Genomic DNA, 136,692 nt, shown 5'->3' with positions numbered 1-136,692 from the left:
CGCTCCTATCCTTGTTACACCTGACGTCTCTAGACAGTTCGTTGTCGAGGTTGACGCGTCAGAGGTGGGCGTGGGAGCCATTCTTTCTCAGCGCTCCCTCTCTGACGACAAGGTCCACCCATGCGCGTATTTTTCTCATCGCCTGTCGCCGTCGGAACGTAACTATGATGTGGGAAACCGCGAACTGCTCGCCATCCGGTTAGCCCTAGGCGAATGGCGACAGTGGTTGGAGGGGGCGACCGTTCCTTTTGTCGTTTGGACTGACCATAGGAACCTTGAGTACATCCGTTCTGCCAAACGACTTAATGCGCGTCAGGCGCGTTGGGCGCTGTTTTTCGCTCGTTTCGAGTTCGTGATTTCTTATCGTCCGGGCTCTAAGAACACCAAGCCTGATGCTTTATCTCGTCTCTTCAGTTCTTCAGTAGCCTCCACTGACCCCGAGGGGATTCTCCCTGAGGGGCGTGTTGTCGGGTTGACTGTCTGGGGAATTGAGAGGCAGGTAAAGCAAGCGCTCACTCACACTCCGTCGCCGCGCGCTTGTCCTAGGAACCTTCTTTTCGTTCCCGTTCCTACTCGTCTGGCCGTTCTTCAGTGGGCTCACTCTGCCAAGTTAGCCGGCCACCCTGGCGTTCGGGGTACGCTTGCTTCCATTCGCCAGCGTTTTTGGTGGCCCACCCGGGAGCATGACACGCGTCGTTTCGTGGCTGCTTGTTCAGTCTGCGCGCAGACTAAGTCCGGTAACTCCCCTCCTGCCGGCCGTCTCAGGCCGCTTCCCATTCCCTCTCGACCGTGGTCTCACATCGCCTTAGATTTTGTCACCGGACTGCCTTCGTCAGCGGGGAAGACTGTTATTCTTACGGTTGTCGATAGGTTCTCTAAGGCGGCTCATTTCATTCCCCTTGCTAAGCTTCCTTCTGCTAAAGAGACGGCACAAATCATCATCGAGAATGTTTTCAGAATTCATGGCCTTCCGTCAGACGTCGTTTCGGACAGAGGTCCGCAATTCACGTCTCAATTTTGGAGGGAGTTTTGCCGTTTGATTGGGGCTTCCGTCAGTCTCTCTTCCGGCTTTCACCCCCAGTCTAACGGTCAAGCAGAACGGGCCAATCAGACTATTGGTCGCATCTTACGCAGTCTTTCTTTTCGCAACCCTGCGTCTTGGTCAGAACAGCTCCCCTGGGCAGAATACGCCCACAACTCGCTTCCTTCGTCTGCGACCGGGCTATCTCCTTTTCAGAGTAGCCTCGGGTACCAGCCTCCGCTGTTCTCATCTCAGTTCGCCGAGTCCAGCGTCCCCTCCGCTCAGGCTTTTGTCCAACGTTGCGAGCGCACCTGGAAGAGGGTCAGGTCTGCACTTTGCCGTTATAGGACGCAGACTGTGAGGGCTGCTAATAAGCGTAGAACTAAGAGTCCTAGATATTGTCGCGGTCAGAGAGTTTGGCTCTCCACTCAGAACCTTCCCCTTAAGACGGCTTCTCGCAAGTTGACCCCGCGGTTCATTGGTCCGTTCCGTATTTCTCGGGTCATTAATCCTGTCGCAGTTCGACTTCTTCTTCCGCGATACCTTCGTCGCGTCCACCCGGTCTTCCATGTCTCCTGTATTAAGCCCGTTCTTCGCGCCCCCGCTCGTCTTCCCCCCCCCCCCCCCCCATCCTTGTCGAGGGCGCACCCATCTACAGGGTCCGCAGGATCTTGGACATGCGTCCTCGGGGCCGTGGTCACCAGTACCTCGTTGATTGGGAGGGGTACGGTCCTGAGGAGAGGAGTTGGGTTCCCTCTCGGGACGTGCTGGACCGTGCGCTGATCGAGGATTTCCTCCGTTGCCGCCAGGTTTCCTCCTCGAGTGCGCCAGGAGGCGCTCGGTGAGTGGGGGGGTACTGTCATGTACTGTCATGTTGTGTCTTGTCTCTGTCCTTTCCCTTCACCCTGTCTCCCTCTGCTGGTCGTATTAGGTTACCTTTTCTCCCCCGCTTTCCCCCAGCTGTTCCTTGTCTCCTCCTAACTACCCATTCACCCCGTTTCCCACCTGTTCCCTTTTTCCCTCTGATTAGGTCCCTATATCTCTCTCTGTTTCTGCTCCTGTCTTTGTCGGATTCTTGTTTGTTGTGTTTCATGCCTGAGCCAGACTATCGTCATGTTTGCTGTAACCTTGTCCTGTCCTGTCGGAATCTGCCGGTCTATCTGAGCCTACCTATGTTTGGTTATTAAAGAAGCTCTGTTTAAGTTAGTTCGCTTTTGGGTCCTCATTCACTCACCGTAACATGCATTCCATCTCTGAAATGAATGGGGATACAACAAGCGTTATGGTGTATAAAATATGAATGGTAGCAAAAATCTGTGTAGAAGCAATCTAAGTTGAGTCAGTCTGCACATTTCAGCATGGTTATAGTTGAAAGAGAATAAATGGTATCAAAAAGATGTATGCAAGCAAACTATTCCAGAGATGTCTGTCACCAGTCTGTAGCCCTGATTATCTATCACCTTCTCCGAAGGGCCCGTGGGTTCGATGATAAAGAGTCAGGTTACAGTCAAGTTCCTTTCTGTAGTTTAATCCTTCCAAGTAGCAGCTTTCAGAATCTCTTGTATTTACTGTTATTGTGAGTTGGCCAAGTAGTGCAGGGGAACATCCTGACTGAACTTGTATTTGGGCAAAATTCAAAATGATTAAATCATCCTGTTAAAATGTTGTAAGATATCATAATTAAAGAATGTGCGATCTAGGACTATGGTTAACAAAGAAGTGGATACTAGCTTTGTGTGTGCATGTATGTGTGCGTGTGTGGTTGCACTCCAGGTCAATAGGTGGCAGTAACATTCACTAACTCAACTACAGTAACTGAAGATTCCGCATTAAACGACACAGTCCAGAAAGTCACACAATAAGAGCTGTTAATCTTGCAACGTTTATGGTCATGTCGTAGCAGTGTGTAGGAAGGAGATTCCAAGATGTGGGACGTGTGCAGGATGGCATAGGATAGAGGATTGTGTAGTTTCGGTGGATAAAGTTGTGTGTTAACTGTAGGGGGGCAGTGTTAACTGCTGGGGATCGGAGGTGTCCGGTGCGAGAGTGGCAGGTTGAGGTGGCTAGAGTCAGAGTAGTGCAGAAGGTATTGTATGCTGAGGCAGTGAAGAAAGTAGAAGAGGATGGATCAAGAGTGAGGGATCCTGAGAGGATTCCAGTGAGTAGTAGATTTGTGCCAGCACAGAGGGATAGGCCAACAAATTATTTATGCTTCAGTAAGGTTGTCTTAGTGTTCATATCAATGGTTATCAACTGTACCACAGAATTGAAACGTAAATCACAGAAAATAGATGTTGTGCTGGCAGCTGCAGAGATGTATTTGGCTATACGAAATGTGACTTCAGAAGAGTTCCAGGGTGTGTTGAGGGGTGGTGTCCCGTCCTCCCAGGCCGTTTGCATAGTGCACTAGCAGATAGGGTCAAAGTAGTGCAATGGGGCAGTGTGTTTTTAATGAGTGTAGGTGGTGGTATCTAGGGCTATATTTCACTTTCTTCGAGGAAGAGGACTATTGAAGATAATATAATGTATACTGAACAAAAATATAAATGCATGCAGGCAACAATTTCAGAGATCTTACTGAGTAACAGTTCATACTAGGAAATCAGTCATTTGAAATAAATTCATAAAGCCCTAATCTATGGATTTCACATGACTGGGGATACAGATATGCATCTGTTGATCACATATACAGTGCCTTGCGAAAGTATTCGGCCCTCTTGAACTTTGCGAACTTTTGCCACATTTCAGGCTTCAAACATAAAGATATAAAACTGTATTTTTTTTGTCAATCTCTTATCTTTACATAGTTCCTTTTAATCAACACCTATTGATTTGATTCCCTCTTCCCAGTGAGCGCTAGACGCACCCTCCTTCTCAAATTATACTCAATTAACTATCACAGAGAGGCTTGCGCAATCCTTCCCCTTGACCAGTAACACACACACACTAGTTATCCCTTATAGAACTGCAGTCTTAGCCTACTCTGATACACTTCGCTCATACACACACTACGTTTTACCTAAAACAACCTATAGTTTTATCCTAACTTGATACACTTCTGCAAACACAGGAAGACGTTATTCTACAGGATTTTGTGGTATGATGGGAGTTCAGCCTAATGAGGTTTGATTATAAACGTTGTTTGACTTGTTTGGAGAAGTTTATTGGTAACGTTTGGGATTCATTTTGTATGTATTTAGAATGAGGGGAAACCGATGGATTATTGAATGAAGCGCGCCAACTAAACAGAGTTTTTGGGATTATAAAGAAGGACTTTATCAAACAATAGGATCATTTGTGATGCAGCTGGGACCTTTTGGAGTGCCAACAGAAGTAGATCTTCAAAGGTAAGGCTTTTATTATATCGCTATTTCTGACTTTCATGGCACACCTGCCTGGTTGAAAAACGTTGCCAGGATTAACAAGAAGTTAAGTTTTATTTTGATATAAGACACTTATATATATATATTTTCATGAATGTTAAATATTTCTATTTCTGTCATTTTAATTTTGCGCTTTGCAATTTCACCGGATGTTGTTGAGGTGGGTCGCTAGCGGGACGCCTGCTTCAGAAAGGTTAAGGTTAGGGGTTATGTTTAGGGTTTAGGGTAGGGACATCCCAAGAATTCCGGATATCACTGACCATACCAAATATCATCTTCAACTCTACACTGTTTTTATCTGTCAAGTCCTGAAAGAAAGGGTTTGCTGAAACTGTTGACTTCTTATGGATCAAATCCTGTTAACGGGATTGATTTGACAACATCCGGTGACATGGCAGAGCGCCAAATTCAAAATAAATTATTAGAAATATTTAACTTTCATACAATTACAACTTCAATACACCAAATTAAAGCTTTAGTTCTTGTTAATCCAGCCACCATGTCAGATTTCAAAAAGGCTTTTCCGGCGAAAGCAAACCATGCTATTTTCTGAGGACAGCACCCCATCAAACTAACACAGACAATCATATTTCATCCCACCAGGTGCGACACAAAACTCAGAAATAACGGTATAATTCATGCCTTACCTTTGAAGATCTTCTTCTGTTGGCACTCCAATATGTCCCTTAATCATCACAAACGATCCTTTTGATTCTGTCGTTATATGCCCAAAATGTCCATTTATTTGGCATGTTTGATCCAGAAAAACACAGGTTCCAACTTGCGCAACATGACTACAAAATATCGAATAAATTACCTGTAATCTTTGTCCAAATATTTTAAACTACTTTCCTAATACAACTTTAGGTATTTTTTTAACGTAAATAATCAATACAATTTAAGACGGGATAAACTGTGTTCAATACCGGACGAAAACAAAGTGGAGCGAGCTTTCAGGACGCATGCCTCAACCACAACAGTACATTAGACTCGACCCTCGTTCTGAACAACCCTACTTCTTCATTACACAAAGGAAAAACATCAACCAATTTCTAAAGACTGTTGACATCCAGTGGAAGCGATAGGAACTGCAGGCAAGTGCCTTAGAAATCTAGATCCACATAGAAACCCCATTTGAAAACACTGTCAACTCAACAACAAAACATTTCCTGGATGGTTTGTCCTCGGGGCTTCGCCTGCCAAATAAGTTATGTTATACTCACAGACATCATTCAAACAGTTTTAGAAATGTCAGAGTGTTTTCTATCTAAATCCTAGCTAATGGGCCTGAGTAGCAGGCAGTTTACTTTGGGCACGCTTTTCATCCGGACGCCAAATACTGCCCCCTAGCCTAGAGAGGTTTTTAACTTCCTGACTGATGTCTTGAGATGTTGCGTCAATATATCCACATAATTTCCCTTCCCCATGATGCCATCTATTTTGTGAAGTGCACCAGTCCCTCCTGCAGCAAAGCACCCCCACCACATGATGCTATCACCCCCGTGCTTCAAGGTTGGGATGGTGTTCTTCAGCTTGCAAGCCTCCCCCTTATCCCTCCAAACATAACAATGGTCATTATGGCCAAACAGTTCTATTTTTGTTTAATCAGACCAGAGGACGTTTCTCCAAAAAGTACGATCTTTGTCACCATGTGCAGTTGCAAACCAGAGTCTGGCTTTTTATGGCGGTTTTGAAGCAGTGGCTTCTTCCTTGCTGAGCGGCCATTCAGGTTATGTTGAAATAGGACTCGTTTTACTGTGGATATAGATACTTTTGTACCTGTTTCCTCCAGCATCTTCAATCTTCACAAGGTCCTTTGCTGTTGTTCTGGGATTGGTTTGCACTTTTCACACCAAACTATGTTTATCTCTAGGAGACAGAACGTGTCTCCTTCCTGAGCAGTATTATGGCTGCGTGGTCCCATGGTGTTTATACTTGCGTAGTATTGTTTGTACAGATGGATGTGGTACCTTCAGGCATTTGGAAATTTCTCCTAATGATAAACCAGACTTGTGGAGGTCTACAATTTATTTTCTGAGGTCCTGGCTGATTTCTTTTGATTTTCCCATAATGTCAAGCAAAGTGGCACTGAGTTTGAAGGTAGGCCTTGAGACACATCCACAGGTACACCTCCAATTGACTCAAATTATGTCAATTAGCCTATCAGAAGCTTCTAAAGCCATGATATCATTTTCTGGAATTTTCCGAGCTGTTTAAAGACACAGTCAACTTAGTGTACGTGATCTTCTGACCCACTGGAATTGTGATACAGTGAATTTATAAGTGACATAATGTGTGTGTAAACAATTGTTGGAAAAATTAGTAGGTGTCCTAACAGACTTGCCAAAACTATAGTTTGTTAACAAGAAATGTGTGGAGTGGTTGAAAAACAAGTTATAATGACTCCAACCTAAGTGTATGTGAACTTCCGACTTGAACTGTATGGCCCTGCATTCAAGCAATAATCTTGCTAGTATGTAATTTACCTTGACGTTAACATAGTCCAATGTGTTTCCGTGGCTGTTTTAAATTACATGTTTTTTTAGCAGGGCTTTTAATAAAACACAAGATGGCGCCCTTCACTGCGGCTAGCAGTATGGCTGGGCAGAGTTTGATGCTAACTATATGATATGGTCGGGATTCAAGGCCACCGACATTAGCTCGATTAGCTAGCCAGCATCTGACTATGTTTATGCTGATCCTGGTGCTAGATTAATGTTAGCTGAATTTTATAGCCAGTGATGAGAAACATATCCTTCCACTGTAAACTAGCTGATAAACTTTATGATTAAGAAACAACCATTTTCAAAGACAAAACCATTATCTTGTGAAGGTTCATACTCTGCTTGGAGTGGAAAAGGAAGTTCCTTCAAACTGTGAAATCTGGTTGAAAGGAGGAGCTAGTGAAGTTGGCTAGTAAAATGTGCATATTAAAGAATGCGGTAAGTTAGCGTGTGTAGGTGTATATTTAGCATCTGTAGGCGTTAATTTGACGTGTGCAGGACCGCTTGCAGCCGTTTATTTAGCACGTTGGACCGCCTGCAAACACACTTAATTGACGCGTATAGGTGTTAACATTAGCTCGTGAAGACATTAACTTAACACATGAACGCATTAATTTAGTGCCTGCAACTGCTTACTTTACACGTGTAGCATTAAAACGATTGTGTTTTGACCACGTGCTTTAAGATCATTTTCACTTTGTTACCCATCTTCTCCATTGTCACCTGATAGGCACGTCACCTGATAGGCAAGTCACCTGATAGGCAAGTGCGTATGCTACATCCTCGAGGTAACTCAGCACTGTGCATTAAGACATTAATGCCTCCACAATGTTGTTTCGCATTACATTACCCCAACATCTATCCTTTTATATAATGCATTAACCAATTAAGCAGCTAACCCAATCCAACTATGGTTAATTAAGAAGGGATGATAGTTACTCCAAATGGATTGTGATATGTGTATTTCTGATTTATTTTTGTCTTTGTTTTGATACAAATTTCATCAGATTGGGTCTACTGGAGTGTGAGATTTCCCGATGGGTTAGGGTGCTAACTTCCTGAACTGGTAACTCTTCTGAGGTCGCCAGTAAAATACAGGAGTACGAACTGAATTAGGAAGTGGTTTCAACTGTAACAGTTATCATGGAAGGTGATGTCAGATGGTGTCTTAATGCACGGGGTGAATAATTTGACCACAAACAGTGTGTGTGAACCTCAAAACCCTCCCTAACCAGCTGAAGAAAGAGCAACAAAGGTGTTCAATGCGACAGTGACTTTTAACACTCCTATCTGAGTCAGAGACATTAACCTGGTCAGGGGCGGCAAGAGTGCGAAAGCAGTCCTGAGAAAGCGCGTGTGGAGTGAGCGTGAAGAGAGATAACGGCTCAGTGTGTATATTCCCAGGTGGAAGCGGTACATGAGGAGTGGGAGATAACTGAAGGCACAGGCTGAATTCTGGAGATTGAGTGTACATCAAGATACACCAGGCGGGGTGTGGAACAGCGTTGATCTGGTCCACATACAGTACTCCTTACAGCACCTGAAGCGGTAAAGATCGTCATGTCTCTCCTTGGGTTCACAGTTCTCACGTGAAGTGAGGTCTGTCCAGCTGGGTAATGGGTGAGCTTAAAGACACCATGACAGAGGAAGCAGAGCTAAAGATAGAGGGACTAGATTCCACTGTGGACATGCAGATGGGTTGGGTTGAGCTAACTTCTCCAGGGTAGGGGGCATTATTTTCACCTCCGGATGAAAAGCGTGTCCAAAGTAAACTGCCTGCTACTCAGGCCCAGAAGCTAGGATATGCATATAATTGGTAGATTTGGATAGAAAACACTCCAAAGTTTCCAAAAACTGTTGCAATAATGTCTGTGAGTATAACAGAAATGATTTGGCAGGTGAAAACCTGAGGAAAATCCATACAGGATGTAGGATTCTCTTTATTATTGTAGTTTTCTATTCAATGTCATTACAGTATCCATTGACTTAGGACTCAAATTGCAGTTCCTATGCCTTCCACTAGATGTCAGTCTTTAGAAATGGTTTCATGCTTGTATTCTGAAAAATGAGGGAGTAAGACCAGTCTGAACTAGTGGACCCTAAAGTGTCACAGAGCTTTTTCATGCGCAATGCCGAGAGCGCGGGTATAATCAGGTATAATTATGCTTTCGCCGTAAAGCTTTTTTGACATCTGACACCGTGGTTGGATTAACAAGAAGGTAATCTTTAAACCTATGTATAACACTTATGTTTTCTGGTTCATTGGATCAGTCTAAAACTTTGCACATACACTGCTCGAAATTGCAGCTGGGCTGGAATAACACATGACCTTTCTCTTGCATTTCAAAGATGATGGTAAAAAAAGAAAACTTGTTTTTTTCTTCGTATTATCTTTTACCAGATCTATTGTGTTATATTCTCCTACATTCCTTTCACATTTATACAAACTTCAAAGTATTTCCTTTCAAATGGTACCAAGAATATGCATATCCTGAGTTACAGGCAGTTAGATCTGGGTATGTCATTTTAGGCAGATCCTTAAAAGGATTTTAAATATATATTTTTCCTTCTATATGCAGACTGAACAAAATACATTTGTATATTTACCCAATGACCAGGACCCCAGGGAACTTGTAATTTTTATTTTCGAACACATGATTCGTATCGTGATTCAAAAAACATGTTAAATAAAAAATAAACTAATTTTAATAACCAATCAAGAGTTGCAACTTTTGATAACTCCATAAGTAAATAATAAAGTATTGTCAAAATTTGAATAGAGACTGGTGTTTCTCATTCATTTTATAATTAAATCCCACCTGTTTCGATCTTTTCTAGTGAGATTGATCAGGCCTCACCAGAAAGTCAGTATAGATGGCAATCGACAAAAACATGGTTTCAGCTGTGGTGGTATACATACCCCATTTTGGGTGGAGTCTCCTCTTTATCGCTAAACATTACATCATTATTGCTAGTGAAATGGGCCTTAAACGGTTCCTCCACTTATCAGTACTGCCATGTGACTGTTTCCCCTGCACTCAGCCCTTCCGAAGCTTCATTATGGCATCCCTCATGTCTCTTATAACTAACGATTCATAGTTAAAGCTCAAAAACCAATCACCTAACATTAACCAAACCCTTAACCCTAACCTATTTTATTTTTTTATGGGAAAAAAAACACAAAATTGTGTTCAATGAATAGATATTGGTCGAGTAACAAATGCATTGTCAGCACACGTCCAAAATCATATAATCAATAATACACATAATAATCAATGATAAAGTTTATTCATATTCTACATGTTAGTCATTTAGCAGATGCTCTTACCAGAGCGACATAGTAGTGAGTGCATATATTTTCCTACTTTTTGTTACTAGTCCTCTACATACAGACCTGCCAAGCAACAATAGACGCTATGTTAATTGATTTCACCATTATATGAAAAAACGAATTAGAAAATGAACCCTAAATGAAGCTATTATTTGAACCAATTTAGAAATTAAATCTTGTCAGCCACGTCCCTTTTTCCCTGTTTCAGTAGCACAGGGAGGTTGGTGGTGCCTACAGTGACAGGGAGAGCAGCTCTTCTTATTCATTACTATTCATTAATAGATACAGGCACAAAGCTTGGTTCTCGTGAGACAGTACAGTCTGCTTTTTCTAAGAATGTAGAAGCAGAGACACTTTCTGTTTGGATTCCCTGGGGTTCAGCAGACCTCTGGTATGATGGCACCTGCTGCAGGAACAAGTCCCAGTCCGGCCCAGTGACTGGCAACTCTGTCTGGAAGTGGTTCCAGAACCTGGACAAATAACCAAGACAGGTACAATATTAGGGTCCCGACACACCAGTTAAGAATCGTTGCTCTAGTATACAGCAATGCAATAGACTGGTAGTGGTAGATGCCTGGGTCTGGTAAGGGAGGAAGGAAGCAAAGGAGGGAAGGTGAGGAGACGAGGGCTTACCGGTGGTGGTAGACGTCTGGCTCTCTGCTCAGACGGTTCTGGAAGCCGATATACAGGTCGTCCCAAAGAAGGCCATTCTTCACCACGTGCCTCATGACTCCGATCCTGTTCTTGATCTTTACAGAAGAGAAAGTAGTACACCGTCTATCTCTCAGTCCAATCAAGTTACATGAAATGGAAAACAAACGATCGACTTGGAGATAAATGGCGGTTTGTTTAAAAGCATGTTGGCATTTAAGCAGGGCAAGGCTGCCACATTTACCACCAACTAACTTCCTGAAATTCTACACTTTTCTCCATGGAGCAAAGAGAAAAATGTGCTGTTTTATAGTTTGTTTTGCCATGTTAAATCTAATTTCCTGCTATTCTACACATTTTGCCATGGGGCAAAGATAAATGTGCCGTTTTATAGCTCATCTCATGCTATTCTACACATTTTGCCCTGCGTGCCTGTTCGGTAATCCTGCCTTACACTTGAGTGAGAACTGAGCCAGCAACAATGATCTTCAACTGAAAACAGCTTTGCATCTGCCACCTACAACACATTTGAAATTATGCATAGTAGCCTGCCATCTCTGTGTGTCTGTGTCTCGTACAGCATTCACCTCTTATGAGAAAGACATGAGTCCAGGGAAATGTTATTCTTCCTCTCCGGAAGACAGATTTGTAACATGGTATGTTTCTGCCCCGTAATGTTTGACCCCTAGAAGCAGTTTTTTGTTGTATTGATCCTTCTCATAAATGGAGTGCAGTGTAAAGTGCCTTCAGAAAGTATTCACACCCCTGGACTTTTCCACATTTTGTTGTTACAGCCTGAATTACAAATGGATTACATTTAGCTTTTGTGTCACTGATATACACACAATACCCCATAATGTCAACGTGGAATTATGTTTTTAGAAATGTTTACAAATTATAATAAAAAAAAATGGACATCTGAAATGTCTTGAGTCAAGTATTCAACCCCTTTGTTATGGAAAGCCTAAATAAGTTCAGGAGTAAAAATGTGCTTAACAAGTCACATAATAAGTTGCAATGAAACCTCATTGAGAAGATTGACCTCAAAAAATAAGAAAATCTGAATGGTTTGTCCTTGGGGTTTCGCCTGCTACATAAGTTCTGTTATACTCACAGACATGATTCAAACAGTTTTAGAAACTTCAGAGTTTTCTATCCACATCTAATGATATGCATATCTTATCTTCTGGGGATGAGTAGCAGGCAGTTGAATTTGGGCATGCTTTTCATCCAAAATTCCAAATGCTGCCCCCCTATCCTAGAGAAGTTAACTCAGAAACGTGGGTTTTCAAGCATGAACTGCTCGTTTCAAGTCCTGCTGCAACATTTCAATTGGGATTAGGTCTGGACTTTGACTAGGCCATTCCAAAACTTCAAATTTGTTGCTTTTTAGCCATTTTCATGTAGACTTGATTGTGTGTTTTGTATCATTGTCTTGCTGTATGACCCAGCTGCACTTCAACTACAGCTCACAGACGGATGTCCTGACTTTCTACTGTAGAATTCTCTGATAAAGAGCAGAATTCATGGTTCCTTCTATTAAGGCAAGTTGTCCAGGTCCTGAGCCAGCAAAGCATCCCCAAACCAATACTGAAGGCACTGTACTTATCAAGCACTGCATTTAATCCAGCAAACAATTATCTTAAACTGAAAACAGCTTTGCATCAGATTTGCATCTGCCAACAACACATTCAAACCCCTGAAGTTAGGCATAGCAGCCTGCCATCTCTTTGTGTCTGAACAGCGTTCACCTCATGAGAATGACATGAATAAAGGGAAAAGTTTATTCTTATTTAAAAATTGGAAAGTATTCAAACCCATTGACATTTTCCACATTTTGTTACGTTACAGCTTTATTCTAATATTGATTTTTTTTTAAACTCATCTACACACAATACCCCATAATGACAAAGCAAAAACAGCTTTAGAAATTTTTGTAAATGTATTGCATTTGAAAATTATATATATATATCACATTTACATAAGTATTCAGACCCTTTACTTTATTGAAACACCTTTGGCAGCGATTACAGCCTTGAGTCTTCTTGGACATGATACTACAAGCTTGGCACACCTGTATTTGGGGGGGGGGGTTTCTCCCATTCTTCTCTGCAGATCCTCTCAAGCTATGTCAGGTTGGAAGGGGAGCGAAGCTGCACAGCTGTTTTCAGGTCTCTCCAGAGATCGTGTTCAAATCCGGGCTCTGGCTGGGCCACTCAAGGACATTCAGACTTGTCCCAAAGCCAGGTTCTCTCCAGATGTGACGCTTGGCATTCAGGCCAAAGAGTTCAATCTTGGTTTCATCAGACCAGAGAATCCTGTTTGTCCTTTAGGTGCCTTTTGGCATGTGCGTTTTACTGAGGAGTGGCTTCTGTCTGGCCACTTTACAATAAAGGCCTGATTTGTGGAGTGCTGCCGAGATGGGAGAACCTTCCAGAAGGACAACCATCTCCACAGAGGAACTCTGGAGTTCTGTCAGAGTGACCATCGGGTTCTTGGTCACCTCCCTGACCAAGGCCCTTCTCCCCCAAATCCTCAGTTTAGCCCACCGGCCAGCTCTAGGAAGAGTCTAGGTGGTTCCAAATGTCTTCCATTTAAGAATGAGGGAGGCCACTGTGTTCTAGGAGAACTTCAATGGTGCAGATCATTTTTGGTACCCTTCTCCAGATCTGTACCTTGACAAAATCCTGTCTCGGAGCTCTATGGGCAATTCCTTCGACCTCATGGCTTGGTTTTGGTTTGACATGTACTGTCAACTGTGGGACCTTATATAGACAGGTCTGTGACTTTCCAAATCATGTCCAATCAATTGAATTTACAACCGGTGGACTCCAGTCAAGTTGGAGAAACATCTCAAGGATGATGAATGGAAACAGGATGATGCACCTGAGCTCAATTTCGAGTCTCATAGCAAATGGTCTGAATATTTATGTAAAAAAGGTATTTTATAATTTCTTGACATTTGCTAAAATAATTCTAAAACCTTTTTTCGCTTTGTCAAAATGGGGTATTGTGTAGACTGATGAGGATTTATTTTATTTAATCCATTTTAGAATAAGGCTGTAATATAACAAAATGTGGAAAAGTAAAGGGGTCTGAATACTTTCCGAATGCACTGTAAGTGCCTTGCTCAAGGGAACATCAAAATATTTTTCACATAGTAAGCTCAGGGATTTGAACCAGCAACCTTTCGGTAACTGGCCCAGTGCTCTTAACTGTTAGGCTACCTGCCACCCTTATGACAGATTTGTAACATGCTATGTTCCTGCTCCACAATGATTGTTTTGATTCTTCTCAAGTTGAGTGCAGTGTACTTAATTGTATATAGGTGAGCAGGTGTTGTAGCCATGCTCACCTCCTCATAAGGGTGCTCTCTAGTGGGCCTCTGAGTAGGGAAGGACAGATCCATGAAGTCCACCAGATAGTTGTAGCCATTGGCTATCGGAATGAAGTCCTCATCTGTCTCTATGACCTTAAATACATATTACAAACAGTTAGGCTATGTTTAGTTGGAATTCAAACAATTTGCGTTATTCACTGACCTGCAGTTATGATAAATATCAGATAAGAATATGAATAACCAGAATAATCGGAATCAATACACAGATCTAAAGAATTACCAGAATCTTAAAAGTAGCAAAAGAATGAGAAGAATTGGAAAATCTTTGTTCTAAGTTCGACCCTCAAACCCACTAGATTTGGGTTAAAAATGTATTTTTATTTTTCAAATTGATTGAACATGCCTGGCACAATGGAACCAAGGGTCATAGTCCCTAAAGTGTCAAGCCTGCCCATCTGGCAATCCAAGCAGACAAAATCAGCTGTTCCAAGGGCAGTTTCCTGGACATAAATTAAGCCTAGTCCTGGAACCCCCCAAAAATTCGATAGAGATTCTCCATTGAGCTTTTCATTTTTTTAAATTCAGGAATAGGCTTAGTCTGTGTCCGTGAGAGCGTCCGTACATGTTTTAAACATTCCAGAAATCTACAGAGAGAGGAAGTGAATGGAAGGGGTCGCGTTCAGTTGGTACAAAACCTAGAAACGTTTTAAAATTGAGATTGTCCAATAATATTTACAATTTTCCTTGCATGTTTTACTGCCTACTGAATGCGAGTCAGGAGTAACCAGGAGTGTAATTCCTAAATTGCAGACTGTTGCAAAAAAAGTTTAATCCAAACGAAAAACATTTTGCAATGAAAACAAGTTTCTATTGGACAAATTCAGGCTTCCGTTTGGTTCCAAGAGTAAACAGTAATCGGTTTCTGTTGAAAAAACGTTTTGCAACAGTCTGCGACTAATGAATCCACCCCAGGAGTCAGCTTGTAGATGTGCAGTAGAGCACTAAGAGCTGTGAGGACTTTTATATGGACTGCAATATTTACCCGGACAACTAGATTGTAGTTTTTAAACCCTGCCCAGATGTAATAAAATTGGATCCAGCTTTTATGTTTAAATATCTCAGCGGTGATGGCCCTGTTCAGTTCATCCACGTACAAATCAAAGTCCCAACTGTCCTTATAGATGTTTGTCCCGGATGGAGGGTCGGTGATGGCTTTCCTGTGGTTATAGTCAAATCATACATGATTTACAGTGCATTTTACCTGGGTTACAACATTAAAAAGGAATTCAATGATGTAGGAAAAAACATAATGTAGAAAGAGAACATAATGGTAGACAATGTAGGGAAGTGAGATAATAATGGCAGACAATGTAGGGAAGTGAGGTAAAAATGGTTGACAATGTAAGGAAGTGATGCAATAATGGTAGATAATGTAGGAAAGTGATGTAATAATGGTAGACAATGTAGGGAAGTGATGTAATAGAGGTTAACAATGTAGGGAAGTGAGGTAATAATGGTATTGACAACAGAGGGAAACATCAAACACTAAAATGTGATTTGTGATTATTGATGATTGTTGGCATTTCTATGGAGTATGGACTGATATGACAGACATGGACACACACACGATTTGCTGATTGATGAGCAATCCTACCGGCTGGGGCTCATCAGAGCCAGTGCCAGATCGAGCACAGCGCCTGGCTTGGGTGTCCATGTTGTTATGCCTGGAGCGCTCTTCTTGATCAGGGCATTGAGCTCCTCCGCTTTGTTTTTCGTGTTAGTTTCCTTAATGTACCTGTCAGTTAACTTATGTCAGTTGTCAATGTCAAATTGGGATGCAAGTTATATTGAGTGACTGCAATTGAAGCAATAAGAGGGGTCAAAACCTAACCTCAACCTAGAACGGAATTTGTACACAAAAGAGTAAACGTTTTGTAATACCTGTCTGAGGGATGTGCTTCGACAAAGTAACCGGCAAACGGGCAGTAGATCTTGGGCTGCAAGGATTTTACCAGCTGGGTCTTGTAGTTCATGAGCTTCTTCCTTTCATTCTTGATGAAATCAGCTTTCCAGCTCTCTGCAGGGTGAAATCGACACTAGTCAATGAGTGAATCTCAGTTGTGTTTCCTTGATTCCTCGCTTCCTCTCCCCTTGCCTCCTCCTCAAAATGCATTGGAGGAGAACATCCGAGGGAAGTAACCTCATATCTGTTCCGATGTGCTTTGAGGAGGAGATAAGGAGAGAGGAAATACAATTGACATTCACTCCATCTGCAGTCAATAGCCAGGAAAACCCAAGGGAGCAATTCATTTCTCTGTTGTTATTTGTCCGGCTATACATTTGGATGCTGTATACCTGTCCACCTCACCTGTGTATTTTCCTCCACTGAAGGTCATGGGGAAGCCAGACGCCCCTCCAGCAAAGTCGCTCATCATCAGGTCTACATTGTGGGGCAGTCGGCCGTAGTTTGGCCTGGTGCAGTCCACCGTGTTGAGGATCATATGACCTGGGTGGGAGAACCAGAATCAGATGCACCCGTCAAATGAGATAAGGTTGAGATAAGGCTTTAAGGTGCATCGTATTTCTACCAGGTGGCGCTGACATATACTTTTACTACTGAACTGACAAGGACCTGAATCAGACAGGATGTGCATGTTCAATACAATAATTAGTCTTAATTATCCTGGTGGAGCCCATCTTTATATGGATGTATAATCTGTTGGTAGATAAAGTGGGATGAAAGTCAGAATGTGTGATCTGCACTTGTACACTGACTGGACAAAACATTAGGAACACATGCTCTTTCTGTGAAATAGACTAACCAGGTGAATCCAGGTGAAGGGTATGATCACTTATTTAAATCCACTCCAATCAGTGTAGATGAAGGGGAGGAGACAGGTTAAAGAAGGATGTTTAACCCTTGAGACATGGGTTGTGTATGCGTGTCATTCAGAGGGTAAATGGGCAAGACAAAATATTTCAGTTCCTTTGAAGGGGGTATGGTAGTAGGTACCAGGCACACCGGTTTGAGTGTGTCAAGAACTGCAGCCCTGCTGGGTTTTTCATGTTCAACAGTTTCCCGTGTGTATCAAGAATGGTTCACCACCCAAAAGAAATCCATATAACTTGACACAACTGTGGGAAGCTTTGGAGTCAACATGGGCCAGCATCCCTGTGGAACACTTTCAATACCTTGTAGAGTCCATGCCAATAGAGTCCAATTGAGGTTGTTCTGATGGCAAAGGGGGGTGCAATTCAATATTAGGAAGGTGTTCCTAATGTTTCGTACACTCGGTGTATATACCACTTAGCAGACCCTTTTATGAAAAGTGACTTCCTGTGACTGCAGGAATTGAACCCAGGGCTCTGGAGAAGCTAGCACCACGTGCTCTTACAAAGGACATGATGACTACCTTTATATTCAACAATGATACAGGTGTCCAATTCAGGGTGCACTTCATCCTTCAGAATCATGAATCTGAGGTGCTCATCAATCTGACGGAGACAACAGGAGAAGGGCATTAAAGAAGAGCCTTTTGACAGAGGTTCCTTTATCGTATAAACTGTTCATGCAAAGTGAGCTGTTTATGCTTACGTTTTGCCAAATGCCAAAGGGAACGACGTTGATATTTGTCAGCTGCACCTGCCTTTTCTCCAGCATCCTGTAACATGATTCAAATGAGGACAGCATAAACCCATAAAGGTGACACTCATTTGTTTTATGGTTGTAAAACCATGTTAATGATTGACATATACAGTTGAAGTTGGAAGTTTACATACACCTTAGCCAAATACATTTAAACTCAGTTTTTCCACAATTCCTGACATTTAATCCCAGTAAAAATTCCCTGTCTTAGGTCAGTTAGGATCACCACTTTATTTTAATAATGTGAAATGTCAGAATAATAGTAGAGAGAATGATTTATTTCAGCTTTTATTTATTTCGTCACATTCCCAGTGGGTCAGAAGTTTACATACTAATTGAGTGTATTTGGTAGCACTGCCTTCAAATTGTTTAATAACTTGGGTCTGTCACGATCGTTGTCTAAATAAGTGGACCAAGGCGCAGCGTGAGTAGAGTTCCACATTTTATTAATAGTGAAACTTCCAAAAAAAAACAAAGATATAACGAACGTGAAATGTGTAGCTCACAATGGCACTCAAACACAAAACAATATCCCCCAACGCAGGTGGGAAAAGGGACACACTAAGTATGATCCCCAATTAGAGGCAATGATATTCAGCTGCCTCCAATTGGGAACCATACTCACACACCAACATAGAACTATAATAACTAGAAAACCCCCCTAGTCATGCTGTGACCTATTACACCATAGAGAACCCCGATGGCTCTCTATGGTCAGGGTGTGACAGGGTCAAACATTTCAGGTAGCCTTCCACAAGCTTCCCACAATAAGTTGGGTGAATTTTGGTCCAATCCTCCTGACAGAGATGGTGTAACTGAGTCAGGTTTGTAGGCCTCCTTGCTCGCACACGCTTTTTCAGTTCTGCCCTCACATTTCCTATAGGATTGAGGTCAGGGCTTTGTGATGGCCACTCCAATACCTTGACTTTGTTGTCCTTAAGCCATTTTGCCACAACATTGGAAGTATGCTTGGGGTCATTGTCCATTTGGAAGACCGATTTGCGACCAAGCTTTAACATCCTGACTGATGTCTTGAGATGCCGCTTCAAAATAAGTTCCCCTCTCATGATGCCATCTATTTTGTAAAGTGCACCAGTCCCTCCTGCAGCAAAGTACCCTCTTCCCCCCCACAACATGCTGCTGCCACCCCCATTCATCACGGTTGGGATGGTGCTCTTCAGCTTGCAAGCCTCCACCTTTTTCCTCCAAAAATAACAATGGTCATTATGGCCAAACAGTTCTATTTTTGTTCCATCAGATCAGAGGACATTTCACCAAAAAGTACTATCTTTGTCCCAATGTGCAGTTAGTGATTTATACGTGAAATAATCTGTCTGTAAACAATTGTTGGAAAAATTACTTCTGTCATGCACGAAGTAGATGTCCTACCCGATGTGCCAAAACTATAGTTTGTTAACAAGATATTTGTGGGGTGGTTGAAAAACAAGTTTTAATGACTCCAACCTAAGTGCATGTAAACTTCAGAGTTCAACTGTATATAGATAACCCTTACCAGAACACTGGCCTTGATGTGTCGCCAACATAAATAGGAACATCGGGTCTCGTCGCAGAGAGGGATTTTAAGGTTGGGTAGCTGAAAATACATTTTTCAGGAATCATCTTAAAACGTCCTGCCTTCTGTGTGCTCATCCTCATAAGGAAAATTGGAATCAACATTTCTGCTTACTTCCGTAATTGAAATTAGGGTCCCACTTTAAACTAAGTACAACTTATAAAGGCTCAATATAGCTTACATAGATGATATGTGAAGCATTTATCTCATACTCAAACATACATAGTTTATACACCATTTATACACCACCCTTTATACACCATTTATAGAATATGACACACGCTTATAGATTATCTGTGAAGCTTTTGCGTAGTGCTTCAGAAACTTCATGCATGCTATAAAATGCCTTTATACTTCGTTAAAGTAGGACCGAAATGATAAATGCATTGAAATCAGTCGTGGCTGGTGGGTGGAGATTGCGAAGGACGGGCTCATTATAATGTTTGGAATAGTATGTGTTTGATACGTTCAGTCCATTCCCTTCCAGTTTCACTGAGCCCATTCTCCCATATCAATAGATTTCATTCTGCCATACAGGTACCATCTCTACATGCCTGTACCATACTCCATACAGGTACCATCTCTACATGCCTGTACCATACTCCATATAGGTAACATCTCTACATACCTGTACCATACTCCATACAGGTACCATCTCTACATGCCTGTACCATACTCCATACAGATACCATCTCTACATGCCTGTACCATACTCCATACAGGTACCATCTCTACATGCCTGTACCATACAGGTACCATCTCTACATGCCTGTACCATACAGGTACCATCTCTACATGCCTGTACCATACAGGTACCATCTCTACATGCCTGTACCATACAGGTACCATCTCTACATGCCTGTACCATACTGGTACCATCTCTACATGCCTGTACCATACTACGTACAGGTACCATCTCTACATACCTGTACCACATTCCATACAGGTACCATCTCTGAATACCTGAGGTGGTCGGAGTGCATGTGGCTGATGTAGATGAGGTCGGCCATGCACAGCCTTTCCATGGAGTCAGCAGGGGGCTCATGGAGCAGCCACCAGCCCCTGGCGAAGGCCGGACCCGTCAGCCAGGGGTCGAATATCATCTTCTTCCCCCCTAGCTGGAGCTCCATGCATGCATGGGTGAGGTAGGTCACCTGGAGGAACATGAAGGTTGAGTTTGGAGCGGAGAATCTTGTCGCCCGACGTGCTATCTTTTTAGATTTGCGTGCGGCGCTGTTGACCATCAATCACATTGATATAAATAGCCTGTCGGCCATATGGGGAAAATCTCAGAGGTGTCGGTGTTGGGACTGTCGTTTCTGTGTCTCTGGAATTTAAATGAACACAGGGGAGATGGTCAAAAAGTCATCTGTGACCAACTGTCACTCAGAGTCCCAGCAATGTGTCCTGCACTGTTGTTGGGCACGGCTGTGATCGGAGATCTATCCCGATACGTAATCTAGAATCTTGGATGGCGGTTGGTGATATCTTTCAACCTTTGCCCATCTCCCTTATGTGTCCCAGGCTTAAGTTTGGCACTGCAGCCTTTCAGGTGAGAACACACCCTCAGATTTCACATTATAAAAGTGGTGATGAGATCAAAGATGAGTAGAAGATTGTGTAGACACACAACTCTCGGTTATCATTTTAAGGCTCATATTTGATTCACTCCGGGTAATTACTAACTAGCCTTGGATCATAGCTAGTGTTTGTGTTCTTGTCACAAATTTGTGACTAAACAACATGGTAATGTGTTCCACATTAGTTTCAACCAGCCTGGTGAAGACATCTTTTTCATGACGAGACCAAGATCACAACCAGATCAAGACATGTTTTTCTGACCTTAACAAAACGTCTTTATACAACCAGTATACATCCTGACCATGACGTCATGTAAGATGTCATAATGTAATTGCAACCAGTTTTGCCCACTGGGAAAGGCCTCAGATCTGTCCAGCCGTGGGTGTGTGTGACGAGCTGTACTCACAGTCACCTCTCCCTCCTGCAGTTCCTGTGGATCCTGGGGGTCTGCCAACCAGGGGTCCCAGACGATCACCTCCACGAGCTGAAGACCACCCTCGTCTGTCATCACGACGTCTGCGTTAGCAAAATCAAGCCAAAGTCAAAACTCTTCCGATTAATAATCTAATGAATTACTTTTATTTGATTATCTTAAGTTGAAGTCGGAAGTTTACATACACTTTAGCCAAATACATTTAAACTCAGTTTTTCACAATTCCATTTAATCCTAGTAAATATTCTGTTTTAGGTCAGTTAGGATCACCACTTTATTTTAAGAATGTGAAATGTCAGAATAATAGTAGAGAGAATGATTTATTTTGGCTTTTATTTCTTTCGTCACATTCCCAGTGGGTCAGAAGTTTACATACACTGTCACACCCTGACCATAGAGAGCCTTTTTATTCTCTATGTTGGTTAGGTCGGGGTGTGGGTAATCTAGGTAGTTTTTCTCTATGTTGGCCTGGTATGGTTCCCAATCAGAGGCAGCTGTTTATCGTTGTCTCTGATTGGGGATCATGTTTAGGCAGCCATTTCCCCACTGTGTTTTGTGGGATCTTGTTTCTGTGTAGTTGCCTGTGAGCACTGCTTGAGCTTCACGTGTCTTTTATTCTTTGTTTTTTTGTTCGGTTCTCTGATAATTAAAAGATGTCGAACCGATTTCACGCTGCGCTTTGGTCTGAGTATGATTACAACGACGATCGTGACATACACTCAATTAGTATTTTGTAGCATTGCCTTTAAATGGTTTAACTTGGGTCAAACGTGACGGGATAGCCTTCCACAAGCTTCCCACAATACGTTGTGTGAATTTTGGCCCATTTCTCCTGACACAGTTGGTGTAACTGAGGCAGGTTTGTAGGCCTCCTTGCTCGCACACGCTTTTTCAGTTCTGTCCACACATTTTCTATAGGATTGAGGTCAGGGCTTTGTGATGGCCACTCAAATACCTTGACTTTGTTGTCCTTAAGCCAGTTTGCCACAACTTTGGAAGTATGCTTGGGGTCATTGTCCATTTGCAAGACCCATTTGCGACCAAGCTTTAACTTCCTGACTGATGTCTTGAGATGTAGCTTCAATATGTCCACATAATTGTCCTCCCTCATGATGCCATCTATTTGTGAAGTGCACCAGTCCCTCCTGCAGCAACACACCCACACAACTTGATGCTGCCACCCGTGCTTCACGGTTGGGATGGTGTTCTTCGGCTTGCAAGCCTCCCCCTTTTTCCTCCAAACATAACGATGGTCATTATGGCCAAACAGTTCTATTTTTGTTTCATCAGACAAGAGGACATGTCTCCAAAAAGTACAATATTTTGTCCCCATGTGCAGTTGCAAACCGTAGTCTGGCTTTTTTATGGCAGTTTTGGAGCAGTGGCTTCTTCCTTGGCGAGCAGCCTTTCAGGTTATGTTGATATAGGACTCGTTTTACTGTCGATATAGATAATTTTCCTGAGCAGTATGACGGCTGCATGGTCCCATGGTGTTTATACTTGCGTACTATTATTTGTACAGATGAACGTGGTACCTTCAGGCGTTAGGAAATTGCTCCCAAGGATGAACCAGACTTGTGGAGGTCTATAAAAAATGTTGAGTTCTTGGCTGATTTCTTTTGATTTTCCCATGATGTCAAGCAACAAGGCACTGAGTTTGAAGGTAGGCCTTGAAATACATCCACAGGTGCAACTCCAATTGACTCAAATGATGTCAATTAGCCTATCAGTAAAGCCATGACATCATTTTCTGGAATTTTCCAAGCTGTTTAAAGGCACAGTCAACTTAGTGTATGTAAACTTCTGACCCACTGGAATTGTGATACAGTGAATTATAAGTGAAATAATCTGTCTGTAAACAATTGTTGGAAAGATTACATATGTCATGCACAAGGTAGATGTCCTAATTGACTTGCCAAAACTATAGTTTGTTAACAAGAAATTTGTGGATGGTTGAAAAACAAGTTCTAATGACTCCAACCTAAGTATATGTAAACCTCACACTTCAACTGTACATATAGACATATTAAACATCTGACTTATTATTTACATTGTGTTCCTCGTGTCATTTTTAGATGGCCAAATGAATGGACAGCTGGAGCTGGGCACTCAACCCACGGGACGCTGAACAGCGTCTACCTCCTAGTCATAAGACTGCTAAACAGTTAGTCCAGGTAGCTATTGGCTAACTATCTGCATTGACCCTTTTTGGACTAAGTATTTTGACTCATCACATACGCTGCTGTTACTGTTTATTATCTATCCTGTTACCTAGTCACTTTATCTCACCTATGTGAACATATCTACCTCAATTACATGATACCCCTGCACATCTACTCGATACTGGTACCTCGTGTAACGTTCTATAGCCAAGTTATTGTTACTCTGGATTTATTCCTTGTGTTATTTTTCTATTTCTCTTTTTTTCTCTCTGCATTGTTGGGAAGGTCCGTAAGTAAGCATTTCACTGTTAGTCTACATCTGTTGTTTACGTAGCATGTGACATAACATTTGATTTAATGATCAGTATCACACAATGTGTACAAATATACACAAGTTGTCAGAGAACACAAAAGATTAGACATACCGTTTCATATGACCCAAAATGGCAAATAGACTTAAAATGCCATTCGATAACCTTTCAGGTTGAGAAAATGGCAGCTCAACTTACCCAGCTCATCCTGTGTGAAGCTGTCAGGAGGGTTCACATACTGCATAGTTGAGACGTTCAGCTTCCAGTAGTGTTTTGTACATTGGACCGTCCTGCATCAGAAAAACCTTTCAGTCCCATGGAATAGATATGTTTTATCTAAGCCTCGGTATTAAAGAAGAAGTTCAGGATTTTACCACTTGATGTTAAATGGTTCCTCAGCCTGAAAGTAGTCTATGGGCCAGGAGAAACTGTAATCCAAGGTTCGGTATTCTCTAAACAGCCGCTACTAACTCCAACTATCTTTAGTTGTAGAGTCCTGAACTTCCCTTTTAAGTCTACTTACCTTCCATCTAAGTCCTCTATGTCTTTGATGAACAGGCCTCCTTGGTGTTTGCATTGGTTCTTGCAGGCCTTCAGCTCTCCATTTTCTTTGTATATGATGTAGCACTTGCCATCATCTGGGCTCTTCTTAAAGTTGATGCCATCTTTGAGTGAGAACACCGCCTCAGAGTCCAGGGTCAGCACTGTCTTTGAAGACTGGGCTGTCATTTGAGTGGTGGAATTGAAGTGCTGATGAGAAAAGTAGAGGAGTATAAGTGGATGGTACTCGTAAGAAGAATTTACAGGTGAACTGAACAGAAGTCATCAATAAAGGCAATAAAACAATCTATTCAGTTTATTACAAGTTGCAACAGGGAGATACTTCCAGCACAGAACCAGATAAAATGTCTAACTGGCCATATATCCTAATCAGCAGACAACTGTTCTGTAAACATCAGTCCCAGAGGCAAGTGGGAAGTCCAAACAAGTAAGTGACATTGCTACAGAATCACAGTGTTCAGACAATACAATAATAATCAGCGTGTCCTCGGTCCTTGTATCTCCAGTCTGGCATCAAACACTATCAACAGATGTGAGTTTAATCCATAACATACCGCGTCGAGGCTAGTGACCATCAACTCAAATATCACAAACAAAACACTGGAAATCGTGTATTACAGATAGGGGAAATATTTGAATATGCGGTAACACTTTACTTCACACCTAGTGTCATAACACATTATGACACTGTCATAACCATGTCATAACATCTGACAACGTGTCATAACCTGTCATAATACTGTTTCATATGTTTAGACCTGTTGTGACATACATTATGATATTTTATGGGTGGTTATGACACGAGTTTCAAAACCCACAAAACCTACCACACAAGGCAAAACATTCCATTCCAGCATAGCCTACGTGTCAACAGTATTTTTTTTAAATTGACTATATTCAATTACCAATGCTCTGTTTCTGATGACTGGGATGAATGCAAGAGCAGAAGCAGGACAAGACACCCTCTTTTTGACAGATGACTGGTATAAGGGCATGTATGTGATTGGCCTATCTGACTTATGTGATTATGATGGTCATAATGCTTCTTGAGTGTCAAAGTGTATTTTCTTAGTCCAAGTAAAGTGACACAGGATGGTCATAATGCTTCTTGACAGTCTCATAAAGTGTATTTTCTACAAGTTGTTTAAAATATGATAGCGAGAGACCTGAACCTACATTTTAGACAATAGCACAGATTCAAAGAATTAAACATTATACCATTATATTTACATGTTCATGGTTAGTTCAAATGATTAATATCTAAATTCAAACAAATATCATTTCCTCATAGTACTGTGACACTTTGGGAACTAAATATTACATTGAAATGTATGGAATTGTCAGGAGCAGACCTGGGTACAAATACATGAGTATTTATATTTGAAATACTGATCTTGTGTGAATGAGTATTATGTGGTCAAAATCCGCTACCTCTTAACATTTCCTACAAATAGTAGGCTATCCAAACACATTCTGCCAAATACCCAAGGAACAAACAGAAAGTGGGTTTAATGCATAGAGTATTTCTATATTTTTATTTATTGAAATACCCCACATTTGAACATGGGTCTGATTCAGAGACTTTTTGGTTGTAAGAGCAATCATCCTCAATTCATATTTTTCTTCAGCTCATATGACTAAAATTCATCCAAAGTTAATTGAATTTCAAGTTAAGTTAACAGTTTCAGCAAACCCTTTCTTTAACCTTTTTGGGATAGGGGGCAGCATTTTCACTTTTGGATGAATAGCGTGCCCAGAGTGAACTGCCTCCTACTCTGTCCCAGATGCTATTATATGCATATTATTGTTAGTATTGGATAGAAAACACTCTGAAGTTTCTAGAACTGTTTGAATGATGTCTGTGAGTAACAGAACTCATATGGCAGGTGAAAACCTGAGAAAAATCCAACCAGGAAGCGGGACATCTGAGGTTTGTAGTTTTTCAAAGCTTGGCCTACCAAATACACATTGAGATATTTAGGAGGTTGCACTTCCCAGGGCTTCCACTAGATGTCAACCGTCTTTAGAAACTGGTTTGAGGATTCTACTATAAAGGAGGGGCTCATGAGACCTTTGAGACAGTGGTCTGGAAGAGAGCCTTGGTCTCATGATGCACGCTCCCGACAGTTACTTCTCGTTCCATTGCTTTTCTGAAGACAAAGGAATTCTCCGGTTGGAACATTATTGATGTTTAGTTAAACACATCCTAAAGATTGATTCCATACATCGTTTGACATGTTTCTAACGGACTGTAACGGAACTTTTTGAGTTTTTGTCTGGATGAAGTGCCTGTGCCTCATGATGGATTACTGGGCTGAACACGCTAAAAACAAGTGGCTATTTGGACATAAATGGAACAAATCAGTCATTTATTGTCGAACTGGGATTCCTGGGATTGCCTTCTGATGAAGATCAAAGGTAAGTGAATATTTATGGTGTTGTTTCTAACTTTGTTGATTCCCAAATGGCGGATATTCCTCTGGCTGTTTTGGGTTCTGAGCGCCGTTCTCAGATTGTTTTTTTCCGTAAAGTGTTTTTGAAATCTGACACAGCGGTTGCATTAAGGAGAAGTCTCTTTAATTCTGTGAATAACACTTGTATCTTTTATCAATGTTTATTATGAGTATTTCTGCAAAGTCACCGGATGTTTTGAAATCACCGGATGTTTTGGAATCTGTCACCTTTAAACAATGTACATTTCTTAATAGTCACAACATAGCAAATATTAAGAGAGAAGCATAAATAATAAAGAGCATTACCTTGTGCAGACTTATGTTGACTTGACACTTTGGAATTTGAAGTTTAGACAGATCAGTCTTTGTGCATTTGCATTTTTGGATACAAATATGCACATTATCGAACAAAACATACATGTATTGTGTAACATGAAGTCCTATGAGTGTCATCCGATGAAGATCAAAGGTTAGTTGTTAATTTTATCTATATTTCTGCTTTTTGTGACTCCTATCTTTGGCTGGAAAAATGGCTGTGTTTTTGTGACTTGGCTCTGACCTAACAATCATGTTGTGCTTTAGCTGTAAAGCATTTTTAAAATCAGACACGATGGGTAGATTAACAAGATGTTCATCTTTCATTTGCTGTATTGGACTTGTTAATGTGTGAAAGTTACATATTTAAAAAAAATATTTTTGAATTTCACGCGCTGCCCTTTCAGCGGAATGTTGTCGAGCTTGCGCTAGAAAGGTTAAGGACTTGACAAATAAAAACAGTGTAGAGTGATATTTGGTGTGGTCAGTGATATCTGGGACCCTTGGGACGCCCATACCATAACTCCTAAACTTAACCTCGACCTTATTCCTTAACCTGAACTTCTATGGGGTAAGGAAGTCCCAAGGATCCCGGATAACACAAATATTTGGTGTCCAGTACACCGATACAGGCAGAAAGTGATAAATATGATTCAAGGACAGAGAAGTAAAGCACAAAATAATGTTTCAGTCAATTTTATTTTACATTCATCTTTTGAACTGTCATTGTAATTCGATGTAATTCTGCATTTTAATCTTTTGAAAGTTCAGAGCCTAATTTATGTAAACTACCATCTGCAAAATATATAAATTAGTTAAATGTTTTAACACTATTAAGTGCTATCCTCTGAGAATACAATGTACATCTCACTGTATATGTTTGTAGCGAAATAAATTCAATATTATAATGTATTTATCTGTTAACTTCTTAGGGCTGAAATCCCGTTAATGGGATCAATATAACAGCCAGTGAAAGTGCAGGGCGCCAAATTCAAAACAGAAATCTCATAATTAAAATTACTCAAACACACATGTATCTTATTCCATTTTAAAAGGTAATCTTGTTGTTAATCCCACCACAGTGTCTGATTTCAAATAGGCTTTACAGCGAAAGCACCACAAACGATTATATTAGGTCAGACCCAAGTCACAAAAACACACAGCCATTTTTCCAGCCAAAGAGTGGAGACACAAAAAGCATAAATAGACAGAGAATGAATCACTAACCTTTGATGATCATCAGATGACACTCATAGGACTTCATGTATGTTTTGTTCGGTAAAGTTCATATTTATATAAAAAAATCTCAGTATACATTGGGCGTGTTATGTTCAATAGTTCCAAAAACATCCGGTCAATTTGCAGAGAGCCACATCAATTTACAGAAATACTCATCATAAATGTTGATGAAAATACAAGTGTTATACATGGAATTAAAGATATACTTCTCCTTAACTTTTTATGGCTGCAGGGGCAGTATTGAGTAGCTTGGATGAAAATGTGCCCATATCAAACGGCCTGCTCCTCAGTCATAGTTGCTAATATTAGCATATTATTGTTAGTATTGGACAGAAAACATTAAAGTTTCTAAAACTGTTTGAATGATGTCTGAGTATAACAGAACTCATATTGGCAGGCAAAATCCTGAGTTGAAATCAAAACAGGAAGTCAGAAATCTGAGCTTGTATGTATTCACCAGAGTCCCCAATGAAATCCCCTTGAGATATGAATGTTGCACTGCCTAGGGGTTCCACTATGTCAACCATCAATATAAATTATAATGAGGCTATGTTGTTGTGGGAGTGAATGAGAGCAGAATATATCAGCTGTCCATCAAGCAGCCATTTTGTGATCCCACTTTTTCCTCATGGTAGTCACTTGTGTTCCATTGCTCACGAAGACCAGAAAGAATACTCCAGTTGGAACTTTATTGAAGCTATATGTTCAAAACATTCTAATGATTGAGTCTGTACTTTGAAATGTTTCTTCGACCGGTAATATCACTTTTTGAAGTTTTTGTCCGATTTAACGCTGACCAGAATTAGGGTTTGGATATGTATACCAAACGCTCTAACAAAAGAAGGTGTTTGGACATAAATACCGGACATTTTCGAACAAAAACAAATATTTGTGGACCTGGGATTCCTGGAGTGCTTTCTGATGTAGATCAAAGGTAAGGGAATAGTTATCATGTAATTTCTTGTTTATGTTGACGCCATCCTTGCGGCTGTGGTGTTTTTAAATTGAGCGCCGTCTCAGATTATTGCATGCATTTCTTTTTCTGTAAAGTTTTTCTGAAATCTGACACAGCGGTTGCATTAAGGAGAGGTATATCTATAATTCCATGTGTATAACTATATTTATATATATTTATATAGAGTATTTCTGTTTAATGATGTGGCTATGCAAAATCACTTGATGTTTTTGGAACTAGTGAACTTTATCAAACAAAACATGCATGTATTGTGTAACATGAAGTCCTATGAGTGTCTAAGTGTCCTAAGATAATTCAAGTTTAGTGATTAATTTGATCTTTATTTCTGTTTTTTGTGAAGGCTATATTTTGCTGGAAAATGGCTGTGCTTATTGTGGTTTGGTGGAGACCTAACAATCGTTTGTAGTGCTTTCGCTGAAAAGCCTATTTAAAATCGGACACATTAACAATGAAAATAGATTTAAAATGATATAAGACACATGTATGTTTTAGGAATTGTAATTATGAGATTTGTGGTTTGAATTTTAGCGCCCTCTATTTTCACTGGTAGTTATCATATCGATCCCGGTATCGGGATTGCAGCCATAACAGGTTAATGCAACCGCTGGGTCAGATTTCAAAAAAGCTTTACGGAAAAAGTAAACCATGCTATAATCGGAGAACGGCGCTCAGAGAACAAATACATATCCGCTGTGCTGGCGTCACCAGAAGTCAGAAATAACATTATAAATACTCACTTACCTTTGATCATCAGAATGCACTCCCAGGAATCCCAGTTCCACAATAAATGTTTGTTAGATAATGTCCATCATTTATGTCCAAATAGCTACTTTTGTTAGAGCGTTTGGTAAACAAATCAAAACTCACGGAGCGCGTTCACTAGATGCAGTCAAAAAGTTATGTTACAGACCGTAGAAACTTGTCAAACGATGTATGGAATCAATCTTTAGGATGTTTTAAACATAAATCGTCAATAATATTCCAACCGGAGAATTCCTTTGTCTTCAGAAAAGCAAAGGAACGGGAGATACCTCATGTGACTGCTGCCAGACCTCTGACTCAAACAGCTCTCATTCGGCCCCACTTCACAGTAGAGGCATCAAACAGGTTTATAAAGACGGTTGACATCTAGTGGAAGCCTTAGGAAGTGCAAGATGACCAATATCCCACTGTATCTTCTATAGGGGCTGAGTTGAAAATCGACCAACCTCAGATTTCCCACTTCTTGGTTGGATTTTTTTCTCAGGTTTTTGCCTGCTATATGAGGTCTGTTTTACTCACAGACATCATTCAAACAGTTTTAGAAACTTCAGAGTGTTTTCTATCCAAATACACTAATAATATTAGCCTCTGGGACTGAGGAGCAGGCAGTTTACTCTGGGCACCTTATTCATCCAAGCTACTCAATACTGCCCCCCAGCCATAAGTTTTAAACAACTTTTGTCTGTCACCTTTAAACAATGTACATTTCTTAGTCACAACATAGCAAATATTAAGAGAGAAGCATAAATAATAAAGAGCATTACCTTGTGCAGACTGTTATGTTGACTTGACACTTTGGAATTTGAAGTTTAGACAGAGATCAGTCTTTGTGCATTTGCATTGAGCAGTGAACTAATTGTTGGTGTTTATTAACAAGAAGAATCAAGTGTTTGCCTCAGGAAATCCACTTGAGAGAAAAAAGGTAGAGGTGAAAAAATAGATAAAAAAGGTGAGATGCCTGTACAAGGATAAGGTGCAACGGATAATGTTACAGGGAGACTCCAGTACAAGGACAAGGTGCAACATATGTCACAGGGAGACTCTGCCTGGATGAGCTTTAAGAATATGGCAAATGCCCCCTTCAAAGTGAGATTTTTATCCCTGCCCAGATGAGGGTGTGCCTCTCTACAGCCAATTAACTAAACAAGTTCTTCACCCGCTTTGAAGCATGGGGCGGCCCCGCTCCCCCTGCCTGTGTGAAGGAGGATGTCATGTCAACCGAGAGCGCGCTTGTCATCAATGAGGACGTTGTAGGGGGTGTGTCCCAAAGACCCTCCCCATTATTAAGGGGACCTTAAGATTCACATGTTTTGCTGCAGGCCTTATAATAATATACTGTTGCGATGTGTCTAAAAACTCTGCCACAATACGTTGCACAAGCTATCTATATTAGTCTTTGTGGTTAAGCCCTGGCTGTTGTGAGAGTGGGTTTGCAGGTTGGTCTGAGTCACCGAAACTAGATAAAAAGTAACCACTGTCTGGTTTTGACATTTTGATCTTGTGTGACAGAGGACAATTCTAAGAAATTCAGAGAAGCTACTGTACTAGGTTGCCTTATAAGGTAACCTCAGCTTATTGATGCATACATACATTGACGTAGGTGATCATACCACTAGGGAGTGATCACATGTATAAAATCAGCTGTGCCCTGTGTGAACTTACTCAGATAATCAACAACTGAACACGATAAAATACAAAAAATAATAATGTGAAATAACAAACCGAAACAGTTCCGTGTGGAAGACACAGAAAATAACCACCCACGAAACACAATAGAACACAGGCTACCTAAATATGGTTCTCAATCAGGGACAACGATAGACAGCTGCCTCTGATTGAGAACCATATCAGGCCAAACACAGAAATAGAAAATATAGAAAAACGAACATAGACTGCCCACCCCAACTCACGCCCTGACCATACTAAAATAAAGACAAAACAAAGGAATAAAGGTCAGAACGTGACACTTGGTGTTTTCTTCAGGAAGGCAGTGAGTTGCTGCGCAACATCTTTTTCCAAAATTTTTGAGAGGAATGGAAGATTCGATATAGGCCGATAGTTTTTTATATTTTCTGGGTCAAGGTTTGGCTTTTTTAAGAGAGGCTTTATTACCACCACTTTTAGTGAGTTGATACACACCCGGTGGATAGAGAGACGTTTATTATGTTCAACATAGGAGGGCCAAGCACAGGAAGCAGCTCTTTCAGCAGTTTAGTTGGAATAGGGTCCAGTATACAGCTTGAAGGTTTAGAGGCCATGATTATTTTCATCATTGTTTCAAGAGATATAGTACTAAAACACTTGAGTGTCTCTCTTGATCCTTGGTCCTGGCAGAGTTGTGCAGACTCAGGAGAACTGAGCTTTGGAGGAATACGCAGATTTAAAGAGGAGTCCGTAATTTGCTTTCTAATAATCATGATCTTTTCCTCAAAGAAGTTCATGAATGTATTACTGCTGAAGTGAAAGCCATCCTCACTTGGGGAATGCTGCTTTTTAGTTAGCTTTGCGACAGTATCCCAAAAAATAAATGTCGTATTGTTCTTATTCTCAATTCAGTTAGAAAAATAGGATGATCGAGCAGTAGTGAGGGCTCTTTGATACTGCAAGTTACTGTCTTTCCAAGCTAGTTGGAAGACTTCCAGTTTGGTGTGGCGCCATTTCCGTTCCAATTTTCTGGACGCTTGCTTAAGAGCTCGGGTATTTTCTGTATACCAGGGAGCTAGTTTCTTGTGACAAATGTTTTTAGTTTTTAGGGTTGCAACTGTATTGCGCAAGGTTAAATTGAGTTCCTCAGTTAGGTGTTTAACTGATTTTTGTCCTCTGACTTCCTTGGGTAGGCAGAGGGAGTCTGGAAGGGCATGAAGAAATCTTTGTGTTGTCTGAGAATTTTTAACACGACTTTTGATGCTCCTTGGTTGGGGTCTGAGCAGATTATTTGTTGCGATAGCAAACGTAATAAAATGGTGGTCCGATAGTCCAGGATTATGAGGAAAAACATTAAGATCCACAACATTTATTCCATGGGACAAAACTAGGTCCAGAGTATGACTGTGACAGTGAGTAGGTCCAGAGACCTGTTGGATAAAACCCACTGAGTCGATGATGGCTCCGAAAGCCTTTTGGAGTGGGTCTGTGGACTTTCCCATGCAAATATTAAAGTCACCAAAGATTAGAATATTATCTGCTATGACTACAAAGTCCGATAGGAATTCAGGGAACTCAGTGAGGAATGCTGTATATGGCCCAGGAGGCCTGTAAACAGTAGTTATAAAAAGTGATTGAGTAGGCTGCATAGATTTCATGACAAGAAGCTCAAATGATGAAAACTCAAATTTTATTTCGTAAATGTTAGCAACACCTCCGCCTTTGCAGGATGCGTGGGGTATATGGTCACTAGTGTAACCAGGAGGTGAGGCCTCATTTAACACAGTAAATTCATCAGGCTTAAGCCATGTTTCAGTCAGGCCAGTCACATCAAGATTATGATCAGTTCATTGACTATAACTGCCTTGGAAGTAGGGATCTAACATTAAGTAGCCCTATTTTGAGATGTGAGGTATCACAATCTCTTTCAATAATGGCAGGAATGGAGGAGGTCTTTATTCTAGTGAGATTGCTAAGGCAAACACCGCCATGTTTAGTTTTTTCCAACCTAGGTCGAGGCACAGACACGGTCTCAATGGGGATAGCTGAGCTAACCACACTGACTGTGCTAGTGGCAGACTCACATCCCAGAAAGCCCCTCAATCCCTAACAGGTACCATATACCCACACATGTATAAATTAGTACTTGTACACATTGTAAAATAGAAAATAGAAAACAGAATTCAGAACGTGACCTTCCCCTTGCATCACATTTTCATACTGTGGAGACCTGACGTTCAAGATCTCCACCTATTTGCAAGCGGGCCAATCACAACACGCCTTATTGTCATCAGAGTTGAACCAACCAATAAGAATGCTTGAACATTAAATACACCTTTTTTTAGAGGCAACCCTGTTACGTACGCAAACCTGGACAAGGTGTTCGGGCTTCCCTGAGCAAATTATCAGTAACAGGGCCATCGGGGCAGCCCAGGAATGTGTACTGGACAAAAGATTGTTGATGAACCTCTGCTTGACTCTGACATGGGGCTGTCCATTGATGGTTCTGCAAATATAGATCAAAGTACAGGTAAAAAAAAACATGTAGGATTTGCTGTAGTAGATGTGGAAAATGATATTGAGATTATACAGCCCCTACCAGAACATTTATGAGCACAACAAGCAGATTTATTAGCTCTGAAAACAGCTTGTGAACTAGGGGAAGGGAAGACACTTACTGTTTATTCAGACTCAGCATATGCTGTTGGGGTTTGTTTGTCATGGTGTGGGGTTTTGGAGAACAAGAGGGTTTACTGACACCACAGGAACACCTATTAACTTCTTTGGGGTAGGGGGCAGTATTTTCACGTCCGGATGAAAAGCGTGCCCAGAGTAAACTGCCTGCTACTCAGGCCCAGATGCTAGGAAATGCATATTATTGGTAGATTTGGATAGAAAACACTCTGAAGTTTCTGATGAATGATGTCTGTGAGTATAACAGAACTCATATGGCAGGCAAAAACCTGAGGAATAATCCACCAGGAAGTGGGAAATCTGGTTTGTTGTTTTTGAAGTCTTAGCCTATCGAATATACAGTGTCTGTGGGGTCATATGGCACTTCCTAAGGCTTCCACTGGATGTCAACAGTGTTTAGAACCTTGTTTGATGCTTCTACTATAAAGGAGGGGGTAATGGGAGCTGAATGAGTCAGTGGTCTGCCATAGTGCCATGAGCTGGTGACGCGCTTTCAAGTGAAAGTTAGCTTGCGTTCCATTGCAATTCTACAGACAAAGGAATTCTCCGGTTGGAACATTATTATAAGATTTATGATAAAAACATCCTAAAGATTGATTCTATACATCTTCTAACACGTTTCTACAAACTGTAATATGACTTTTCTTCTGAACTTTCGCCTGGACCTGCCTTTTTGAAATCGGACACTGTGGTGGGATTAACAACACGTTTATCTTTAAAATGGTGTATAATACATGTATGTTTGAGGAATTTTAATTATGAGATTTCTGTTGTTTGAATTTGGCGCCCTGCACTTTCACTGGATGTTGGTCAGGTGGGACGTTTGCGTCCCACGCACCCTAGAGAGTTTACGAATAGGACATACAGTTGATTGAAACAATGCGAAAACCTAACAAATTGCCTATTGTTAAGGTAGAGGCACACCCAGGTAGGAGTGATTATGCTAGTATTGGTAACAGCATAGCTGATGAGGCTGCCAAATTGGCTGCTTCCCGTTGTCACACACATGCATTCTATTTGAGTCATCTGAAACTAATGATCTTGAGAAACAGCAGCAGGCTGATATTCTCAATCACCAAGTGTGGAGGGAGAGAGGGTGTGCTCTTTTTCCCAGGACTAGCTTATGGCTGCATCTTTTGTCTGACATGCCCTGTTTACCATCAACCATGATCTCTACTATTTGCCGATTGGCTCATGGAGTGAGCCATTCGTCAAGGGGGGATATGAAGGAGGAGAAGATTTCGGCCCAATGGTTTTGCCCGGATTTGAATCAGCACGTAAAACAGTTAATTTACCATTGCGCGACATGTTTGTTATATAACAGACAAGGGAACTCCACTACAACCAGGGAAGTTCCCCACTCCAAAAGGACCTTTTGTCCACCTTGCTATGAATTTCATAGACATGGTAGAGTGAAAAGAAAGAAAGAGATACTGCCTGGTGATAATTGACAGGTTCACCAGGTGGGTGGAAACATTTCTCACTACCAATTGTGTTGCGCGAACAGTTGCAAAATTGCTAGTCAGGGAAATCATACCCAGGTTCGGAGTGTTTGAGGTTTTGTCTGCAGACAATGGCACCCATCTCATAGGAGATGTGGTTGCCCAAGTGGCCAAAATTATGGGTGTTGACCAGAAGTTTGTGTCCATCTATCAACCGCGGAGTAACAGGAGTTACTGAGAGGGCTAATCAGACCCTGAAAGGCTCCCTTGCCAAACTATGCCATTCCACAGGAATTGTCCTCATGAAAATGCGCAGCAGCCTTAACAAAGGTATTGGGTGTACACCTTATGAAATGTTAACAAGACGACCAATGAACACCCCAGGGGTGAGACCTATGACTGACCGACAGACATAACTGAGGCACAGTGTGATGACATTGAGTACATGAAATAACTAACTTCTATTGTCAGTTTTCTCCACTCTCACACTAGGAAAGCAGCAGAACCAATCCCAGGTAAAGGATCCAGATGCTCTGACCATCTGCGTAGGAGACTGGGTGGAACTACGAGTCCATAAAAAAAAAATGGAACCAGCCAAGATGGATGGGACCCTTCCAGGTGACCATGGCAACACCGACTTCAATCCGGGTAGCAGAGAGGTCCTGCTGGCTTCATCTCTCCCACTGCAAGCATCTCCCAAAGTGGAAGCCATGGATGAGCGACTGGACAGAAGCAGAGGGCCCAGACCAAAAGGCTGGAAAGAAAGATGAAAAAGAAGGCTCTAGCCAAAGTGCAGAAGAAAGAGACATCATTTCACACTCACACTGAGGTTCTGTAACTAGGAGGCAGAGACTACACTGGGTCTGGTGGTTTGTTTTCCTCATCCTCCTTTCCATGGGTCTCCTTGTTGGCGCAGCCACAGGTCCCCCTGGGTGATCTGAGGAAAACAACAAATTAATACAAATGGTGAGACAAATTGGAAATCAGAGTAAGAGGCCAGGAACCCAGGTTTTAGTGTTTAGAAAGCCTACATCAACCACTGAACTGTTCGGGAGTCAGGTTGAGCCTATGAGAAGGACGGAGTTTGAATGTGGGTTTTTATACTTTATGCAGGGAGGTAATGAGAAACAACCTACTAGGCGAAGGAAGACCACAGGACTGTCCTTTGGGAGAAGAACTGAGAGGTTAGCCGGGGAACATGGGACACGTATGTTGGGGTGGTCACAAGAAGGGAGCAAACTTACCTAATGTGGTAGAAGGAAGCAGGCAGATCCCTCTATGGCCTAGAACTCGCCTCGGGAGAGGTGAGTCAGTCTTCACGGTAAGAACTACCCACTCCCAGCAGGCACCTGTGGATAGAATTGTTAGAAAATGGAGGCTTGAGCATCAATCCCATACTGACCTCCCTAAGCCCGAAATCAACCCCTGCTCTGTGTCTTTGTTCCAGGGTGTGTTGAGGGGTGCTGTCCGTCCTCCCAGGCCATAGTGCACCAGCAGATAGGGTCAAAGTAGTGGAATGGGGCAGTGTGTTTTTAATGAGTGTAGGAGGTGGTGTCTAGGGCTATATTTCACTTTCTTAGAGGAAGAGGACTACTGAAGGTAATAATATTTTTTAAATAACAACGCACCGTGCAATGATTTCCAAGATTTTACTGAGTTACAGTTCATATAAGGAAATCAGTCAATTGAAATAAATAAATTAGGCCCTAATCTATGGATTTCACATGACTGGGGATACAGACATGCATCTGTATGATGCACATGCATCATTTCCTGGAAAGCCAGGGGCACACTCCAACACTCAGACATCATTTACAAATTAAGTGTGTTTAGTAAGTCCGCCAGATCAGAGCAGTAGGGATGACTAGGGAGGTTCTCTTGATAAGTGTGTGAATTGGACCCCTTTCCTGTCCTGCTAAGCATTCAAAATGTTACGAGTACTTTTGGGAGTCAGGGAAAATGTATGGAGTAAAAAGTACATTTCTTTAGAAGGATCTCAGGATCTCGTCACGGTACCTCTGTGCATCAAAATTGCAATCGATAAAATGCCATTGCTTAAGCTTAAGCCTGTCCATACCTTAACCCCACCTTCACCATGGTGCACTTTGTTAACAACATCCATAAACCCCTCACCCACACAACGCCATACACATGGTTTGCAGTTGTGAGGCCGGTTGGACATACTGACAAATTCTCTAAAACGATGTTGTAGGCGACTTATGGTAGAGAAATTAACTTTCAATTATCTGGCAACATCTCTGGTGGACATTCCCGCAGTCAGCATGCCAATTGCACACTCCCTCAAAACTTGAGACATTTGTGGCATGTTTTGTGTGACAAAACAGCACATTTTAGAGTGGCCTTTTATTTTCCCCAGCACAAGGTGCACTAGTGTATTGGTCATGTTGTTTAATCAGCTTATTGACATGCTATACCTGTCGGGTGGATGGATTATCTTGGCAAGGGAGAAACCCCTCCTCTGATTTGATTTTTAAACAAATGTGTGCACACAATTTGAGAAACTTTTTGTGCATATGGAACATTTCTGGGATCTTTTATTTTAGCTCATGAAACATGGGACCAACACTTTACATGTTGCATATATATTTGTATCCGAATAGATAGACCGTGACTGGCCTCACACTCCAGTACAATAGGTGGCGGTGTATAGAGCTAGAAATTGGATGCGATCCGTCAACCAAATCCTGAAGAAGATGACGAAGAAGAAAAAGAAGAAGCAGCTGTTTATCCTCAGTCAGCACGGTTCATATTTACCTCAATAGTCAGCACAAGATTTACGTGGTTTTCAGCTTGAAATGGCAATGAGTCAGTTTCCCTTCTGCGTAATAGCCTAGAAACGCTAAAGATTCGGTGTTGCACGTCTGGACCAAAGGCTCCGGTTGTTTTCGTCGCTGTTCTGGTGCTTTACGGTGCAGAAGGATATGGTTTTCTCATCGTCCCAGCAAGTGGTGGTCGCATTTACGGCGGTGTTGTTTGCGTTTGTGGTGTTCCCTAGAATGTTCGGCGTAGGATCCGGAGCGAAGGAAACAAGAGGTTTTGATGCACGCTACAACAGAAAAGGTAGCATGAATTTTTAAAGAGTTTTTGAATTGGCAATGGGACTGCACCGTCATATTGTGTAGGCCTAGCCTATGCAATGTTTTGCTCCTGCCATGGTATATTTGTTTAGTAGCCTAACGTTTTACTATGTTCAAAATTGTCAAACGTATTTAAAACAAGATATGTCTATTTGCAAAAGTGTGCAATATCGTAGCCTCTTAAGGATTTCGCAATAAGACAAATGTCATGAATAGGCCTGTTCATCATCATAATCATCACCATTGTCTTCTAATTCTCTCATATTATTTCTCAGCGGGTCCGGGACCAGGACCGGGTGCAGTGAGAGGGCAGCCGGTCAACAAGAACACTGCTGGCTCCATGAGCAAAGCACAGACCCTGGAGAACATGCAGCAGATGAAGGTGATGATGGAGCAGGAGATGAAGGGTGACAAATACAAAACCAACAGCAACAAGGGCTACGTGTTCACGCTGATGCCGCTCTACGCCATCGGAGTCGGCCTCTTTGCAGCGTACAAATTTCTGAAGGTATAGGCTGGAGCAGGAATTCCACCATTGAAAAATATTGTAGCAGTGAGGATTGTGATGGGGTTGCTTGGGGATATCTAAACAGGCATGCGTGCAAACGCCTACACAGACAGAGAGAGAGAGAGAGCTGGATTGGAGTAGATTGCTAATCAGAGCAAACGTGATTGTGGTGAACTATGGTAATACTGTCAGTCTGAGCCTGAGTGGACTAAACACACATACGGCTCAGTCTTTTGATATCTCCCTTCTCTCTAAGATCAAGTCTGCAGATGACTCCCAAGCCCAAAAGAACAAGGATGCCAAAGGTCCCAAGAAGTCGGAGGAGACAGGTGTGTGCTGTGTCCATGTGGTGTGCCACAAGGGTCTGTTTGCATACCTTTGTTCATCTTACCCATCATGCAGATGCTTTTTTACATGGTTTTACATGGTGGCTTTCACTTTCCATAGAGAATCAGCTGTTTGTTTTACATGGTGGCTTTGTCTCTTTCCATAGAGAATCAGCTTACAGAGCTGGAGCAGCGGCTAGCGCAAACAGAGAAGATGCTCAACTCCATTCTGACCCAACTGGACCCATTGACAAGTTGGTAAGTAAGCCAACTTACCCATAAACCACAGAGCTCCGGTTTGTCTTCCATTTGTGTGTAATATTGCTCTGTAAATAACACCCCATGTAATTAAATACATGTCTGTCGTGATTAAGACCAGTTTGTCCTGACCAGGTAGTAATAGCAGTTATTAGGGGACGTTGCGTGGTCTTGATAAACTGTTGACACTATTGACCCTGCTGAATCTAAGAGCGTTTATGGTAATGGGACTCTGGGGTGTGTTGACCAGGCACCAAATGGGAGATAGTGTCTTACCGACGCACATTTCTGTATCAACTGGGTGTTGGGTGAAGTGGCCCCTAGGGTCTAGACGTCGATTTTTGAGTCTGTTTCGCATTTCCCCGACTAATGGTTAAGGTTAGGATTGGGGAAGCTGATCCTAGATCTGTACCTAGAGAAACTTCACCCCGGAGCTATGAACTGAACCTACGAAGGGCAACCGGTCAGGGACTGCGTTTCCCAGAGTTCTGTCCTCAGTGACCCCGCTCTCTCCTGGCCATTTCGCTCCTCTCCAGTGTCAAGTCTGTGGCCCAGGAACAGAAGAACGAGATCATGTCCCAACTCCAGTCCATCCGCCACCTGATGAAGAAGAGAGGCATGGACTGTCCATCCCTTAACATTGAAGGTATGTGGCCCCACCTCCTGCTGGGACATGTTCATTAGGCACCAAATGGAAGAATATAGACAAATAGGGACTACTTTGGGTTTCATTTATCAAAGGTTTGTAAAAAAGAACACAAAAAAAGACAAAAATAAAAGACTAAACCTTACGTTCTACAAGTTTTCCCGCTATGGTTGGTATTTACATATTTGACCTCGACAGGAAAGTGTGTGTATCTCCACACACATCTCAGACTCTGCCTCCACACAACTTCTTGTGGTTGAAGAATTGTATTGCAAGCAAATATTGTAATTTTGTGGAAGCTGCGTTGCTTGGTGACACCGGAATTACTGTAATTACTAACAATGCTGATAAACACAAAGCGTAATGATAAAACAGATTTTCCGTTGGTAAGGAGATCACTGGGCTTGTATGTTTATTATGCAATTCAATCATATTGCAGGACATCTGTCCTTTTCTGACATGAATGGTTTATTCCTGCTACTATACAACAAATATTTACCATTCAATAGGTCAAGCTTCCTGACAGGAAATAGACCAGCAGCCTAGACTATTTCAAGTATTTAACAGTAGGCTATGGAGTATTACCGTGCAGGAGTGTGACCTCATAACATATTTCATCTCTGAGCCTATACCAAGGCAGGAGATATTGATGAACAAAATATTGAACAACAGTTGGTCTTTTGTGTTGAAGCAGTGTGGGCTGTAGCACTTAGTTTAACATTTCTCAAATAGACAGTCAATCTTACGGAAATCACGGCCAGAGTTTGGGTCTCGCCTGTTTAGTTTGTTTTAATCTTTTTACAGTGACTTTTTCATTCTGCCAACACCTCCACAGTTTGTTGCGTATGCAAATTCTAGGATCTCCACGTGCCCAGAATTTAGTTTGAAATTCAGCACAATTGATAAATGAGGCCCCTGGATAAAAGTAAACTATTTTGTTTTCCGTTGCAACAAAAAATACAAATTTTAAATGATTTCTGTCGTGTTCCCTATTTCATATCACTCTGGTTTTCTTGGTATGGTATCTAAAAATGGGCCAGGTTGGAGCACCGCTCTCTCCTGAATGGTTTGGCATTCAGCTCCAAAAAGTAACTTTCTGACTCTTTTTTTTAATAAAAAAAATATATATATATATATACAGTGAACAAAAGTGTATGGAAAGTTGATTTTTTTGGGGGTGCAAAATTAACTTTATTTGACTTGGGGGAAATGAGTTGGGCAGCAAGAGTCACACACCCCATCATACATGATCCACATGAGCAGTATTGACATCATGACTCAAACACACCCATCCTGAAATGGGGTGTCTATTTGCGGTGACTATGGCGTACGGTCGCAACATTTCCCTTTTCCGTCTTTCAGAGCCGCAGTGCGAGAGGAACCTGGATGACCTCATCGAGTCTCTGGCAGCCCACGGCGACACCTCGCCAGAGGTGGTTGCTCCTGCGGAAGACGATCAAAGTGGTGTGGTGAAAGAGGAGGAGCCAGTCCACCAGCAGCACCACCCTGAATCCAAGGATGAGCACTCAGTGACCGACGCTGAGGAGGAGGACATGCCCTCCTTGGAGGATTCTTGTGAGACAAACATTGAGGACATAGGCCTAGCCCAGAACATTCCAGAAGAAATGCCTACAACTGGGCTCAGACGACGCAACAGGCTGGAATGAACAGAAAAAAGGGGGTTGTTTTAAACTGTACATGAATAAAGCCATACATGTATTTTCTCATTCTTAATGGCACTACTGCAGTCTGTTCAGTAATGCTCTTGCTTTTGGCTCGCAGTTGAATAATAATTTGGTCCAAGGTTGTGTGTGATGAAGGTGATTATTTTTCTTCTGTTCCATCCCTTAAAGCATAACAGATCCCTGGCTAGGCCCATGTGTAGGGTTAGGACTTACTCCTGACAAATAAAATCCCCAGAAGCCTAACTCCATATAACATTTGACTTAGGTCTGGAGGTTTTCCTTGTCAGGCCCCAAGTATGAGGCCTGAGTTTTCCATCCTTGAACCAAACGTTAGTTAGTATGTAAGGCACCTGTAAATGTGTTTTCATCACGTGACTGCTGCTTGGAAACCCTGTACATTATCATTATATGCTGCCATCTTTTAGAAGCGGTCATTTCGGCCCTAACTATCAAGACCTCAGTGTGTTATGCAATCTTGCAACTGCCATCCGTATGTCATAGAATAGTCAAAATAATAAAAAATGTCAAACATAGTTAACTATAAATAGCTACATTTAGTTTTTCTACTACGTACTCGAGTCTACAAGTGCAAGCTTGTGACGTTTGGCTTGTATGATTTGCTTGTTTTCAGACATCTTATGCATGTGTTTTTCTCTGCAACTGATCTTGAATGTCCTGGTGGATAAAACTGCATGAGTTCTCTTACTAGAGGGAGATGCAGGACAATCATGAATGTATTGATGACGTAGTCTAAATCATGCCTCTCCAACCCTGTTCCTGGAGAGCTACTGTCCAGTGGGTTTCTCTATAACCCTGTTCCTGGAGTGCTACTGTCCAGTGGGTTTCTCTATTACCCTGTTCCTGGAGAGCTACTGTCCAGTGGGTTTCTCTATAACCCTGTTCCTGGAGAGCTACTGTCCAGTGGGTTTCTCTATAACCCTGTTCCTGGAGAGTTACAGTCCAGTGGGTTTCTCTATAACCCTGTTCCTGGAGAGCTACTGTCCACTGGGTTTCTCTATAACCCTGTTCCTGGAGAGCTACTGTCCACTGGGATTCTCTATAAACCTGTTCCTGGAGAGCTACTGTCCAGTGGGTTTCTCTATTACCCTGTTCCCCGAGAGCTACTGTCCAGTGGGTTTCTCTATAACCCTGTTCCTGGAGAGCTACTGTCCACTGGGTTTCTCTATAACCCTGTTCCTGGAGAGCTACTGTCCAGTGGGTTTCTCTATAACCCTGTTCCTGGAGAGCTACTGTCCAGTGGGTTTCTCTATAACCCTGTTCCTGGAGAGCTACTGTCCAGTGGGTTTCTCTATAACCCTGTTCCTGGAGAGCTACTGTCCAGTGGGTTTCTCTATAACCCTGTTCCTGGAGAATTACAGTCCAGTGGGTTTCTCTCCAACCCTAATCTAGCACACGTGTTCCTAATAATTAGCTGGTTGATAAGGGGAATCCAGTTAGTTATAAGGGGTTTGTGGGAACCTACCGGAGGGTAGCTCTTCAGGAGCAGAGTTGGAGAGACCTGGTCTGAATTAATTTGTGTTAGTCTAGTTATGTAGTTCAGATTAAGCACGATGTGTGTATTTAGCCAACACAAACATGCATTCTGCTCTGTTTTATATTTGTTTCCTTTTTAAGTATTTTATGTGATCTATCGTTGACTGTAGTTAACACAGAAGTTAGCCTCTGGTTAGAACCAACCCAGTGAAACTACAGGATAGAACAGAAATCAAATTATCTCATTGGTTTTGTCTTAAATTGAACCCTACCTATTCCCTATATAGTAGGCCTCTGGTCAAAAGTAGGGAATATGGTGACATGATCTGTGTAGTAATACTGTACCAGCAATCAAATAATCACGTTTGTGTAGAAATGCTGTACCACAAGACTTTTCAAAACACTGACAAATATCTTGTCTTGTGATAACTATAGCTTTGGAGCAAATGTTTAGCGAACACACAATTCATATATCTGGAAACTATAGAAACACTGCGATGTTTGTCTCCTGTTTGAGAGGTCATTTGTTCGGCTAACTCTATTTATTTTGTGTAGCTGTGCTCTTGGGCATAACTGAGGAATGTTGAAAGATGGGAGAAAATGTTCCACTCCTTACTAGAAAATAAAGGTGCTATGTGGCAACCCTTTTTGTGTGAATATTTACTCCATTTCATGAATCTATTTGATGGATTGATTGGATTTCAAATCAAATTTTATTTGTCACCTACACATGGTTAGCAGATGTTAATGCGAGTGTAGCGAAATGCTTGTGCTTCTAGTTCCGACAATGCAGTAATAAGCAACGACTAATCTAACCTAACAATTCCACAACTACTACCTTATACACACAAGTGTAAAGGGATAAAGAATATGTACATAAAGATATATGAATGAGTGATGGTACAGAACGGCATAGGCAAGATGCAGTAGATGGTATCGAGTACAGTATATACATATGAGATGAGTAATGTAGGGTATGTAAACATTATATTAAGTGGCATTGTTTAAAGTTGCTAGTGATACATTTTTTACCTCAATTTCCATCAATTTCCATTATTAAAGTGAGCTGGAGTTGAGTCAGTATGTTGGCAGCAGCCCCTCAATGTTAGTGGTGGCTGTTTAACAGCCTGATGGCCTTGAGATAGAAGCTGTTTTTCAGTCTCTCGGTCCCTGCTTTGATGCACCTGTACTGACCTCGCCTTCAGGATGATAGCGGGGTGAACAGGCAGTGGTTCGGGTGGTTGTTGTCCTTGATCTTTATGGCCTTCCTGTGACATCGGGTGGTGTAGGTGTCCTGGAGGGCAGGTAGTTTGCACCCGGTGATGCGTTGTGCAGACCTCACTACCCTCTGGAGAGCCTTGCGGTTGTGGGCGGAGCAGTTTCCGTACCAGGCGGTGATACAGCCCGACAGGATGCTCTCGATTGTGCATCTGTAGAAGTTTGTAAGTGCTTTTGGTGACAAGCCAAATTTCTTCAACCTCCTGAGGTTGTAGAGGTGCTGCTGCGCCTTCTTCACAACGCTGTCTGTGTGGGTGGACCAATTCAGTTTGTCCGTTATGTGTTCGCCGAGGAACTTAAAACCTACCTCCCTCTCCACTACTGTCCCATCGATGTGGATAGGGGGGTGCTCCCTCTGCTGTTTCCTGAAGTCCACAATCATCTCCTTTGTTTTGTTGACATTGAGTGTGAGGTTATTTTCCTGACACCACACTCCGAGCGACCTCACCTACTCCCTGTAGGCCGTCTCGTTGTTGTTTGTAATCAAGCCTACTACTGTTGTGTCGTCCGCAAACTTGATGATTGAGTTGGAGGCAGGCATGGCCACGCAGTCGTGGGTGAATAGGGAGTACAGGAGAGGGCTCAGAACGCACCCTTATGGGGCCCCAGTGTTGAGGATCAGTGGAGTGGAGATGTCACCACCTGGGGCGGCCCGTCAGGAAGTCCAGTACCCAGTTGCACAGGGTGGGGTCGAGACCCATGGTCTCGAGCTTGATGACGAGTTTGGAGAGTACTATGGTGTTAAATGCTGAGCTGAAGTCGATGAATAGCATTCTCACATAGGTATTCCTCTTGTCCAGATGGGTTAGGGCAGTGTGCAGTGTGGTTGCGATTGCGTCGTCTGTGGACCTATTGGGGCGGTAAGCAAATTGGACTGTGTCTAGGGTGTCAGGTAGTGTGGAGGTGATATGGTCCTTGACTAGTCTCTCAAAGCACTTCATGATGACGGAAGTGAGTGCTACGGGGCGGTAGTCGTTTAGCTCAGTTACCTTAGCTTTCTTGGGAACAGGAACAATGGTGGCCCTCTTGAAGCATGTGGGAACAGCAGACTGGGATAAGGATTGATTGAATATGTCCGTAAACACACCAGCCAGCTGGTCTGCGCATGCTCTGAGGACGCGGCTGGGGATGCCGTCTGGGCCTGCAGCCTTGCGAGGGTTAACACGTTTAAATGATTTGCAGTATCATTCATACCTCAGGCTGACTTGTGGTTGAATGAGCTAAGCACAATAGAGCTTTAAGTAAAGGACCAACCCACAGCAGGCAGTGGATATCTACTGCTATAATTACACTGAGAAAAGAGCTGTCAGACTGCTCTGTGTGTAATGTTCCTCTGTATACAGAAGATGGCGGTAGAGGAACACAATACTTCAACGCAATTCCCCAGCAGAATCTTATTCAGACACTCAATACTTTTAGACCTGCTTCTATCTGAGCGAAATCAAAATGTCAGTTAAAATGTAAAACATCACAAATAGTCTGACCGTTGCCTTTATATAACAGTATATGCCTCTAACCAGACACTGTTATCCAAAGCAACTTACACTATGTGTATGTGATTCCCTGCAGGAATTGAACCCACAACCTAATCCTGGATGTTGCTTCCTTCATGCTCTTACCAACTGAGCTGTATCGCAGTCAGAACCGCGTTGCCTTGACTGAATGTCAGACAAACACTTCAAAAATAATTGACCAGATGTTTCAGCAAGAGGGAAGAAATTTTTTAAGAAACATTAAAATCCCTAAATAATATCCTGAAGCTATATTAGCTAGACATGTACTGTATACTTGTAGCTTAACTGTGAAGGTTCACAGTCATTCGCCACAAATTAATATGCCTCTTTTAATTAGCAGAACGCACCTCCGTTTCCATCTAATCAGGTCAAAATTTACCCCAGAGATTCAACCGACTTTCACTGCAATACCCGAGCTCGTCAATTAGTTAAATAAACTTCAATTACACTCCGTGGCAGCAAAGGGAGTCCTTTCACATGTAAGCAGTGCTATGATACCAGGGTCGTGTTCATCAGGCACCAAATGTTTTGAGTTATGCCGTATTGAACACCACCCTGCGGTTCTGCTTGTTGTGGTCCTCTTTTCCACACCCACTAAACCCTGTTAAGGAAACTACAGGTTAATAGTGCAACTGACGTCATTCGAAATGTAGGGTTCAAATCACTTTCCAAACTTGAATAATGCATATGAATATGCTGTTTAGCCTAAGGCTGTGTTTACACAGCCACCCTAAGAACCCAAAACTGATTTTCATCCTATATCCAGTCTATTTTTCTGAAAGTCCACACTCAGATTTACATGTGACCCATATCAGATTTGCGTATTCACACTGATGTAGCCTCTGAACCAGCAGGCCGATGCAATGTTCATTTTACATGTTGGGGTGGTTGTCATGGTAACAGAAGGTACTGTGCAAAAAAAAACACACAAAAGAACACTTCAGAGCAAAAACATCTGATCTGAGCTTCTAGACAGAGGTCGCATATGGAGGATGGGGTTTGTATCAGGATTGGTGCTATAAATTCGGAAGTCAAAAGATCAGATTCCATGTGTTTTTGTTGTTGTTGCTGTTTACACATTAGGGAGAAGTTCAAATAGGTATCATATATGCAAAATATCTGAATTGGGCTGCCTGTGTAAACTCAGCCTAATAGCGGCAGAAGATAAGCTATGTCACCAAACGGAAGCAAACTATACCAAAGCCCTTACTAATTTGGGTTGTGTCCAGAAGTTTATTGTGATGGTTCACTCAAACTGTCTTAGTATTTGTTTGTTTAATAGTCCACTGTTAATACGATCCCAAACAGTCTTGCATGTCAGTAGTCAAGTTTTCAAGATTTATTTTAATTTTATTTAACCTTTTTTTAACCAGGTAGGCTAGTTGAGAACAAGTTCTCATTTGCAACTGCGACCTGGCCAAGATAAAGCAAAGCAGTTTGACACATACAACAACACAGAGTTACACATGGAATGAACAAACATACAATCAATAATACAGTAGAAAAGTCTATATACAGCATGTGCAAATGAGGTAGGATAAGGGAGGTAAGGCAATAAATAGGCCATGGTGGTGAAGTAATTACAATATAGCAATTAAACACTGGAATGGTAGAATGTGCAGAAGATGAATGTGCAAGTAGAGATACTGGGGTGCAAAAGAGCAAGATAAATAAATAAATACAGTATGGGGATGAGGTAGATTGGATGGGCTATTTACAGATGGGCTATATACAGGTGCAGTGATCTGTGAGCTGCTCTGACAACTGGTGCTTAAAGCTAGTGAGGGGTGTAAGAGTCTCCACCTTTAGTGATATTTGCAGTATGTTCCAGTCATTGGCAGCAGAGAACTGGAAGGAGAGGTGGCCAAAGGAAGAATTGGCTTTGGGGGTGGCCAGTGAGATATACCTGCTGGAGCGCGTGCCACGGGTGGGTGCTGCTATGGAGCACTTTCAGTAGATACAGAGCACAAATTAGATGTTGATTCGTTTTGAGTCAACTATCTGTTTAGGTACAGTTGCTCCCATATTAATTGGAGGCATAGACAACAGACACCAATTGTTTAGCCTGACGATCAGTGGTCCTGTGGGTACACAACTTTTAATTGTTATTCCTTTGTCTGCCAATTTACACTAAACCTGTAGTCTAGGACCCCTGAGACTGAGTAAAGCCCTGCACGTTTCTCAAAGGGCTGGTTTCCCAGACACAGATTAAGCCTAGTCCTGGACTAACCAATTTTTCATGGAGATTCTCAATTGACCATGTTAGTCCAGGACAAGGCTTCATCTGTATCCTGGAAAGCAGCACATGGTGTTTGCTGTAGCTCTGTGTGGCCTAAAGACACCCATTGTCTGCCAGGGTCTTGTCTTGGACAAGTTTGCAATGTAGTCTTTCCTTGATTCTTTGTGTCCTCTCTCCACCTTTATCGTGGAGGACGAACAGAGAATTGTAGATGCTTGTTCATTGGGCATCTTAAATGTCAGCAAGCTAGTCTACTGGGAGAGAGGGAGAGCAGGGAGAGCTCATGATCTGGGATAAAATTAGGATAGGCCGAACAGGACGGCACAAAAAGTTCATGCTGAAATGAAGGCAAGGAGGTTGTGTGTTTGTGTGTGTGTTCAGGAACACTGCATCTCAGCCTTCACAAGGTCACTTTCTCATAGTTCTATGAAAGTGTTAGCTGATGTTTGAAAAGGCTTCATATTGGCAAGGCTTTGCCGATTCAGCAAGCTCTCAGGACTTTGTATAGAATGAATCTCTTCTTAACAGCCTTCTCTATCACAATTGTAACCAATTATCTTTCATTTTCATCCTCAGAGCCAAACTGGTCAAACTCTTTTGAACAAAATTCATTTTTTTGATTAGGCTAATATCCATGAAAACCTTTTAGTTTCCTGACTATAATAATGTCTTTGGTCAAATGGGAGTAGCTTACAGTGAACAAAACATACTAGTGGTCCTTATGCTGGACGTGAGCCATGTTACAATTCCCATCAAGTGTGTTAACCCTGTCGGCGCGATGTGAATGGTGTTTGCCTTTCAAGCCAGCGACCTTTCAAGCCAGCTTCCATACCCTGCAGTTTGCTATGCTGGTGTCAGAAGTGGGATGGCGGCTTTGAAGCCATCGGAGAGCACAGCCCGGATGTGTGAGGAGGCTGAGCAGTCGAAGCACGGGGAGGTGCCTTCCCTTTCAGAGGGGGCAGTGTAGCGATCCTCGCTATATATGAGCCATGTCACAATTCCCACCAAGTGGCTTAACCCTTTTGGCGCAATGAGTGTTTGCTTTTCACGCCAGCGACCCGGGTTCACTTCCCTGCCCCGCCATTCGCTACAATACTATGGCTCCTTGCTCTTGAAGAAAGTATCTTGTTGCCATAGCTCCTTGACAAATGTTAAATGTTATCTAAGTGCTGCTATCTGTTCTGTTTTTGTGTCAGGCCTGATTTGACACATTCAGACTAGTGCCATTTGAATTTGTCTTAGTCGATTTGCCCCGAAAATATTCATTTGTCTCAACTGTGTAAAATAAGCTGTGAGTACCACACAATGGAAGGTCAAACATTAGCCATTAAGCTAAGCTAGTTGAAGGGTATTTTTAGGAAATGTCTCTACTCATACAAACCCCCTCCTAGTTTTATAAAAATGTAATCTTTCTGAAAGATTTTTCATTATATTGTTTATATTATCTGCTTAAGTTCTAGTTGATTCAGATGAACTATATCCATGATATAGTTATTAGGCCTACTAGACAGAGAGGGTGGGTAGACTCTACCTATATCTGTGATATAGTTATTAGGCCTACTAGACAGAGAGGGTGGGTAGACTACCTATATCTGTGATATAGTTATTAGGCCTACTAGACAGAGAGGGTGGGTAGACTCTACCTATATCTGTGATATAGTTATTAGGCCTACTAGACAGAGAGGGTGGGTAGACTACCTATATCTGTGATATAGTTATTAGGCCTACTAGACAGAGAGGGTGGGTAGACTCTACCTATATCTGTGATATAGTTATTAGGCCTACTAGACAGAGAGGGTGGGTAGACCAGAGACATATATTTAAAGAGTTTGGACATTGTACTTTCTGCATCTAAATGTGCCTCTGGGGTGGCTTAAAATATGAAAAAATGATTGTGTAAAAATTTAACTTGCACTTGAACCCAAATGCATTCAAACCCAGGCTGCAAGAACCCTCCCTGGAGAAATGTCCATGCAGATCTACATGGTATGGGCAGCCTAGGAACCACCTTGGCTCTCTGAAACTTATTTTTTACCCTTCACTTCCCGATAAAGATCAGCTCTCTGGCAGTCTGGCTGTTCTATTTTTAGCAAAGAGCTGTGGGAGAGGGGGGAAATAGATAGGTGCTGCTGGTTGTTTGGTTCTTGTATTGGTCATGTGGAAGAATACCTCCCACTGGGCACACACTGGTTGAATCAACGTTGTTTCCATGTCATTTCAATTAAATTACATTGAACCAACATATGGATTAGACATTGAATTGGCATCTGTGCCCAGTGAGCTGATTATTGGGAAAGATCCTTTCAGTCCACATGTACTGAGGGCCATAATGTTGCATGATGAATGGCTCCCAATAGTACTAAACAAAACGCCATTGAAACAGACGGTTAAACTGCTCTGATCAGAGCCATCTCACAGATTGAGGCTCCATTTTGAGAAAAAGCCTAGTTCTTTTTTTTCTCCTTTTCTCCTATTTTCATTGGCTACGATTTGTAAATTGTAATCTAACAAATAAACTTTGAATGGGAGTGGAGTTTTCCCCCTTTGTAGATGAGAAATGAGTTTTCATTACTGTTCAATCAGAGCGTGGCACGTTTTCACTGCATGTACATCGGGGAATATGATGCGCATAATTTTAGCTATCCTCCTCTCAAGGTCTCATCGCGTTGATTGAGCTGCGCTGAGCACATCAAATGAGACTCGCTCTCTAGTGCCACCCAACCAAGTGTAGGCATTCAAAGAGATGTCACATTTTAGGCTTGAGTGCCTTGATTTCACGATGTCTTTATTTTGTTTATTTTCCGCATTGGCTAATTCCCAGCACTTTAGTAGCGTATAGGCCTATAGCTATTGCGTTAGTACATAGGCCTATGAGTTATGTTACTCCAAAAAGGGTTCTATGCTTGCTTCTTATATGGCAACAATTAAGGTTCTGTATAGAACCGAAAATGGTTCCATATAGAACCATTGCTTTCCAGATAGGCTTCCATATTGGGTTCTATTTGGAACCAAAATAAAAAATGATGGTTAAATCCAGAACATTTTTTTCTAAGAGTGTATTGTGGCCGATCTATTCAATAAATTAACCAGAGAGAGAGAGACACTGACCTGACCAGTTCTGTTCTGCTCTTGGCAACTGGTCCGAATCACGAGTTATTATGAGAATGTAATTGATAGCTTATGTTGCTAGAATTAAACCACTCAGCATGCCATGTAAGCTAAATCAACGTGTTGAAATAGAACCCAACAAATGAAACCTAAAATTGAACTATTTTCCTGCGGTTGCTGATGTCACAGATGTAAGGTGCTGAAAGGACAGCTCCCTCGCTTTGAAAGCGCATCTCGCGTCAGTGTGAAACTAGATCGAAGATAATTCCTATAAATAATTGCACTATGAAATGTAGGACCACACTCTGTGATGGAAATAGAACGGGATCCACATGAGACATGTTTCTCAGTCAAGCAATCTGACCTGTTGAGAACACTCACGTTCAACATCTTATTTCGGCGAATCATAAAAGCTGAAAAAAGTTGCACTAGATATTCGTTGGCATAGATTTGAACTATTTTGATTGCCAATCCAAATGTAATGAGTGATCGTTGCTACATAGCAACATGAGCACGTGTGAGAGGATCGCTAGTAACACGGACGCACACACACACACTATAGCAACAGACAACCTGTGTGCAGAAAGGGAGAGGGTGTGCCCTTGACGTCGTTTCTCGTCAAAGACTCACATTTCGGAGAGAACCATATCCAGGTTTGCTTACTTGCTATTCACCACGGCATTGTCATGACTTTAACGAAAAGGGCATAGAGCTCAAGGTTACAAATCAATAATTGGAATGGTTTCGTTTGACTTCACCTGTCCAAGTGTGGAGCGGAGAAGAGAGTCAAGACACCCCCAAGGCACACATCACTAGCGCTGCCTGTGCTTGGAGCTACTGGCTGACAGATCCTTCGCACAAGGAGGAACTAGAGGGAGTCTGACAAGCGATAAGATCCTCTCTTCCAAATCACCAACAACGATGAGATTGGTAAAGCACCTTCACCAAGCGTAATGAGAGCTCCAGGCTGGATCTGGAGTGGCTGCTCTCAGCTGAAACCAAAAGGGTTTTCGTGAGATTTTCTAACCCAACTGGGTGTGTACAGCACCGTGCCCGCTGTTACTCTGGACTGCACTCGATATACCTTATTTACCAAGTCATGTCTTATACAGAGCGATGGGTAAGTTCGACGACAACGAGAGGATAATCCTCAACGTTGGGGGAACCAGGCACGAGACGTACAAGAACACGCTGAGGACACTGCCGGGGACTCGGCTGGCCCTTCTTGCCTCCGATTCTGACATCGAGTCCGTTTTGGATCAGCTGCAACAAGTCCCCGGCTTCATAGAGTACAACACGCGGAACAACGAATACTTTTTTGACCGCCACCCAGGGGTATTCGCTTATGTCCTTAACTACTATCGAACCGGGAAACTCCATTGCCCAGCAGATGTTTGTGGTCCGCTGTTCGAGGAAGAGCTGTCCTTCTGGGGAATCGATGAGACTGACGTGGAGCCTTGCTGCTGGATGACCTATCGCCAACACAGGGACGCCGAGGAGGCGCTCGATGTGTTCGACATAAACGTTGACAATGGAGACGACGACGAAGAGACGGGGAAAAGACTCGGCATTGAGGACGTGGTTGATCCTAATATCAGCCGCTGGAAAAAGTGGCGACCTGTGATTTGGAATCTATTTGAGGATCCCTATTCTTCCAGAGCGGCCAGGGTAAGAGCGCGCGCTTGTCTGGAGAGCTCACATAACAGTCCATATGCACAACAAGTTCCCCCGATTCCTTCTTTGCACAGAAAAGTGTAATTACATTAGACATCAATTCCTTCTAACAAAATAAAACATATTACACAAATATAACATACATTATTAACATTTTACATTCGCTGTAAGGGACGTAGGTTGTCTGCTTATTCACATTTCAGTGTGCGTCAAAGATGATTTCCCCACGACCGCTTTCATAATGACCTTTTAAACTTGAATATAGTTCAAATAATTAAACTCGATCTTTTTCCTCTTTATGTCATACACAAGTATGCATTTAAACATATCAATGCACTATAGGTGCGTAAATACATATTTAAGTTAAGCTACACTACCTATCCATGATAATGAGAATCAAGTAGAAATATTTCAAGAATTAGATTACTGTTTTTTTTTCTGATACCACCAAATTCGTTTTTTTCTTCTGTCGGTTGGGTTTGTTTGATATTGAGCATGCCATATAATAGATGGGTGATGGAATGGTCCATCACTCAACAGAAATAGGCTAATGTAGAACCTGTGGTTAGCCACACCACCATATTCCCAAATTGTACCATTTATCTGCAATCCTATACCAGAAACATTACGAATTTGGCCTTAAGCCTACTTTTACGAACAAGTTTCGGGCGGTGATTTATTTAAAATTATTAATTAATTTCAAAATATAAGTTTAACATATCAATTCATTTGAAATGTTTACCGCAATAACTCACGACATGAGCCTAAATTCGATCAGTGCAACAATGTAAACACTAAAACAGGACCTTGAATGGATTGCTTTTGATTGAAATGCTCATGGAGAATATTACACGTTGGAGTGAGATGTGCCCCGTATATTAACAGCCTGTGTGAGAAAGTATTTCAGAATATTTACGTATCGCAGAGGCCATTAGACTAATTGTCACTTACAATTCTCTTTTACATACTTGGTTATCTATCAGTTATTTCTTGTTGATTTAAGTCGAATTCTATAGGTTGCTGTCAATCATTTGTTCATTGTACACCTGGCAAACGTGTCTTCTCTTACTGAAATGTTAGGGTGAGCCTCCGACATATCTACCTACCTTATCCATGCCAACTGTATGCTCACATGACCAGTGAAGGACTAGTGTTTACTGTCATACAGTTGTTTTGCTCAATAGGCAGTAAATAACCATCTCATTGGCCGACTGGCTGTGGAGTCAGAGCTCCAGAGGCTCCTGGCCACTGTCATGTCACAATGTATACCCCATCATTTACAGACTCTAAAATGACCTCCTGTCTCATCTCCCTCCTGCCTAAACGGCCTTGTTTATATCCAGCTCATCTCTCACTAGTAGGAGGCCCATTAATAGCATCTCCCTGGGGAGATTGTGCTGTTGATGGTGCCTTGAAACAGACAGGGCTGTCTTGGGCTAATAGAATAATGAAGCCAGGGCCCGTATCCACAAAGCTTGTCACTCAGAGTAGGAGTGCTGATCTAGGATCAGATCCCCACTGCCCATGTAATAATTTTCCATTATGATCTAAAAGGCACAACTGATCCTAGATCCACGCTGGGCTAAAGTCTACCGCTACCGCTTACAATGAACGGGACATGGACATGGACTCATGCAATAAATCCCGCTACGACCTCTGACGAGAGACATCAAACATGCAAGACATGCAAATAGACAATATAGCAGGAAGGTGTAATCCTAGTTCACCGGCTACGACGTTCGTTGTATGTGGTAGTGTTTGCAGACAATAACAGATTACAAAGGGAAACCCTGCCATGAGCTGTCCAGCGATACAGAACTCCCAAACGAGCTAAAGGCCTTTTATGCTCGTTTCGAGGAATTTAACACTGTGCCTTGCATGAAAGCCCCTGTTTTTCCATATGACTGTGTGATCTCGCATTGCATGGCCGATGTTAGCAAAACGTTAAAACAGGTTAACAATCATAAGGCCGCCAGGCCAGACAGAATACCAGGGTGTGTTCTCAAAGCATGCGCAGACCAGCTGGCAGGTGTCTTCACAGACATTTTCAATCTCTCCTTGTCCCAGTCTGTAATCCCAACATCATTTTAATTGACCACCTTGTCCCTGTTCCCAAGAGCTCCAAGGTAACCTGCCTAAGTGCCTGTAGCACTCACATCTGTAATTATGAAGTGCTTTGAAAGGCTGGTCATGTCACACATCAACATCATCATCCCAGACACCTTAGACCCACTCCAATTCACATACCGTCCCAACAGATCCACAGATGACACAATCTCAATTGCACTTCACACTGCCCTCTCCCACCTGGGCAAGAGGGGAAATAAGTATGTGAGATTGCTGTTCATAGACTACAGCTCAGCGTTCAACATAATAGTCCCCTCCAAGCTCATCACCAAGCTTGGGCCCCTGGGACGGAACCCCTCCCTCTGCAACTAGATCCTGGACATCCTGACGGGCCTGCCCCAGGTGGTGAGGGTAGGCAACAACACCTCTGCCACGCTGACCCTCAACACGAGGCCCCTCAGGGGTGTGTGCTTAGTCCCCTCATGTACTCCCTGTTCACCCACGACTGTGTGGCCGTGCATGACTTCAACACCATCATCATGAGTCAGCCTACAGGGAGGAGGTCAGAGACTTAGCAGTGTGGTGCCAGGATAACAATCTCTCCCTCAACGTTAGTAAGACCAAGGAGCTGATTGTGGACTATAGGAGAAAGAGGGGAGAGCACACTCCCATCCACAGTGACAGGGCTTTTGTGGACCGGATCGAGAGCTTCAAGTTCTTTGGTGTCCACGTCACTAATGACTTAAAATGGTCCACACACACCCGCACAGTTGTGAAGAGGGCACAGCAGTGCCTCTTCCTCCCCAGGAGGCTGAAAAGATTTGGCATGAGCCCTCAGATACTCAAAAAGTTCTACAGCTGCACCATTGAGAGCAACTTGACTGGCTGCATCACCACTTGGTATGGCAATATCACCTCCCTTGACAGCAAAGCGCTACAAAGGGTGGTGCTGACCGGAAAACGGTATCGAAGCATCTGCTCTCAGACCAACAAGCTCAGAGACAGATTCTACCCCAAGCCATAAAGGCTGCTAAATAGCCAGACTACAATTAATGTTACCCGAACTGTCTGTACTGACTCTTGCACTGACCCTGCGAACATCCACTTTATATACACACCATATACACACTCACTCACACACACTAAGCTTTTACACCGACACAAAACCCTCACACATTCACAAACACTACACACACACACGCATACCGACACAACACAAACACACACACATACATACATACTGTACATACACACACATTCACACAGACAGACACACTTTTACAGTCATTATATGCTGCTGCTACTCCGTTCTTTATTTTACCCTTATTATTATCTATCCTGATGCCTAGTCACTTTACCCTGCCTTCATGTACATATCTACCTCAAATACCTTAATATTATCTATCCTGATGCCTAGTCACTTTACCCTGCCTTCATGTACATATCTACCTCAAATACCTTATTATTATCTATCCTGATGCCTAGTCACTTTACCCTGCCTTCATGTACATATCTACCTCAAATACCTTAATATTATCTATCCTGATGCCTAGTCACTTTACCCTGCCTTCATGTACATATCTACCTCAAATACCTTATTATTATCTATCCTGATGCTTAGTCACTTTACCCTGCCTTCATGTACATATCTACCTCAAATACCTTACTATTATCTATCCTGATGCCTAGTCACTTTACCCTGCCTTCATGTACATATCTACCTCAAATACCTTAATATTATCTATCCTGATGCCTAGTCACTTTACCCTGCCTTCATGTACATATCTACCTCAAATACCTTATTATTATCTATCCTGATGCCTAGTCACTTTACCCTGCCTTCATGTACATATCTACCTCAAATACCTTATTATTATCTATCCTGATGCCTAGTCACTTTACCCTGCCTTCATGTACATATCTACCTCAAATACCTTATTATTATCTATCCTGATGCCTAGTCACTTTACCCTGCCTTCATGTACATGTAAATATGTAAATAGCTATACATTGATTAGATACTGGTCCTCCCTGTATATACAGTTCAAGTCGGATGTACAAACACCTTAGCCAAATACATTTAAACTTAGTTTTTCCACAATTCCTGACATTTAATCCTAGTAAAAAATTCCCTGTCTTAGGTCAGTTAGGATCTCCACTTTATTTTAAGAATGTGAAATGTCAGAATAATAGTAGAGAAAATGATTTAGTTCAGCTTTTATTTCTTTCATCACATTCCCAGAAGTTTACATACACTCAATTAGTATTTGGTAGCATTGCCTTTAAATTGTTTAACTTGGGTCAAATGTTTCGGGTAGCCTTTCACAGCTTCCCACAATAAGTTGGGTGAATTTTGCCCCATTCCTCCTGACAGAGCTGGTGTAACGGAGTCAGGTTTGTAGGCCTCCTTGCTCGCACACACTTTTTCAGTTCTGCCCACAAATTGTCTATGGGATTGAGGTCAGGGCTTTGTGATGGCCACTCCAATACCTTGACTTTGTTGTCCTTAAGCCATTTTGCCACAACTTTGGAAGTATGCTTGGGGTCATTGTCCATTTGGAAAACGAATTTGCGACCAACCTTTAACTTACTGATTGATGTCTTGAAATGTTGCTTCAATATATCCACATATTTTTCCTTTCTCATGAAGCCATCTATTTTGTGAAGTGCACCAATCCCTCCTGCAGCAAAGCACCCCCACAACATGATGCTGCCACCCCTGTGCTTCACGGTTAGGATAGTGTTCTTTGGCTTGCAAGCCTCCCCATTTTCCCTATAAACATAACAATGGTCATTATGGCCAAACAGTTCTATTTTTGTTTCATCAGACCAGTGGACATTTCACCAAAAAGTACGATCTTTGTCCCCATGTGCAGTTGCAAACCGTAGTCTGGCTTTTTTATTGTGGTTTTGGAGCAGTGGCTTCTTCCTTGCTGTGTGGCCTTTCAGGTTATGTTGATATAGGACTTGTTTTACTGTCGATATAGATACGTTTGTACCGGTTTCCTCCAGCATTTTCACAAGGTCATTTGCTGTTGTTCTGGGATTGATTTGCACTTTTTGCACCAAAGTACGTTCATCTCTAGGAGACAGAACGCGTCTCCTTCCTGAGCGGTATGATGGCTGCATGGTCCGGAGTTTAGTCTGGAGATTATACTTGCATACTATTGTTTGTACAGAGGAACGTGGTACCTTCAGGCATTTGGAAATTGCTCCCAATGATGAACCAGACTTGTGGAAGTCTACAATTTTTTCCTGATGTCTTGGCTGATTTCTTTTGATTTTCCCATGATGTCAAGCAAAGAGGCACTGAGTTTGAAGGTAGGCCTTGAACAATATCCACGGGTACACCTCAAATTGACTGAAATCATGTCAATTAGCCTCAGAAGCTTCTAAAGCCATGACATAATTTTCTGGAATTGTCCACGCTGTTTAAAGGCACAGTCAACTTAGTATATGTAAACTTCTGACCCACTGGAATTGTGCTACAGTGAATTATAAGTTAAATAATCTGTCTGTAAACAATTGTTGGAAAAATGACTTGTGTCATGCACAAAGTAGATGTCCTAACCGACTTGCCAAAACTATAGTTTGTTAACAAGAAATTTGTGGAGTGGTTTAAAAACAAGTTTTTAGCTCCACATCAATCTGGTACTGGTACTCCCTGTATGTAGCTCCACATTGATCTGGTACTGGTACTCCCTGTATAGAGCTCCACATTGATCTGGTACTGGTACTCCCTGTATATAGCTCCACGTTAATCTGGTACTGGTACTCCCTGTATATAGCTCCACATTGATCTGGTACTGGTACTACCTGTATATAGCTCCACATTGATCTGGTACTGGTACTCCCTGTATAGAGCTCCACATTGATCTGGTACTGGTACTCCCTGTATATAGCTCCACGTTAATCTGGTACTGGTACTCCCTGTATATAGCTCCACATTGATCTGGTACTCCCTGTATATAGCTCCACATTGATCTGGTACTCCCTGTATATAGCTCCACATTGATCTGGTACTGGTACTCCCTGTATATAGCTCCACATTGATCTGGTACTCCCTGTATATAGCTCCACATTGATCTGGTACTCCCTGTATATAGCTCCACATTGATCTGGTACTGGTACTCCCTGTATATAGCTCCACATTGATCTGGTGCTGGTACTCCCTGTATATAGCTCCACATTGATCTGGTACTGGTACTCCCTGTATATAACTCCACATTGATCTGGTACTGGTACTCCCTGTATATAGCTCCACATTGATCTGGTACTGGTACTCCCTGTATGTAGCTCCACATTGATCTGGTACTGGTACTCCCTGTATATAACTCCACAGTGATCTGGTACTGGTACTCCCTGTATATAGCTCCACATTGATCTGGTACTGGTACTCCTTGTATATAGCTCCACATTGATCTGGTACTGGTACTCCCTGTATATAGCTCCACATTGATCTGGTACTGGTACTACCTGTATATAGCTCCACATTGATCTGGTACTGGTACTCCCTGTATATAGCTCCACATTGATCTGGTACTGGTACTCCCTGTATATAGCTCCACATTGATCTGGTACTGGTACTCCCTGTATATAGCTCCACATTGATCTGGTACTGGTACTCCCTGTATATAGCTCCACATTGATCTGGTACTGGTACTCCCTGTATATAGCTCCACATTGATCTGGTACTGGTATTCCCTGTATATAGCTCCACATTGATCTGGTACTGGTACTCCCTGTATATAGCTCCACATTGATCTGGTACTGGTACTCCCTGTATATAGCTCCACATTGATCTGGTACTGGTATTCCCTGTATATAACTCCACAGTGATCTGGTACTGGTACTCCCTGTATATAGCTCCACATTGATCTGGTACTGGTACTCCCTGTATATAGCTCCACATTGATCTGGTACTGGTACTCCCTGTATATAACTCCACATTGATCTGGTACTGGTACTACCTGTATATAGCTCCACATTAATCTGGTACTGGTACTCCCTGTATATAGCTCCACATTGATCTGGTACTGGTACTCCCTGTATATAGCTCCACATTGATCTGGTACTGGTACTCCCTGTATATAGCTCCACATTGATCTGGTACTGGTACTCCCTGTATATAGCTCCACATTGATCTGGTACTGGTACTCCCTGTATATAGCTCCACATTGATCTGGTACTGGTACTCCCTGTATATAGCTCCACATTGATCTGGTACTGGTACTCCCTGTATATAGCTCCACATTGATCTGGTACTGGTACTCCCTGTATATAGCTCCACATTGATCTGGTACTGGTACTCCCTGTATATAGCTCCACATTGATCTGGTACTGGTACTCCCTGTATATAGCTCCACATTGATCTGGTACTGGTACTCCCTGTATATAGCTCCACATTGATCTGGTACTGGTATTCCCTGTATATAGCTCCACATTGATCTGGTACTCCCTGTATATAGCTCCACATTGATCTGGTACTGGTACTCCCTGTATATAGCTCCACATTGATCTGGTACTGGTACTCCCTGTATATAGCTCCACATTGATCTGGTACTGGTACTCCCTGTATATAGCTCCACATTGATCTGGTACTGGTATTCCCTGTATATAGCTCCACATTGATCTGGTACTCCCTGTATATAGCTCCACATTGATCTGGTACTGGTACTCCCTGTATATAGCTCCACATTGATCTGGTACTGGTACTCCCTGTATATAGCTCCACATTGATCTGGTACTGGTACTCCCTGTGTATAGCTCCACATTGATCTGGTACTGGTACTCCCTGTATATGGCTCCACATTGATCTGGTACTGGTACTCCCTGTATAGAGCTCCACATTGATCTGGTACTGGTACTCCTTGTATATAGCTCCATTGTGTATTTGATCATATTCCTCTTGTGTTAGTTACTATTTTATTTTATATTATTATTTTTAAACTCTGCATCGTTGGGAATGGTTCGTAAGCAACATTTCACTGTACAGTCTACACCAGGGCTATTCAGGGCATGTGATACATACAATTTGATTTGATCAGCACGCCTTCTCTGAGACTCTTTATGAATAAAGGACCTGGCCACTCTCCCTTTTGCTTTTGATACATAGATACAGTCAATAACAACGTTATTTATTTATTTGATCCCTCTCTTTCTCCTGCATCTTGACATAACTTGTCAATCAAAGTCTCCAGTAGATAACTGTCTTTGACCCCAAACCGGGGGAGTATAGAGAGCACCACACCAGGAGTATAGAGAGCACCACACCAGGAGTATAGAGAGCACCACACCAGGAGTATAGAGAGCACCACACCAGGAGTATAGAGAGCACCACACCAGGAGTATGGAGAGCACCACACCAGGAGTATAGAGAGCACCACACCAGGAGTATAGAGAGCACCACACCAGGAGTACAGAGAGCACCACACCAGGAGTATAGAGAGCACCACACCAGGAGTATAGAGAGCACCACACCAGGAGTATAGAGAGCACCACACCAGGAGTATAGAGAGCATCACACCAGGAGTATAGAGAGCACCACACCAGGAGTATAGAGAGCACCACACCAGGAGTATAGAGAGCATCACACCAGGAGTATAGAGAGCACCACACCAGGAGTATAGAGAGCACCACATCAGGAGTATAGAGAGCACCACACCAGGAGTATAGAGAGCACCACACCAGGAGTATAGAGAGCATCACACCAGGAGTATAGAGAGCACCACACCAGGAGTATAGAGAGCACCACACCAGGAGTATAGAGAGCACCACACCAGGAGTATAGAGAGCACCACACCAGGAGTATAGAGAGCACCACACCAGGAGTATAGAGAGCACCACACCAGGAGTATAGAGAGCACCACACCAGGAGTATAGAGAGCACCACACCAGGAGTATAGAGAGCATCACACCAGGAGTATAGAGATCACCACACCAGGAGTACAGAGAGCACCACACCAGGAGTACAAAGAGCACCACACCAGGAGTATAGAGAGCACCACACCAGGAGTATAGAGAGCACCACACCAGGAGTATAGAGAGCACCACACCAGGAGTATAGAGAGCACCACACCAGGAGTATAGAGAGCACCACACCAGGAGTATAGAGAGCACCACACCAGGAGTACAGAGAGCACCACACCAGGAGTACAGAGAGCACCACACCAGGAGTACAGAGAGCACCACACCAGGAGTACAGAGAGCACCACACCAGGAGTACAGAGAGCACCACACCAGGAGTACAGAGAGCACCACACCAGGAGTACAGAGAGCACCACACCAGGAGTACAGAGAGCACCACACAAGGCGATAAAACGTCTGGACCATTGATTCAGTCAATAATTCATTATTTCCCCAACCGTCTAATCCGAAGCTCTGTCTGCCGGCAATCTACATTTTTAAGGTAGTGGCAAGGAGGAAGGAATGGAGGCGTTGTCGCCTTCTTCCAGTCAGTCAATACCTAGCGAACTGTTAGTGGGAGGGGTTATGACGATGACCACACACGCACGCACGCTCTCTCTCTCTCTCTCTCTCTCTCTCTCTCTCTCTCTCTCTCTCTCTTCAGGAGTCAGAACGGAGTGACACAGATAAGAAATTACAAACAAAGCCCCCACTCAGCCTTCAACTACAGTATTTCTGTAATTGCGTTCATAGAGTTCGCTCCCCCATGCTCCTCTGATGATGCTCATGGTAATCTCATGTCTCAGTGTGGTGGAGGAGGCTGCCTGACTGCTTCACTTTGATGCCTAAGCCCCTCTCTCATGTTATTCCTGTGCTCCTGGGCTTCACTTCTCCCCTGAGCGCTGCGAGGCTGAGATCTCTCACCTCCCCAGACTGCGTGTGCTAGAGAACCCACAGGCTCCTAATCCTCCCTTGACAGGGTGTTAAAGTATAATAATGAAGACTTATTCCCATGTAAATTAGATGGCTGGTTGGCGTTGCTGCAACTCCAGCCACCACCGCCTTCCCCTCAGTCACTGTTATACCAGAGAACGACTGATGCCAGTGGGCATTATCTTAAATTAGTCCCACGGATTAGACAGTGAAAAATGCACTTGTCTTTTCCTACCAGAACTGACTCGCACCAAGACAAGAGAGCATGTCTACAGCAAACACTTAACGGAGGGACCAAATCCCCACATCTCACATGCCTTTCAGCAATGACGGATGAAAGCAAGGACAGGTCCCAGAACACAGGCCCCGTCCCCTATCCTGGCTTTGTTTTCTGTCACATATAAATGCTAAAGCTTGAGAAGTTATCTCCAGTTGTTTTAATTAACACTGGTGTTGCCATTTGAGGTAGTCATATTATGAGTTCTCTCAACGCAATCTAGTCTTCCGGGCCCCTCAACTTTGACCTCTGCCGTGTCCCTCAACTTTGACCTCTTCCGTGCCCCTCAACTTTGACCTCCTCCGTGCTCTTCAACTTTGACCTCTTCCGTGCCCCTAAACTTTGACCTTCTCCTTGCCCCTCAACTTTGACCTCTGCCGTGTCCCTCAACTTTGACCTCTTCCATGCCCCTCAACTTTGACCTCCTCCGTGCTCCTCAACTTTGACCTCTTCCGTGCCCCTAAACTTTGACGACCTCCTTGCCCCTCAACTTGGACCTCTGCTAAAACAGACAGGAAGACCACAACACCACAGTCAGGATCTCAGTCTGGGATTTGCTGTAGGGAGGATAATGTGTTTTGAACAATGCTGCTTCTGTTTACAGGGCAGTGTGTTGCATGGTTATGATGGTGATGGTGACAATGACAACAGTAGTTGGGGTGGTGATTATGATGATACGTGTGTATGGATATTACAAGCATTTCGCTACACCCACAATAACATCTGTATGTGACCAATAAAATTAGAATGTATATGGGTGCGTCCCAAATAGCAACCTATTCCCTGGCACCCTATTCCCACAGCATGTAGAGAACTTGGTGCCATTTGAGATGCACACCATGAGTTTGCACAGTATGTGAAGGTGCAAGAGCTACAGCTCCATATGACTCGAGTTTCTCCATTTCTGACATCATTCTACAGATGTGTTCTAGTGTCTAGTGTCTATTTGCCCAGTGTTCATTGAAACTCTCTCATGGAATAGGAGCTAGAACTGGCCTTAGAATGCTCAGAGAATTCTGGTAGTGCTGGGAACCGATTACTGATTGGAGGAAAACCCTTAGAATTAGCTCCTTCAAATCCCCCCTGCTGACGTCACATAGCAGGCTTCCAAATGTCAATGTGCTCCTCCATCTGTGAATGCTTATGCTAGCTGATAACAACAGCAGTTGTGTGTGTGTGTGTGTGTGTGTGTGTGTGTGTGTCCTACAGATTCATGAATCCATACTGTTCTCCCCACGCTGAGCAGCCTCTCCCCTTAAGTTATGCCCAGTTGTGTTTGTGTGTTTTCCTGTGCTGCTAATCAGTTTGTTTGTCTATCCTTGTATCTCTGTAGTTGGCCGTGGCAGGATTGGGGTGGTAAAACAACTCATTACCATTATCATGTTGTTTGTGCTTGCATACAGTGACTCGAGGCGGAGGTCCCCCTACGCCCAGGTTCTGACTCTTTCCTACGCTTTCCCATGATCCCATCAGAGACTGGCGCTTTGCTTCCCGCCACTTAAGAGGTTAAACCCACACCGTCTGGGTTGCCGCTACCGCCCGCCCGCCGCGCGCCTGGAGATGCTTCCGACCCCAGCCCATGCTTGTGCTCGCTCAGCCTGTTGTCATGGCAACATGCTCGCTCTCTTCCTGTTTTCATTCAGAGCTGCCTGCTCCATGAAACCATTTGATTTCAGGAATTCGCTCAAATATGACCCCCCACCCCCACCGCTCCATAACTGTTTATGTACTTGCATATTGGATGCAAAAAAGGTATTAAATGTTTTTGAGTGCCAATAGGGCCGTCATCTTTATGCATGCCTTTTTAATATTGTCTCCTATAAGATCGTCTGAGCAGCTAGATGGATGAAGGAGGTTTTGTTAGTCTGCTTCTTTCTGTGGTGAATTGTCACTGCTACAGGTGTGTGAGAGAGAGCTTGCCTGTGTCAATGCTGGCACATAATATGCCCGTTGTGCCTTTCTATAGGCCTGTTCTGCCATTACAAGCACCTATAGGCTTATTCTGTCTAAGTTTAGGAGTGCAAGGTAACCCGGTGATGTGGTAAAAACTGACTGCTGTGCCCTTTGAGGGAATTCAACCTGATGTGTAAACAGAATGGACCTGACGCTGGAAGAGGAGGAAAGGCAAATGCCTGCCTGTGCGTGGGTGGCGTCGGCACGTCGCTGGGTATGTTTGTAGCCACTGCCAGTCACGTTAATCTCTCCCGTCAATCATCCCACACTCCTCTCCTTTGGAGTGTAATAACTCACAATATTAGAGAGAGTGGAGAGCCATGTCGTTAAGGAGCTATTATTTTGGACTCGTCATCATCAAGTGCTCACAAGTGGACTTATTTTCCTACTGTTGTTTATGATAGTCAACCACATTATGGCAGGTGATTGATCCATGACGGGTGACTGATCCATGACGTAGGACTGATCCATGATGTAGGACTGATCCATGACGGGTGATTGATCCATGACGTAGGACTGATCCATGATGTAGGACTGATCCATGATGTAGGACTGATCCATGACGTAGGACTGATCCATGACGTAGGACTGATCCATGATGTAGGACTGATCCATGACGTAGGACTGATCCATGACGGGTGACTGATCCAAGATGGTAGTCAACCACATAATAACAGGTGACTGATCCATGACAGGTGGCTGATCCATGACAGGTGGCTGATCCATGACAGGTGACTGATGCATGACGTAGGACTGATCCATGACAGGTGGCTGATCCATGACAGGTGACTGATCCACGCCTGTAACCCACGCCTCAGAGAGTAGAGGGCGTCTGCCCTGTCATGTACTGAGCTTCACAAGGCTGCATCCATTTCTCTCTTTCTCCCTCCTTTCCTGCATGCGGCATCAACTCACGCCTTGGCCAAAAGCCTTAAAGAAATATCACTACACTTACCAGTTAAAAGAAAACACACTGTCTAAAGGACCACATGTGAAGGAGAGGCTGTGGCGTGGAGGTGTCAGGATGGAATAACGACCTCCATCATCGCTCAGGAAGGACAGGAGCCTGATGGATTGTGGAAGTCATTCATTGCCACACAGTCTTCCTCTTGTCCTTGAGAGATTCTGACCTGTTAAAGCAAATTCCCACCTAGTGTTAATGTTCAGGGGAGTGGGGGGTTAATGTTACACCCCCTCTGAATGATATGCATTTGAAATATGTATGAATGCGGCATCTCATGCATGTTATCAAACACACATGTGTTCTAGAAATAGAAACCTTGATCTTGGAATGGAACATGTTCAGCTGTTGCGCTGAGACTCAGTGATATAACCTGAGAATAAACAGTGGCACAAACAAAGACTCTATTGAGAGGTTGTAAAGCAAGAGGCTGCCCTTGTTAGCATCACCCACGTAGGTACCTTTACGTACACTGTATCTGCACGTGTGCACAAGAGAGTGGCTCCTGCTTCATACTTGCTTTGTTTGTGTCTGAAGCCGGGCATTTGTGGTAATGTCACATTGATGTGGGCAAACACATCAAAGGGCTGTTTTAGCCCACTGAGCTCAAGCCTAAATATCGTCTCAGGGAGCTAACGCAAGTCTTTAGTCTTCAGGTCGTTAGCTCCCTGAGACGATATTTAGGCTTGAGCTCAGTGGGCTAAAACAGCCCTTTGGTGAACAAGAGACTCTTGGTTGGTCACAGGTGCTTATTCCAGAATATATGAATGTGAAGAACCACTTGGTAGCTTTCAGGTTCCAGCACCTCAAAACGTCTCTTATTAAAACCTCTGTCCTTACTAGTGCCCTCTGACCAAAGATCTTACCAAAGCTGAAACGGCCTCCATTCAACAATGTGACATTACCACAAATGCCCGGCTTCAGACACAAACAAAGCAAGTATGAAGCAGGAGGCACTCTCTTGTGCACACGTGCAGATACAGTGTACGTAAAGGTACCTACGTGGGTGATGCTAACACAGGGCCACATTAGTTTTAATAGAAATGCCATTTGTCTGGGAGTTCTGCTACATTATTGATGTTCCTACTGTTCACCAAGATCAAGTGCCTCCTTAGGACTATGGGCATATTAAGCATGACATTTTTCAGCACCATCCCTCAACTCTTATGCTCACACATTTAAAACGTGATTAATAAAACTGATTAAAAAAATTCTCCAAATCAAACCCCCAATTGGCCGTCGGTGAATAGTAAAACTGTGGGAAAGTTGGAGTGTTTGAGTTCTGGTAATACTAATTGTGTCTCGCATGACAGTATGTCATACTTAAGGTTAGCTTTTGTCTGTAAGGATTTAAAGGCCTTCTGGAGGTCTTTAGTCAATTGTCACACTTTTTTCAGGGGCGCCCATGTTGTTTAAAACTCAGACTAATGAATCAGTGAAGTTGTCATATTTAGAGCAAGGGATATTCTGGGGACTGACTCCCCTCTCCTCCCTTCATGGCAGAAGGCCATCTTAGCAGGCCTGTGATTTGCATATCCAATCGTTCATTTAACACTTGGAGGAGAGAGAATTTATTTCCAGACGCGGTTGGAGGCCAGGCAGAAAATTGAAAACGTCATGGCCGCAATGAGACGTTGGCAGAGGCGTTTGACGGCGTGGCGATGAAATTAAGTTCTCACCTCTTATTCCCTGTGACCAGGGGTGGGCCATCCGCCTCGCCATCAGATTCCTCGTGACCAGGGGTGGGCCGTCTGCCTCGCCGTCAGATTCCTCGTGACCAGGGGTGGGCCGTCTGCCTCGCCGTCAGATTCCTCGTGACCAGGGGTGGGCCGTCTGCCTCGCCGTCAGATTCCTCGTGACCAGGGGTGGGCCGTCTGCCTCGCCGTCAGATTCCTCGTGACCAGGGGTGGGCCGTCTGCCTCGCCGTCAGATTCCTCGTGACCAGAGGTGGGCCGTCTGCCTCGCCGTCAGATTCCTCGTGACCAGGGGTGGGCCGTCTGCCTCGCCGTCAGATTCCTCGTGACCAGGGGTGGGCCGTCAGCCTCGCCGTCAGATTCCTCGTGACCAGGGGTGGGCCGTCTGCCTCGCCGTCAGATTCCTCGTGACCAGGGGTGGGCCGTCTGCCTCGCCGTCAGATTCCTCGTGACCAGGGGTGGGCCGTCTGCCTCGCCGTCAGATTCCTCGTGACCAGGGGTGGGCCGTCTGCCTCGCCGTCAGATTCCTCGTGACCAGGGGTGGGCCGTCAGCCTCGCCGTCAGATTCCTCATGACCAGGGGTGGGCCGTCAGCCTCGCCGCTAGATTCCTCGTGACCAGGGGTGGGCCGTCTGCCTCCCCGTCAGATTCCTCGTGACCAGGGGTGGGCCGTCTGCCTCCCCGTCAGATTCCTCGTGACCAGGGGTGGGCCATCTGCCTCCCCGTCAGATTCCTCGTGACCAGGGGTGGGCCATCTGCCTCCCCGTCAGATAGACACGGGTTCGATTGAAGAAGCAAAAAGCCACAGAGTCCATTAATTTCTCTTCCTCCCCCTTCTAAATACAGGCCTCCAAACACTGAAGGAAGCCATTTCTTTTCCCCATCTTTGTCAAATGCTAATTGCACGCCTGGTTATCCTGGGAAATGAACTATGCGACTTTCAACTTGCTGCACTGATCATTTCCATTGGTTCAAAGACGTGGCTTGAAAGACATGCCCATTATTTAATATAGCCAACTGGAGCTCGGTGGCCAATTAGACGAGACGTGGTTCAACTTTGGACGTACAGAAAACCAAAAGGCAGAGCGAGAGCTTGAAATGGATGATTGATCATGGCACAAAACATTCAGCCCTTCTGCAGTGTGCCAGGGTAAATGGTGTCTCTGTGATAATGGGTTCGTTGAGGGCAGATGCCTTACTAATACACACATTATGTGATCAGTGTAAGAACAGCAAAGCTGTTGTTAAAGTTGGACTTCAGTATGTGTTTGCCCATTATTTTTAAATAAGATCTGGGCCTGTATTCACATATCATCCTAGAGTACTGCTCTAGAATCAGGTCCCCCTTCTTATTCATTATGACTTAAAAGTCTAAACTGACCCTAGATCAGCTCTCTTATTCTTTATGAATATGGGCCTAGATTTATAAGAATTCAACAGGATCAGTGGGTGGGATACTGACAACCTCGCCTTCTATATTATATGTAATTGACCTGATATTGATTAATGGCACAATGCAATATTTATATACGTTTAACTGCACCACTCAATCCATGCAATATATCATATCAGTGAGGTAGTTTCTCAAGTGAATTGGATGCTATACTGATATATACTATGACCCAATTATGTACATCTACATATCTTAGTTACCTGTCAAGTGGGTGTCTTGAAGACAATTATAAATGGTGCTGTGCGAAAGCCCAGTCAGCTTGAGTATTGACTGAACATGTGCATCCCAAATGGCACCCTATTTACTATACATAGTGCATTATTTTTGTCCACGGCCCATAAGGTGTATACAGAATATGAACATAGTTTACTTTGTAGGGAATAGGGTGCATTTGAGACGGGCCCCATGTAACATAAGCTTCTCTGGAGGTCGTCTCAGGGAAGAAGCAAGTCGCACAGAGGGTCAATGAGTTGCCTCTGCCCTCTGGCAGAAATCAGAATGTCAATCTCTGCTCTGCTGTACGTCAGAGGAAGGATCAGGCACACACCATCAGAGATGGTGGAATTCTCAATGGGATTTCCTTGATTCCTCACGTCCTCGTGTCCCCCCTCCTCGCGCCTTCCTCAAAATGCATCGAAGGAGTAGATTAGGTGAAGTACCATGGAACCTCTTCCAATGCGTTTTGAGAAGGAGGCGAGGAGAGGACGCAAGGAATCAAGGGGGCAAAAATGATATTCTCACAGTGAAAAAATTGGAAGCTGTGTAACCAAAAACCCCAAAAAGTTGCAGCAATGAGACAAGATCGTACTCACGAAATTGGGGGAAAAAATAAAATAATAATCACAGTGCTGTATTAGTGAGGTTATGGCACCACTAAGGATGGTAAAGGGCAGATTCATAGGCGGTTCCTCTCTCAGGCACAGATCAACTGTATAATTGTGACAAGCCTTCTCCATCTGCTATATGTGTCACTTTATTAAGGCTGAGATCGACTGTACTGCCATGGGGCTCGGTGACACTTTATTAAGGCTGAGATCTACTGTACTGCCATGGGGCTTGGTGACACTTTATTAAGGCTGAGATCTACTGTACTGCCATGGGGCTTGGTGACACTTTATTAAGGCTGAGATCTACTGTACTGCCATGGGGCTTGGTGTCACTTTATTAAGGCTGAGATCTACTGTACTGCCATGGGGCTTGGTGACACTTTATTAAGGCTGAAATCTACTGTACTGCCATGGGGCTTGGTGACACTTTATTAAGGCTGAGATCTACTGTACTGCCATGGGGCTCGGTGACACTTTATTAAGGCTGAGATCTACTGTACTGCCATGGGGCTTGGTGACACTTTATTAAGGCTGAGATCTACTGTACTGCCATGGGGCTCGGTGACACTTTATTAAGGCTGAGATCTACTGTACTGCCATGGGGCTTGGTGACACTTTATTAAGGCTGAGATCTACTGTACTGCCATGGGGCTTGGTGACACTTTATTAAGGCTGAGATCTACTGTACTGCCATGGGGCTTGGTGACACTTTATTAAGGCTGAGATCTACTGTACTGCCATGGGGCTTGGTGACACTTTATTAAGGCTGAGATCTACTGTACTGCCATGGGGCTTGGTGACACTTTATTAAGGCTGAGATCTACTGTACTGCCATGGGGCTTGGTGACACTTTATTAAGGCTGAGATCTACTGTACTGCCATGGGGCTCGGTGACACTTAATTAAGGCTGAGATCTACTGTACTGCCATGGGGCTCGGTGACAATGTATTAAGGCTGAGATCTACTGTACTGCCATGGGGCTTGGTGTCACTTTATTAAGGCTGAGATCTACTGTACTGCCATGGGGCTTGGTGACACTTTATTAAGGCTGAAATCTACTGTACTGCCATGGGGCTTGGTGACAATTTATTAAGGCTGAGATCTGACACCAACTGTTGAGAAGACCCTTCATGGTTGGCTAGTTTTCCCCTCTAGTAGTAACATTTATTTACATGATTCTTGAAAAGTACTGTCCTTTCCCTGTCAGTGTCATATTTGGAAAAAGCCTGGATCAAGGCTTCTATAATGTGCTTCCTAGTGTCACACATCTCAATAGGACATGGCAGTATAGACCAGTTATTTTGACTACCCAGGGGTTAGGGAATCCAACCTGGAGAATGTACAGTATAGACCAGTTATTTTGACTACCCAGGGGTTAGGGAATCCAACCTGGAGAATGTATAGACCAGTTATTTTGACTCCCCAGGGGTTAGGGAATCCAACCTGGGGAATGTACAGTATAGACCAGTTATTTTGACTACCCAGGGGTTAGGGAATCCAACCTGGAGAATGTACAGTATAGACCAGTTATTTTGACTACTTAGGGGTTAGGGAATCCAACCTGGAGAATACACAGTATACACAGTAACAGCACTATCCCTGCCTGTCTCTTCTCCTCTATACGGCCCAGTGATCCAGGCCAGGTAGATACCCCACCCTCGCTATTAAGAATCCTCCATTTGGCGCACACCCCTGGGGCCCCCACCCCTCCTCCTCGACCCCTCTTGACCCTGACAGGAAGAGTCCCGCTCGGGTGCGTTTTGTGTTTTACCAATCACAATCAGGAGCTCCGGTACGGAGTCAGTCTGAGCCACAGGGTTTTGCAGGACAGTAGCCTTATCTGTGTCAGGGACGATATATCTATGTTCGCGCTGCCTGTGATGAGTAGCTTTGTTCCTCAAAGGCAGCCCCCATGTTCTTTAGACAGATGTGTGAACATCATACATCGAGGTTCTAGCCCGAGAGAGAACCGGCTCATTAGAGGAAGAGGACTGTGGCCCGCGGCCAAGTTTGGCATTTCATCATCCAAGGTGAAATCAAAGTTTGATATTTCTAACTTTTGTGTGGAAGTAGGACAGAGGACAGTTAGATAGGTTTTTAATCGTTTTCTTACCTAGTGAGAATCGGTTTCTTACCTAGGGTGAATCAATCCACTGTTTTATTACCTAGGGAGAATCAATCCACTGTTTTATTACCTAGGGAGAATCAAACCACTGTTTTATTACCTAGGGAGAATCAAACCACTGTTTTATTACCTAGGGAGAATCAAACCACTGTTTTATTACCTAGGGAGAATCAAACCACTGTTTTATTACCTAGGGAGAATCAAACCACCGTTTTATTACCTAGGGAGAATCAAACCACTGTTTTATTACCTAGGGAGAATCAAACCACCTTTTTATTACCTAGGGAGAATCAAACTACCGTTTTATTACCTAGGGAGAATCAAACCACTGTTTTATTACCTAGGGAGAATCAAACCACTGTTTTATTACCTAGGGAGAATCAAACCACTGTTTTATTACCTAGGGAGAATCAAACCACTGTTTTATTACCTAGGGAGAATCAAACCACCGTTTTATTACCTAGGGAGAATCAAACCACTGTTTTATTACCTAGGGAGAATCAAACCACCTTTTTATTACCTAGGGAGAATCAAACTACCGTTTTATTACCTAGGGAGAATCAAACCACTATTTTATTACCTAGGGAGAATCAAACCACTGTTTTATTACCTAGGGAGAATCATGCCACTGTTTTATTACCTAGGGAGAATCAAACCACTGTTTTATTACCTAGGGAGAATCAAACCTCAGTTTTATTACCTAGGGAGAATCAAACCACCGTTTTATTACCTAGGGAGAATCAAACCACCGTTTTATTACCTAAGGAGAATCAAACCACCGTTTTATTACCTAGGGAGAATCAAACCACTGTTTTATTACCTAGGGGGGAATCAAACCACTGTTTTATTACCTAGGGAGAATCAAACCACTGTTGTATTACCTAGGGAGAATCAAACCACTGTTTTATTACATAGGGAGAATCAAACCACTGTTTTATTACCTAGGGAGAATCAAACCACTGTTTTATTACCTAGGGAGAATCAAACCACTGTTTTATTACCTAGGGAGAATGAAACCACTGTTTTATTACCTAGGGAGAATCAAACCACCGTTTTATTACCTAGGGAGAATCAAACCACTGTTTTATTACCTAGGGAGAGTCAAACCACCGTTTTATTACCTAGGGAGAATCAAACCACCGTTTTATTACCTAAGGAGATTCAAACCACCGTTTTATTACCTAGGGAGAATCAAACCACCGTTTTATTACCTAGGGAGATTCAAACCACCGTTTTATTACCTTGGGAGAATCAAACCACTGTTTTATTACCTAGGGAGAATCAAACCACTGTTTTATTACCTAGGGAGAATCAAACCACCGTTTTATTACCTAAGGAGATTGGATGTCCTAGTTTGTCATGTTGGCACATTGCTAATGTTAGCATCCAATTGGATTTCATTATTTCACTATGCTTCTACAGAAACATCCCTAAATAGCTGATACATAAAGATTTTGGAATAGAACTGTTTTACTTACTATTTTAAGTTCAGAGTTGGTTTTCATATTCACATAGTCACATTCCATGGTGCTTGAAGTGGAGGCAGGGATTTTAACCGGCCCAGCATGCATTTTTAGTCTACTTGTGTGCTGCTAAATATTTTCATAGAAACTGATGAAACACACATGTGCAAAATCAAGGTGACTTACAAAGATGAGGAGGACCAAGAGCAAGAGAAGGTGTGCTGTGATGTAGTGGCCACAACTAAAGAATCATTGTGGAATCTGAAAAAACACGTATCTGGAAAGCATGATTGTGTACTTACTACGTGCATATGCCAGCAGAAAGGAATGAGGTGGGTAGCTAGCTAAGTGTGTTATTGTAACAAAGTGTTTATAAACAAAAAATCTGATCTCTTAGAGGTTATATTATCTATACAATAGGCTATAATTTAATTTGGCCCAATAGGCCTGCCATATTGTCTATTTTTCAGCTCCGCTCACATACTCTGGTTCTGAGAATAATACAGTACTGTACTGCGACGTGATTAGGTTGATGTTTAACATACCTTGTGTTCAGCAATCAAACTTCCCTACCCATAGTTTTTATGTTTCAACTCAAGCTTGGACACTTCTCAATTATGACATGCAAAACTCAACGCCAATTTATATTGATCAGAAAACTATTTGTTCGTCACTGCTCCATCTGTGCGTCAGAGGTGGCATTTGACATGTCCATGAGTCCTAATGATTTGCCCCCCGGTATACTTTCCTGGAGATTTGGAGAACCCCTTGTGAAGTTCAATGTCAAAACTATCAGAACCGTGATTTATTTTTCCTGTGCCCTTGATACCATGCCATTCACACATAGAGGTGGCTAGAGGGCGAGGACTAGAAAACAGGAGCAAGAAACAGGCAGGAAGCAGGAGATAAAGGGCTGTGAGACAGAGGTGTAACTCTGGACACATGAAAGGTAGGATGTATATGAAGGGTACGAGGCAACAGAAGACGAACATCAGAGGGGCTAATGATTTTGGTAATGGAAAATGGGCTGATAAACTGGGAGAGTTTGCTGGATTCCACCTGTAGGGGCAGATCCCGGGTGGACAGCCATACCTTCTGCCCGAGACTATACCCTGGGAGCCGGGGTCCGGTGGCGACCCGCTTGTCGTCAATACCTGGAGGTGGTCTTGAGGAGGGCTCTCCTCCAGGTACGACGACAATGGCGGACAAACATCTGGGCAGAAGATATGATATTCTTCCTGCTCAGGGAAGAGCGGGGGCTGATACCCAAGGGAACACTCAGAAGGTGGTAGGCCCGTGGCAGAGCAGGGAAGGGTGTTGTGGGCGTATTCGACCCACACAAGCTGCTGGCTCCAGGTGGTGGGGTTGGCTGAGACCAGGCAGCACAGAGTAAATCAAATCAAATGTTTTTAGTCACTTGCTAGGAATACAACAGGTATTACCTTACAGTGAAATGCTTACTTATGAGCCCCTAACCAACAATGCAGTACAAATAATACAAATAAATAAAAGTAACAAGTAATTAAAGAACTGCAGTAAAATAACAAAAGCGAGACTATATACAGGGGGGTACCGGTACAGAGTCAATGTGCAGGGGCACCGAGGAACTTGAAGATCTCGACCTGCTCCACTACAGCCCCGTCGATGAAATTGGGGGCGTGCTTGGTCCTCTTTTTCCTGTAGTCCACTATCATCTCCTTTGTCTTGATCACATTGAGAAAGAGGTTGTTGTCCGGGCACCACACGGCCAGGTATCTGACCTCCTCCCTATAGGCTGTCTCGTCGTTGTTGGTGATCGGCAAACTTAATGAGGGTGTTGGAGACGGGCTTGGCCGTGCAGTCATGAGGGAACAGGGAGTACAGGAGGGGACTGAGCATGCACCCCTGGGGAGCCCCAGTGTTGAGGATCAGCGTGGCAGATGTTTATTCCCAAGATCCTTAGCTTAGTGATGAGCTTTGAGGGTACTATGGTGTTGAACGCTGAGCTGTAGTCAATGAATAGTATACTCACATAAGTGTTTATTTTGTCCAGGTGGGAAAGGGCAGTGTGTAGTGCAATAGAGATTGCATCATCTGTGGATCTGTTTGGGCAGTATGCAAATTGGAGTGGGTCTATGGTTTCTAATGGTGATGGTAATGGTGTTGATGTGATCCATTACCAACCTTTCAAAGCACTTCATGGCTACGGACGTGAGTGCTACAGGTCTGTAGACATTTAGGCAGGTTGCCTTTGTGTTCTTGGTCACAGGGACTATGGTGGTCTGCTTGAAACATGTTGGTATTACAGACTCAATCAGGGACATGTTGAAAATGTCACATGCCAGTTGGTCAGCACATGCCCGGAGCACACGTCCTGGTAATCTGTCTGGCCCCGCAGCCTTGTGTATGTTGACCTGTTTAAAGGTGTGATCACACAGTCATCCGGAACAGCTGATGCTCTCATGCATGCCTCAGTGTTACTTGCCCCGAAGCGAGCATAGAAGTGATTTAGCTCGCCTGTATTGACGCTTTGCCTGTTTGATGGTTCATCGCAGGGCATAGCAGGATTTCTTCTTGTAAGCTTCCGGGTTAGAGTCCCGCACCTTGAAGCGGCATCTCTAACCTGTCAGATGTGGAGCACATGTTCTTGGGTGGAGCAGGAGAAGACATGGATGTCATCGTGGTAGACAATGACGAACTGGTTCAACATGTCGCAGAGAACATCATTAAACAGAGCCTGGAACACAGCAGGGGCATTGGTAAGGCCAAAGGGCATGACCAGGTACTCGTAGTGGCCACTGGACGTGTTGAAGGCAGTCTTACACTCATCCCCCTCCCGTATCCGCAGCAGGTGGTAGGCGTTCTGTAGGTCCAGCTTGGAGAACACGGTGGCACCCCGGAGTGGCTCGAAGGCTGAGGAGATGAGAGGCAGCGGGTAGCGGTTCTTCACCGTGATGTCGTTGAGACCTCGTTAGTCGATGCACGGACGCAGGGTTTTGTCCTTCTTCTCCACAAAGAAGAACCCTGTGCTGACGGGGGAGGCAAAAGGACGGATGATGCCGGCAGCTTGGGAGTCCACAAGATGATATCACTGTGGTTCCCTGACACACGTAGGTTGATGGGGGTGGTACTGTGGGTGACCCGGCCAATAGAGTGCCCGTCCAATGCTCTAACGTCCATGGGAATGGAGAGAGGCTGAGTGGGGATATCCAGCTCGGAGGCCAGGGTAGCATCCATAAAGCTCTCATCAGCCCCAGAGTCGAGGAGTACCCAGAGAGATTTTGCCTGGTTCCCCCACAGCAACATGGCATGAAAAGGAATGCGAGTAAGGCAAGAGGAAAAGTTCTCCATATGGCCCACCAGAGTACTCGCTCCTACTGGTGAGCCTGGTCTTTTAGTGGACAGGTGGAGACAAATATGACCAGTAGTCCCGCAATACAGGCAACTCTTAGTGTAAAGCCTGTATAGACGTTCAGCTGGAGACAGCCTATCTCTGCCTTGTTGCATGGGCTCGGAAAGAGGTGAATCGTCAGTCTTCGGAGGCTCTCATGGAAGCTTGGGTAGCCTCGGGTTCCCTCGGTAACGGAGCCATCGGGGATTTCCAGGATACCTCGGAGGCGAGGTGGAATCGACTCTCTTCTCCTTCCTTCATTCCCGTAGTCGTCCATCCATCCGAATGGTCAAGGCGATGAGCGAGTCGAGATCCATCGGTAGTTCCCAGGCTGCAAACAGAGAACACAGGAATAAATACACAGGGGATAATGGGGACGATGGGCGACACCTGGAGGGGGGTGGAGACAATCACAAAGACAGGTGAAACAGATCAGGGTGTGACAGAAGAGGCCATTGTATAGATTCAAGATGGGCTCTTTAGCATATCTATAAAAAAAATCCATATTGCAATAAATTGCGTGAATTAATACAATAATGATAAATATAATCATACATTTACAACATTAATGTCAACCACAGATCTTTTTAACTACCCTTTAAACTTCTTATGGGCAGGTGGCGTCCCACCTGGCCAACATCCAGTGAAATTGCAGATTGCGAAATTCAAACTACAGAATTATAAATATTTAACTTTCATAAAATCACGTAATACATCAAAATAAAGCTGAACTTCTTGTTAATCCAGCCGCTGTGTCAGATTTCAAAAAGGCTTTACGCCGAAAGCACACCATGCGATTATCTGAGGACAGCACCCCGCGTACAAAAGCATGAAAAACAGATTTCATGAGAATCGTTATTGTCTTTTCCGCAGAAAAATACCAAAGAACGCGCTCTCTTTTACGCGCTTGGAAACACTACAGCCAAAATGGGAGCCATTTTTTCCAAAAACCAGCATGAAACTCTTTCTAAAGACATATAGTGGAAGCCCTAGGAGCTGCAACCTGGGAGGATTTCGCCTTATAAAAAAAGTGACAGCCATTGAAAACAGTGGTATGCTGAATTGTTTTTTGGGGGGAATGGTTTGTCCTCAGGGTTTGCCTGCCATATCAGTTCTGTTATACTCACAGACATTATTTTAACAGTTTTAGAAACTTTAGAGTGTTTTCTATCCAAATATTTCTAATTATATGCATATCCTAGCTTCTGGGCCTGAGTAACAGGCAGTTTACTTTGCGCACGCTATTCATCCGGACGTGAAAATACTGCCCCCTACCCAAGAGAGGTTAAACTACTGCTACTTGATTGAATGTTGTAGCTATCAATTGTCCCATTAACAATCACCCACATTAGCACTCTTATTTAATTTCAAACTTCACATTTCTCTGGTATAGGCTACTTATCGTAATGAGCAATATCAGCAAAATGACCATGATAAGTGGTCGTTATAGTCAGTGTCAATAATTATCGGTTAATTGTCCCAGCTCAGACCTCTTTTGGTCAGATTTGGAAAATATAATTAAATTTGGGGTGGACATCTATGATCTATGCACATCTATATAATCTCATGTTCTGGGTGGGTGTGCTGGCAGGATCATGAAGTCCTCAGCATCTGATTGAGTATGGTAAATAAATCCTAATAGATGGGGTTAAGCCATATGCTATGGGATCCGTAGAGGGTGAACTATTTTTGGCAATATCCTTTAAGGTCCGTCCTTTCCTTATTCATTGGATATCTGTCCCCTGAGTGTGGCTTGCCTTCACTTGGAACCCTAAGTCTACAGTGCATTTGGAAAGTATTCAGACCACTTGACTTTTTCTACATTTTATTACGTTACAGCCTTATTCTAAAATTGATTAAACTGTTTTTTTACCCTCATCAATCTGTACACAATACCCCATAATGGCAAAGCAAAAACAGGATTTTAGAAATCTTTGCAAGTGTATAATAAAAAAATGGAAATATCACATTTACATTAGTATTCAGACCCTTTACTCAGTACTTTGTTGAAGCAACTTTGGCAGTGATTACAGCCTTGAGTCTTCTTGGGTATGACACTACAAGCTTGGAACACCTGTATTTGAGGAGTTTATCCCATCCTTTCTCTGCAGATCCTCTCAAGCGCTGTCAGGTTAGATGGGGAACGTCGCTGCACAGCTATTTTCAGGTCTCTCCGGAGATGTTCGATTGGGTTCAAGTCTGGGCTCTGGCTGGGCCACTCAAGGACATTCAGAGCCATTCCTGTTGGAAGGTGAACCTTTGCCCCAGTCTGAGGTCCTGAATGCTCTGGAGCAGGTTTTCATCAAGGATCTCTCTGTACTTTGCTCCGTTAATCTTTCCCTCGATCCCAACTAGTCTCCCAGTGCCTGCCTCTGAAAACCATCCCCATAGCGTGATGCTGCCACCACCATGCTTCACCGTAGGGATAGTGCCAGGTTTCCTCAAGATTGGCATTCTGGTGAAAGAGTTCAATCTTGGTTTCATCAGACCATAGAATCTTGTTTCTCATGGTCAGAGTCCTTTAGGTGCCTTTTGCCAAACTCCAAGTGGGCTGTCATGTTCCTTTTACTGAGGAGTGACTTCCGTCTGGTCAATCTACCATAAAGTCCTGATTGGTGGAGTGCTGCAGAGATGGTTGTCCTTCTGGAAGGTTCTCCCTTCTCCATAGAGGAACTCTGGAGCCCTCTCTGACCAAGGTCCTTCTCCCCCGATTGCTCAGTTTGGCTGGGCGGCCAGCTCTTGGAAGAGTCTTGGTGGTTCCAAACTCCTTCCATTTAAGAATTATGGAGGCCACTGTGTTCTTGGGGACCTTCAATGCTACAGAAATGTTTTGGTACCCTTCCCCAGATCTGTGCCTCGACCCAAGCCTGTTTCGGAGCTCTACAATTTCTTCGACCTCATGGCTTGGTTTTTGCTCTGACATGCACTGCCAACTGTGGGACCTTATATAGACAGGTGTGTGCTTTTCCAAATCATGTCCAATCAATTGAATTTACCACAGGTGGACTCCAATCAAGATGTGGAAACGTCTCAAGGATGATCAATGGAAACAGGATGCACCTGAGCTCAATTTCAAGTCTCATAGCAAATACATAGAATACATAGATATTTCAGGGAGTTTTTCTACATAAACTTTCAAACATAAAAAAAAACCTGTTTTCACTTTGTCATAATGGGGTATTGTATGTAGATTGATGAGAAAAAAACATTTTAGAATAAGGCTGTAAAGTTAACAAAATTTTGAAAAAGGGAAGAGGTCTGAAACCTTCCCGAACGCACTGTAAGTGGGAGTAGAATCTGGGTTTGTCCCAAATGGACCCTATGGGTCTGTCACTCCCTGGCCATAGAGAGGCTTTTATTCCCTAGGCTTGAGAACCATACTTAGGTATCCTTTTCCCACCAAGGTATTGTGGGTTGTTGCTTTGTTTTTGTGTCTGCACCAGACAGAACTGTTTCGGCACCTTGGTCCTCACCTTCTTCCACCAACATCCGTTACAGGGTCCTGGCCAAAAGTAGTGGAGTATATAGGGAATAGTGCACCATTTGGGAGGCAGGCTGTGTTGTGTCGGCAAGACTAAATACACGTTGTTCTCTAATTCTCAACAAAACATTTCAGATGGACTACATTTTCATTCATTGGATGGTTCTCTCATCGATCGGGTTCCCACCTATATACATCTGGGCATTTGAATTGATAAAGATTTGATGTTTAAAAAACATTTTGATGAATTTGTTAAAAAGCTAAGATTTAAAGTGGGCTTCTTTTTTAGAAATAGATATTGCCTCTCTCTAAATAGCAGGAAGCAGATTGTACAGTCAACTTTCCTGACAGTTCTTGACTATGGTGACATCACTTAAACCTTTGGATGCCGTCTACAATGGCGCCTTTCGTTTTATCACAGGTAACAGTTTCAATACTCACCACTATACCCTAATCAAAAGGTTGGCTGGTCCTCATTACAGTCTGACGTTGTTGTTAAAGTATAAAACATGAGATGCCGAACCCATTCACAGGGTTGGTCAACTCTTGAGGTTCCTCGGGTCACCACAGAACTAGATATATCTGTATATTTATTTTATTTTGGGGGGAATCACTTACAAAATTCATTACATTTGGATTCTCTGGTGCCACGAGGGCAGTTTAAAACCCTGATGATAAACGTGTTCACCGAGGTGTGCAATTGTTTTGATTGATTGACTTTAATAACTTGTTTTATGATGCCTGTGATGTTTGTGATGTTCTAATGTAATGTGCCTGTTATTGTATCTTGTAGTTTTATATTTTCTTTGACGTCCTCAGGGCACCATTGAAAATGAGACTCTGGTGTCGATTGGGCTCCCCTGAATAATATAAAAAGAGGGGAGGAATAGATAAACGTGTCTAAAGGAAGAAAGAGGTGTTTATGGGAACAGCCAAGCAGACATGCAGGAGCCTACATGGACCTTTGGGAGGAGGTCACTAATAATCCTCTCCCTTTAATACAGTTCAGGAGAACTTTTAGGAAATGTACAACTTGTAGTGTATTTGAGGTTTAAAAAGGCTTCTGAAGTCTGTCATTTCCACTTTGAAATTCCAGACTTGATTTTCCCTTACGAGAAATGTATTAACCCCTTCAAAAATGTCCATTAATTATAATCCACATAATAATTCACATGACCTGTTAATGGAAGGATTGTTTTCCTCCTTTAGCAAACTGTCTCAAACTGGGGTCTTGAGGCACTAACACAGTGCCATAAACATTTATTTTCAAGGGCCCCTTAGGCGTTAGAGCGTGCCACCTTTAAATTACAAGCTCCATTCATTCAACCTACTGATACCATTGTTGGCCCATAACACTTTATATTGACTTTATATTACAATCAGAAGACAGAGAAACAGGAGGTGGCTGGGTGATTGACAGGTTAGGGTCATCAGCGGGTCATCCTCTAAGTTGCTGAAGGGAGGAGAGACACAGTTGTAATGGCTCAGAAAGAGACATGGGTCAAATGAAGAGGCACTTTGGAGAGCAACAATAATGGCCGCCGCATTGGGCCTTACACAAAGTGTTGTAAACCGGCAAGGTCGGTCGGTCCCGCCCCACAGGGCGGGTGGCAGATCTTTTGGGCCAGCCCCCCTGGCGTCCACTACCACTGAGTTTGGCCACTGCACCTGAGTCTAGCACTGAGTGACCTTTTTGCTCTTCCCGCCCCTCTGAATAGGTTCCCAGGGGGCAATGTTTTTGTGGAGCACTATTGAGCGAAGTCAGAACGATAAAGTAGCATTCAGAAAATACAAGCAGCAGGGGAAATCTCTGGGCTTGAGAGAGGTTCTCTCGCTCGGTGGGCCCAAGAGGTAAATTTTTCTCCCACTGCACTGTGACTCAATCAATAACAAATGACTTGCTTGATCATTTTGAGAGATTTCTGAGAGAAATGTAATTTAAATGTTTTTCTGTGTGAAGCCAGCACACACGCACTTTAATTGAGGATGCTTTTTGACCTTTGGACTTTGACTGAAAAGCAGGGGTAAAAAAACTCAGACGCCTACCTCATGTCCTGTTATTTTGCAAGGCAGCTGACCACACATGTATAAAGCTTGTCCTCGCAAAAATACACATGCCCTTCAACAGTCTTTGGTGTAGGAGGGGAGGGGACTGGAGAAGAAGAACAATTTGTTCATTTACAGACATGCAGAGTAGAAAACTGACAAATAATACATGATTGATTGATCGTACAGTTTAACAAGTACAAAGGAATCCCACAGGATAACACATGAAACTGTTACAGCTTAACAACAGCACAGCTCATTGCTCTGTTCCACCATCTTCCTTAAAAAAACAATCATGGACCTGGAGAAATGTAACCACTCTCAAATTCATAGACAGAGCTATGGCTGCAAGGACTGACCATATCAAAATTAAAGTTGTAACCATGTTTTGAGGCTATATAGTGTTTGTTGAAATGTACTATTATGTAAAGAAGAATTTGTTCTTAACTGACTTGCCTAGTAAAACAAGGTTAAATAAAATAAAATAAAAAAGACTGTTTACAAACATTGAAATACAACATTCTTATATTTTGGCTTCTGTTAACACTGTTAAACTCGAGACATTTAGAAGTTATATTCTTCAACAATTGATGCCTACATATCATTAATTTATGAGGTCCAAAAATGGATGTGGCAACTGCTGCCCCTTTAAGCGTTCCTTTTCTTGACACATTCTGACCTGGGATCAGCACCATGGCTCCTCTCCCTGTAGTAGAATGACTAGAAAGCATCTGGATGAAGCATTTTTCCCGACAGATAACACGCTAATTCATTTGATGCACTTCCACAGGAGTTGAGGTGAATGAGGAAACCAGATAGATGGGTCTAGAGCAGTACTGTCAGGCGCTGTGGGCTAGGGCCATTTTAACAGCCTGATTCCAATGTTGCTCCAGCCGTGAGAGATTGACCCTCTCGGCCACGCCTGACATTAGCGAAATGCACCGTTTCCATTCATTCCAAGCCTTGTTGGACAGAAAATATTCTACAGCGTGTGAGAGGATTTATCTAACCAGATGCGTGCCAGCTACTAATGCTTCTTGGCATATGCTGTTTCTTAAGGCTACATCCCAAATGGCATAGGGCTCTGGTCAAAAGTAGAGCACTACACAGGGAATAGGGTGCCATTTTGGATGCATTCACTGGCGCTCCTCAGAGTAATTATAAAAAGGAAGTGTTTTTAAATAGACGAGGCTGAACCACAGGGCGTTTTAATCCTCTACCTCCCTCTTGTAGGTGAGCCATGATGATACGCTGTCCTTTAACCCTGGCAACCTGTTTTGGCGGCTGGGAGTGAGACAGGATGGCTGGGAAAGGTATGATAAGGAATTTAAAGTTAATTTGAGACGTCCACAGTACACCCCCACAAATATGTCAGAGCGCAATGAACTAAACGTTTCGTGAAGGGCACCTTTTAGAATGATTTTTACCATAGCTTCCCTTGTACTAACTCATCACTGGTGTAAGCCTATTTCAGCCATGTTGGACTATAGTGTAATGTCTCCAGTTTACCCTGTTCCCCCGGTAACCCGGTCTTTGGTTGCTGTGGTGATCCATCAGATCAGACCACCCCTGTCAGAGGTAGCTCCTTTTTTTGGATCCTTCTTCAGGAACTGGGCAAACTCTCTCTCTCTCTCTCTCTCTCTCTCTCTCTCTCTCTCTCTCTCTCTCTCTCTTTCTCTCTCTCTCTCTCTCTTTCTCTCTCTCTCTCTCTTTCTCTCTCTCTTTCTCTCTCTCTCTCTCTCTCTCTCTCTCTCTCTCTCTCTCTTTCTCTCTCTCTCTCTCTCTCTCTCTCTCTCTCTCTCTCTCTCTCTCTCTCTCTCTCTCTCTCTCTCTCTCTCTCTCTTTCTCTCTCTCTCTTTCTCTCTCTCTCTCTCTCTCTCTCTCTCTCTCTCTCTCTCTCTCTCTCTCTCTCTCTCTCTCTCTCTCTCTCTCTCTCTCTCTCTCTCTCTCTCTCAAACTTTTGAGCTTTCTCTAGGGGAAGTCCGTTGGAAGTCCTGCTGTAGTAAGCTGAACGTGTCAGTCAGACTTTAGTTGAAGGACACAAAAGGATATTTTTCCCTTCGGCCACCCAGAAATATACGTTTGACTACTAGCCTCTGCTGAAAGGAAAAGAGAGCCTCCGAGGCAACTTCCACTATTGGACGTTAACAAGGCGACACTCCATCTTAACCCCTCCTCCACATTTACTGGATTGGTTGAACAGTGCAGAAGAGAACCTCCCCTGACAGGTTTTTTCTTCTTGTCAAGACCAGTATGTAGGGCATCTAGTTTCAGGCATTTCTTATACGCCTGCTACGTTAGGTTAGTAGTGGACAAACAGCACTGAAGACATCACAGGCTTCAAATGTCATCTGTCACACAGATAGAATTTCAAAGACCGCTGTCTATTTATCCTCGCTACTTTTTCCATGGCCGTCTTTCTGCAATTCATTTATATCTGATTTCAAGCAATACTGTGTTTCCTCTCAAAATAGCATTACTTTACACGGCCAGTTTATGGAGTAAAAAAACATGGTAACACTTTGCCTTAATCTGTCCCCATTACTGTATGTTACTACACTGTATGTTACTACACTGTATGTTACTACACTGTATGTTACTACACAGTAATAACTGTAGTAGCATTGTATTAACATGCAGTTACATAGTAACCACTTAGTAACTACAAGTGTTACCAAATACGTTCTGCTACATGTTTTCCTTGTGTCTGACAGCTGTACTGTCCTACTAACGACAGTATCAGGTATAAACGTTGTTCTGTGTCTGACAGCTGTACTGTCCTACTAACGACAGTATCAGGTATAAACGTTGTTCTGTGTCTGACAGCTGTACTGTCCTACTAACGACAGTATCAGGTATAAACGTTGTTCTGTGTCTGACAGCTGTACTGTCCTACTAACGACAGTATCAGGTATAAACGTTGTTCTGTGTCTGACAGCTGTACTGTCCTACTAACGACAGTATCAGGTATAAACGTTGTTCTGTGTCTGACAGCTGTACTGTCCTACTAACGACAGTATCAGGTATAAACGTTGTTCTGTGTCTGACAGCTGTACTGTCCTACTAACGACAGTATCAGGTATAAACGTTGTTCTGTGTCTGACAGCTGTACTGTCCTACTAACGACAGTATCAGGTATAAACGTTGTTCTGTGTCTGACAGCTGTACTGTCCTACTAACGACAGTATCAGGTATAAACGTTGTTCTGTGTCTGACAGCTGTACTGTCCTACTAACGACAGTATCAGGTATAAACGTTGTTCTGTGTCTGACAGCTGTACTGTCCTACTAACGACAGTATCAGGTATAAACGTTGTTCTGTGTCTGACAGCTGTACTGTCCTACTAACGACAGTATCAGGTATAAACGTTGTTCTGTGTCTGACAGCTGTACTGTCCTACTAACGACAGTATCAGGTATAAACGTTGTTCTGTGTCTGACAGCTGTACTGTCCTACTAACGACAGTATCAGGTATAAACGTTGTTCTGTGTCTAGCTACATTCACAACACTCTCAGCATCAAATCAAATCAAATCAAATGTATTTATATAGCCCTTCGTACATCAGCTGATATCTCAAAGTGCTGTAAAGAAACCCAGCCTAAAACCCCAAACAGCAAGCAATGCAGGTGTAGAAGCACGTAAATATACCCTTTTCACTCCAACACCTTCGTATCCCCTCCCTCCTCAGACAATTGTGCTATTCACTCCATTCACAGCCAAACACACTGCCTGAACCGTGAATTTCTCTTGTTATACCTGCGTCCCAAATAGCACCCTATGCCCTATATAGTGCACTACTTTTGACCGGGGACCATAGGGTACTATATAAGGAATAGGTTTCCATTTGGGACGCAGTCTAGAAGTCCCTTTAGCACAGTGCTGGAGTGACTCTTGTTAGAGGGTCTCTCACTGAGCTCTAGGTCCACTCCATTTGAGTGGCTATCAACACCAATGAGACATTCGACAGGGAGGTGGAGGGCCCCCCATCTGTATCCATGTCTATTACACTGCTCGTCTGCGTAATAGCTCGTCTGGCACCCTATTCATATATACAGTGCACTAGCTTTGACCAGGGGCCCATAGGGTGCACTATATAGTAGAATAGGGTGCCATTTAGGATGCAGAACTTGTCCTCCCTCTTCTCCTGGCACTCCAGAACACATCACTATAGCAGCTCCTCCTCGCGCTGTCTAGCGACTATCTTGCTATCTCACAGTCTTGTGTCCTCCTGCCCGCTTCTCATTAGTGATTTGTAATGAGAGTGTGTGTTGCTCTCAGAGCCACTGACTCCAGTTAGCTTTTGCTTGGCCTCCCATGGATCTCTCAACCCCTCAATGTAGCATCCAGCTAATTGGATGGTGTAGATGTCAAACCGCTATTGCACTTTCTAAGCGCATTGTTTGAGGTGTCGTGTGCTTTTTGTAATATGTAAATGTTTTTACTATTATCAATGTTCAATTAGGGTGGGATTTCTCAGTCATATTTCTCAGTCTTCTTTCCCTTTCAGTAAACAGACCATTGTTATGTTACTGACTGGACAGTTTTAGAGTGAGTGATATACCACAGGATATCTGTGGCACTGGAGAAGCCCTGCACTGACACCATCTGTGCCATGCTCGGCCTAGCCAAGCGAGCGAAAGATCACATGAGCCACCAACGTCACTCCCCACTCCTAAACTACAGGAGCTAGCCAGACAGAGAGACAGACAGCGAGTGAGGCAGACAGATGGACAGAGAGAGAGGGACAGACAGCCAGACAGCCAGAGAGACAGACTGATAGACAGCCAGAGGCAGACATACAGACATAACATTACAGCATCACACCTCAGACTCCCGAGAGTCCTGAGAGAGAAAAGAGAAAATAAATAAATTTGCGATCGGCTCATAGTAAATGTTAAGAGACGATATCACTAGCCATCAGGAAAAAGCCTCGTTGTCTCCACAGCTCTGGCCTAATCGCTCACGGCAGATCTGAGGCTCCCTCGGCTGAACATGTCAGAGTCGCTGCCTTGATCTTTCCCACGATGCATTGTTTGTTCGTGACTGTCGACATGCCGCTGCCCTGATGTCTGTCCAGAACCCTGGCGAGGCAGGCTGACTGGATCTAATGGATCTGCTGAGAGACAGCGGGGAAATAAGTATGACGTTGTTAGTCCATAGCACGCAAAGAAGCGGAGCAATAACGTATGCCATTTTGTACCTTAGAGTAGAGGTTCCCAAGCTTTTCCCCCCAGGGACCCCTATTTCACATATCTCACAGTTGAGGCATTTCATGCCACCTCTCAAATCAAGTAAGGCCCAACGACCCTCCCGGTAAACTGTGAGGGGTTGGGAACCACTGCCGTTGAGAGACTGAGTCCACTATCTCCCCCTTGTTGCATAATGCACTTCAGTCATTCATTTGGTATCTTAACAGTGACCACATGTCTGAGGTGGTTCAACAAAATAGCACCTCTGCATTTACAGATCCTCTGTCTAGAAACCACGCTGTACAACTACCACCATCTCGTTTTGGGTATACTTGATATCACTACACTCTATCAAGCATGGAATATACCTGACCCATGCTGTCTAAACGGTTCCATAAGCACCACAGTATCCCTGGTAATCCTCTCTTTATCACAAGGTTCAACTACGTTTTGTTTTCTGGATGCTTTCAAATATCACTGTACTGTTGTTGATGGAAGAACCCTGACCTGTGTACTGTAAACCTCTGAGCCCACGGCTGAGGAGGTATAATATGTGGTGGGCCTCTTTATGGACCCTGACGTATAAAACCACTCTGGAGAAACCAGTGACTTTGACAACCCTGGGTGTTGTTGCCACGTGTGTGTGAGGGGGTGGTGATGGTGGTGTGGCGGACAGGGGTGAAAGGTGGCGTCTCCTGCCCAGCAACGGTAGTGGTATTCTGGGACATCCCTGCCATGGCCCTCAGGGTCTCACTTCCACACACCCAGGATGCAATGTGTTTGGACTGTGGGTTCCAACCCACCCTAACGCCCAGCGACAGCCAGCGTGGGCTGTCACACAGAGGCCAATGTTGCACCCTAAATGGCACCCTATATAGTGCACTAATTCATAGGGATCTGGTCGAAAGTAGTGCACTATGTAGGGAATAGGGTGTCCTTTGGGACTCAACTCAACTGTAGCGTCAGTGGACATTGGCCAGCTCATAAAGAGGATTCAGGTGTTACAGGAGTATATATAAAGGGTTTTGCATACATAGGTTCGCTTGAAAATTGAGAAAAAAATATCAGTATTACTGTTTGTCCCTCTTTAGATGCCATAGCCAGTACACTTCCTCAAAATAGCCCAAATTAATCTAAGATGGCTCAAGAAATCTCTAATTAATTTAGACGTTTTTGCCAAGGTCTTAGTCGAGCAATTTTACATCTAACTGCAAACATTTCATTGAAAAATCCCTACTGTTGACCAATCACAGACTTAGGGGCATAGACTTTGGCTACTGAACTTCGACGAGATTCAAGAAAAAAAATGGTGTGCTCGACCACCCAAAAAAATCCCTATCGAACGCTGCCGAACACCAAATTGAACAAAAACGTCATAACATGTGTCATAATATATAGAGCATTCAGAAAGTATTCAAACTCCTTCACTTTTTCCACATTTTATTACGTTACAGCCTTCTTCTAAAATTGATTAAATGATCTCTCTCTGTCTCTCTCTCTGTCTGTCTCTCTGTGAAGGTGGCATGTGTTCTCTCTTGTTCAGAAACTCAGATTGGTTAGGATATTCTTGGCCATAACTTAGAGAGACTAAATGAAAGAGAGAGAGAGACAAACTGAGCTATTTCCTTCCCTGGCAGTCTGTGATGTGCATGTTTGACAAGAAGTCTCTGAGAAGACTTGGCTTATAAGGTCAAAAATCCAGCAACTCAGTATTTATAGCCATGCCCTATCTAGAGTTAACGACAAGAACGGACAAATCCAAGGACTGGATTCTTTCCGAGAAGTCCAGAATTCCTTTTGTAAGTCATCATGGGTAAAACAACTCTATGAGCAGATTCTTTCAGATGCGGTTTCGCAGTGTGACTGTGAATACATCCCCCTCATCCCCAATTCCTCTTCCCCCTTAATTCTCTCAATTTCCTCACCCCCCCCCCATTCCTCACCCCTTCCCCCAACCTACATATTATCCAAGCCTGTAGCTGGGACTGTGGTTGTATACTGTCCTCCTGTCTACATATTATCCAAGCCTGTAGCTGGGACTGTGGTTGTATACTGTCCTCCTGTCTACATATTATCCAAGCCTGTAGCTGGGACTGTGGTTGTATACTGTCCTCCTGCCTATATATTATCCAAGCCTGTAGCTGGGACTGTGGCTGAATACGGTCCTCCTGTCTACATAGTGTCATCAGGGAGGTTTCAACCTGTCAGGATAGGAATGTAAGGTTTCTGGCCCCACGAGAATCACTAGCACCCAAGGAAAGGTCACGTTTTACAGTCCTCTCGCCTAACCCCTCCAAATAGAGGTGATTATGGCCTGTGGAGTCCAATGACACGGTGAACTACCACAGTGGCATTGTTTTACACTTAACCCAGTGCTCTCATAATAGGGAGATTGTGTAAAGATGCATCTGCAAAAATCAACTACTATTCTGAGGACTAAGATGTCTTATTTTAAATACATTTAACATTTTCACCCTAAACTGTCATTACTGAAATGCATCCAGATTAAATTCTCAGGTCATTTTATATAATTGTAAACAGAAAAAAACTAATTTATTTGAATGAAACACAAAATGTGTTGCTGTAGTTTGTCCATAAATCATAAAATGGTATACTTGTTGAAGTTTATGTTAAACTATAATATTTATTACGTACAAACACAGTGTCAGTGGAATATTTGTAATTTCAGTGTAATGTTTAAATCAGGCCTTTTCATTAGGGGAGCAATGTTAAAAAAAATATTTGGACTGTTTTGGTATTGTGTGGCAATTGTGGTAAAATGCATCAAATCGGATGAAAAAACATCATAATAATTCTGAAATAGCTAAATACAGATCCTAAAATCAGTGATCCAAGAGGAACGTTTGTGAAAATGACACTTGAGAATTTGTTGGTCAAATGTCCGTTTCATGAGAATGACCCAATAGCAACGCTGCACCGTTTGTCACTGTGACAAGGCCATTACAGCCCCGGTCTGTCACCCTCTGGCCGTACATCCTATCCAACTCCAACCAGGAGTCTTAGAGTTGCTCATTGATATATCCTGGCATCGGCAGTGCCACAGCCCCAGCCCCGGGAGACGAGTGAGCAGGAGACCACTGTTGACACATCGTTGACTTCTTAACAGTCTTATATATAGTATTATATATAATATATTATTATTTTATTATTTTATTATATTAATTATTATATTATATTAATTACTAATGATATTGATTATTATATTAGTATTATATTATAGTATTATATTCTTAACAGTATTATAGCCCTGGTTTGTATATCACTGAGAGAGGAGGCATACACTAAAGGGGCTTTGCTAAATGATGACTTCAAGGAGTCCAAGGGAACTTTCTCCGAAATGCCTCCTCCCTCACTGCGTTCTAATGGCAAACGGTGCCAACCTACACAGGAAACCGTTCTCAGAAAGGGGGATGCTTCTTTTCAATAGTTAACGGTTTAATTCTGGGAATCCTTGTCTGCTGGCCAACTTCTATATTTTCCCTATGGCTTGGCACCGGCTTCAGTCGGCACTGTTTTATAACAGTGTTTTTTTATATGTATTAAACAGGGAAGTCCAATCAATAGCCATTAAACCAGAGGGCAAATGTTTAAGTGCTCGGGGAAATGTTAACACTACGCGCTTACAATGACTCAAAGTGGCTCGGTGTGTACTTTTCAGTCAGGTCAAACATAGCCCTGAACAGGGGCCAAGTCTCACTAAACACTGAGGATAAAGCAGGAACATGACATGTAGCTATTACCTCTTAAACACGCATTGTCTCGCTGTAAATGAGGGAGAAGGGGGAGGAGCTGTCACCCAGAATAAACCTGAAGACCAAGATGATTACCCATCAATGGGATCACTTTTTATTTGAGACAGATGCTGTCAGCCGCACTCCACCCCGTAATGATGAAGTAATGTAATCCACAGTGAGAGGATGGGAGAGGAGCGTTCCTTGTGTTCCTGGATGACCTGTGTGTGTGTGTGTGTGTGTGTTTGCTGTTTCCCAGAGCTCCTCAATCTCACCTAATTGTGCAGTCAGGCCCATCCCAGGGCATGTGATGAGAATGGAGCGCCCTCTCACTTGTGGAAACTTGAGGTGATCTGTCAGAACAGGTAGAACACACACACACATTTTGACCCCATCACTGAAAGACTCTCTGAAAGACTCCACAATGTCCCCAAGCCGTGTAAGATGTGTAATGATGATGTTATTTTCTACACAGAAGATCATCCAAAACTATAGCCTGATGATCTTGTGAACTTCCCTAGACTGTCATAGCCTCAATTAAAAAGTTAACGTTGGCCGTTGATCGGCTGTTTCTTTACATGCTGGGGTTTACCAAAAAAGTCCTGTCCTCTGTGACTTTGACTGTGCCACATTTAACCTTGACCTACATTTTCATATAATTGAGCTTGATGATTCTAAAGGCAGCTTTGTGATATTATAGAGAGTTTTTGCTCTGATGGTTTTAGTATTGAGAGGGATCACAGAGGTATGCATTGGTATGCTGTGTGACTGTGTGACAGAAATCATTACCTAACGGATACAAATAAAGGCATCATCATCTTCGTCACCATCATCATTACCATCCTCATCATCATCATCAACAGCACCCCCTGACACTTAGTACTCCAGGCCTCCACCCCACCCATTCTCTGACCCTTAATACTCCAGGCCTGCACCCCCCTTGACCCCTGGTACTTCAGACATCCACCCCTCTGCCCCCCCCGCCCCTTTGTACTCCAGACCTCCACCCCACCCCCCCTCTGACCCTTGGTACTCCAGACCTCCACCCCACCCTCCTCTGACCCTTGGTACTCCAGACCTCCTAATCCCCCCCCCCCCCCCCCCCCTCTGACCCTTAGTACCCCAGGACTCCACCCCACCCCCCTCGGACGTTTAGTACCCCAGGCCTCCACCCCACACCCCTCGGACGTTTAGTACCCCAGGCCTCCACCCCACCCCCCTCAAACCTTTAGTACCCCAGGCCTCCACCCCACCCCCCTCGGACGTTTAGTACCCCAGGCCTCCACCCCACCCCACCACCCCTCGAACCTTTAGTACCCCAGCCCTCCACCCCACCCCCCTCTCACCTTTAGTACCCCAATCCTCCACCCCACCCCCCTCACCCTTTAGTAGTCCAGGCCTCCACCCCACCCCCCTCTGACCCTTAGTACCCCAGACCTCCACCCCAACCCCCCCTGACCCTTAGTACCCCAGGCCTCCACCCCACTCCCCTCGGATGTTTAGTACCCCAGGCCTCCACCCCACCCCCCTCTGACCCTTAGTACCCCAGGCCTCCACCCCACCCCCCTCTGACCCTTAGTACCCCAGACCTCCACCCCACCCCCCTCTGACATTTAGTACCCCAGACCTCCACCCCACCCCCCTCTGACATTTAGTACCTCAGGCCTCCACCCCACCCCCCTCGATCCTTTAGTACCCCAGCCCTCCACCCCACCCCCCTCAAACCTTTAGTACCCCAGGCCTCCACCCCATCCCCCTAGGACCTTTAGTACCCCAGCCCTCCACCCCACCCCCCGCGTACCTTTAGTACCCCAGGCCTCCACCCCATCCCCCTTGTACCTTTAGTACCCCAGGCCTCCACCCCATCCCCCTTGGACCTTTAGTACCCCAGCCCTCCACCCACCCACCTCGTACCTTTAGTACCCCAGGCCTCCACCCCATCCCCCTTGGACCTTTAGTACCCCAGGCCTCCACCCCACCCCCCTCGAACCTTTAGGACCCCAGGCCTCCACCCCACCCCCCTCGAACATTTAGTACCCCAGGCCTCCACCCCATCCCCCTTGGACCTTTAGTACCCCAGCCCTCCACCCCATCCCCCTCGAGCCTTTAGTACCCCAGCCCTCCACCCCATCCATCCTCTGACTCTCCTCTGGACTTCTCCCCTTTTATGGAACAGTGTGAACAGTCCAATCCATGTGCGTCTCCCAACCCACCTCCCTCTCTCCCCATATCCCCTTTCCCCCCCATGTAATCCCCCCTGTAGCGCTATTCGGCCCCCCGCCCAGTGCTGTAAGACAAGACGTGGCAAGTTCCGCTGCAAGTCTGGCTGGCACTGATCCCCTGGCACACCTCCTTTAATCCTCTCCTCCTCTCCCACTGAAGAAAAAGTGTTTCACCCTGTTTTTATGAGACAGCATGCATCTCTTTGCCTCTCACTTTCCGTCTGTACCACAAGAAACCCAGGGAAGGCGTTTGGTGGGCAGTATCATCCAATTCTCACAGCATGGCTCTATTTATTCATAGACTTCTTCAGTTGTTGGGTCTTTAGCCAACCAACGCCTTTCAATGGGTTTATTTTCCTCTCACACCGAGGGAGCGTGGAGGTGGTTTGTTATTTCAAGCGTCAATATTTTTAAATGTGAAGTGAAAACTCCATGTGAAGGTGGAAAATGGCAAGCCTGAGAGGTCAGATATTGACCATTTGTCACCAGCCAGCAGCAGTAAATGAAACTTTAAAAACAGAAATAGCCCTGTTTGACTGCCAAGTCATCTCCAGCCAATCTACTGGAAGACTGGGCCCAGGGTGGTGCTGTCCGGGTCACCAGGCAGCTCCAGGCTCTCCATATCTTACAGGGTCTCCTTCATCTAACACCTGTCACAGGCTGCCATGAGCCCTGCCTGCACACTAACCCATAAATATCCCACCATTCCACATGGCTTGCCTTCACATCATGGACTCTCATAGTGAATAGCTCCTTTTTAGCTTTTCTCCTCAGAATTGCACACTGTCCTCTCTACAGGGGTGATATTCCACTGGGTGTCCAGCATGCCTCTAATGGCATGTTTCTCATTAAGGATTAAGACTGGTCAGTTCGTCATGAAGACTGAGAAATTTTAGAAGTGCCATTAGAGGAGACATTCGGCTGTTACCTTCTGAGACGAACCCTATCGCCACTTAGACTTCCATTGGTGTGAAGCAACATGACTCCACTCATTTGAAAACCCCACATCACTCAACTTGTCACTTCATAAGAATATCACCCATTGTCCACCTGCCAGTGGTAAAAGCACTATGGCCTCCCTGAGGGGTTAGAAATTCTAACGATTGTTAATAGCACATACAGAGAGTTCAAATGGTGTTGTTGCCTGGGATGGCCAGGAGCGCTAGGACGTAGCGCACACTTCCACAATGGAGAAGCGACATTGGTCATCACTCATCGCCGGTTGGCGACGGGGTGTGACTGATGGTTGCCGTAGGCGATTTATGAGATGGCCTTGGAGAGACTGAGGAAATCAAGGAGCGAGTGGATGATGCACTCATTCCTCCCTTCCTACCTTTCTCCCTCCCTTCATTCCTCCCTCCCTTCTACTCTTTCTTTCTTCTCTCTCTGTCTGACATGGAGAAACAATGACCTTGAAGCAGCTGGGAATTACAGGAATCATCCACTTGGAGACTTGGGGAGAGGGGCGAAGGAACTCGAGGAGTGTTTTAAGGGATTCATTTCACCCGTTTGTTCGAAGGAGCAGTCCAGGATCCTCACATTAGGGATTTAGGGGAGAGAGAGCGAGCAAGTGTGTGCTTTGGTTACGCAAGGTGATACCCACCAGCAGCCAAGTGCAAGGGCACAGTACAGACAGGAGGCAGGGTACTGGTAACGCCACAGACATAGTCTTTTGAGTGTCCATACTGCTTCTGTCCACACACACACACACGCACACAGGTACACGCAAACACGCACACACACAGCGGTTCATTTACACACAACAACAACACTCTGCACTGCTATTTGATTTCTTATCTGAACTGTAGCCGTCCGCATCCCGCTAGCAACCCCTTTAATGTTTACCCCACGTCAATCTCCAGGGCTGTGCTCTGCATGCACGCTGCCTTGCTGTGATGCTTATCATAGTCGAGTTGGGATAACCAACTGTACACATGATCCATTCTGCCTCACAGCGATGCTGCTGAATTTGGATTTGGATTTTTATACAAAGCACATTTAAATCAATCCTTCTGGGCAAAAACTATTAGAAACCATGTTGTTTCCACATCATTTCAACAAAAAAATGATATGTGAAGACGTTGAATCACCGTGGAAAACTGATTGGATTTGCAAAAAGTCAAGACATTTTGTTTTTTTTATACCTAACTTTTTACCTAAATCCAGTAACATTGTGACTTTGTATTTTATTTTTCACGTTGAATTCACGTTAGTTGACAATTTAAGCATAAATAAACGTTGAACTGACATCTGTGCCCAGTGGGATGTCTGTTGCACTGACACCCGTAAAAAGGTCAACTGCTCCTCTGGTTTTAAACTCTAGTTTCAAAATTGACTACAAAGTATAAATAGGATAATTTTGGTCGTAAAGTTTGTCTTGTCCAAAGCTGAGTTTTGTAGGTGAGTTCTCCACGACTTACTGGAGGGGTGGATTAAGATCATGCCCACTGGCACCGTGCCCACTAACAAGACAGAAGCAGCTGTGTTGATTGCACTCTATCAGCTGCACACGCTCTATCCAATCACAGCTCCCAGAACCTCCACACAGAGACAGACCTGCCCATTACACAGCGCCTTGTTTTCGTAAGACATCACGTCACCAAAGTTATGTTGAAATAACCTCAGGCCCTAGGCCCTTTATGGAGTGGCCACTTGCTGATGTGTTTGACAGTGTCAATCACTCCAGTCTGCCACTTTTTGGGGCAAAATGAGAATTGAGACGATCAGAGAGCACTTGTATACCAACTGCAACTTGTCAATATTCCAAAACCTATTTGTATAAATATCTTGTGTCTTGTGATCTGATTTGTAACATGATTCCCAGTGAAACACTGCCAGACAGATGCACACTCTGGTAAAAGACAGTGGGAAAGTTAACTAAACAGTACGGAAGCACACAGGTCGCCACTCACCAGTGACTTGATAAGCTGATTGTGGCCTAGATGCTCGAAGTGCCTGTTAGCTACTACTTGCTAGCATCATTAACAAACACAGTTGGAACTTAGCTAGTTAGCAAGAGATTTTGGGGACTGATAAAAAGCGTGTACTGTAGCTTGTGCTTCATTTACGATAGTTTGGCAACTTGTTCGACAAGTTGTAGACGTGTTATTGTTCTCAGAAATCAGTCCTGAGCACACAGCCAGACTTTCCCGACTCGATAGACTGTATGCAGTACAATGTCTATTTTTACATGAGAAATGCTGCACCAAACACCTTAGCTAAATGTAGAATTGTGTCATTAAGAACATCTAGGAAGAAAAGTCTAAATTAATTACAGATTTCTTTATCTTAGATTAATTCAGACTATTTTAAGGAAGTGACTATTTTGAGGAAGTGGCTATGTTGTTGCTACGGAGGGACAAACAAGAGTACCAGCCAGGGTACAGTATACGACCATAACACACCCACATCAAACCACACCCCCAAGACAGCTTTCGTTTGGCTTCAGTCATATGGCCACTAGCATTTCTTAATGAGCAATCTTCGAAATGAGACCAAATCAAGAAGTGCAGTCGCCCTAATCCACCCCTCCACCCATCTCCACCCCTCCACCCCTCCCACTTCACCCCTACAACCCTACAACCCTTCCACCCATCTCCACCCCTCCACCCATCTCCACCCCTCCACCCCTCCAACCCTCCCACCCCTCCCACTTCACCCCTACAACCCTACAACCCTTCCACCCATCTCCACCCCTCCACCCATCTCCACCCATCTCCACCCCTCCACCCATCTCCACCCCTCCAACCCTCCCACCCCTCCCACTTCACCCCTACAAACCCTACAACCCTTCCACCCCTCCCACCCCTCCACCCCTCCCACCCCTCCCACTCCTCCACCCCCACTACTGGTAATTGGTGCCGTGAGGCTCCATAGTTCTTTGTGTACTGTACTGTTCTACCCTGCTCTCCATGAGCTCCCTGGCTCCCTACAGACTAATTGGGCTAACTGGATGTGAAATGCCTAGATAGCTTCCCCCTAATGCTAAGAGTTGATATGTATCCGCTAGGGGATTGTAGTCTTTGCCTGCCTGCCTCTCTGCCTGCCTCTCTGCCTGCCTGCCTATTTGCCTGTCTTCCTCTTTGCCTACCTCTCTGCCTGCCTCTGAGCAAGGTAAGGCAGGCATATGCATACGACCGTGCGCTGTCTGCCAGTGCGTGCCTGCGTGATGCACTTGCTAGCGAGCCGAGCTAATGCTGCTCCCAAATGTCGTTTTGTGCCTCTCAGGTTGCATGGCAGCCTGCACAGAAGTCAGGCAAGCATGTTAATTCACTAAACACTCTTATTAAAATGCACCAAATCCAAGTTCGTGCATCATTAGGACTGCTAATCTGAATGCATTGTGTTTGAAACATCCTTATGGATGACTAGATGCTATACTTGAAGTGTTCCCTGTAGATTGAATTTGCGTTGTAGTTAAAAATGTGTCACTTTGAGGATACATGTCACAGGACTGTTTTCAGTCATTCAGAACTCTCCAGTACGACACACTATTTCCCTAGAACCTTATATACAGTGACAGTGACTGGGATCTTCACGAATCTTTCTTAATCAGGTTATTTTTTTCTGCATTTGAGGGATTTGATTGATTTTGTATTTATTTAACCTTTATTTAACTAGGTAAGTCAGTTAGAGCAAATTCTTATTTTACAATGACGGCCTACCCCGGACAAAAACCCTCCCCTATCCCGGACAAACCCTCCTCTACCCCGGCCAAACCCTCCCCTAACCCGGATGACACTGGGCCAATTGTGCGCCACCCTATGGGACTCCCAATTACGGCCGGTTGTGATACAGCCCGGGATCGAACCAGGGTCAGTAGTGATGCCTCTAGCACTGAGATGCAGTGCCTTAGACCGCTGCTCCACTCAGTAGCGTGGATGCTGAGTGTTTTCATTTGAACTCCATTATTGAAGGAGGAGGGTGGGGAGATGGATTGTTGGGCTGGTTTCTGGGGGTCTAGCTCATCCATCATCCCTCTTCATTAGAGTTTTCCAGACTGGGGGTTCCATTAACGGAATTCCCATTCTGAATTCCACAGTCCAGAGCTATGATAGATGCATTTCAGTTCAATCAACACAGGAAGTCAACTGAAATTGAAAACCAATGAGGAAAATTTGAATTAGAATATCAGTTTACTTCATGAACATGCAGTTTGGTAAATGGTTGTGCCACCTTGTGTAGTCAATTGCAAGGACTGTGTCACCTGTAGCCTTAATGATAGAAAATCATTTGACCCTGAAAGATACGGACAACTGGCACCTCCTACCTGGACTGACTCTAAATGAGGATCACCTAGTACAAATGGATGTCTAAATACCATTTATAAACACATGGCTCATTTCAGTGTTATCAACATTTTACACACAGCCTTAGCAACACAGAGTAAACTGACATTTGTTTTAGGGAATTAGGCAAGACTTTTTACCTGTGCACTAATTGGTGCTGATCTGGGATCAGACTGTAAGCACGAGTGCTATTAATAATTCAGCAGAAACACCATGAATAGATTAATGGCGAAGCGACAAACACCAGTTTGCTGTCGCTCTGTTCACTTTGATCCTGTTTAAAGAACAAATGTAATCTAAAGGTTGTGGAGCAGTGTCATAAATTCCCACTGAAATCAAACAGTCATAGAATGATACTAATAATATCCACACAGAATGCTCAGTAAATTGATTGGTTTATTCATTGATTCATTAGTTGCTTGATTAGTTGGTTGGTTGATTTATTGGTTGGTTGGTTGGTTGGTTGGTTGGTTGGTTGGTTGGTTGGTTGGTTGGTTGGTTGGTTGGTTGATATAATGAATCTATTATCAATATTTTGTTGATAATGAAATATACAGAGGTCTAGATTTATCCAGTTTAGTTCACATGCATGAGTATTGTGATGTATTCTTCTTAAAGTTAAAGGCCTTCATAATTTCATACTCTGTAGTAACAGGGAATAAGGTGTGCATTCAAATGCATGTTATTATACAGTCATTATTCTGATGTAGAGCATGAGGCTGTTCTCTTAGATACAACACCTCCCATCATGCACTCTCAATGACCTCTGGATTGAGGTCATGTGTGTCTCCGGTGTCTGAACGAACAAGCCTGTTGCAGCCTGTACCACGGTTCCGTCCCAAATGGTACCATATTCCCTATATAGCGCACTACTTTAGACCAGAACCCATAGTCTCCCAGTAGAATATACTGTATAGACCCCAGCAGCCTGCTATCTGACAGTGGATCATTTATTTATCGTATGGACCATTTATCTCCGCTGCTGCTTAGTTGCTCCAGTGGGCAGGGACCTAGTGAACTAAATATATTTCCCTATGATTCTGTCAAATGGAAAAACAATGTATTTTCCATTCAGCCAGGGGGCTACTCATCAATCAGAAGTCCATTCCCATGTTTAGGTCCCACAGGGGAGTCCCAGACATAGTTATACCATGGCCAGCATACACGGGTGGACAATCACAGACCAGTTTGGGCTAGCATTGGCTGAGGCCTCCCAGGGTGTGTGAATCTCTTGTCCTTGAGGCTGGGTAATTAAGAAGAGAGGGAGGGGGTGGCGAATTGGAGCATAAATGGCCTTTTTCCAATGGAGCTTTGTCTGACATTATTTCAGTCACTGAAATAATTCCGTTATAGTAGTGGTTTGTCCCACGGTTTAAATTATTGGGTTGTCCACTAGGAAGTGAGAACTCCCTCAACAAGTCAAGCCATCCCATTGTGCTTATAAATGTTATGTGGACATCCCTATAAATGCAAAAAGAATGGTCTATTCCTTCACCATTGTCATGGCACCACCAAGCATCCATGTAATTCACACGTTGTGTGATGCTGTCTACAAGGATTGCATTCCCTGAGTGACCTTGCACATCTACCATTCCAGTGTTTAAATGCAATATTGTAATTACTTCGCCACCATGTCCTATTTATTGCCTTACCTCCCTTATCTTACCTCATTTGCACATACTGTATATAGACTTTTCTACTGTATTATTGACTGTATGTTTGTTTATTCCATGTGTAACTCTGTGTTGTTGTATGTGTCAAACTGCTTTGCTCTATCTTGGCCAGGTCGCAGTTGTAAATGAGAACTTGTTCTCAACTTGCCTACCTGGTTATATAAAGATGAAATCAAATAAAAAAAATAAAAAAATATAATAGGGAGAATAGCTATGTATACTACAGTGGTCGAATTACAGTTAGTGGTGAAACACCTGCCAACATCACTGTGTGGAATAGTAGTGGTTACCTCTGGGAGTCCATCTCACTGTGTGGAATAGTAGTGGTTACCTCTGGGAGTCCATCTCATTGTGTGGAATAGTAGTGGTTACCTCTGGGAGTCCATCTCACTGTGTGGAATAGTAGTGGTTACCTCTGGGAGTCCATCTCACTGTGTGGAATAGTAGTGGTTACCTCTGGGAGTCCATCTCACTGTGTGGAATAGTAGTGGTTACCTCTGGGAGTCCATCTCACTGTGTGGAATAGTAGTGGTTACCTCTGGGAGTCCATCTCACTGTGTGGAATAGTAGTGGTTACCTCTGGGAGTCCATCTCACTGTGTGGAATAGTAGTGGTTACCTCTGGGAGTCCATCTCACTGTGTGGAATAGTAGTGGTTACCTCTGGGAGTCCATCTCACTGTGTGGAATAGTAGTGGTTACCTCTGGGAGTCCATCTCACTGTGTGGAATAGTAGTGGTTAACTCTGGGAGTCCATCTCACTGTGTGGAATAGTAGTGGTTACCTCTGGGAGTCCATCTCACTGTGTGGAATAGTAGTGGTTACCTCTGGGAGTCCATCTCACTGTGTGGAATAGTAGTGGTTACCTCTGGGAGTCCATCTCACTGTGTGGAATAGTAGTGGTTACCTCTGGGAGTCCATCTCACTGTGTGGAATAGTAGTGGTTACCTCTGGGAGTCCATCTCACTGTGTGGAATAGTAGTGGTTACCTCTGGGAGTCCATCTCACTGTGTGGAATAGTAGTGGTTACCTCTGGGAGTCCATCTCACTGTGTGGAATAGTAGTGGTTAACTCTGGGAGTCCATCTCACTGTGTGGAATAGTAGTGGTTACCTCTGGGAGTCCATCTCACTGTGTGGAATAGTAGTGGTTACCTCTGGGAGTCCATCTCACTGTGTGGAATAGTAGTGGTTACCTCTGGGAGTCCATCTCACTGTGTGGAATAGTAGTGGTTACCTCTGGGAGTCCATCTCACTGTGTGGAATAGTAGTGGTTACCTCTGGGAGTCCATCTCACTGTGTGGAATAGTAGTGGTTACCTCTGGGAGTCCATCTCACTGTGTGGAATAGTAGTGGTTAACTCTGGGAGTCCATCTCACTGTGTGGAATAGTAGTGGTTACCTCTGGGAGTCCATCTCACTGTGTGGAATAGTAGTGGTTACCTCTGGGAGTCCATCTCACTGTGTGGAATAGTAGTGGTTACCTCTGGGAGTCCATCTCACTGTGTGGAATAGTAGTGGTTACCTCTGGGAGTCCATCTCACTGTGTGGAATAGTAGTGGTTACCTCTGGGAGTCAATCTCACTGTGTGGAATAGTAGTGGTTACCTCTGGGAGTCCATCTCACTGTGTGGAATAGTAGTGGTTACCTCTGGGAGTCCATCTCACTGTGTGGAATAGTAGTGGTTACCTCTGGGAGTCCATCTCACTGTGTGGAATAGTAGTGGTTACCTCTGGGAGTCCATCTCACTGTGTGGAATAGTAGTGGTTACCTCTGGGAGTCCATCTCACTGTGTGGAATAGTAGTGGTTACCTCTGGGAGTCCATCTCACTGTGTGGAATAGTAGTGGTTACCTCTGGGAGTCCATCTCACTGTGTGGAATAGTAGTGGTTACCTCTGGGAGTCCATCTCACTGTGTGGAATAGTAGTGGTTACCTCTGGGAGTCCATCTCACTGTGTGGAATAGTAGTGGTTACCTCTGGGAGTCCATCTCACTGTGTGGAATAGTAGTGGTTACCTCTGGGAGTCCATCTCACTGTGTGGAATAGTAGTGGTTACCTCTGGGAGTCCATCTCACTGTGTGGAATAGTAGTGGTTACCTCTGGGAGTCCATCTCACTGTGTGGAATAGTAGTGGTTACCTCTGGGAGTCCATCTCACTGTGTGGAATAGTAGTGGTGACCTCTGGGAGTCCATCTCACTGTGTGGAATAGTAGTGGTTAACTCTGGGAGTCCATCTCACTGTGTGGAATAGTAGTGGTTACCTCTGGGAGTCCATCTCACTGTGTGGAATAGTAGTGGTTACCTCTGGGAGTCCATCTCACTGTGTGGAATAGTAGTGGTTACCTCTGGGAGTCCATCTCACTGTGTGGAATAGTAGTGGTTACCTCTGGGAGTCCATCTCACTGTGTGGAATAGTAGTGGTTACCTCTGGGAGTCCATCTCACTGTGTGGAATAGTAGTGGTTACCTCTGGGAGTCCATCTCACTGTGTGGAATAGTAGTGGTTACCTCTGGGAGTCCATCTCACTGTGTGGAATAGTAGTGGTTACCTCTGGGAGTCCATCTCACTGTGTGGAATAGTAGTGGTTACCTCTGGGAGTCCATCTCACTGTGTGGAATAGTAGTGGTTACCTCTGGGAGTCCATCTCACTGTGTGGAATAGTAGTGGTTACCTCTGGGAGTCCATCTCACTGTGTGGAATAGTAGTGGTTACCTCTGGGAGTCCATCTCACTGTGTGGAATAGTAGTGGTTACCTCTGGGAGTCCATCTCACTGTGTGGAAAAGTAGTGGTTACCTCTGGGAGTCCATCTCACTGTGTGGAATAGTAGTGGTTACCTCTGGGAGTCCATCTCACTGTGTGGAATAGTAGTGGTTACCTCTGGGAGTCCATCTCACTGTGTGGAATAGTAGTGGTTACCTCTGGGAGTCCATCTCACTGTGTGGAATAGTAGTGGTTACCTCTGGGAGTCCATCTCACTGTGTGGAATAGTAGTGGTTACCTCTGGGAGTCCATCTCACTGTGTGGAATAGTAGTGGTTACCTCTGGGAGTCCATCTCACTGTGTGGAAAAGTAGTGGTTACCTCTGGGAGTCCATCTCACTGTGTGGAATAGTAGTGGTTACCTCTGGGAGTCCATCTCACTGTGTGGAATAGTAGTGGTTACCTCTGGGAGTCCATCTCACTGTGTGGAATAGTAGTGGTTACCTCTGGGAGTCCATCTCACTGTGTGGAATAGTAGTGGTTACCTCTGGGAGTCCATCTCACTGTGTGGAATAGTAGTGGTTACCTCTGGGAGTCCATCTCACTGTGTGGAATAGTAGTGGTTACCTCTGGGAGTCCATCTCACTGTGTGGAATAGTAGTGGTTACCTCTGGGAGTCCATCTCACTGTGTGGAATAGTAGTGGTTACCTCTGGGAGTCCATCTCACTGTGTGGAATAGTAGTGGTTACCTCTGGGAGTCCATCTCACTGTGTGGAATAGTAGTGGTTACCTCTGGGAGTCCATCTCACTGTGTGGAATAGTAGTGGTTACCTCTGGGAGTCCATCTCACTGTGTGGAATAGTAGTGGTGACCTCTGGGAGTCCATCTCACTGTGTGGAATAGTAGTGGTTAACTCTGGGAGTCCATCTCACTGTGTGGAATAGTAGTGGTTACCTCTGGGAGTCCATCTCACTGTGTGGAATAGTAGTGGTTACCTCTGGGAGTCCATCTCACTGTGTGGAATAGTAGTGGTTACCTCTGGGAGTCCATCTCACTGTGTGGAATAGTAGTGGTTACCTCTGGGAGTCCATCTCACTGTGTGGAATAGTAGTGGTTACCTCTGGGAGTCCATCTCACTGTGTGGAATAGTAGTGGTTACCTCTGGGAGTCCATCTCACTGTGTGGAATAGTATTGGTTACCTCTGGGAGTCCATCTCACTGTGTGGAATAGTAGTGGTTACCTCTGGGAGTCCATCTCACTGTGTGGAATAGTAGTGGTTACCTCTGGGAGTCCATCTCACTGTGTGGAATAGTAGTGGTTAACTCTGGGAGTCCATCTCACTGTGTGGAATAGTAGTGGTTACCTCTGGGAGTCCATCTCACTGTGTGGAATAGTAGTGGTTACCTCTGGGAGTCCATCTCACTGTGTGGAATAGTAGTGGTTACCTCTGGGAGTCCATCTCACTGTGTGGAATAGTAGTGGTTACCTCTGGGAGTCCATCTCACTGTGTGGAATAGTAGTGGTTACCTCTGGGAGTCCATCTCACTGTGTGGAATAGTAGTGGTTACCTCTGGGAGTCCATCTCACTGTGTGGAATAGTAGTGGTTACCTCTGGGAGTCCATCTCACTGTGTGGAATAGTAGTGGTTACCTCTGGGAGTCCATCTCACTGTGTGGAATAGTAGTGGTTACCTCTGGGAGTCCATCTCACTGTGTGGAATAGTAGTGGTTAACTCTGGGAGTCCATCTCACTTTGTGGAATAGTAGTGGTTACCTCTGGGAGTCCATCTCACTGTGTGGAATAGTAGTGGTTACCTCTGGGAGTCCATCTCACTGTGTGGAATAGTAGTGGTTAACTCTGGGAGTCCATCTCACTGTGTGGAATAGTAGTGGTTACCTCTGGGAGTCCATCTCACTGTGTATAAATAAGTGTGAAAATGCAGGGGAGTCATATCAACTGGCCTGGGCGTGGGATAAGGGTGGCCAGAAGAATATGGGCCTCCTCTCTGAACCTGGTTCCTCTCAAGGTTTCTTTCCTCTGGGAGTTTTTCAGTTGCGATAAGGTCCTCTGAACGTTGACTGAACATTGTCAAAAGTAATGACAATCAGCCGCTAGCCTTTGGGACAACGGGCAGGCTTCGTCACACCTGTCCTCTGTCCTCAGAACGCTTCCTCAATGACAACTTATGTAACCCCGGCCTAATGCTCCGCATCACCATAGCAACTACATCATCCTCATCCGTCTCTTCCAGCCAGGGCCACAGCCCCAATAATAAGTCATAGATGATAGCAATGATGCTTCTAGATTACATGTCAAAGGAAGAGGAGAAAGTGTTGAAAGTGCTGTTATCTGTTGGACTATGTTGGACTATCAGTGTGTGCGATAAGATTAAGATTTTAATAGTTGTCCTGATATTATATTTATTCGCGCTTCAAAGCTAAAACTGGAAAATGTGATCACACAGACTTCACGTCGTGGGCATTATACGTATCTGCAGTTAACCCCAACATTCTATTTTTAAATTCCTTTGTAGGTGTCGGGGAGAGAGAAAAACAACATAAAAATAAATGCATTATAACCCAGCTGTTTAGAAAATCAGTCATGGCTCTCGGGTGGGCAATGTCTCAGCCTGGCAGACATAGTGAACCAGCGCTGCTCTCTCAGGGAGAGATCTGGCAGGTAGAGTGAACCAGTGCTGCTCTCTCAAGGAGAGATCTGGCAGGTAGAGTGACCCAGTGCTGCTCTCTCAGGGAGAGATCTGGCAGGTAGAGTCACCCAGTGCTGCTCTCTCAGGGAGAGATCTGGCAGGTAGAGTCACCCAGTGCTGCTCTCTCAGGGAGAGATCTGGCAGGTAGAGTCACCCAGTGCTGCTCTCTCAGGGAGAGATCTGGCAGGTATAATGACCCAGTGCTGCTCTCTCAGGGAGATATCTGGCAGGTAGAGTGACCCAGTGCTGCTCTCTCAGGGTGAGATCTGGCAGGTAGAGTGACCCAGTGCTGCTCTCTCAGGGTGAGATCTGGCAGGTAGAGTGACCCAGTGCTGCTCTCTCAGGGAGAGATCTGGCAGGTAGAGTCACCCAGTGCTGCTCTCTCGGGGAGAGATCTGGCAGGTATAGTGACCCAGTGCTGCTCTCTCAGGGAGAGATCTGGCAGGTAGAGTGACCCAGTGCTGCTCTCTCAGGGAGAGATCTGGCAGGTAGAGTGACCCAGTGCTGCTCCCTCAAGAAGAGATCTGGCAGGTAGAGTCACCCAATGCTGCTCTCTCAGGGAGAGATCTGGCAGGTAGAGTCACCCAGTGCTGCTCTCTCAGGGAGAGATCTGGCAGGTAGAGTGACCCAGTGCTGCTCTCTCAGGGAGAGATCTGGCAGGTAGAGTGAACCAGTGCTGCTCTCTCAAGGAGAGATCTGGCAGGTAGAGTGACCCAGTGCTGCTCTCTCAGGGAGAGATCTGGCAGGTAGAGTCACCCAGTGCTGCTCTCTCAGGGAGAGATCTGGCAGGTAGAGTCACCCAGTGCTGCTCTCTCAGGGAGAGATCTGGCAGGTAGAGTCACCCAGTGCTGCTCTCTCAGGGAGAGATCTGGCAGGTAGAGTCACCCAGTGCTGCTCTCTCAGGGAGAGATCTGGCAGGTAGAGTGACCCAGTACTGCTCTCTCAGGGAGAGATCTGGCAGGTAGAGTGACCCAGTGCTGCTCCCTCAGGAAGAGATCTGGCAGCTTGTTTTATTATGACTCGGGGGGAGGGGGGTGGACATGCTCAATAGAGTGGAATACTCCCTAATAACTCAACTATATCATGTGGATGTGAATTTACATTTTAAATGCATGTCTCCATCAATTTGAGATGCCGGTTCTGGTCATAATTGTTTGTTTGTACTCCTCCGAGATCAAAACATCTCTGAATTAATGTGACATTTGCAAATGTAATTCAAAAAAAAACTCTGCTTGCTGAACAGTCATTTAGTCAAGGGTTGCGTCAAAAATAGTGCACTATGTAGGGAATAGGGTGCCATTTGGGATGCAAACTAGATGTTGTTGTCATCATGACCAGTCCTCTTTGGGGTCAAGCAAACAAGGGAAGGGCAAGGGAAATCCAGCCAGGCAGAAATGTAACCCCTCCCTCAATCCCTCTCTCCCATCCTCCCTCCCATCCTCCCTCCCATCCTCCCTCAATCCCTCTCTCCCATCCTCCCTCCCATCCTCCCTCAATCCCTCTCTCCCATCCTCCCTCCCATCTTCCCTCCCATCCTCCCTCAATCCCTCTCTCCCATCCTCCCTCCCATCCTCTCTCAATCCCTCTCTCCCATCCTCCCTCCCTACCTCCCTCCCATCCTCCCTCAATCCCTCTCTCCCATCCTCCCTCCCATCCTCCATAGCCTTGACCTCTAAACTGTTAAATGCCCTATCAAGCTTTATTTCTCAGGTCCGCAGGATACACAGTATCCACTCCCTCTGGCTGTATAACGGATGGCCTGGACACCGTGGATGGTACAGGATACACAGTATCCACTCCCTCTGGCTGTATAACGGATGGCCTGGACACCGTGGATGGTACAGGATACACAGTATCCACTCCCTCTGGCTGTATAACGGATGTCCTGGACACCGTGGATGGTACAGGATACACAGTATCCACTCCCTCTGGCTGTATAACGGATGTCCTGGACACCGTGGATGGTACAGGATACACAGTATCCACTCCCTCTGGCTGTATAACGGATGGCCTGGACACTGTGGATGGTACAGGGTACACAGAATCCACTCCCTCTGGCTGTATAACGGATGGCCTGGACACTGTGGATGGTACAGGATACACAGTATCCACTCCCTCTGGCTGTATAACGGATGGCCTGGACACCGTGGATGGTACAGGATACACAGTATCCACTCCCTCTGGCTGTATAACGGATGGCCTGGACACCGTGGATGGTACAGGATACACAGTATCCACTCTCTCTGGCTGTATAACGGATGGCCTGGACACCGTGGATGGTACAGGATACACAGTATCCACTCCCTCTGGCTGTATAACGGATGGCCTGGACACCGTGGATGGTACAGGATACACAGTATCCACTCCCTCTGGCTGTATAACGGATGGCCTGGACACTGTGGATGGTACAGGATACACAGTATCCACTCCCTCTGGCTGTATAACGGATGGCCTGGACACCGTGGATGGTACAGGATACACAGTATCCACTCCCTCTGGCTGTATAACGGATGGCCTGGACACCGTGGATGGTACAGGATACACAGTATCCACTCCCTCTGGCTGTATAACGGATGTCCTGGACACCGTGGATGGTACAGGATACACAGTATCCACTCCCTCTGGCTGTATAACGGATGGCCTGGACACCGTGGATGGTACAGGATACACAGAATCCACTCCCTCTGGCTGTATAACGGATGTCCTGGACACCGTGGATGGTACAGGATACACAGTATCCACTCCCTCTGGCTGTATAACGGATGGCCTGGACACCGTGGATGGTACAGGATACACAGAATCCACTCCCTCTGGCTGTATAACGGATGGCCTGGACACCGTGGATGGTCCAGGATACACAGTATCCACTCCCTCTGGCTGTATAACGGATGGCCTGGACACCGTGGATGGTACAGGATACACAGAATCCACTCCCTCTGGCTGTATAACGGATGGCCTGGACACCGTGGATGGTACAGGATACACAGTATCCACTCCCTCTGGCTGTATAACGGATGGCCTGGACACCGTGGATGGTACAGGATACACAGTATCCACTCCCTCTGGCTGTATAACGGATGGCCTGGACACCGTGGATGGTACAGGATACACAGTATCCACTCCCTCTGGCTGTATAACGGATGGCCTGGACACTGTGGATGGTACAGGATACACAGTATCCACTCCCTCTGGCTGTATAACGGATGACCTGGACACTGTGGATGGTACAGGATACACAGTATCCACTCCCTCTGGCTGTATAACGGATGGCCTGGACACTGTGGATGGTACAGGATACACAGTATCCACTCCCTCTGGCTGTATAACGGATGTCCTGGACACCGTGGATGGTACAGGATACACAGTATCCACTCCCTCTGGCTGTATAACGGATGGCCTGGACACTGTGGATGGTACAGGATACACAGTATCCACTCCCTCTGGCTGTATAACGGATGACCTGGACACTGTGGATGGTACAGGATACACAGTATCCACTCCCTCTGGCTGTATAACGGGTGGCCTGGACACCGTGGATGGTACAGGATACACAGTATCCACTCCCTCTGGCTGTATAACGGATGGCCTGGACACTGTGGATGGTACAGGATACACAGTATCCACTCCCTCTGGCTGTATAACGGATGGCCTGGACACCGTGGATGGTACAGGTTACACAGTATCCACTCCCTCTGGCTGTATAACGGATGGCCTGGACACCGTGGATGGTACAGGATACACAGTATCCACTCCCTCTGGCTGTATAACGGATGGCCTGGACACCGTGGATGGTACAGGTTACACAGTATCCACTCCCTCTGGCTGTATAACGGATGGCCTGGACACCGTGGATGGTAAACAGATTATTTATGCCAACGCCAATCAGCCAACAGCACCGGGGCTAGTGGGAAGGGAAATTACCCAGACAGCCTGTACCTCTGACCTTCCTCCCAACCCACTATTTTTGGGTGACCCACTTTGCTAATGCTATACTAAAAAAAGCATCATATTAAATCTGGAACAAACTATTCATCAGTCCATTAAGTGACAAATTAAAGAGCTATTTATTCGAGGAGTGGATATTTTTCATCAAGACTTGCCGGGAGGAAGGTGTGTGTGTGTGTTTGTGTGTACACGTGAATGTGGATGTCTGTTCTTGAGTTCATGCAGGGTGTGTGTGTGTGTTATACATCTGACAAGGCACTGACACATACTGTAAGGATTTTCCCCCCATGTATTTCTCCTCACACGGTGATAGCATGTTGGTTTTCAAAATGACAATAATATATTCATGTATTCTGGAAGCTCTGGGAGGGCTGAACAAATGCCTGCCAACTAGGTTTTATCAAAGAGGAAAAAAGCCTGGATTCTGACATTGACACACACACGTATATAAACACACACACACACATATATAAACACACACACACATATATAAACACACACACATATATAAACACACACACACGCTATTGATCAGGAAACTGGAGCATGTACTGCTTTCATCTCCCTTGTGTTCTCAACCTGGAGAAGACTGCAGGCTAAAGATGTCTGCCGGCCACAGCCTTCTCTATGTGTTGATATTTAGTCAGGGAGGAAGGGAACCTGACTAGAACTTTACAGACTAGTCTGAGGAGAGTTGTCTTTTATTAAAGGAAAACTCTACCCAAAAACTATATTTTAGTTTTAGCAAAATGCATCCTACGGGTTGATTTCTGTATTTTTGTCACATTCTGACCTTAGTTCTTTTGTTAGGTCTTTGTTTTAGTATGGTCAGGGCGTGAGTTGGGGTGAGTAGTCTATGTTCCTTTTTCTATATTGTGGTTTTGTGTTTGGCCTGGTATGGTTCTCAATCAGAGGCAGGTGTCGTTCGTTGTCTCTGATTGAGAATCATACTTAGGTAGTCTTTTCCCACCTGTGTTTTGTGGGTGATTAGTGATCATGCGTTCTCATAAACACAAGCTCTGGTGAGTCAATAGCATGTCTGCGATAGAAGCACGCCTTGAAATATTGATGGCCAGATGAGTGAATGAAGAACTGTACGGCGTATAGAGTATGTTGTGTGTGATGTTGGCATGACAACACATGGATGTTCTATGTGGAGGGTATTTCAAGAAAGACCTTCACTGATGCCCCATACGTACTCACGTGTTCAGAATGCCCATTCCTCAGTCTCTGTAACGTGTCAAACTGCACATTGGTACTTGTTAAGGTGTTTGAAACACTCCTTTCCTATAAACACCATTCCTGTGAATGACAACCAAACAGTTTCCTCATTGGGCAGGCCACCAACTATGTCTATTTTTACCTGCTGTTGTCGTGTATGTCTCCGCTATTGATGTCATTGCCCCAGCAGCAGGATGACCTTGGTCTTGTAGTTGTGTCATCCCTGACCTCTGACCTCTAATGGGTCAGCGTTTCTTCTCCGACTAATTTCCTACACATGGTAGGGCACACGTGTAGGCCTGCCGTTTACAATTTGTCTCTATTGGACAGCTGCTTTGAGTATTATTGTTGCGGGGCCCTGCGAAGCTCCATGGACTGACAGTATTGTGTCTGGCAAGGATCCAACTGTCAGTTTCTCATCCACCCACGTCGACTTTATGAGGGAAAGTAATAATGAATTATTCAAATTAGAACGTCTGGAAAGGTTTGATAGGCTATTTTTAGACCCGGTATCTGGCTGGTTGCCAAAAGCTATGGGGTTTTAGAAGGGTTCCCCGAGCGCATCTGCTGTCATGTCACAGCGAGATGCATAATGAGAACGGAAGCCAGGGTAAGTGTGAGAGGGAGACAGTGAAGTAGAGTGGGAGAGAAAAAGAGCGAGGGAGAGAATAGCAAATGTCTCTCATAGAGGAAGGGCTTTCTCTACCTCTAATCATCTTCAGTTGAGGTTGATTCCACCTTTTCTCTTTTCACCTCAATGGATTCTCTCTTAGTCTGTCAGCACAGAAATCTCTTCTCCGCTGCGTTTGTGTTTGGGGAAAGGAGGAGGAAACACTTTTCCTTTCTCTGCCAGGAACACATCCATTCACCCCCCCATTCTCTCTTTTGGTCTCTCTCATTCTCTCTCTCTTCAGCCTGGTCTCTCTCTCGACAACAAGACTTTACCATGCCAAGTTGTCAGAAAAAGTTGCCGTTGCCACGGCGCCATGCACTTGATCAAGAGAGAAGAGCAGGCAGGGTGTGTGACAATGGCTTTGTGTGGGACTTCATTGTTACATGGGGACAATTCACTCCTGTTTCCTCCCGAGGATATTCCCTGGGAATACTGTTTCATCAGCTTCACCTTATTATGAACCCCAGACTCTTCAAGGTCTCTGAAGAATTCAGCTGAGATGAAAATCTATTATTTGGCAGGTTAATTACATATGTGTTATGTCGTTTGTAAATTAACAGATCCGGAAACTGCGGTACATGATGTAGGTTTTAACTACTGTTTATTTCTGGAACAGGCACAGGAAACTGGAGCCGAAAAGACGAGCAAATATGGTTGACATGATTAATTTATCTTATTCAGTATTAGTATGTATGGTGGTGCACCAGTGCTACCAACCATCCCTCTCTTGACTTGTTATCCTCTGTTTTAACACATTCAGATGAAACCAAACCGTCTACATGACACCCCCCACCACCAGCACACTCCATGTTCCATATGGCATGTTTGATGAGGGGGTCTGTGTGCGACAGTAATCATTTTAGGAGATGCACATTGCCCCCCTGGGTTGGAAAGCAGGAGATAAACAGTGCCCCCCTGGGTTGGAAAGCAGGGTTTTTGAAAATATTCCATGTTAACGTCAGAAACCTCTGGGTTCCCCTTGGTGGGAGATGACGTCACAAAGGCTCAGTGCTGAATAGGGCTAAAGGGCCCTCTGATTGGTTGAATGTGTCGGGCTGTCGATGACACGGATAGCAGAGGAGTAGTAGCCTGATCGGGTTTTTCTTCTGATGGACTGACGCCAGGGTTTTTCCATCCACGTCTGTTGTTGTGCCAGCAGTCAAAGCAATGTGTGTGGACTTGGAGCCAAGATGGACGTTCTGTTTCCAGGCTGAGATGGATCCGTCTGGTTTTTGCCCCCACTGGGATGACTGTGCTGTATAGTGCTTCATTGTAAGTGTAACAGAGGTTTGGTGAACCACACATGACAAATTACCTTTACGGATACCTGAAGACTCGTATTAGCTCCCCAAGCCTATGGCATTAGCTCAGAGAGTTAGCAAGCTTGTGGCTCACAGACCAGGGTTTGAATGCATTTGTTCTCACAAACTCCCTATGGTAAAGTTATAGCTCAATTGTAAGTATGTTGTTGCGTCCAGTAGAAATTGCATCCAGGATGTCTATACAGTACCAACAACATGTCCTACTCCTCGCTAAAGCTCTCGTGGTATCCGATACGGCTGCAGCTCAGTAGTATAACTATAGTGTCTGTTGGCTGGACTGGGAGTGTGTTCCAAATGGAACCCTATTCACTATCCCTCCGCAAGGCAATCAAACAAGCTAAGCGTCAGTATAGAGTCAAAGTAGAGTCGCAATTCAACGGCTCAGAGACGAGAGGTATGTGGCAGGGTCTACAGTCAATCACGGACTAGAAAAGAAAAGCCAGCCCCATCGCGGACCACGATGTCTTGCTCCCAGGCAAACTAAAAAACTTATTTGGTCGCTTTGAGGACAATACAGTGCCACCGACACGGCCCGCTACCAAAACCTGCGGGCTCTCTTTCACTGCAGCCAATGTGAGTAAAACATTTAAACGTGTTAACCCTCGCAATGCTGCAGGCCCAGACGGCACCCCATCCGCGTCCTCAGAGCATGCGTAGACCAGCTGGCTGGTGTGTTTACGGACATATTCAATCAATCCTTATCCCAGTCTGCTTCAAGAGGGCCACCATTGTTCCTGTTCCCAAAAAAGCTAAGGTAACTGAGCTAAATGACTACCGCCCCGTAGCACTCACTTCCGTCATCATGAAGTGCTTTGAGAGACTAGTCAAGGACCATATCACCTCCACCCTACCTGACACCCTAGACCCACTCCAATTTGCTTACCGCCCCAATAGGTCCACAGACGACGCAATTGCAACCACACTGCACACTGCCCTAACCCATCTGGACAAGAGGAATACCTATGTAAGAATGCTGTTCATCAACTACAGCTCAGCATTTAACACCATAGTACCCTCCAAACTCGTCATTAAGCTCGAGGCCCTGGGTCTCGACCCTGCCCTGTGCAACTGGGTACTGGACTTCCTGACGGTCCGCCCCCAGGTGGTGAGGGTAGGTAACAACATCTCCACCCTGCTGATCCTCAACACAGGGGCCCCACAAGGGTGCGTTCACAGCCCTCTCCTGTACTCCCTGTTCACCCATGACTGCGTAGCCATGCACGCCTCAAACACAGTCATCAAGTTTGCAGACGACACTACAGTGATTACCAACAATGACGAGGCGGCCTACAGGGAGGAGGTGAGAGGGAGGACCCCCCTATCCACATCGATGGGACAGTAGTGGAGAAGGTGGGAAGTTTTTAAGTTCCTCTGCTTACACGTCACGGACAAACTGAAATGGTCCACCCACACAGACAGTGTGGTGAAGAAGGTGCAGCAGCACCTCTACAACCTCAGGAGGCTGAAGAAATTCAGCTTGTCACCAAAAACACTCACAAACTTTTACAGCTGCACAATCGAGAGCATCCTGTTGGGCTGTATCACCGCCTGGTACGGCAACTGCTCTGCCCATAACCGTAAGGCTCTCCAGAGGGTAGTGAGGTCTGCACAACGCATCACCGGGGGCAAACTATCTGCCCTCCAGAACTTCTGCCTGTTCACCCCGCTATCATCCAGAAGGCGAGGTCAGTACAGGTGCATCAAAGCTGGGACAGAGAGACTGAAAAACAGCTTCTATCTCAAGGCCATCAGACTGTTAAACAGCCATCACTAACATTGAGGGGCTGCTGCCAACATACTGACTAAACTCTAGCCACTTTAATAATGGAAAAATGTATGTAATAAATGTATCACTAGCCACTTTAAACAATGCCACTTTATATAATGTTTACATTCTTACATTACTCATCTCATATGTATATTCGGTACTCTATACATAAAATCAAATCAAATGTATTTATATAGCTCTTCTTACATCAGCTGATATCTCAAAGTGCTGTACAGAAACCCAGCCTAAAAACCCAAACAGCAAGCAATGCAGGTGTAGAAGCACGGTGGCTAGGAAAAACTCCCTAGAAAGGCCAAAACCTAGGAAGAAACCTAGAGAAGAACCAGGCTATGAGGGGTGGCCAGTCCTCTTCCGACTGTGCTGGGTGGAGATTATAACAGAACATGGCCAAGATGTTTAAATGTTCATAAAAGACCAGCATGGTCAAATAATAATAATCACAGTAGTTGTCGAGGGTGCAACAAGTCAGCACCCCAGGAGTAAATGTCAGTTGGCTTTTCATAGCCAATCATTAAGAGTATCTCTACCACTCCTGCTCTAGAGAGTTGAAAACAGCAGGTCTGGGACAGGTACCACGTTCGGTGAACAGGTCAGGGTTCCATAGCCGCAGGCAGTTAAGTTGAAACTGGAGTAGCAGCACGGCCAGGTGGACTGGGGACAGCAAGGAGTCATCATGCCAGGTAGTCCTGAGGCATGGACCTAGGGCTCAGGTCCTCCGAGAGAAAGAAAGAAAGAAAGAAAGAAAGAAAGAAAGAAAGAAAGAAAGAAAGAAAGAAAGAAAGAAAGAAAGAAAGAAAGAAAGAATTAGAGAGAGCATACTTAAATTCACACAGGACACCGGATAAGACAGGAGAAGTACTCCAGATATAACAGACTGACCCTAGCTCCCCGACACATAATCTACTGCAGCATAAATACTGGAGGCTGAGACAGGAGGGGTCAGGAGACACTGTGGGCCCATGCAATGATACCTCCGGACAGGGCCAAACAGGAAGGATATAACCCCACCCACTTTGCCAAAGCACAGCCCCCACACCACTAGAGGGATATCTTCAACCACCAACTTACCATCCTGAGACAAGGCTGAGTATAGCCCACAAAGATCTCCACCACGGCACAACCCAAGGTGGGGCGCCAACCCAGACAGGAAGATCATGTCAGTGACTCAACCCACTCAAGTGACGCACCCCTCGGCATGGAAGAGCACCAGTAAGCCAGTGACTCAGCCCCTGTATTAGGCTTAGAGGCAGAGAATTCCAGTGGAGAGAGGAGAACCGGCCAGGCAGAGACAGCAAGGGAGGTTCGTTGCTCCAGAGCCTTTCCGTTCACCTTCACACTCCTGGGCCAGTCTACACTCAATCATATGACCTACTGAAGAGATGAGTCTTCAGTAAAGACTTAAAGGTTGAGACCGAGTCTGCGTCTCTCACATGGGTAGGCAGACCATTCCATAAAAATGGAGCTCTATAGGAGAAAGCCCTGCCTCCAGCTGTTTGCTTAGAAATTCTAGGGACAATTAGGAGGCCTGCGTCTTGTGACCGTAGCGTACGTGTAGGTATGTACGGCAGGACCAAATCGGAAGATAGGTAAGAGCAAGCCCATGTAATGCTTTGTAGGTTAGCAGTAAAACCTTGAAATCAGCCCTTGCCTTAACAAGAAGCCAGTGTAGGGAGGCTAGCACTGGAGTAATATGATCAAATTGTTTGGTTCTAGTCAGGATTCTAGCAGCCGTATTTAGCACTAACTGAAGTTTATTTAGTGCTTTTCCGGGTAGCCGGAAAGTAGATTATTGCAGTAGTCTAACCTAGAAGTGACAAAAGCATGGATACATTTTTATGCATCATTTTTGCACGGAAAGTTTCTGATTTTTGCAATTGTTACGTAGATGGAAAAAAGCTGTCCTTGGAAATGGTCTTGATATGTTCTTCAAAAGAGAGATCAGGGTCCAGAGTAACGCCGAGGTCCTTCACAGTTTTATTTGAGACGACTGTACAACCATCAAGATGAATTGTCAGATTCAACAGAAGATCTCTTTGTTTCTTGGGACCTAGAACAAGCATTTCTGTTTTGTCCGAGTCTAAAAGTAGAAAGTTTGCAGCCATCCACTTCCTTATGTCTGAAACACAGGCTTCTAGCGAGGGCAGTTTTGGGGCTTCACCATGTTTCATTGAAATGTACAGCTCTGTGTCATCCGCATAGCAGTGAAAGTTAACATTATGTTTTCGAATGACATCCCCAAGAGGTAAAATATATAGTGAAAACAATAGTGGTCCTAAAACGGAACCTTGAAGAACACTGACATTAGGGTGCCATTTGGGGTGCAGCTTGGCTCTCCTCTCAGCTCTCTAGTCAAAGGGGTTAAACTAATCTGTGGGGCAGTGGTCTGATGAAACTGTGTCGTATGGCCCCTTTCCTCACAAGTCTCTGCTGTGATCTGAAAACATGCGTAGGTCCAAGAGGCGGCGGACGCGACAGATGCACACGGGCAAAGTGCAGTGATTCATCTTGTCAAGAGGGCTTGTCTTACCCCGTCTTCTCTGCCAGGGCATGAGATTGCTTCCCGTCAAGTGTTTGGGTTGGCTGATGGAGCCCTCTGATTAGATCAAGCCACTATGGAGGCCTTAAGAGGGATGGAACTTGTTTCAGTGCGGGGAGCATTGGGCCAAACACTCAGCCAGGAGGGACGGCGTCAAACCTCCACGCACCACAAAGTAGGATTTATATGGTGGTGTGCTTTCCACGTGCTAATGCTCCCTAAACTAATTTGGCCTACTAAGTGTGTTTAGAGTGTTTACATCAGATGGAATGGAAGCAGCATTTCTTTTTTTGCATTTTGATGCCTGTCATACATAACGTGTGTGTGTGTGTGTGTGTGTGTGTGTGTGTGTGTGTGTGTGTGTGTGTGTGTGTGTGTGTGTGTGTGTGTGTGTGTGTGTGAGAGAGAGAGAGGATGTGTGTATGCGTGCGTGTTTCTGTGAGAGAGAGAGGATGTGTGTATGCGTGCGTGTGTCTCTCTCTCTCTCTGTGTGTGTGTGTGTGTGTGTGTGTGTGTGTGAGAGAGAGGATGTGTGTATGCTTGCGTGTGTGTCTGTATGCAAGAGAGTGTATGTGTGCATTATGTATGTCCTCCCATGTGTGTGTTCTGTGTGTCTACGGCAGCCCCTCTGTTATGACATGATTCAGTTGTTATATGACATGATTCAGTTGTTATATGACATGATTCAGTTGTTATATGACATGATTCAGTTGTTATATGACATGATTCATGTGTGTATTCTGTGTGTCAACGGCAGCCCCTCTCTGTTACATGACATGATTCAGTTGTTATATGACATGATTCAGTTGTTACATGACATTATTTAGTTGTTACATGACATGATTCAGAGGTTTATATGACATGATTCAGTTGTTACATGACATGATTCAGTTGTTACAGGTCATCAGGGGGCAGACGGGTATGTATTAATCAACAGAAGCTGGGAAGACTATATAATATGCCCCATCTCTGGGAATGATGTGTGTGTGCGTATTCGAGACAATTACACCACAGCGTGAAATGACAGTTGCCATTATTCTTCACAGCATCATGGGAAGGAAGGAAGCATCATGGGAAGGAAGGAAAGAAGCATAATGGGAAGGAAAGAAGTATCATGGGAAGGAAGGAAGCATCATGGGAAAGAAGGAAAGAAGAATCATGGGAAGGAAGGAAAGAAGCATAATGGGAGGGAAAGAAGTATCATGGGAAGGAAAGAAGAATCATGGGAAGGAAGGAAAGAAGAATCATGGGAAAGAAGGAAAGAAGAATCATGGGAAGGAAGGAAAGAAGAATCATGGGAAGGAAGGAAAGAATAATCATGGGAAGGAAGGAAAGAAGAATCATGGGAAGGAAGGAAGCATCATGGGAAGGAAGGAAGCATCATGGGAAGGACGGAAGCATCATGGGAAGGACGGAAGCATCATGGGAAGGAAGGAAGCATCATGGGAAGGACGGAAACATCATGGGAAGGAAGGAAGCATCATGGGAAGGACGGAAGCATCATGGGAAGGAAGGAAGCATCATGGGAAGGAAGGAAAGAAGCATCATGGGTATGAAAGAAGGGGGCCTCATGGGTAGAAAGGAAAGAAGCATCATGGGAAGGAAAGAAGCATCATGGGTATGAAAGAAGGGAGCCTCATGGGTAGGAAGGAAGCATCATGGCCGCCAGTCTTCTTGTTTTGTGTTCATGAGAATGGCAGAAGAAAGAGAAATAGTTTTATAACTCATACAATAACTTATACTATTTCTCAAGATACATTAGATATTTATTAGTAAGGTTGTTACTTTAAAATATTCCCCATTTTGAGGACCAGTGTACACACTTAACCCGGCTGTTGTTGATACCACCGCACAGTTTTTCTGGTCAAAGTGCTGTTTTTGTGCCTAAGTTGCACAAGATTGTGGTTAGGGGGAAGCGCGTTATGAATCTGTCTTCGGTGCTCATTATTATGTTGAAATAGATGCAGTAGAAAAACGTGAAGGCTTTTGTGAAACTCTGGAAAGTAAAGATGTTGTCTGGAACAGATGGCACTGCGGCACATTGTAAATCACTAAACATCTGAGCTTCTGTCCATTGTATGGCTCCCGTGCCTCCTACTTCAAAATGGTAAATGTGCTTCACGATTTCATGTTCTGTTCTGTTGCGGCCTTGACTATTCACTTGGCTCGCTCTAGAGATCCATTATTAAATAGCTAGTACCTCGGTTCTGTAACAACGAATGCTTGTTAACTTTGCAAAGTGTAACGGTTCTCTTGTTGTGAAGTAGAAGCGGACCAAAAAGCAGCGTGGTGGTTGTTCATTGTATTTTAATGAAGACACTATACATGAACAAACTAACGAAAACAAGAAACGTGAGAACTCAAAACAGCCCTATCTGGTGCAAACACAAAGACAGGAACAATCACCCACAAACACACAGTGAAACCCAGGCTACCTAAGTATGATTCTCAATCAGAGACAACTAATGACACCTGCCTCTGATTGAGAACCATACTAGGCCGAAAACATAGAACTGCCCCAAAACATAGAAAAACAAACATAGACTGCCCACCCAACTCACGCCCTGACCATACTAAATAAATACAAAACAAAGGAAATAGAGGTCAGAACGTGACACAAAGTAAATTCAGGGGTTTTCATTTATAGTTTCTCTCAGTTGCCTGATGCCTGCTGCCTTTTTAGAACTTGTCCTCCTGGTGAAAAAAATACAGAAAGTTTATGAATAAAGTCACGTTCTGGAATAGACATAAATAATACATGTGAAAGGCTGCATGCAACCAGTGCCAGGATGAATGCACAGATACACTTCATGAGTGCAGAATGACGTTCTGAGACCGCATGAGTCATAGGCTGCGTTCCAAATGGGACACTATTCCCTAGATAGTGCTCTACCAGAAACGTATACAATTCAAAACAAGGGAGGGTGTGAAACCACTTCCTCTGAGCTCTAGGAGAGATGGAGGGAGAGCGATGGAGGGAGGAGAGGAGCAAATTGTGCACCTCTCTGGACCCAGCTCCATTTGCACATAGAAACACAAATGCATACGCCCGCGCACACAGTCTACACATCTGGGTCAAACAGACTGAAGTTTGTCTGCCAAGGAAATCCGTTTCTGAGTACAACAGGTCTGGCTGCAGTGGACATTCTGAAGTAAATTGTTTTGTGTAGCGACCATGCTGTTGACATTCATACATACAGTGGCTACTTTTAAAGGGCAAAGCTGAAAGCCTTCCACTGAAGAATACACTAATTCATTGAATGTTTCACGGTAGTCATAAAAACATGAATAGGGATGCATGTAAACCAGAAAGGTCACAATCTCTGCCACTGAGGCTGTACAACATAGTCCCAATGAAATCAATCCCCTTGGCATCTCCCACTTCCTCTGGCTTGTCCATAAAGACAACGTTTTGGTCAGTAAACTAGACCCAGGGTGTCACTTGTGCTCCCTCTCCAGCCTCTAGGTCACCAGGCTGCTCGTTATGGCGCACACCTGTCACCATCGTTACGCGCACCTGCGCGTCATCAGACTCACCTGGACTCCATCACTTCCCTGATTACCTTTTCTATATATGTCACTCCCTTTGGTTCCTTTCCCAGGCATCATTGTTTCTGTTTCAGTTTGATGTCTGTGTTCTGTTAGTGGTTCTTGTTTTGTATTATGGTCCGTTTATTTTATTAAAACACTCACTCCCTGAACTTGCTTTCCAACTCTCAGCGCATACATACATACATACAGCGGTTAATGAATAGGACCAATGAGGGCTATTTAGTCATCCCTGTCTCTGCTTGACTTTGCCGTGGGGGCACTGTGCAGACCCTGAGATATGTTTTGTGAGTGACAGAGATTTCAGCTAGTGAAGACTGAAAGAGGTATAGGCAGTGGACAGAGAGACTGATTAAAGAATCTTCACTGTGTCTCACCAACAGCTGATGTTTAATTAAAAGGTGACTCATTCCTAGGAATATATATCCTATGTTTCTGTCACTGTCTCTCTCTCTCTCTGCATCGATATTGTAACGGCTCTCGTCGAAAGGAGTGGACCAGAGTGCAGCGTGGAAAGTGTTCATGATTTTTATTTTCAAAAAACACTCAAACAAAATAACAAAAGTGAAAACGAAAGCGCACAGTTCTGCCAGGTACAGACACTAAACAGAAAACAAGAACCCACAAAACCCAAAAGGAAAATAACAACTTATACGCGATCCCCAATCAGAGACAACGATAGACAGCGGCCTCTGATTGGGAACCAGACTCGGCCAAAAACAAAGAAATAGAAAACATAGACTTTCCCACCCGAGTCACACCCTGACCTAACCGAACATAGCGAATAAAAAGGATCTCTAAGGTCAGGGCGTGACAGATATTTGGGTTAAAATCACACAATTGCTTTATTATTTAGGGTTTTTTCTAGACTAATATAAGGTTGACATTCACCACATGTAAAAAATAATGTTTTTTTGTTGTCTATTATATTATAAAATAATATACTTCAAGGATTTCCTCTTTAGCTACATTCAACTGAAATATTTGTTATTGACTAACCTATGAGCTGAATTCCATTGTGCCACTCTGCTCATCTAAAGCAATGTGTACAGACTAGTTTTCCAGAGACAATCTGACCTGACCTGAAGAGGTAGTCTGAGTCCATTACACAGAGGATGTGGGCTTGTGCTGTGTAGAACGACAATTCTATACCGCTTTCTACTCAGTCATTGGGGATGGATTGTAAATCTGTAATGTGGAGGACAAGGGCTGCGTTTCCATACTAATTGGTGTCTTGTGACCCAAAGATCTGATGTGATTGGTCAAAAGACCAAATAGTGGAGAGGAAAAAAATCTGAATTGTGCTGCCTGTTTAAACGCAGACAATGAGATCCATCAATCAAGTATTTGTTTTTGTATATGGCTTTTTATAAATATATTTGTTACAATCTGTGACTCACGTGCTGAACAAAAACCCAGCCTGATCGTTTCTCTGTTTGAGCTCTTACCTACTCCATACGGTCATGCAAGCCAAACATGGAATGACAGGGTGGAAAGGAGTGGCATGATGGCAGAAACAGACTGGTACCCACTACCAGGCTACCGAATGGACTGGACAGATCTTTCCTCATCCACTCAACAGGATGACACCTCATTCACTCCAACACACTTTATAACAGTGACTGAACGTTTTATAAGACTTAAATACTGTAAGCCCTTCTGCATCAATGAACCTTCACCGATAGGTTTGAGGGAATGAGTGGGCCAGTCAGCAGGTTTAACTGCATTAAGACTGCCGGGCCACAGCCCAGTGAGCCACTGGCTGGGTTTATTGCTAGTAATAATAGATTGTTCTCTCTCTCTCTCTCTGGAGTGTATTGTATTCGATGAAGGTGATGTTAATTAACGTTGCTATGGTTCTCCCTCCCTCCCTCCCTCCCTCCCTCCCTCTCTCTCTCTCTCTCTCTCTCTCGCTTTCTTTTTCTATTTCTTTCTTTCTTTTTTCTCTCTCTCTTTCTCTCTCTCTTTCTCTCTCTTTCTTTCTCTCTCTCTTTCTCTCTCTTTCTTTCTCTGTGTGATGAGTGAATACATTAATTAGTAAATAGAAGGTTATCCAGATTGCATATATTGTGCTTTATGAGCTGCAATGACACAACAGAGTTTGACATTCAAAAGTCTCTCTAATTCCCTCTCTCTCTAATCCCCCCCCCCCCTCTCTCCCCTTATCTCATCTCCTCTTCTCCAGTTTGTGGCCTTTGCCTCCTTGTTCTTCATCCTGGTCTCGATTACCACCTTCTGCCTGGAGACCCATGAGGCATTCAACACCATCACCATCATCAACAAGTCTGAGGCGGTGCTCAACGGCAGCCTGCCGGACCTGGGTCCTGATTACATTATCGAGACGGACCCAGCTCTCACCTACGTAGAGGGTGTCTGCGTTCTTTGGTTCACCCTGGAGTTCATGGTGCGTGTCATCTTCAGCCCAGACAAGCTGGAGTTTGTCAAGAGCCTGCTCAACATAATCGACTTTGTGGCTATCCTGCCTTTCTACCTGGAGGTAGGCTTAAGCGGACTGTCATCTAAAGCAGCTAAGGACGTCTTGGGCTTCCTCAGAGTGGTAAGGTTTGTCAGGATCCTGCGTATCTTCAAGCTGACGCGACACTTCGTGGGGCTGCGGGTGCTGGGTCACACCTTGAAGGCTAGCACCAACGAGTTCCTCCTCCTCATCATCTTCCTCGCCCTAGGTGTGCTTATCTTCGCCACCGCAATCTACTACGCCGAGCGCATCGGCGCCAACCCCAACGACCCCACGGCTGGCGAACACACCATGTTCAAGAACATCCCCATCGGCTTCTGGTGGGCCGTGGTCACCATGACCACTCTGGGTTATGGTGACATGTACCCGCAGACGTGGTCGGGCATGCTGGTGGGCGCGCTGTGCGCCCTGGCGGGCGTGCTGACGATAGCCATGCCTGTGCCCGTCATCGTCAACAACTTTGGAATGTACTACTCGCTGGCCATGGCCAAGCAGAAGCTTCCCAAGAAGAGGAAGAGGCACATCCCCCAGGTCGCACTGGGGGGATCCCCAACCTGCCTCAAAGTAGACCTCAACACCACCTGCAACAGCCCCCAGGGGGACCTCTGCAACATGCAGGGGAGCAGGGTGCTGGAGCGCAACCAATCAGGTGAGACCATTGTAACTTAAGGTGGAATTTGTCAGTGGGTTAGGGGTTATTCATGTATAGACAGAAGGGGGGGGGGGTTTCATTCAGGTGGAAAACAGTGGTCTTTTAACATGTTTAAACATGGTTTTCCTCTTGAGAGACTCTAGCACCACTGATGTCCTTAGAATGTTTTGCACTTCTGTTGCCACGGAGATAAGAGAATGACGCAAAAGGAATTGATGGGTCGGAGATGAGACTGATTGCTGTGAAATATTTCTTCACTAATAAGATTTTGGACGAAAACAGAAAAAGCCTTTGACTCTTAAGGTTTTAAAGTAGGGATTGTTCATTTGTGACTTGACTGTAGGTGGCCGTTTTTCCCCTGCAGGCGTTCATCTGTAAATCACTCTGACACATGTGATATTGATGGAAATGAGTGTTGACCCTTGTCTCCTTAGTGTCTTTGAACTATAATCCAGAAATCCCTCAGGCTATGCACATGCTCTGGTTTCTTTGCAATATGTTGCTTTATTAGATGTGAAATATTAATATTTAATAAGTTCAGAACTAGACATGCTTTAATAAATGTATTCAAACACAGATTCAATCTGTTGAGAAGCCAGCATGATTTTCTTTTTTTTTGCTGTGTGCAATCAAATGGTATGCTGAATTCAAAGTGGAATTGTTTTAATAGATGAATCCTAACTAAGCCTTTTCATTATAAGATGTGATAAATGCTAAATTTCAGCCTGTTTTGTTTTGACATTGGCAAGCTCTTTTATAGGCAGACACTAGGTGCGTTGACACCATCGATCGTGGTCCTGTCTATTTCACCTTTGACCCTTGTCCCCTAGCGCGCCTGGTCCTCGTGGCATTTGGCAAGCACTCTTGATGTGGGAGGCTGTTTGATGTGTCCTGATTCGATCCCTTGACCTGCCTTTTCTCGCCCCCTCTTCCGCCCTACCACCCTTAACCCCTCCTCCTGCCCCTCCTCCTCTCTCCCTGCGGTCACCAGTGCTGTCAGGGGACGGCAGTGGAGGCAGTGATCTCACCATGTCCCCCAGCACAGAGGAGAGGGTCCCCATGCGCAGGTCCAGCACCCCAGAGCAGGAGCGGAGGAGTGGGGGGACGTGCTTCCTGCTGGCTGCCAGTGACTACACCTGCCCTGCCGACGGTGGGGTCAGGAAGACAGGTACTGCACCCCCCCCTCTGGATCAGGATCTTTATGCATGTGCATCAGCACTCGTCATCATGGATGTGTCTATTTTCATGGCTTTTGTTTGGTTTTGAAAGGCATGGCAAATGTCAATGTCATGTTCTTCCCTGACATTTATCCATGATCCATTATTCATTGTTACATCATTATTGGGAATTCATAAATCATCATTCATTAACGGTGATTCATAACTAAATTGTTTAGGCGTTTCTGTCATTGCTTCATTTGTGATATTGGTCACTAAAATACCGCCACCAAACCTAATCCACTAGTCTAGCTTGTGTGATAAGGGAGATCTACTGCTACATTCAGTTGACACTACTCACCCCTTGGGATATGGACAACGATCAGATGATCCACGAAAAGTCTCCTTCCTGTATCTGCCCACATGTTGAATTCCTCCCAGGAAAAGGGAGGAAGACGGAGCCCTCGTCTGCTAATGTAATCCAGCCTGAGGCTATAGGGGGATGTTGCAGTGGCGCAGTCCTGTAGTGTGTCTATGGAAAGGTCATGTTGTGTGGTGACCCAGTCTTCCCACCACTGTGCCCTAAAGGTCATCTGGAAGGTAGTATCCATCTGCAGCACCAGACAGAGCAGACAAAGTGTGCGACAAGCCTTCTATCTTTGAAAGGCATGCTAAATGCCGTCACTAAAATGTAGGCTAAAGAACACAACACAGAACAATACTAAACACTTGACAAATAGAAACAATAGAAATAGAATGTACAGGTGATGCCTGTGTTGAGTTAGAATGACCTGCTGTTTGTACAGGTGCCTGTGTTGAGTTAGAATGACCTGCTGTTTGTACAGGTGCCTGTGTTGAGTTAGAATGACCTTCTGTTTGTACAGGTGCCTGTGTTGAGTTAGAATGACCTGCTGTTTGTACAGGTGCCTGTGTTGAGTTAGAATGACCTGCTGTTTGTACAGGTGCCTGTGTTGAGTTAGAATGACCTTCTGTTTGTACAGGTGCCTGTGTTGAGTTAGAATGACCTGCTGTTTGTACAGGTGCCTGTGTTGAGTTAGAATGACCTGCTGTTTGTACAGGTGCCTGTGTTGAGTTAGAATGACCTTCTGTTTGTACAGGTGCCTGTGTTGAGTTAGAATGACCTGCTGTTTGTACAGGTGCCTGTGTTGAGTTAGAATGACCTGCTGTTTGTACAGGTGCCTGTGTTGAGTTAGAATGACCTGCTGTTTGTACAGGTGCCTGTGTTGAGTTAGAATGACCTGCTGTTTGTACAGGTGCCTGTGTTGAGTTAGAATGACCTGCTGTTTGTACAGGTGCCTGTGTTGAGTTAGAATGACCTGCTGTTTGTACAGGTGCCTGTGTTGAGTTAGAATGACCTTCTGTTTGTGCAGGTGCCTGTGTTGAGTTAGAATGACCTGCTGTTTGTACAGGTGCCTGTGTTGAGTTAGAATGACCTGCTGTTTGTACAGGTGCCTGTGTTGAGTTAGAATGACCTGCTGTTTGTACAGGTGCCTGTGTTGAGTTAGAAGTCATTACCATACTGTATAGTGTCTTCAAAATAACATTTTTGTTGGAGTGAGAAATTACATTTCGGGCCTAATGAACGTTTAGGCCTAAATCGTGCTTCACTGTCTTAATTCCCAAGCTTTATCTCTGTCATCTTGAGCAGTTAATGCTGTGTTAATCTATTCTACACTGTAATATGGAACTCCGTTACGCTTTTGCTAATTGCCTCTTATCAGAAGTGAACTGCCTCTCCAGAAGGCAATCTAAATCTCATGCTTACACTGGGTCTGCTGTATGGCCTGGCAATCAACCCACTCCTCTGTGTGTAATTGGAGAAGGACATGGTTATAACTGTCATTTGGGGTTAATGTTAATTATAGCATTATTACTATAGGATACTTTTAACTGTTGCAGGAGTCTTTTCTTATTATGATACGTTCTATGGTTTACATTGTTATGGTTGATTCATTGATTTGATATTGACTTAGAGCAGCTCTGATGTCTGCACAGTTAGTGCTCCTGTTTAACTCAACCATCCATTACATGGAGACACACACAAAGCCAGTCAGTAAATCTCTCTGGGGTACCAACTCATAAACCTCACAGCCCCCCACGTGTTGACCAGGACAGTGCTGTGCCCTGCTCAGCCCACCTGGGTCTTGAGGCAATCTGCCAGGCATGAGACAACCCTGGGCCTCCCACCACCTGGACCCATGCCCACCACAGGGCGACTCTGCTTCATCATGGGCTATGGAACAGTTGGGTGCCACAAGGCGAGCGTCCAGCTGTGCCCTCGTCTCAGCCTCCTCAGCCGGCGGTGGCGGTCGCAGCAGTGCAGCGGTTAATGCATAAAACATGAGGTCCTTTCTAGTCCCCGGCACTACCTGTCGGCACAAGCTGAAGCTGCCCTTTGTTCTGGCAGCTCGGCTGGTTCTGAAGCGGACTCATTTGCGCGCCGTCCCTTTTGAGTAAACGCTGAAACAAATGGATCCATCTACAGTATGGTAATGATGCTGCAATCCCATTAGCTTGTCTTTCTTCCTCTCCTTCTGTCTTTGTGCCAGCTGATTGGCCAGCTCTGTTAATGGTCTGGCTGGTTTGTCGTTTGTTTGTTTCTCACTGGCGTCTGGACATTTAAAAAGGACTGCTGATAGAAATGAATGTACATTTAGTTGGTGTGCACCACCTGCTGATCAGGCCATTTAAGGATAGTGTGATATTTCCCTGATTACTGTCTATCATCACAGTCATTATTACAGGCTCATCAGTTCTCTTTCCCATTATCATCACCGTCATTTCCACAATCATCATACTCCTCATCATCTTGCTTTACATTTAAACGCAGTTATTTTACATTTAAACACAGTTATTTTACATTTAAACACAGTTATTTTACATTTAAACAAAGTTATTTTACATTTAAACACAGTTATTTTACATTTAAACACAGTTATTTTACATTTAAGCACAGTTATTTTACATTTAAACACAGTTATTTTACATTTAAACACAGTTATTTTACATTTAAACACAGTTATTTTACATTTAAACGCAGTTATTTTACATTTAAACACAGTTATTTTACATTTAAACACAGTTATTTTACATTTAAACACAGTTATTTTACATTTAAGCACAGTTATTTTACATTTAAACACAGTTATTTTACATTTAAACACAGTTATTTTACATTTAAACACAGTTATTTTACATTTAAACACAGTTATTTTACATTTAAACGCAGTTATTTTACATTTAAACACAGTTATTTTACATTTAAACACAGTTATTTTACATTTAAACACAGTTATTTTACATTTAAGCACAGTTATTTTACATTTAAACACAGTTATTTTACATTTAAACACAGTTATTTTACATTTAAGCACAGTTATTTTACATTTAAACACAGTTATTTTACATTTAAACACCGTTATTTTACATTTAAGCACAGTTATTTTACATTTAAACACAGTTATTTTACATTTAAACACAGTTATTTTACATTTAAACACAGTTATTTTACATTTAAACACAGTTATTTTACATTTAAACACAGTTATTTTACATTTAAACACAGTTCTTTTACATTTAAGCACAGTTATTTTACATTTGCACGCCCTGTGTTTTTGATGCTGGCTTTATTTCAGCACAAATGCTAGAGCTCCTGAATGAAAAGCAGTTTTCAGCCTGATATATATATATATATATATATTTAATTAGCAATTTAAATATGAACACATCTGTATGAGATTATTGCTTGAATAAATTGTGTGTGACAAAACATAGTAATGATGCCATTATATGAGACATTCATATTGGCATAACTTCAAGAGCAGTAATTAAAGCAAAGTTCTGTCAACATGTTCAATTAAATGGACGTTTGCCGTCTGACATGTGTCATGAGAAACTACATATGTGCATGAATCACCGTATGTATGTACTGCTGCTCTGTCTCACTCCCGTCTCCTGTCTTGTTTCATTCACGTGGCTGGCTTGGACTTGGAATACTTGACCGCGTGCCTGTGTGTGTTCATGTCCCGTTCCTGCTCCCTCGCCCACTCATCCGAAGGCTGTGAGAAATCCCCAAGCTTAAGCAACGCCCTGAGGCTGTCTCCAGTGACCTCACCCTACGGTTCACCGTGCCCCCTGAGGCGTTCCCGCTCCCCAATACCATCCGTCCTGTGAGGCCCGGCCCAGAGCGAGGCTTGCCTTCCGTCTGAGCACACTCCCCTCCCCCACCCCCAAAACACCCGACAGAAGCCAGCTTCATAGGCGTTAGCTCTCTGTAGCATCCTGGAATCATATAATATACTTTGTGAATGTTGTTAGCTACTTTAGAGACTAACCTTAGTGGTTTCGACCACAGACTAACCCTGCTCTTCTCCTCTTCCATACAAACGTTGCTTTGAACTGTAGATGTGGTGACCACCCCTGAAGTAGCTTAGCTGTGCATCACTTTGTATTCCCATTACTTCAGTTTTGTTGTACTTTAATAATGGCAATAAAAGGACTCTTGAATGGTGGCTCTAAAAGTAGCAGCCACAACATTTAGTAAATACGTATTCATAATCAGGGAGATTTACATGTTGCTATATTTAGATACTTAGAACATACGTGCTTCCATAAAAAATAAGAAAAATGTCACTTTATTTTGTGGGGGGGGAACTTGTCATGGACTATGTCTTGATTCACACGCTCTCACCTGCCACCCTCTAGCTCTCACCTGCCACCCTCTAGCTCTCACCTGTCACTCTCTAGCTCTCACCTGCCACCCTCTAGCTCTCACCTGCCACCCTCTAGCTCTCACCTGCCACCCTCTCGCTCTCACCTGCCACCCTCTAGCTCTCACCTGCCACCCTCTAGCTCTCACCTGCCACCCTCTAGCTCTCACCTGCCACCCTCTAGCTCTCACCTGTCACCCTCTCGCTCTCACCTGTCACTCTCTAGCTCTCACCTGCCACCCTCTAGCTCTCACCTGCCACCCTCTAGCTCTCACCTGCCACCCTCTAGCTCTCACCTGCCACCCTCTAGCTCTCACCTGCCACCCTCTAGCTCTCACCTGTCACCCTCTCGCTCTCACCTGTCACTCTCTAGCTCTCACCTGCAACCCTCTCGCTCTCACCTGCCACCCTCTAGCTCTCACCTGTCACTCTCTAGCTCTCACCTGTCACCCTCTAGCTCTCACCTGTCACCCTCTCGCTCTCACCTGCCACCCTCTAGCTCTCACCTGTCACCCTCTCGCTCTCACCTGCCACCCTCTAGCTCTCACCTGTCACCCTCTCGCTCTCACCTGCCACCCTCTCGCTCTCACCTGCCACCCTCTAGCTCTCACCTGCCACCCTCTCGCTCTCACCTGTCACCCTCTCGCTCTCACCTGCCACCCTCTAGCTCTCACCTGTCACTCTCTAGCTCTCACCTGTCACCCTCTCGCTCTCACCTGCCACCCTCTAGCTCTCACCTGCCACCCTCTCGCTCTCACCTGTCACCCTCTCGCTCTCACCTGCCACCCTCTAGCTCTCACCTGTCACCCTCTAGCTCTCACCTGTCACTCTCTAGCTCTCACCTGTCACTCTCTAGCTCTCACCTGCCACCCTCTCGCTCTCACCTGTCACCCTCTAGCTCTCACCTGTCACTCTCTAGCTCTCACCTGCCACCCTCTAGCTCTCACCTGCCACCCTCTCGCTCTCACCTGTCACCCTCTCGCTCTCACCTGCCACCCTCTAGCTCTCACCTGTCACCCTCTCGCTCTCACCTGTCACTCTCTCGCTCTCACCTGCCACCCTCTCGCTCTCACCTGCCACCCTGTCACTCTCACCTGTCACTCTCTCGCTCTCACCTGCCACCCTCTAGCTCTCACCTGCCACACTGTCGCTCTCACCTGTCACCCTCTCGCTCTCACCTGCCACCCTGTCACTCTCACCTGCCACCCTGTCCCTCTGACCTGCCACCCTGTCCCTCTGACCTGCCACCCTGTCACTCTCAGCTGCCACCCTGTCACTCTCACCTGCCACCCTGTCCCTCTGACCTGCCACCCTGTCACTCTCACCTGCCACCCTGTCACTCTGACCTGCCACCCTGTCACTTTCCCCTGTCACTCTGACCTGCCACCCTGTCCCTCTGACCTGCCACCCTGTCACTCTCACCTTCCACCCTGTCACTCTCACCTGTCACTCTGACCTGCCACCCTGTCACTCTCACCTGCCACCCTGTCACTCTCACCTGCCACCCTGTCACTCTCACCTGCCACCCTGTCCCTCTGACCTGCCACCCTGTCACTCTCACCTGCCACCCTGTCACTTTCCCCTGCCACCCTGTCACTCTCACCTGCCACCCTGTCACTCTCACCTGCCACCCTGTCCCTCTCAACTGCCACCCTGTCCCTCTCACCTGCCACCCTGTCACTTTCCCATGCCACCCTGTCACTCTCACCTGCCACCCTGTCACTCTCACCTGCCACCCTGTGACTCTCACCTGCCACCCTGTCCCTCTGACCTGCCACCCTGTCACTCTCACCTGCCACCCTGTTGCTCTCACCTGCCACCCTGTCACTTTCCCCTGTCACTCTGACCTGCCACCCTGTCACTCTCACCTGCCACCCTGTCACTCTCACCTGCCACCCTGTCACTCTCACCTGCCACTCTGTCACTTTCCCCTGTCACTCTCACCTGCCACCCTGTCACTCTCACCTGCCACCCTGTCCCTCTGATCTGCCACCCTGTCACTCTCACCTGCCACCCTGTCACTTTCCCCTGCCACCCTGTCACTCTCACCTGCCACCCTGTCACTCTGACCTGCCACCCTGTCACTCTCACCTGCCACCCTGTCACTCTCACCTGCCACCCTGTCACTCTCACCTGCCACTCTGTCACTTTCCCCTGTCACTCTCACCTGCCACCCTGTCACTCTCACCTGCCACCCTGTCCCTCTGATCTGCCACCCTGTCACTCTCACCTGCCACCCTGTCACTTTCCCCTGCCACCCTGTCACTCTCACCTGCCACCCTGTCACTCTCACCTGCCACCCTGTGACTCTCACCTGCCACCCTGTCCCTCTGACCTGCCACCCTGTCCCTCTCACCTGCCACCCTGTCGCTCTCACCTGCCACCCTGTTGCTCTCACCTGCCTCTGGCTGGCCCGGTCATGCTGTTTGCATGGATCATCCTGTGTAATCATCTGCCAGCGGTGTGGTGAGAAAGAGAGAAGGAGAGATAAAAACTAAAGGGAAGACAGGTTAGAAACGGTGGGCCTGGGCCGTGGGACTTGTGCATGGGACTTGTGTGTCTGCATCGTGCCATTGGCCTCCACCTGGGGGACTGAACACACAACATAAAATGCACAACAGTGTTTTTCTGTTTTCTCTGCATGTGGGCTATGCTGGTTTGCTACTGTTTCATATGTTTTACTGTGATCTTATTTAACTGTCAATCGCTGTGTTGCCAAGCTGAAGTGTCTCTGATATTGTTTACTCACAGATAACTGCAAAGAGATTGTCTTTACTGGTTTCACGCAAGCAGAGAGCAGCATTCTTTAATTGCTGGGGGAAGGCACATCCCTGGTGGAAAGGTAACATTGTCATTCTGAATGGCATGTGAACTGCCTGCTGAACACTGTGCTGCTGATCCCTGGTGGTCACCTCTGGCTAATGGCCTTTTGTTTTAGTGTGTGTGCAGAAGGGGGTAATTCAACAATTGTAGTCACGGAAATGACATCGGCACCCCCTCTGCATCATGACTCATGGCTTTATACACACATGCGTGCATGTGCACTCATATACACACACAAACATTTGACAGGCGTGTGCACACACACACACCACATTAGACACACACACACACACACACACATTAGACACACACACACACACACACATTAGACACACACACACACACACACACATTTCTGTATATTCTTTAAAAGACAGCAGGAATGACTTTGATGGTCCTATCAAACAGAGCTTTTGTTTTATTAATAGCAATGTAATTCATTATTGATGAGAGAATTTACTACTCACATAAATTGTTGCCGATGCTAACAGGTGTGTCGCACGACAGAGGACATTACCATTCAGCAATGTGCCTCACCCAATCCTTTGTCTATACTAGTAGCAGGAAGGTTGCTAAGCAACTGGCACATAGTCAGACGCATCTCACAGTTGCTGAACACACAAACTGTCTCCTAATTCAAACGAAAAGCTCACGACCAGCGCTTTCCATATTTCTATATTAAAATAATTATTGAATCACCCCCTCCTCCCATTGCAATACTGTTCATTGATTGAGTGTTTACGATCATGACTTCATAGAATGCCATCGATTTGTATATATTCATCATTACATATAAACTGTAAATGAGAAGCAAATATCTGAACACAAAAATAGCATGAATCTGCATGTGGTTATTCGTATAATGACTATAGATTATTATCATTAGAGAGACGCATTTCTGATATTTAGAGATGTGACCTGCTTTACATTCTGTTTAGCTGTTTACGTGTCCTATTGGAATGACAGCAGTCCTCAGCCAATCAGTGGACTAACAAGACCTATTGGTGTGTGGATCCTGTTGGATCACACAGCGTCACTCAAGGACGTGAACCAACCAGAACACTCACATCGGTGAAGGATTGTTGACTGACAAGCGTCAGGTCCAATGACGCTGCCTGGGAAAACAGGAACTGTCCAAGACTGAGGTCAATTGGAATTCTGGGAATAGATGGGACAGGGGAAGTTGTCTTTTTCCCAGATTCTCAATGTCATGGATATTGAGTGAAGCATAAAACTGTCACAAGAAGAAGAAAAAGGACCCTTCTTGGAAGACGAGGCCAGCTACTTTATCTAGATATTGTGTTTGTAAATAATAACATGATACAGCACATGGGTCAAGGAGCTCCTTTCTCTCTCATCTGTCCTCTGGATTGCGAGCCAGGTACAAGGTCCTGCTTAGACCTCCAGATGAATCAGTCTCCGTGGTTTCCCTCCTCGTAATCAGTGTTATTATGATGCATCAGGCACTACGTGTTCTGAAAATGGACTGTATTAATATGTGAATTCTGCTTCATATACAGTGAAGAGAGAATAACGTGGGATAAGTTGAATAAATGTGACATAGGGTTTCATCAATGCTTTTGTTTCCCTTAGACGTTTTGGTGGATTCCATGACATTGCTGTGGTGTGCGTTTACATGCGTGTGTTTTCAACTCCAGGGTAACATCTAGACAACATGCAGTTGTAAAGCAGAAAAATGAAAACCTATAAGAGACCCATTTCACTCTTCCAGCTAGTTTGAACACATAACAAGGAAGCTTAAAGTACCCTGTAGAGATGTGTTATCCTGGACACCATACCCCAACAATCAGATACAATTTGCAATAATGACACCCAAACAAAAGACACCGATTTGCACTGTGAATTTAGCTACCTGCCACAAGAAATGATACACTGGTCTAGTACAGCCTATATAACAGGACAATGCTAAAGCACCCCTCCATTGACTTGATAGTGAGGGTTGATTTTGACCATCAGTAATTGGGGGATTGGAATACTGTGACCTGCACAGTGAGGACCCCCCCCCCCCCCCCCCCCCCCCACACACACACACACACACAACTCTCTGTGTAGTGCAATGCTGCTTAACTCTGAAATGTCATGGGACACCAATCAGTATCTATTCTTCTATGACAAAAGTGATTTAAATGTGTTTATTTTTTGTAATCCAGAACATGTAATTATGTGTCTCTTGTGGAGTGCTTGGTTTGCTTGTGAAAGTCAACATATCCCAACACTGTTTCTCTCCATTACGTCCACAACTGTCACTTGGGCTTGATCCAGCTTCATGTTCTGTATCTTTTAATGTGAGGACAATTCTAGTTCGAAGTCTGTATCTGTGGAGCATTTGTTGGCATTCTGAAGTGCATGCTATAAAAAAAGACAACATGTCAAATTGTAAAACAGGATGACAACATATATCACGTTCCAAGCGATGTGTAAAATGAAATGCCATGTGAGAAAATCACATAAACATATTTAACTTTTAAACCATTGTTGTTTCTTTACTTCACACAAATGCAGGAGAAGTACTGTCTTTGATAGGGGAACGGCTATAGCACAACGCTGATCCAACTAAGGTCCATCCTTTTTCATAAGACTCACACAGGTAATTGCATTGTAATTGTCTTTGTTCAAGCTACACCATTTTACGCTGTTGACAAATTGAAGAAGGATCCATTTTCATTCAGATATCTAGCATCACCCTGTACTCCTACGGCTTATCGTCAACGATAATGATAGCAGTCGTTGTGATAATGATATGCCTTTTGCCAGTTCTCTCTCCTGTGCTGCCTCTAATTCTCCAGCTGGCGTCGCGCGGCAATCAGCCCCTACGTGCCGGTAACTCAGAGACATCCCAACTATCTTTACACCCATCACCAT

At 44.4% G+C, this 136,692-nt stretch overlaps 3 protein-coding genes across 5 annotated transcripts; 2 read left to right on the top strand and 1 right to left on the bottom strand.

The window, feature by feature from the left end:
- Window positions 1-10,177: 10,177 nt before the first annotated feature.
- On the bottom strand, window positions 10,178-31,929 carry LOC110499782 (cytidine monophosphate-N-acetylneuraminic acid hydroxylase). 2 transcript variants are annotated; one of them, XM_036945118.1, is made up of 15 exons: window positions 31,007-31,929; window positions 24,460-24,686; window positions 24,135-24,226; window positions 21,437-21,546; window positions 20,413-20,603; window positions 19,390-19,470; window positions 17,826-17,892; window positions 17,644-17,725; window positions 16,599-16,736; window positions 16,172-16,307; window positions 15,885-16,025; window positions 15,273-15,447; window positions 14,246-14,362; window positions 10,873-10,988; window positions 10,178-10,709 (listed from the first exon to the last, which is right to left on the bottom strand). In XM_036945118.1, exons 2-15 carry the CDS (start codon window positions 24,663-24,665, stop codon window positions 10,508-10,510), a joined length of 1,854 nt encoding a protein of 617 aa, XP_036801013.1. In that variant the 5' UTR covers window positions 24,666-24,686; window positions 31,007-31,929; the 3' UTR covers window positions 10,178-10,507. The 2 variants fall into 2 exon arrangements, with proteins under 2 accessions (XP_036801013.1, XP_036801014.1); XM_036945119.1 differs by lacking the exon at window positions 31,007-31,929 and adding an exon at window positions 27,257-27,324.
- A 6,781-nt stretch (window positions 31,930-38,710) lies between these two features.
- LOC110499783 lies at window positions 38,711-44,679 on the top strand. The gene is made up of 6 exons (XM_036945114.1): window positions 38,711-39,103; window positions 39,396-39,628; window positions 39,885-39,957; window positions 40,122-40,212; window positions 40,749-40,858; window positions 42,221-44,679. The coding sequence occupies exons 1-6, from the start codon at window positions 38,965-38,967 to the stop codon at window positions 42,523-42,525; spliced, it is 951 nt and encodes a 316-aa protein (XP_036801009.1). The 5' UTR covers window positions 38,711-38,964; the 3' UTR covers window positions 42,526-44,679.
- Window positions 44,680-52,453: 7,774 nt separating this feature from the next.
- On the top strand, window positions 52,454-136,299 carry LOC110490621 (potassium voltage-gated channel subfamily C member 2-like). 2 transcript variants are annotated; one of them, XM_036945113.1, is made up of 5 exons: window positions 52,459-53,844; window positions 124,157-125,096; window positions 126,091-126,267; window positions 133,738-133,828; window positions 134,748-136,299. In XM_036945113.1, exons 1-4 carry the CDS (start codon window positions 53,293-53,295, stop codon window positions 133,794-133,796), a joined length of 1,728 nt encoding a protein of 575 aa, XP_036801008.1. In that variant the 5' UTR covers window positions 52,459-53,292; the 3' UTR covers window positions 133,797-133,828; window positions 134,748-136,299. The 2 variants fall into 2 exon arrangements, with proteins under 2 accessions (XP_036801007.1, XP_036801008.1); XM_036945112.1 differs by lacking the exons at window positions 133,738-133,828; window positions 134,748-136,299 and adding an exon at window positions 130,335-131,817 and having other exon boundaries at window positions 52,454-53,844.
- The last annotated feature ends 393 nt before the right edge of the window (window positions 136,300-136,692 follow it).

The sequence above is a fragment of the Oncorhynchus mykiss genome, chromosome 15 (assembly GCF_013265735.2).
Source record: "Oncorhynchus mykiss isolate Arlee chromosome 15, USDA_OmykA_1.1, whole genome shotgun sequence".
In the NCBI taxonomy this organism is placed as follows: Eukaryota; Metazoa; Chordata; class Actinopteri; order Salmoniformes; family Salmonidae; genus Oncorhynchus; species Oncorhynchus mykiss.
The sequence above is the reverse complement of the archived record's forward strand: the minus strand, read 5'-3'. Positions and strand labels throughout refer to the sequence as shown.

Bases quoted from the DNA above. Each gene is read 5' to 3' on its own strand.
- LOC110499782 (XM_036945118.1), bottom strand. From the start codon at position 24,665: ATGACAGCCCAGTCTTCAAAGACAGTGCTGACCCTGGACTCTGAGGCG. The intron at 19,471-20,412 runs GTATTCAGAGAT...ATGTATTTTCAG, and splicing joins ATGCACTCCGACCACCTCAG to CTACCCAACCTTAAAATCCC. The intron at 10,710-10,872 runs GTAAGCCCTCGT...TTATTTGTCCAG, and splicing joins CCAGACGTCTACCACCACCG to GTTCTGGAACCACTTCCAGA.
- LOC110499783 (XM_036945114.1), top strand. From the start codon at position 38,965: ATGGTTTTCTCATCGTCCCAGCAAGTGGTGGTCGCATTTACGGCGGTG. The intron at 39,104-39,395 runs GTAGCATGAATT...ATTATTTCTCAG, and splicing joins TGCACGCTACAACAGAAAAG to CGGGTCCGGGACCAGGACCG. The intron at 40,859-42,220 runs GTATGTGGCCCC...TCCGTCTTTCAG, and splicing joins TCCATCCCTTAACATTGAAG to AGCCGCAGTGCGAGAGGAAC.
- LOC110490621 (XM_036945112.1), top strand. From the start codon at position 53,293: ATGGGTAAGTTCGACGACAACGAGAGGATAATCCTCAACGTTGGGGGA. The intron at 53,845-124,156 runs GTAAGAGCGCGC...CCTCTTCTCCAG, and splicing joins ATTCTTCCAGAGCGGCCAGG to TTTGTGGCCTTTGCCTCCTT. The intron at 126,268-130,334 runs GTACTGCACCCC...ACTCATCCGAAG, and splicing joins CGGTGGGGTCAGGAAGACAG to GCTGTGAGAAATCCCCAAGC.